Here is a 139,391-nt window from a genome sequence, read left to right as displayed (position 1 = left end):
CGTTTCGGCAGGATGGACTCGATTTGATTGTAGTTCAAGCACAGATGCTGTCGATGACATTGGAAATTAAACTTTTAGTATATGAAAAAATATCCATTTTGTAGCCAGTCTGCACACATTTGATATTTAGTGTCCTTTTGTACTTTAACATTTGGCAGGTAAATGAGGCCTGAGAAGGAGGTGAGGTTGTTGTGGTTCAAGTTGACACTGCGTAGGTTACAGAACAGTTCAGCTGGAGTCAGATCAACCCTCCTGTAAGGAAGAAATGACAAAAAATACCTTTCAAAATTAGTATATACAGTCGTGGAAAAAATTATTAGACCACCCCTTGTTTTCTTCAATTTCTAGTTCATTTTAATGCCTGGTACAACTAAAGGTACATTTGTTTGGACAAATATAATGACAACAACAAAAATAGCTCATAGGAGTTTAATTTCAGAGCTGATATCTAGCCATTTTCCATGTTTTCTTGAAAATAACCAAAATCACTTAAGTTCTTACATCAATAGCTATGGCATTGTACTGCCAAAAACAGTGCTTTTAGGCATTCCATGTTTTCTTTTCTGTCTGTTTTGGTCACATGATACACACAGGAGTTAGTACTGGATTGCAGAATCATTGTTTCTGATGACTTTTGATGGTCTAATATTTTTTTTCTGCAACTGTATTGTATTATATATTAATTATATTCTTGACTTTACTCTTTTGAGTGTTTTTAGACCCACCTGATTGAGCAGGACTGCAGGTTTAGGTACGGTAAGTCTGTGGGGTTAGAGAGACCCAGCTTCTCAGCTACCATGTCCACTGTTAATCTTCCCTCAAACATGTCCTTTGCATCTTTACACTCATTTCCCTCCTGACGAATACAACCCAAACAGAACACACTGGGTTCAGTTATCATTATTATTATGTTATGATTACTGTTCTGTTAGACCAAGCTGATTTGTTCAATTTGTTCTCTGTTGCTGATACACACCACCGCAACCCCATCCAGAGCTTTCAGGGAGGATAGATGAAACACCACATATATCCGATAGTTTTCCAGTCGCTCAACCAATGGATTCCCATACAAATCCAGAATGATGAGGTTTGATAACCCCTGAAAAAAAGTGACAGTATCATAAACATGGGGTGAAAATCTCAAATAATTTCAAATCTAAGTTAATGTAGGTTCCATATGTGTTCTGCTAATGTAAAAACTACACTTTTCAGAACCTTCTGCTCTCCTCTAGATACTGCGCACTTGTGGCGCAGCTACAAAAAGAGATCCATGCACAAACTAGTGGTTGCTTATAATGACTCCATGAGGATACTGCTGAGGGTTCCAAGACATTATAGTGCCAGTCAGATGTTTGTGGATTGTGGTGTTTGATGCTATGTGGCTGCAATATGGCATTTTATTTATTCATTCATGTGCAGAGTTATAAAATTTTCTAATTCAATTGTACAAGCCCTGGTCTGTCCCAAGATTAGTTCTGTAAGGTTTACATCTAAAATGTGGTCTCACTGGCAATCAAGCCTTTATGTGTAAGTAACATATGGATTTATGCTATTTCTTTTCTTCTTCATTGTGTATGTTTTTTTTATCTTATCCTATGGACTTAGTTTTTGTGTCCTTAATAAAGCTTGAATGAATGAATGAATGAAATGCTCACTTTCAGATAATATATATCTCGTGATGTGGAAATCTGGTTGTTGCCGATGTAGAGTTCAAGGAGGGATCGGACCCTCTGAATGCCATGAAGGGAACTGATATAGTTGTTCTCCACTGACAGAAAGGACAGGTTGGGCAGTTGCTCTAAGACTGAAGCATCCAGAGAGGACAGCTGATTTCCATCTAGACTCAATTTATTGAGGCAATGCAGCTTAGAAAGGCCTGGAAGAAACCACAAAAAAGACACAAAAAATATTGTGGCTGTTCTGTTAAAGCAACCTCTTTTTAAAACATTTGGCAATGATGTGATTTTATTTCACTGTTAAACTGACAGTGTCACTGACCACTAAGTGTGCTGATGCTGTTATTGTTGAAGGAAAGTTCCTCCAGCTTCTGGCAACTGTCAAGACCCTCGACTTCAGAGATGTCATTATCATTGAAGGAAGCCCAGCGCAGGTTAACCAGGTTATTTAGATTGGTCACCTTAGAAATCCTCTGGCTATCAAGGTTCAGGACTGTTACCTGATCAAAATTCAGGACCACAAGCACAATAAAATACAGTAATAATTATCATACTGCTAATAATGTACTATTTTTATTCATAAACACTATGTCAGTAATATGATGCCACCTGAAGCTCACCTTTGCAGCCCAGTCTGACTCCAGCTCTTGGCTGAGGCTCCAGGTTTCCTGAGTGAGGAGACATAGGAGCTGGGCTGTTGACAGCAGACTGAGACTTCTGGGACGTTCACTGTTTGTACGCGAGTGAGCTAAAACACATGCCTGGAATGACAAAGTATATTACAGTCATTCACTCGTCCACAGGACAGTTTATTTAACTAACTGAAGACAAGCCCTAAGAAAAAGAAATATCACAAATTAACATTTTAAATATTTTAAATCTCCAAGATCTGAACCTGGTTAATTTGTGACTCTGCTGCCAGTTGATCAGCTTCAACAGTCTCTTCATCTGTTACCAGCACATCGTCGAGGTGTGTTAGGGTTGGGAGACGGCCCAGTATGGTCATTCTTACTGAATCTGGCTGGAGGACACAAAACAGATTCACTGTGCCTTTACTGTTTTTAATTCAAGGTTAACAGTATACACTGTATGTTTGTATTTTGTGACCTATGAAATAACAATAGCTTCATACTGTTTATATTTCATTATTACATCACCTACCCTTTTCCAGGGATTATGACGGGAGTCAAGCTTTAATAGAACAGGCGTGTGCTCTCTCAGAACAGCCGAATCTTCTCTGGCCTTGGTCAACATGTTCCAGCGCACATCAAGCTGTTTGAGCTTTCCCAACCCTCTCAGCCCCTCTAGAGTCTCTAAGCGGTTATAGCTTGCATCTAAAAACTCAAGGTTAAGCTATGAAGAGAGAATAAGTGACATTACAGCATAAAGAAAAAAATGGTGCCAGTATAATGTATAAAAGTACACACCAGTAAGGCTTGAAAATATACACATCTATCGTTCCATACAGCATTTAAAAATTTTTGGTTACCATATGATATATGGCAACTTTAACTGATATTAGATGCTAGATACTCCTTCTCCTTTTTACCCCTTTAAACACAAAAGTTCTGTTGCCACTCTAATCTCACACTATTTGGTCCAAGAGTTATGGTAAGTAATTTAGTAAGTGCTGCTGCCTTCTGTTTCCACATAAAACTCCAAATTAAAGAAATTATTCATTAGTGAATGCCACTTCATTTTCCCCATGTCCCTCTTACCATGTGACCAATGTCATCCAGGCGTGTGAAGTCATTGAAGCTGATGGTAAGATGCCTCAGAGCCATTAGACGAGAAATGTCCTTTAGCTTGTTCAGTCTGTTTCCATGGAGGTTGAGTATCTGGGGATTTAATATGCGGGCATTCGAGTTATGAAACAGCATCAGATTAACATGCATTTGAAAGAGACACAATACTTACTGTTATCTGACTTAGAACATTGGCCTGAGCAACCTGAAGCAAGATTTTATCACTCAAGTTCAACAATCGGGGCTGTGGTTTCGACACAGGTTCCATGTTGAGGACATCTTTGTCCAAGATAATATCGTTGGAAGAAGTATCATCTCTTTCTGTGCTACACACTGACTGTGTAGTTTTCCCTTGGTCCTAATAACAGAGCATACAAAGGTTTAAAGAAAAGCAAACCTTTTTTAGTCCAAGGATTTGTAGAGTGTTACACTTATAGAACTATAAACTATGACCCTACGAATGAATTACCTCTGCAATGTATTCAAAAAACACAACGTACTCCGGCAAGACGAGCTCATTGTCAAACATAAACCACTGTCTTTGTCGAAGACTGCACTCCAGTCCACTGTGTGCTTTGGCAGAGTGAGGTCTCTCTAAATGAAAACACACAAAGATTAAATATTGTTGTGCCACAATAAAGGACAAAAGCGGTTATTTTCATTCCTTTGAATTGCAGCATACCATCATTCACTGGATTTCTGTGTTTAGCGCCTATATTGCGATACACAGAAAAGACAGTGGGATAGCGGTTCCTGTCCACAGGTTCGCCCTCTTGGATAGGCATGCTGTTTCCCACGTACACTTTGGAAATAATAACTTGACCTACGAAGATAAAAAGGATAGCATTTTGTTATTTTTGTGAGGGGGAAAAAATCAAAGGCAAAGAGAATGAAAGGATATAATACTGTCTAAAATCTCACCTTGTCTGAAGGGTGATCTGTCTATACTTTGCCTGTGGCCTCCTTTGCCGGCCTTGAGGAGTGAATACTCGACTCTGGGCTGATCAATCACACTCAGGCTATTAGACAAAGGAATAGCACCCTCTCTTCCCAAGGCCTAGTTTAAGGTCAATATGGAATAAGTCAGCATTATTTTGAAAACGAAACGAAAACACTGGGGAAAAAATGAATTAATGTGGTTTGCGGCAGTAAATGTTCACACAAGTGCATTCATTTCTGAGGTGAAAATATTCTGAGTGATGGCATAGATGATATGAGGAGTCTTTAAAGCAGGGGTGTCAAACTCATTTAGTTCAGGTTCCACATTCAGCCCAATATGATCTTAAGTAGGTATGACCAGTAAAATAATAACATAATAAGTTATAAACAATGCTAATTCCAAAATGGTCTGTATGTTTCAGAGAGAAGTAAAAGAAAGAAAAGTAAAATGACATGAATGAAGTGTTTACATTTACAAACTATCCTTTAAAAAAAGGTGAATGACACGAACAACCTAAAATTTCTTCAGAAAAATAAGTGCAATTTTAAGAATATTATTTTTCAGTTTATCACTTACACATGTACATTACAACTTACAGATCACTGTGGATCTACATAGACACAACACATTTAGTAACAAGCAGAATAATATAAAAATTACATACATTTTTAAACAAAATTTCAGGTTCTTCAAATTTTTTGTAAAAGAATAGTTTGTAAATGTAAAAAATGTAATGTAATTTTACTTTTTTACACTAAAACAAAGAGAAAATTTTAGAGTTGTCATTATTTCTAGGATATTATGCTAGTATTTTATTTGTGATCAAATTGTTCTGTATGTATTGACCCCTAAACTAAAATGATTTTGACAGCCTTGATTGTTAATATTGTCAATGTAATTTTTGCATTTCACAAGCTGGATTGGATCCTTTTGGGGGCCAGTTTTAGCCTCTGGGTCATATGTTTGACACCCTTGCTTTAAAGAAAGCCCTCTACAATTTACCTCATACTGTTTTGCTGTTTTAAAGCCACCCTCTAAAACGTCCAAAATTTCTTCCTTTTCAGAGTTCTTTTCGGGGTCAGGAACATAAAACAAGTACTCCAGCCGTCGTCTGTAATTCCTATTTAAAACACAAGCAGATTAGAAACACAATAACTGACATCAGATGGTTCTGTTAGGACACTGAGGACAGTTAAATTGAACTTACTGTGCAACGATTCCAGATTCATCCCCCATGATCAGTGCATGGAGCTTCTCCTCGAATCGAAGCCTCAAAGCACTGTTTTGAATACGAATGACTCTATTGGTCTTAATACCAGTAATGCCATGAGCCTTGTAGTCCGAATGAGAGAAGCGGGAAAGAAGAAGGTCGCAACAGAGAGTAAACCTGTTTTACAAATGAAATAAAAACTGTGAGTTGAGTGAGGTGTGTCAGCGATTTATACTCTCTCACAGTCTCGATAGATGTGGCTACAATAAAAAGGGAAACTAATTACCAAGAGTCTGTGGAGCAGCCTTCTTCTAAACGAATATTTCCAACACTTTCTAGCCCCATCAGGAGAAACTGGACAGTATAATCCATACTGTTTTCGACCTGAGCTACTTCCTTTTCATGCAAGGCTTCAATCCTAAATAGTAAAGTAATTATTAATCATTTCCTATTGATTGATTTATGAAAAAAAAAAAAATTCTGCATGGTTTGAAATCCAAATTTCTGAAGCTAGAACATTTCTCTGTATTTAAATACACAAACTGACTCATCAGTCCTCTTGGTCCACACCGCCAGTCTCTCCCTCAGAGCATCCATCTTGTTGAGTATTTTTTGTTCCATATTAGGATCAAGATTGAGGTCAGTGGTTTGGTCATCTCTGTCAGTCAAACCCTCCACCCGATGAGGTGGTCCATCATCCTTTGTGCAGGTGGACTTCTTACGGCCAACTTGCACATTGGAGAGGTCGCGTTCAAGCTAGGAACATGTACAAAAAAACAAAAGTGCAATCCTATGAATCTAAATGAGCACAGAATCAGCTGCTGTAAACAATGGCAAAATAACACTGGCAATAATAATACATGTCTTATTGCAGCTGCTAAAATCCACTATAACATATTTCTATAGTACATTTTTCAGGGTATAGTTGATTGTTCTGATGGATTCTTCAGGTATCTGTAACAGTATTTTCTTCTTCTCTGTCAAGCTTAACTTGATTTCTGCAAGGTCCCTATGAGCAGTGCGCACACGCATGTTGTAGTACATCATTTTCTTCATTACAGTGGCCTAGAAAAACACAGAATTAACACTTCAGAGGGATAAACACTGTAGCAGGTCAAACACAATGCATGGATGCGCAATACAATCAAGACAATGAATGATGATTGTTATATGAACTCAGTTAATGTTACTTTTCAGCACCTCGGCTACTTCCTTGACTTTCGTTCCCGAGACCTCATAGGTATCGAGGTACTGGAGACCTGGCATGTGATAAAGAACATGTGTGGCATAGTTGCAGAGCAGACAAACTGGATTTGGGGTTGATGTGTGGTCCTGCAGTGCTAACTCTCTCAGATTGGGTAAGTGGGCGAGCATGGTCAGCTCCTGTTACAACAAAAGACAACACAGTTTCTTTTAATCTTCACATCAATGCATTTGCTTTGTTGGGAATTCAACATATGCATTGATATGGCATATTTATGTACTTGATCAAAAAGATGCCAAAGATGCTACTCATGCATTTGCACTTGTAAATCATAACGTATACCACATGGCTATGACAGTGGTGAACCTATGTATATGTACATGCTTTGTTTTTATTTTATTTATTTTTTCTTTTTGTGGATTGTTGTCCTGTATATTCTTGGGGGAGTGGGGGTGAATTCAGTCATTCATTCATTATCTGCACCCACTTTATCCTCACTAGGGTCACAGGGGTACTGGAGCCTATCCCAGCTACTTATGGGCGAAGGCGGGGTACACCCTGGACATGTCACAGTTCATCACAGGGCTGACATACAGAGACAAACAATCACTCTCACATTCACACCTATGGGCAATTTAGATTAATGGGAGTGAATTATGAGAAGAAAAAAAAAGAAAAAAAAGAGAGAGCATTGTTTGAAGGAACTTCTATGATTGTTATGTGAACACTATGTGCCATGTGCAGATATGCACCATGTAACATTGATGCTCAATAAATAAAATGTAAAAAAAAAAAAAAAAAAAAAAAAAAAGGAAAATCTCCACTAATTACTGAATTACCAGTAGATAGAAAGAGTAAAGTGGTAGGATTGACACTGTGAACACCAGTCTGATTCATAGGGTAACTTTTATAAGAGAAATAAGAAAAAAAAATTATGTGTAATGTTGAAGCTACTCTCTGAAGACTCTGTTTCTTTGATCATGTTCTGAAAGTGAAGTGTAAATGCTAGACACATGCCATAATAGCCAAGATACTTCCTTTGGAACTTGCCATCCCTTTCTTCCCGCTCCTACTTCACAAGTGATGAAAAGCAAAAAAGCTAAACATCTAAAAAGAAATGTCACATTGTCATGACAAAAGCATAGGCACTTTGATGGACTGAGAAACACCCATCTTTGATTCTGTAGCCCCTGCAATATACTAGGCAATGAATGAAAATAATAGCTTCTATAAAGCCACCTAGGGTGGGACAAAAGGTGGATTTCAAGAATATGATTTGAGATGTTAACTTCGATTAAAGCTTGAACCACATAAGTTTTTGTGTTTCCTGTGGGTATGACCTTGAACAAGACAAAGGCTCAGTGCAAATGTCATCTCCAATATATAACGGCCTAACAAGCATTAAACCCAGACATCAAAAACTCTTTAAGAGTTATTTTTTACACAGATGTAATATGATTGTATAGCATTGAAACTGGAATGAAAAAAAAAAGAAATTATGTGGCTTAATATGTCTTGAAGGTTTCATAAAATTGTCATTTGAAAAAATGATTGAGTATCTGAACTGGCCGAGACCCTGACATTTCACAAGAATCTGGAAATACCCTTTTTTCAGACCAAGGATTTTAAAGGAGTTGGGTTTTTTTTCCAAATAAGTTGGAAAACTTCTAAAGAATCAATCTGAAAAGCATATTTCTGCTTTTAATCTTACCTTAAAGGATCTGATCTTGTTTCCAGATAGATTAATATTCTGAAGACTGACATTAAGATCAAGGCTTTGCCCTTAAATAAGAGAAAAAAACATTTGATTATTTTTTCATTCAAGAAGCACACTGAACCTATATCAGACTTAGAAAAGAAAAATGAATAAATCAATTCACACACATATAAGCAGTATAAGCAGAAGAAAAGGGATCATAAAAACCTACCAATCTTTTCAATTTCATTTTCAGAAAGATTTAGTTCTTCAAGGTTTTGAAGACTGGTCAAGCCCTTAAATGACAGAACAACCATGTAAAGCAGAAAACTAATAACTGGTCTGCTACTTTGAGAAAGAAATAATATGAACAGATATATCTAAATTGTATAACGCCAAAGGGTAAAACATCACATAATAGCGATAAAATAAATACAGATAGATAATTAGCTGGGTAGATCCAAAACCTGTATCTCAGTTATGCAGTTGTTGTTGAGCCACAGGACTTGCAGGTTGATCTGCATTTCCAAATTGTTTATTTCAGTGATTTTATTGTCATACAGGTAGAGTTTCTCTAGTTGAAGACAATTTTCCAGTCCAGATATTTTCTGCAACAAAGATAGAGAAGAGAAAATCCTAATCTGTACATGTCAGGGTCAATATCTCATACAGTTCTTACAGCTATGGACTGAGATGAAAATGGTATTATTGTGAAATTAAAAATTGGAATGACAGACTTACAGTCAGATGGCATTCCACTACCCAGAGTTCACAGAGCAGAGGACAACACTCAAGTCCTTCAATCTGTTTTATATTCTGGCCGACTATAGTAAGATGGCAGAGCCTGGGGAAGAACGAAAGACCAACCATGCGGGGGAAACCGGAGAAAAAGATCTCCAGGGAGCTAATGTTGATCCCTTCGTGTGCAATTTTTTCATAGGACACGCCATTGACCATACACTGTTAAGAAAAACATTCAGAGCAAGAGAAAAGTGCACTGAAAAATGTATATCTTTCTTAGACCCAGGCTTTTATTTTGTATGCATTTGGATAAGTGGGACCTGATAAGTGTGAAAATGTGTCACTGAACAAATTTCCTCTAATGGGAATGGGATTTTACTATATAACAGTGGTGTATCATCAGTGTGTAATGAGGAAAAAAGTGTTTATTTCAATGCTGGAACACAACACATCTACATATTTATCTTCCTTGCTTCACTCTCCATACTACAGTTGCTTTTTTATCTGATGGATCAATCTGTTTATGCTTACTGGCCTGAGTGAAATGATGCACAATCATGTTCAGTTCCCTGTAACACACTGCACACTGGATTTCCCTGGAGAGCCTATTCTCTGCAACACCCTAGAGTTTTCTATATGACTTCTACAGCTTTGCATTTATTTCAGTCCCATTGTCCTCACACCAGAACCTAATGATCAGTGTCCTGACTTATTACTATTCCTAAAAGTTGGCAAATTTGTATGCAACTTCAAACTACAATTATTATTATAATCATAAATTAACAAGCTTCGACCATAACACTTGAAAATACTTTTCACCTTTGCACTTTCCATTTTATTGGATTTCATCTAGTTTTTACACTTGATGAATGTATTGTGCTTTTGCTACCACTAGTTGGCTCAAAAAAGCTTCTACTGATAAGGACAACAGAATTAAGTCCAAAGTGCATGAATCCTACAGTGTAATGTAGTTAATCTCATATTTGGGTTTCAAGAGGTTAGCTGAAACTGTAACATAACCTGTTGTGTTCTGTGGTTAGAGTAGTAATGTCAAAGATGAGGTTAAGACAAGAAAACACAGAAAAGATATAGAATTTTGATAAAAATGTTAGTTTTATTATACTCACCAATTTTTTGACCACCTCCTCATCACTCTGAGGCTTCTGTTTCTTGCTCTGTATCATAATTTCACAGCAGCTGACCTACCTTTGAGAAAATGTGTTTATTAATCTCCCTCTATTATCTACAGCGTTTCATTTCTGTGAGTTTTTGTAAGTGATAATTAAACTATGGACAAAGGAAAGGAAACGCAGCCGGGGGAAGTAATAAAAAGCAATTACATGTCGCCATAATATGATGCTAACTTTGCTATCTTACAAAGTTATGCTAATAGCTAGCTTGGCGCATAGTGTTATGAATATAGTACATAACGGATATTTGGTCCGTGCTATATATAATTTACAGTGAGATAAAAAGTTTTTCCCCAGCTTACATGGCAGACAAATTTACCCGCTCTGATATGAATTCTTCTCCTTTAGCAAATACTTTCTGGTCCAATAGCAGTGTTTTGGCATCAACCTGTGTCAGTGTAAAAGCGTCTGGTTGCTAAGGAGCTGTTAGTCTTTGTTGCTAGTCCTTAAAACTACCACGCGGGGGCGCCATATTGCAGGATAATTTTTTACAGAGCCATAAAAAGATACGGAGTATTATTTATCTCACAGAGAAAACACAACACTTGACATTCTGTGCACTATGAAGCCTCCTCTGTTCGTTTTTGTTGCAGGTGATGCTACGTCACGGTTGCTAATCACAGGCGTCTGTAAGCACTGTTTTACCGTCACTGCCTGAATCTGCAGCAACTTTATTTGTGTATTAAAGTGCCTTTACCATTTGACTCTACCCACTGCCAACGGACACCATGACGTCACCACCGGAGCACTGAACTAAAACAATCAACCTCACTCCAATATTTTAAGTTTTTATAATTATCATTTATTGTCTATTTGTGTATCTAACTCTTTGCATTATTTCAATTTATTTGTTTTGTTGCTTTTTCCTTTTGACATCTTGATGTTTGTTCAAAATTTCTATGTATTGTATGCCTATATATTTTCAATAAAGTTGAAAAAAAAAAATAAAAATCAACCTCACTCCAGTTTCAAAATGTACTTACATATTAAGGTGTTGTAAATTTCTTTTTTGATTACGAAATTGCACTATTGTGTACAAAAATTGTATTTCATTTGATGTTAAACAGTGAAATATTAAAAAATTTGGACTGAAATAACTAATATTAATGATATATGTCAAATAGAGGTTTAAATGATGCATAAACCATGTGTCTGTTAAAATAGTACTGTTGTATGTCATGAATAACACTGGTCAACAACAAATTTATTGTTTAAGTTTTTTTGAGCTGATTTAGGATAATTTTGGTGTGCTGAATCTAAAAATCACATTAATTTTGCTCAATCAGGTCAACTTTCTGAACTATGCTACATATTGGCTTTTTAACATTTTTGCTTACATTTATGGGCATTTTCACATCATATGATACAAAATTCTTTCATATTTCTTGCAATAAACGAGTTTTGAAGATTTTACTTTCGCCAATTTATGATTAATGGTTTTTTTAATATTACAGGTGAATGAAATGGCTTCGACTAGAAGATCTTGCAAAAATAAGCCTGAAATATTCTGCTACATCTGTGGTGAATACACCATTGCACCTAACAGGAATCAAGTGATCAAATGATTTTTTTTCTCTTAAAACCTGTTTTGGATGAGAACTATATAGAAAATCAACTGATAAAGTCACAAAAATGTAATCAATTTTGTGAGAAGATCAAATTTTTCAAAATCAAATTAGCAAATAAACCTGACCTGATTGAGAAAAACAGATGTCATTTTTAGATTTAGCGGTGCAAAATGGTCCTAATTCAGTTGAAAAAACCTAGACAACTTGCAACAAACATTTTTTTGTAACCCAGTGTAATTAATTACATTTATGGTTAAAACTAATTGTTAGAATTCATAATAATTCACTTTAATTTGTGTATGTATATCCTTGATGCTTGGTGATCTATTTCATGCAGAGAACTGAGAAAGATATGAGATCTCATGAGAAACAGACAGAATCAGATGAGGAATGTCACAACTTTACACCTCTGGTGTTTTTTTTGTTTTGTTTTTTTAATACCCTGGCTAGCCTGATCAACTGTCAGAGGAATAGAAAGAGATGACTTAGATGGCTCAGGACTCAGAATGTCCTGAACTCAGAATGTTCTGATTTTGAAATTTGAAATTTTTGGAAGTCTGCCCAGTTTAGACTCCGGTGTCCATGCTGTTTGTAAGTGCTGATGAGTGAGGAAGTGCAACACAGCTCTAGTAATAAGTGACAATGGTTTTTATTGTGTGTTACTGTGTTGTATTCTGAAAAACACAACAGGAAAGGTTTTGGTGTCACACGGTTTGGCTCAACTGTTGTCATGTGTCTCCCTCTGCAGGTCATTTGGAGTACTGCTGTGGGAAATCCTCTCTCTGGGTTACATGCCATACCCATGTAAGACCAACCAGGAGGTTCTGGAGTTTGTCACCAGTGGAGGCAGAATGGACCCTCCCACAGGCCGTCCAGGGACCATGTGAGTACTGATGAGTATCATTCAACAAATGTTTATGTTGTATTTGCACTTGACCCTGCTCCATGAGCAGCTCCTCATCAGGGAGTCAGCGGCTGAAGAACAAAACTAAGAACCTGTGGAACCCCACATATGGCTCTTGGGTTCTGGAGAACTTCAGAGGAAAGAAAACACTGGCTCATACTCAGTCCATGCCACTGTCTACTTCCACATCCTCCACCTCCAACGCGCAGGTTCCCCAGACCTGCAGCCCAAACTCTGAATGCAATGAGAGCGTGTGCGACAGTACCAACAGCAGCCACCTAAACCCTGCTGGCCTCTGCACATCCTCATCTCCATCGCCGTCCTGCCAGGCTCAGTCTGCCCCTAATGGGTCTTCTCATAAGACAGGAACAAGCGGCACCACACCAGGAAGCTCAAAAGCTGGAATGGACCTGGCTAAGCTGCAGAGTTTCCCCTGCGGTAACGTCAATTACGCTTACGACGAGCAAAGCTACGAGACCGAGAGTCTGCCCCTGGTTAAACCCAAAGCCCCTGAAGCCATCACAAACACCAGCTCTGCCCCCAGCGCGTCCACAGGGACGGGCCTGGGGCTGGCGTTAGGCCTCCACACGTCCTCATCCGGCATGCCCAAGCTGCTGCTGAAACGCCATGCCAGCTACAGACACGAGGACGTGAGGAGACACACCAAAGCCGAGAAACCCACACGTGACCGAGACTCAGGATTTTCACTGTCTGAAGACCTCAGCGTTACCCCAATCTAAGAAACAACTGATTGTTATTGAGGATTTTTCACTGATTTGAGTTCTAGACTATCACTTGGAGCCCCTTTTCACTGCTGGTACACAAACTAACACTAAACATTTTGGATTTCTGAAACAGATAGCATGACCATGAGGGCTCTACTGCAATCGAAGAGCCTCCACAGCAGATTCTTACAGCTCCCGAGATGCTGGATCACACACAATCCAGGACAAACACTCCTTTGCACTGAGAGCCAATGCTGGACTTTTCTGGGCTTCTGGTATGCAGGTAGTTTAACACTGACCCTGAAACACTGGATAACATGCAGCCTTGTGCTTTCTCAGCGTGCACATTGCTGCCATAAACAACTGCTGTAGCTGAACTCCTTTTCTACTTTTTTGTTTCTCCACAAACCATTTGGCAGTGGTGGATGTAGCATTATCGTAAAGATTTAGTTGGAATTTGTAGTGTTTATTGTGCAGCACGACCATAAACAAACATACATTGAGCCATTTGGAAAAGAAGCATGTGTTTTAACTCAACTTTTCATAGTAGTCTCAGTTTTCAGAAAGTGTCGAGTTTCTAGAAGGGATTGGACTGCCAGTAGGAATTTGGCCTATTTGGAAATGAAGAAAAATATGCAAATTTTAGGAACAAACCGCGCCAACTGATACTGATTTGATGTCAGCCCAACTAATGTGAAGACAAAGCTTTTACAAAGTGTTCGTGATGTTTTCTACATTCCTCTTTTGTTCTAATGTTCATATTTTGACCATTTATGGTTTGTTCTGTGGTTATCCATTCACTCCAGGTGCTGCTGTGACTGGGGTTGAATCTGATGAAAGCTGAAGTCTGTGTCCAACTATTATTTTTGTGTCTTTTCCAGAGGTTGTAACAACACATTATGCAAAAACACCTCATTATTTAATAAGAAATGCCATAAATTTTCACTTCATTATATAATGCCTCCCACATCATGTAACAGTCTGCAGCATTTTGTACCTGACTGAAATATGATAAATGTTCCTACTTTTGTAAGAAAATTATAATAAATAATCATATTGTACAGGTTATTGCATAACAGAAGAGCGTCACTGTTCTGATGGATAAAGATCATAAAAAGGATGTAATGAACCCTCATAAAGTGTGAGTTCATCATGAATCTTTTTCAAATCTGACTTTTGACACACATCCCCTTCAGTTTTAACCCAAAGTTCAAGGGATTCTGTCAGACAAATGGGATAAAAAGTGGCCTTGTTACTGCTTTTTCTGCTTCTTAGATTAAAGTCAGTGTCACCTATAGAGTAACATCTTTGTAATTCACATATTTGGGAAGATAAATGTACTGCAACAGACATCCAGTTAGATCGGTTATTACATGATACACCAGTATAGTTAGATTTTAGAGGTCAACCAATAGTGGACTTTTATAGGCTGATATAATAACAGAGCAGGGAAAAGTCAAAAGATGATTAATTGGTCAATATCTGCCATAAAAGAATGCTGAAATTGAATCTTTGACTTCTTTTTAACACCTGAGTCTATAAAATAAATAGATAAATAAACACAAGGTCAAAGACATTAATCAAATCTGAAGCTGAACGTACAAAAGGTTATTCTATGTGCAGTGTTAAAATTATTAACTTCTGTTTTTTCCTTAAAGATTAAAACTTAAAAATGTTTTTTTTTTTTTTAAGTTACCTTACTTCAATATCCATATATGGAAATTCAGTCTCTGCAGTTGGCCCATCCTAACACCTACAGCTTATAACATTAGCATTAGCTCTTGAAGTCAGTAATTCCACTTGTGAAGCTAAATATTAACCATCAGCTGCTATTGAAACCAAGTTCTGCTGATATCAACCATTTATAATATGTCTGAGATATTATATTTTCCTCATAAAACAGGTGCAACTGCTGCATTTTGTTGTTCATTCCCAGTGTAAAGTGTCTAGTACCTACCAAAAATGGTCTAAGGAACAACCGGATCTGAACCAATCCTACATCTGTGGGAGCAGAACATTATTACCACCTGTCTAATATTTCCACAAAAACAGCTCTGACCCGAGGCCTAGACTCCACCAGACCTCTGCAGGTGTGCTGTGGGATCTGGACAAAGACGTCAGCAGCAGATCCCTGAAGTCCTGGAAGTTGTTAAATGGGAGGGATTGGACTTGTTTATTCAGGACATTCCACAGATGTTCCATTGTCCTGAGACTGAGATGTCCTTCTTCAGTCCATTTTTGGTCAGTACTAACCACTGCAGACCAGGAACTAACAACAACATCTGCAGTTGTGGAGATGTTCTGACCCAGTCATCACCATTACTAAATGGACCTGGTCAAAGTAACTCAGTTCCTTATGTTGTCCATTTTTGCTGCTTCCAACTCATCAGCTTCGAGGACTAAATGTTCACTTGTGCCTCATATATCCAACCAGTGCAAGGTCCCATTAGAAAGGAAACAAGTGGTGCCAGGCAAAACAAACCCCGCCCCTCACAGGTATTGTAGCTTATTTTGGCATCAATCCACTCTTTCGTCTATATTCAGTATTAGTTAAATATAAAAATTATATATGTGCCAAGTTTGAAGTAAACTGATGATTTTGTAGACAATTGAAATTTCACCCATCATAAGTAAATAGGAAAAGAAAAAGATTTGAAAATTTAAAAAAAAAATTCAAAAACAAGCTAGCACTTAGATATTTTTGCAGAGTGATGTCTAAAATTAATCTCTATATCTCTGCAACTTTTTAAGTAAATTAAGATAAAATTGACGTTTTTATAGTGATTTGAAATTTTGCCCATTATAGTTAAATGGGAAAAAAAAAAAAAAATCCATCAACAAAATGTGAACTTTGACCTTCTTTTCCCAAAATGTAATCATGTCTATTATGTGTCAGTGGCAATCTATAAACCCAATTTGGTATGAATGGAACCAATAGTTTGGCTGCTCAAGTATTAATAAACAAACCGAACCAAAAACAGTACCCCTTGCCTCCCCTTCGGAGAGCGGGGTAATATTCAATGTTATTACCACTTCTCCTGTCAGTGATCAGAATGTTATGGCAGACTGGTGTGAGTGAGTGTTGCTAAATAAGTGTAGTACATCTAGCCTAACAAATGGTTCATATAGTTTTCTGAAGACTCCTTTTTAACTGCTGTGGAATGCCCTTTACAGAGTTTTCGGACACAGAGAAGAAATTCACAGGGTGTTTTTTGTACAGCCTGGTGCATTTTATTTCACACTCACTGACGTTTTTTGCATTTATTCTTTATTAGGGGTGTGCCAAAAAATCGATTTATATAAAAATTGCAATTCTCATTTACTACGATTGAGAATTGATGTAAAATGTCCCAAAATGGATTTTAAAAAAAAGCAAATCCTCCGGCAGTCTGCCTCAGTTTTGTATGTGGGACATCCTGATGTCATCATGCAGCCGGTTCTGGAACATATGCATGCGCTGTCAGCAACCAAAACAAAGAGGAAACTAATGGATGAGGTGAGAGAAATCCAACCGGCCCCATCCTCGTTGAAGTCAAAAATTTGGTGTCATTTTGGTTTTTACCAATTGCCCAGGAAGACCGAGCTTGACATGAGCTTCACAGTGTGTAAGGTTTGCAGAATGCAGATTAAGCACTTCGGGAACACCATAAATGTGCGGACTCACATCAACAACATTAGCGGCTAGCACGATTAGTGGTTAGGGTTAGTGATAAGCGCATTGACACGCCACCAAATGGCATTAAATTACACGCAAAAGGATAAAAATGCGTACGTATAGCACGCCAAATGTAATAAACTGGCGTCACATACAACGTGATTTTGTGAGATCAGTCTGAATATTGCCACCTGGATTTAACTGAGGAAACAGTTCAGATCAGGGATGTCACACTTGTTTTCTTTCAGAGGTCACATTCAGCCCAATTTAATCTAAATATTCTGTGTGGAATTGTATTTTATTTTGACCAGGATGTGTATTTTAGCTTCCAGGGAACACATGCAGCAGCTCTACACAACACACACCTTTCAAAGACTTAACCTGCATTTATTTCAAACCTGGAGTCGGATTTTTTTTCATGTTTTTCCAATAGGTTACTTGAAAATTTGCAGTTTTCTCTAAATTTTACCCCCTCCTCCAGGTGGAAAACTTTTTTATTTGACCTGAAGTGTCCATAATACATTGTCATCAGTTATCCAAGAGCATTAAAATAATCAGAATAACAAGTTTGATTACAGGAAAAATTAAAGGAATGACATACAAGGAACCAGTGTGATAATAGTGACATGGATAATAAGCTCTAAGTCTGATGCAGTACTGCCGTAGTCATGTGACCTGGTCTGTACTGAACACAAACCTTCAATATTACATTCAGGAGTGTAAAATCAAGGCTGAACATGGTATGAAATATGACTCATTTTGATACTTGTGTAACTGCTCACTTTTCCATCTTTCAGTTTGATGATTTCACGAGCTTTTCCTTCACATGTAAAATGCCATCCATCGCAAACTGAAAAACAGAATCCACACACTTTCACTTCTGCTCCTTTTGAAGGAAGTTGAATTAGTGTCAGTTCTTTTTTTTTTTCTCTATTGTTTAGTAACACGTTTTCTGGCTCCTCTCTCTCTCTTTCAGTGTCTGTTGTGTTTTTTTGTCAGTGTCAGTACAAAGATTTTAGAACTAAATATGATGCTTTCTTTCACACAGAATCTGCTCATTATTTATACATTTTTAAAGCTCATGTCAGAACACTCTTACGGACTTTACTGATAAACATTCACAGCCTCCCTAAAAGGCCTTCTTGTGGTGTCCTTTATAATAGTTTGAGCTGTTCTCTTCCATCTGTTTAAGTCATCTGGGTGTTTTCTTTGGTACTCGAGCAGCAGGTTTCCTCTTCAGTCTCCTGAACGTTGACAGACTCCAGCGTATGGATCAGGTTTTCCAGTCCCCACAGGTAACCGTCCTCCCGGTTTCCCTCCTGCCAGGGAATGTCGTGATGTAACATCTGACCTTCTGGTAACGCTGTTGTCTTACCAAAGTCAATAATCCAGACCTGAGCGTTGCCTGTGCGGTCGTGGATGAAGAGGAGGGAGCTGCCAATCACCTATGGAAGAGGAAGGAGTTTTAGTGAGTGTTTAACCCATAAAGACCCAGTGCTACTTTTGTGGCAGTTCTTAAGTGAATTTTTATCTCTGGTCAACCTTTCTTAAGGTATTTATCACCATTTATTATAATATTACCCTCTGTATTTTGCATTTTTCACTGTAAATCATGTATTTTCCTATATTTGCCCCACCCCTGAAGGGGAAGCAAGGGGAATTGTTTTTGGTTTGGTTTGTTTGTTTGTTAGTTAACACTCTAGCAGCAAAACTATTGGTTGAATTCATACCAAATTGGGTTTATACATTGCCAATGACCCAGAATAAATCTGATTACATTTTGGGAAAAGTAGGTCAAAGTTCCATTTTTTTTATGAATTTTTATAATCTTTTTTTTCTCCATTTACTTATAATGGGAGGAATTTCAAATGTTTGTAGCAACAAAACTATTGGTTGAATTCACACCAAATTGAGTTTATAGATTTCCAGTGACCCAGAATAGATCTGATTACATTTTGGGAAAAGTAGGTCAAAGTTCAAAATTTTTATGAATTTTTATAATTATTTTACTCCATTTACTTATAAAGGGCGAAATTTTAAATGTCTATAAAAACATCAATTTTGTTTCAATTTACTTCAAACTTGGCACATATATAGAGGCAGTTGATATGCTGACATCACCACATTCATAGACATGATGACATCAGCTGGATCGATGCCAAAATAAGCTACAATACGTACGAGGGTCGGGGTTTGTTGTGCCTGGCACTGCTTGTTAATTTACTATATTTAATTTAGATGTTCATGAAAACTCTGTCAATTCAAAGGTTATTATATTAAAAAAGACAAGAAAAGCCACGTTTTCAGCAAAGATATCAATAACTGAACATAAAAACAAGCGTCCCCAAACATTGTCAATAATCCAACTCCATGGGTTTTACTGGTGAATCAATGCTGTAGAAGATCACGGTGTTTCCACGTTCACTACGGAGCCTCTGAACATCCAAATGGGTCATATCTGATGACCATGAAAAGATGACAAACTGTATTTTACACCAATTATTTACATGGATTGATAGGATTAGTGGATCAGAAGTTATTCAACATTTTAGATCAGTAGATGCCTTTGGTCACCAGAGGAGGTTTGGGTCTTTATGGGTTACATGTAAACATAACATACAGGTTTCCATAAGCTGTCAGTAGATCTTACTGCTACACTCTTTTAGCCTATATAATTTTTCTTGAAGGTCATGGACTTCAGAAATACGATTATTGAAAAACCCTGGTTTAGACGTTTTGGTCTGAGTATGTTTGTACGTAGTGATGATAGACTCAAATGTGATGAGAGCCGGAATGAAGGTATAAAGTTGTTATCCTCCTGAGACCCACCAATGCATTTTTGTCCTCTTTAGAGGACAAAAGTTTCAGTTTTTTTTTTTTTTTTTTTTTTTTAAATGCTGTCCATTGCAAAGGACATTCAATTAAAAAATAAATAAATAAATACAAATAATTTTAAGAATATATCTGAAAAAACTGCTCCATTATGCAATTTCCTCTCATGACAATTGTTTAATGTAAAAAAGCTAAAATTTTCACTTCCCTGGGTCTCAGGAGGTTTTGTGATGTTATTATCTTTGCTAATTTGCTGTTTGTTGATCCACGGTTCAGACTAAACTGTGACTGTTCTGACCTTGTTTGGATGATTCCAAACAGATCTTTAGTGCAGCTATTGACAACACAGACCATACAGAAAACTGTGGTAATTAGTGGTTTTATTGTGGCTGTTTTCTATCTGAAAACAGAGCTAAGCTAACAGAGCTACAATGTAAATGATCAGCTGATGTAGCACATGGAGATTATAAGACACAGGTATGGTATCTGGTCTGGTGTGTGATTTCCTTCTGATGTTGATAGTGTGTAATATTAATAATATCTAAAACCGCGTTGATGTGTATATCATTGATCACCTCATGTCGCTTGAAGAACTCTGACATCTTCAGGGCCTGTCGGACCTCTGCCAGTCTGTTCAAGTAGGACTTCTGTTTGAATAAAGACAGAGAAAGACACATCGTCAAACTACAAGTACCTACAGCTTAAAATAACAGGATGTAGATAGAGAACATACATTATCTAGAAACCTTCCAATACAAGCATAGAAATGTCAATATTTACTTTAACATTAGAATTATAGACAGAGGCAATGTTTGATCATTGTGATCCACCCGTCTGTCCTGTTCCTGCTGGGAGTGTGGTATCTTTGAGTAGAATTTCTTCTGATTTACCACAAAAATCCACTCTGACTCAAGAATGAACTGATCAAGATTTGGTTCTCAAGGGTCAAGGTCAAAACATACTTTTAGAAATAAATCAAATATTCATAAACTGGTTATGATAAAACTTCACACAAATGTACAAAGGAAAGAAAGCAACAATGTGATCTCACAATGTTCTGAAAAAAAAAAAAGAAAAACATTTGTCAATCCATTATTCAACAACAGATGTCTCTGTGAAATCCTCCGCTTCTATTAAATTCCTGCAAAGTCTTCACAATATATATTGTAAGAGTCTGGACAGATATAGACAAATCCTGCCTTCAGGTTCTGTTGTTCAGGTGTGAGTGGATTCACCTGTGTTTCCACCACAGCTGAGGGTAACTGTTCTGGGTGGATGTGGATATAAGGAGGTTGAAATTCACTGTTCAGTTTGGTTGTGACCTCTGAGGAGTCAACAGCTTCATTTTCATCTCCCTGTATTGCCCTTAAATGAAAACACCAGCATTGCATTCTGATTTATTTTGCCCCCCCCCCCTTCATTTGGTTATGACTTAGTCTTTGGTTTTGTGGGTCTACACAGTACGTTAAAATATGTCAGACTCCGTAGTTTTCTTCGGTCCCCTTCCTAATCTGGCCAGTGATTACATGTTTAGTCACATGTCCTCACTGAAACACTGGCTGTCTAGGTGGTGTCCAGCAAACAACATAATGTTGTTGAAAATAGGCAGACATTTTGGGGAAAACTAGGTCTGATTAGGAGAGATGGCATATGTCCCACTTTGGGTGGCGCTGCCCTCATTTCCAAAAATCTGGCCAGGTTTATTGGGGGCCCAAAACCTTGACCTAGAGTTGATACCGGGATGCAGTTACCTAGAACTGTAAACACCATAGAGACCATCTGTCTGTCCCCCTACCACCAAAATCTAACATAGCTGAGTTAATGAGGAAAAGGGCTTTACTCAAAAACCTAATATAAATGAACACTACTCTTCAAAAGCACCAGAAAATAAAATGTGGCCTGAACATTAGGTCTGTAACATCCAAAACTGTACTAATACTAGTGGATTTGGACATAGAGGAACGACCCCACTTGGGTCCCCAAGTAGTGGGTCGGGGTCTGTGTGTGGTCGGCTCGGGCTTCGCTCGGGGGGTGGGGTGCCCCTGCTGGGCGCGGGATGCAAGCTGGGGGCTGATCACCCTGTAGCTGGCCGTCTCCAGAAAGGGTGTATAGCGTGAATGGCCAAAACACCCTATGATCCGGAGGAACACTACTAATGGTGTGGCCCCCCCGCTTGCCCTTGGGGGGACGTCCTGCTCCTTGGGTTGGGCCTGGGCTGGACACAAGTCTCCTGGTTGTGTTTCAACCTTCTAACAATCACCAATGAACTTTTGTACGTGCTTGCACAAAGGGTATCAATATCTTATCCTACGTTTTGGAATCTAATAAATTAAACTTTAATCATACCATCAAATTGATTCTGTTTAACAGAGACCTGGCTTCATGAGGATGAGTATGTGTCCTTAAATGAAGCTCCTCCCCCTCGTCACCTTAATAATCACAGTCCTCCACACTCAGGCAGAGGAGGAGGAGGAGCTCTACAATTAAATCCTAAACTTAAGCCAAATATTAACTCATTTGAAAGTCTTGATCTTAGTCTTTCTCACCCAACCTGTAAAACATTCCAGCCTATGTCATTTGTTTTAGTGTACCCTGCTCCTGGTCCATACGCTGAATTTTTATCTAAGCTAATATCCAGCCTAGTCCTTATGACAGATAAAGTAATTATTGTAGCCTCCCTGGCAAGGTCTATGCCAGGGTACTGGAGAAGAGTCTGACCGATAGTCAAACCCCGGATTCAGGAGGAACAATGTTGTTTTCAACCTGATCAGGAACACTATACCAGCTCTTTACCCTCTACAGGCTCCTGGATGGTTCATGGGGGTTTTCTCATCCAATTAACATGTTTTGTGGATTTGGAGAAGGCATTTGACTGTGTCCCTCTGGGTACCCCGGGGGGGTTACTACGGGAGTATGGGGTCCATGGCCTGCTGCTACAGCCCTTTAGATCCTTGTACAACCAGAGCAAGAGCTTAGTCCACATTACTGGTAGGAAGTTAGATTCGGTCTCGAGGTGGGCTGGACTCCACCAGGTCTGCCCTTTGTCACCAATTCTGTTCAGAATCTTTATGGACTGAATTTTTTAGGTGCAGCCAGGAGGAGGAGGAGGTCTGGTTTGGGGACCTCAAGATCACATCTCTGCTTTTTGCAGATGATGTGGTCTTGTTGGCCTCATCAAGCTCGGCCCTCCAGCTTGACCTGGGATGGTTCGCTGCCAAATGTGAAGCAGCTGGGCTGAAGATAAGCCCCTCCAAGTCCGAGGCCATGGTCCACAGTCAAAAGGATGGAGTGCCCTCTCTGGGTTGGGGGAAAGTTGCTACCCCGAGTGGAGAAGTTTAAGTATCTTGGGGTCGTATTCATGAGTAAGGGAAGGATGGAACATGAGAACAACAGGTGGATTGGGGCACTGTCGACAGTATTGCAGACACCGTACCAGTCTGTTGTTGTGAACAAGGAGCTGAGCCAAAAGGCAAAGCTGTTGATTTACCAGTCGATCTATGTTCCTACTCTCACCTATGGTCACAAGCTGTGGGTAGAAACCAAAAGGACAAGATTGGAGATACCAGTGGTGGAAATGGGTTTCCTCCGGAGGGTAGCTGGGTACTCCCTTAGAGATGGGGTGAGGAGTTCAGCCACCTGGGAGGGGCCTGGAGTAGAGCCGCTGCTTCTCCACAGAGAGAAACCAGCTGAGGTGGTTCATCGGGTCAGGATGCCTCCCTGGTGAGGCGCTCTGGGCATATCCAACCAAGAGGAGACCCCAGGGCAGACCCAGGACACGTTGGAGGGATTATGTCTCTCTGTTGGCCTGGGAACAGCTTGGAAGCCCCCAGAGGAGCTAGAGGAGGTGGAGGGGAGAAGGAAATCTTCTCTACTCAAGCCAGTGCCCCCACAATTATACCAGACATCTATTGGATTGTACTGTATCTAAATTTAAGGAGGAAATTCTAATAGCACTTGATTTAATCCCACATCTGAACTTTGAAGTAGATTATTTCTGTAACTCAGTCAATTTTAGCCAATCTCAATTTGATGAGTTTGTTGATGGTACAGCAGACCTATCTGCAAAAAACATTAGATCTAATCACTCTACTAAAAAACATTATGAAACGAGGGAAGTGGCCTCCCTGGTTTAATTCTCAGACCTGCCAATTAAAACAACCAACCTGAAAACTTGAAAGTAGTGTTCTACTAAACTGGAAGAACCCCTTTCAGCCTGGCAGGTTGGTCTATAGAAGTACAGGAAGGCACTTCTGTTAGAGCAGCTTATTATTCAGGTTCCACGTTCACTACAGAGCCTGTGAATATCCAAGACTAAAAAACAAACTCACTCCACTTTACCTAAATTATTTCAGTGTATTTATGGGATTGATGGTTGGGCAGATGTTTAGTCGTAGGGATAAATAAATGAATTAGAACTGCATATTTCTATACAAAAACTGACTTTTCACGATTCCTACTCATGCTGACGTTTTTCCGTTTCAATCATGTAATGGTGAAACGCTGACTCCCATCCTGGTGGAATCCTGCTGTAATCCTTTTAAAACGGACAGCCTCCAAAGCAAACTGTGACTTGACTGGCTATGGTTGGCACAGACATCCACCCATGAGCTGGTAAATCTACTTATTGTTGTACACGGATGTACGATCTACCTCAGCAGATCTGTTTGCTCTGTTCTCACAATGTGTTTTATGTGAACAGAAGCAAATAACGTACCAAGATGTTGACATTCCCACCAACAAAGTCGCTGAACACCTGGATGACATCCTGCTTCGATCGTGTTTTCTTGAAGTCAGTTCGGCACGTACCATCACATTTCTAAAGAGAAGAGAGAAGAATGTGAATTACTTTTCAGTCCAATAAGTGAATAGGTGAAAGCATATAATTCTTAAGATACATATTTAACCTTCAAAGACCTATACTAAAACAATCTACTGATCTAAAATGTTGAATAACTGTTCAACCACTAATCCTATTGATACAATTTCATGATTCAGGTAAAATGCAGTTTCTCAGTTTTTCACTGGCCTCAAATGGATGTTCAGAGGCTCCATAGCGAACATAGTGAACATGGAAACATCCTCATCTTTTGCAGCATAGAATCACCAATAAAACTCATATTTTTTGACAAATGACAATGGTTGTAGATGCTTATTTTTATGTTCAGTTAACAAGATATGTTGTGGAAAAAGTTACTTTAGCTTCAGTTTTCTCTGTTCTGAGAAAACTGAACCTAAGCCTATGAACATGTGTATGGTCAATACATTAAACTATTCAGAGGATGACAAACTAAATGTTGATAAATCGCTTGGGAAAAGTTAAACACTGACAAATAAGTCGCTTATAAGTGAAATTACAGTAAATATAGACAATCAGTTAATGATATATTTTGCTGAAAATATAACTTTTTTTTCATTTTCTCTAATTTCATTAAATGAATTCACTCTGAGCTTTTATGAACATCTACACGATCAATAAATTACATATCGTTAGCCTCATAGCCTAATAAGTCATTTTTTTCAGGACCCAGCCAATGGTGCAAAATGAAGTAGCAGTGTTAGGAGAGGAAAGTTACATAGATATCATAATTTGGCCAAAAATATGACTTGACCCATAAAGATCCAGTGGTACTTTTATGTCAGTTCCCAAATGAATTTTTCTTTAACTTTTCTTCAGTGATTTATTAGCATTTATTATTATATGTTTTGCATTTTTTCAGTGAAAATCTGGTATTTTCCTAGTTCTAATTTATTGATCATGTAAGTGTTCATAAAAGGTCAAAAAGGGGAGTTTGCATGTCCTCCCTGTGTCTGCGTGGGTTCTCTCCAGGTACTCTGGCTTCCTCCCACCATCCAAAAACATGCGCTGATAGGTTAATCAGTTAATCTAAATTGCCCATAGGTGTGAATGTGAGAGTGAGTGTTTGTCTCTACATGTCAGCCCTGCAATGAACTGGCGACATGTCCAGGGTGTACCCCACCCCGTAGGTAGCTGGGATAGGCTCCAGTGACCCTAGTGAGGATAAAGCAGGTTCAGAAAAAGAAAGAATGAATATCCTGTGCTTTGCATTTTTTTCAGTAAAAATCATGTCTTTTCCTATTTCTAGTTTAGTGATCAAGTAGGTGTTCATAAAACTTTATATTCAAGTTGAGGGTTATTGTATCAAAACCATGGAAAACTGAAGAAAAAGGGACTTTCAGTCAAATCTCTCATTAACTGAACATAAACCCAGTGTCTCTATCCACTGTCATTGATCCAACTCCATGGGTTTTACTGGTGAATCAGTGTTGTAGAAGATGACAGTGTTTCCATATTCACTGCGGAGCCTCTGAACGTCCAGTTGGGTCATAGTTGATGATCATGAAAAGATGACAAACTGCATTTTACACCAATTATTCACATGTATTGATAGGATTAGTGGATCAACAGGTATTAAACAATTTTGATCAGTAGATGATTTTGTTCAATAGTGGATGTTTGGGTCTTTATGTGTTACACAATAATGACATGAGCCTAAGGATAGAGCTGCACAATATATCGTTTGAGCATCGTCATCGCAATGTACGTGTGCGTAATAGTCACATTGCAGGTCCTGCAATGTAGGAGTAAAATGAACTCAACATGTTCTCATCTAATTTCAGCCTGGGTATCTGACACACACTGCACACAGCGATCCACCAATCACAATCGTTCTTAATCAGTTTGCCGAAGCAGACCACGCCCCTGCACATGGAGGGAGTTGCTGGTAACAACATTGAAAAATTTGCAACGAACAAGAGAAAATCACCAAAAATTAAAACTTGGTGCCAAAAAGAAAAGCAACATCAGTCATCTGAAATTATTTCGGCTACAAGAAGGATGATACTGAAACAGGTGTTCTGTGTCGATAGTGTCTTGCACCTGTTGCCACAACGAGAGGAAACACAACTAATTTGTTTGACCATTTGCGTCAGCACCACACAGCTAATATATTCTCCTGAGTGTTTTTTCATATCGCAGGGTTAAAAAAAAATCGCAATGTCAGTTTTTTCCAATATCGTGCAAGGGTAAGGCTAAGGGTATAGGAAAATACCAAATTTTCTCTAGAAAATATAAAATGCAGAGGAAAATGTATAAAAAATGGTGATAAATCACTTGGGGAAAGGTTAAATATAAATAAAATTCAACAAGAATAGTTGTAGGTTTGTCTCTTACCTCCAGTCTTGCTGATCTTTAGAATCACTGCAGATCTCTTAGTCTCATACTATGATTATATTCAGTGTTAATCTCAGCCTACGTCCAGCACAGACTACTCTTTTTCTGCGTATTCGTACCTTGATGCCCTCTATCCTGAAGCCCAGTGTGTTGGTGGAGCTCATGGTCTCCCTCCACTGCATGTATCGAGGCTTGGTGACCCCCCGTTGTGAATGTTCCTGGGGGGTGGGCCCTTCGCTGTCCACCTCTACCATCTTCCTGTACAGGTCCTCCCTCGGCTTGGGTCGCTCCCGGGCACGAACCAGCTCCTCCTCTAGATATGTTCTGAAACGGCATGTGGAATGACTTTGCAGATGACGGTACATACAGGGACAGCCCGTGCATTTGTGATAAACTGCATTAAGAATCACCATTCCATTCTTTAAACCCATATGCTTCCTTCTGCACATGCTCAGTTATATTGAGGTCAAAACTCAATGTTTCAGCAAGATAATGAAATGCATCCAGGGCAGGACATGCTGAAACTGTCAAGAATTTAGCTTTGTAATTTTTTCTTGTCAACAATAAATAATAATAATAATAATAATAATATAAAAAAACATTTGCAAGTTTGTCTGTCTGATGCAGCCGCACCTTTTGAAACACAAAAAATATTTCAGAATATTTGAGTTTGTGTAAAATAAGGGTCTCTGAAAAGTTTTTCCACAACTGTATGTAAATTCAGTAATTGTTAGTTTACTGTTGATACTGTATTAGCATTACAAATAGCTTATCCAAATGACTTTTTTGGGTTTCCTTATTTTTTCTGCATTGTATAATTACTTTTTCTGCGCTTTTTTTTTTTTTTTCTTTTCCATTTTTGATTATTTTTTTTCTTTAGATAAGCTACATATATACATGCATGTAAGTTTATATTCAATTTAATTCACTTTTATTATTATTTTTTTTCTATTATTAGTTCCTTTCACTTTTTCCTCAAGGACAATACAGCGCAAACTGTGCACTCCTTGATACAACATCCTGAGTTTATCTGTCCTCTAATGGGCTGAACCCCAATAATAGATTTATTAAAAGAAGAAGACTCTCTTCTTTCAGAGACTATACACAATGTGCATAATGATTAAGCAAGTGAATATTTAGACCTTATCAACATTTTTATGCATATTTTCCAACCCCAAACTATAAATTCAATTGAATGTATCATTGAATGTATCATTCTCAGGTGATATATATTTGTATAATGATATTAGGTCAGGGTGTGACCTAAAAGGATTAACACCCTATGTTGAGAATACTGGAATATGCTGACTACAACAGGACTCAGGAAAAGAAATGAAACATTGTTAGATAGATAGGTAAATATTTTAAAATATGTTTGTAGTTATTTAGAACATTTTAATTTATCAAAGATTATAATGTAAGTTGTGTCTCTCATCACGTCTAAGGGCCCCCACTTATAAACTGAGGACTGCTTCTGGGGTGTCCTTTTACAAAATGTATCTTATAAATGAATAGTCGATTTTGACTGTTTGTAATAATTTTGTGATTGATTGATTGATCGATATTAAAGTGTGAAGAATTATTAGGCAGCTTGTCTGTAGGTTCTCATTTGCCCAGGTCATCATTCTTCTTGGTGGATCTTCTTGTAACCCTAAAACTCACACAAAATACCCACTAACACCCCTACCCCCAGGGACATACACCCTTTACAACCCTAACACTTAAGTTGGGATCAGCATCCACACAGAACACTCCCCCTACAGGTTTTTAAGTCCAGTTTCCCCCCACCGGTTATTAGAAATGAAGAAGTCTCTTGGATGAGAGACCAAACGAGTTTCAAAACTGCTATTTTATTGTTAATTGTGTATCGTGTGTGTTTTATGTTGTCTGGACTTTGTATGGCTGCTACTTTGGCCAAGTCTCCCTTGTAAAAGAGATTCCTAATGTCAATGGGACTTCCTGGTAAAATTAAGGTGAAGTAAAATAAAGTAAACTAGTCCAGTTGAACCAAGAAGAACGACCAAGAAAATATTAGGCAGGTTCTTAACTTCAGTTAAAATGGGTAGAAAAAAATATTTAAATAACAAAGGAAAAGTCAAAAATGGTCAAACACCTTTCAGACAGATATTCTTCCATCAATAGTTTATCTAGTTTAAGAGCATTTCATCTATGACTATTTAAGAAAGTCAAAACCTCACTTTTAAAGAGATTGGATTTTTGAAATGGTGTGATTTCTTGACCAATGCACAAATTCCCAGATTTGAAATGCACAGCAGACAGGAACATAATATACACTTCAATGTGTTGACTAGTTTAGCAACATATTCACCCTCACTTTATACATCTGAGGCAAACAGATGCAAATTTCAGTTTCACTTTGCGAGCTGCACTTCCTCTGTGCCGAAGAGGGAAGCTGAGAGGAGACTCCAGAGCGAGTGTTCAACTGTGTGAAACTGAGTGTGTGTATGTGCAAACTAGTGGTTTTGCAACTTTGTGGTTGCTTGTGTTTTTGACATAGGGGAGTCTCCAGGGACACCCTAAGTGAGTGTATGTGTGTACAAGTCAGACAATGAAATAAACTGACTGCATGATTTGATTTTATTTGCTTCAGGAAGTTTAAAGCATGAGTTTTATCTGTGCATGTATTTGCTTGTTTGAGTTAGATATAAAAGTCCCAACATAGAAAATGGCTGTATCTGTAGCCTATGAGCATGCACAAACACATTCATGTATTTGTGTGAGTGTGTACATGACAGTGAGGCACTCCGCCCACTGTGGCAGGAAGCCAAACAGATCTTCTGCAGTTACAGCAGGTGTTCCCTTGTAGAGCAACAAGGCTTGAGGCAGCACCTACAATACTGTCATCAATCTGCACCGTTCGCGAAAATCCTCTACAACACAACACGAGGTTTAGACGTCTGTATAAACATCCACCCAATATTTAAAGACTCAAATTGTTTCTCACATTATCTCTTAACCTTTGGGACACTTTGCACTTCATGATATAACAGGTCATTAGTTTTCAGAATTTATTTTGGGTCACAATACAAAAACTGTTCATTTTTGCATGATTTTTAACATTCTGACCCAGCCACTAAAATATAAACCACCGTTAAGTAAGAAACCGTCTATGATGAATGGGCCCTGAACACCTCTTCTCTTTTGCCTTATTCAGCCTTGCCTACAGGCTGGCTTTTAGACTATGCATGTTCTTACAATTAATGTTTTTATGTTTGATTTTATTTTTATTCCTATTGCTTCTATCATGCATTTTGATCAAATAACTACTTAAATTTTTTTATCCTTGGTACTGGAAATGAAGGAATGTACGCAAGAGGATTAGGGCCACTGGGAAAAAATAAAAATTAAGGTCCAATATTTTTTTTATTTTTTTTTCTGAGAAAGTCAGAATTCTGACTTTTGTCCACAGAATTCTGACTTTAATCTCGAAATTCTGACTTTTTCTCAGAATTCTCACTTTTTTCCTCAGAATTCTGACTTTAATCTCAAAATTCTGACTTTAATCTCAAAATTCTTACTCTTTTCTCAAAATTCAGATTTTTTTTTCTCTGAATTCTGACTTTAATCTCAAAATTCTTACTCTTTTTTCAAAATTCAGATTTTTTTTTTCTCAGAAATCTGACTTTAATCTCAAAACTCTGACTTTTTTCCCTCAGAATTCTCACTTTTCTCTCAGAATTCTGATTTTTTTTCCCCCAGAATTCTAAATTTAATCTCAGAATAATGATGATAAAAAAATATATTGGTCCTTAATTTTTTTTTTTTTTCCAGTGGCCCTAATCCTCTTCCATAGGGATGGGATTACTCTCATCCTTTTAAATTACTTTGTTGTAATAATTGTATCATATTTATTTTACCGTGGAGAGGAAGATGCAATGCATAGATTAGGTGCATTGCATAATTTTGATTATGCTGACCTCAAAATCATGTGACTGAGTATGTTTTGTTGACCACATGTGTCTGAATGTGAACGGAGCAATGTAGCACTGTTGTCCAGTTCAAAGTTTATCCTGATCAGCACATTATAGACTAAATTATCACACTAGCACGCTTCTCCAAAGTGAGTGAAAAATGCGCACTGACACATTTTAGAATTTAACATTTGACCTAACACAAAAAATAATAATGCATATTAACCAATGTTTCTGTTACTCTTTGATATATGCCAGGCTGTAACAATAAAAAAATATTAGTAATACAATTTTTATTAAAAATATGACAGTTATTGAATATTTGTTGTTTTTGTTTATGGCTTAAGTTGATAGTTAGTAGTCAATGTCCCTCTACATATGGTTAAATTTGCAGTATTTAATAACGCTTATCATGTACACATGCACATATACAGTCTTACCTCACGCCCATTTTACAGTCCATGACGTTGGGAAGGTCAAAGTTTGCTAAGAGGTCTGCCATATGTAGGAAAGATTCTCCATCTTTTTCAACAACGCCGTGATAAGCGGGCACAAATGGAAGCAGAGCGTCACCTCTGAGTTTCTCAAAACACTGCATCTCATTTTCAGAGAACTTCTTCAGAATGGTGCCCTCGTCGGCTGCTTTGAAGTTACCTGAGAAGCAGAGATAGGAAGTGCAAATACTTCAATAATACACTACAGGTTTCAGATATTTGTACTTGACTTGAGCATGTATTTACATTTTATCACAAATATTTGGACTTTCTACTCCTGATAGTTTCATGACAGGTTTATTACTTTAGTTTTAGTGGATTAGAATGGAATCATCAGGTACTAGTTTGCTTTTACTGTGGTTTTATTGTGCACTTTCCCAACACCAAGACTAGTATCAACTTGAATACATGAGCCATAACTCACAGAACAAGTGTAACAACATACACCGTTACCCACAAAGTTGGAATGATTTTCTGTTCAGACACATTCTTCTTTTTATTCTTATTTATACACATCAGTAATTATCTTTCACCATGTAGAATGATTATATACTGAGTCCTGGTTACACTTTATCCATCAAGAATAAATAATTTTATGAGAAGACGTCAAAATATAACTTTGTGGGTAATTGTGTAACAGCAGCTCAAGACAATGTGTAAGGCAAGATGCGAAGGGCGACTTTGTTACTTCTGTACATTAGGTACATTTCAGCTGAATCAGTGTTACTTGTTCCAAAGTCTATATGTTCTCCTCCTTGACTAAACAGTGTTTTTCCACCTCTTCTAAGAGCAGATAAAGATAAGAAATATTGGGTTTCAGATCTTCAAGGTCTGCCTAAATGCTGTGACTGCCTCCAACTTGTCTTCTTTCATATTTGCATCTTTGGGAACAAGAAAACTTAAAGCACCAGAGACCAACATAGTTTTACTTATTATATCTTCTTAATTCTTGACCCTTTATAGGGCACTCATAGAAATACTCTGAAATTCAAAATTTCAACCTTAGTGTGTTATTGGAGGACATAACAAGACTGTATTACTTTTTTTTTTCCAAAATTTGTATATGTAGAAAATCAAGGTCAATGAAGTGACCATATTTGCCCATAAGTGGCTAAAATAAAATACAAGAATACAAGAAAAACACATGTTAGATGCTAGGAACATGCATTTTAGAACATTAGAACATCACTTTTAGAACACTACAAGATCATAAGTGCTTGTTATATAGAAAATCAAGGTCAATCAAGAGACCATATTTGCTTCCTTGCCCATAAGTGGCAAAAATAAAATACAAGAATACAGGAAAAACACATGTTAGGTGCTAGGAACATGTATTTTAGAACATTAGAACATCACTTTTAGAACATTACAACATCATAAGTGCTTGTTATATAGAAAATCAAGGTCAATAAAGTTACCAGATTTGGTTCCTTATCTGTAAGTGGCCCCCCAAAAAATAGTCCAAGAAGTGTGTATATATATTAAAAAAAGATACAAGAGAAACACATGCAAGGTGAAAGAAACATCACTTTTTTTAGAACATTAGACCAACCTAAGTGCTGATCCAGTCACATGTCCACATCCACATGATCCCTTTGAACATCATTCCTTACATTAGTACCGTTACTCCATGGTACCTAACAAAGCAGGTACACTCACTGTTCATGCAGAGGTGGACCTTACCGACCCTGTAGACCACATTGGACCTGAGATTGTTGATTCACTGTAACTGTTACGGTCACTGTCTTGTAATGTGTGCATAAATGGCCAAAAATAGTCACTTGCCTGATAAAGGGTTAATTCATACTTTGTGTAATATAATATACCTGGAAATCTTTGAATAAAAATCCATGATATCCAAAACGAACACCTTGCATCCAAGACTTTATGCTAAATACTGACAGTGAAAGAAGCAAATCTTTGGGTGATCTATCACTGATCTACCATCGTATGAGCAGATGGTACCTTTATGCCCGGCCAGTTGAACCCAGTTTAGCTTCCTCCTCTGTGTTGCACTGAAAGGCCAGTGGACAATAGTCTTCAACTTCCACCACGGTTTGGGCTGATGAAGACAAAAACACAAACAGACATCAGTTGAATAGGAAACAATAGTCATAAGCACAACAAAAACAGGGGTCACAAACAGCTAAATATGAATCATTGAAGTGAATATGCAGTTTAGTTCTACATGTCCTTGTTCTGATCACGGGAGGAAGTGTTGTGAGGTCACCGCCTTTGGTCACCCTGTCTCCCCTGAATAAATATCTGAACACATGTGAAACCTCTGATGTAGGTCAGATAAATGTCATTTCTGTGGAAATTCTTATCTGCAGTCAGCATCTGTATTCAGCATCAACATTTCACTGAAATAGTGACTTTACAACCATAGGAGATAAATTACAGCAAAAAACATCCGCCCTGTGGGTTAAACATGCAGACATGTTGTATTTCACTACATGTCACTATGGAACAGTATGTACATACTGTTACACACACACACACACACACACACACACACACACACACACACACACACACACACATATACATACAGGGTGGGGAAGCAAAATTTACAATGAACATTTAGTTGTTTTTTCTCAGCAGGCACTGCGTCAATTGTTTTGAAACCAAACATATATTGATGTCATAATCATACCTAACACTATTATCCATACCTTTTCAGAAACTTTTGCCCATATGAGTAATCAAGAAAGCAAACGTCAAAGAGTGTGTGATTTGCTGAATGCACTCGTCACACCAAAGGAGATTTCAAAAATAGTTGGAGTGTCCATAAAGACTGTTTATAATGGAAAGAAGAGAATGACTATGAGCAAAACTATTACGAGAAAGTCTGGAAGATACTATTTAAGAAGAATGGGAGAAGTTGTCACCCGAATATTTGAGGAACACTTGCGCAAGTTTCAGGAAGCATGTGAAGGCAGTTATTGAGAAAGAAGGAGGACACATAGAATAAAAACATTTTCTATTATGTAAATTTTCTTGTGGCAAATAAATTCTCATGACTTTCAATAAACTAATTGGTCATACACTGTCTTTCAATCCCTGCCTCAAAATATTGTAAATTTTGCTTTCCCACCCTGTGTGTATATACACACAGGGTGGGAAAGCAAAATTTACATATATAAATTTATATATATATATATATATATATATATATATATATATATATATATATATATATATATATATATATATTTATATATATATATAAATCCTGTTTTCATAGGCAATACATACTATTAATACTATAAATTTGTATCTATTTATATTTTGTCCATTTTTATTCTACTTAGCTCTTAGTCTTATGTTACTCTGTAAAATTTAAACTCTGTTTTCTCATCTTATTTTTAGTTTTTGTAATTTTATATTTTCTGTAGTACTGGTGTTTTGTTAATATTGTTGCACGGACTCATTGTACACACAAATGACAATGTTCTATTCTATTCTATTCTATTCTATTCTATTCTATTCTATACTATACATGTAGACATGTGTTTCACTACATGTCTTTATGTAATAGTATGTACAGACTGTTTTCAGTGGCACTTGGTGCAGATAGAGACGGTAAAATGAGGTTCTACTGCACCATGGGTAATCTGGTTGCGGTGTGACCAGGAAAGTTGTGGAAGTAATCATAAATTAGAGCACGCGCAGTATTGCAGAGAGAACATACAATAAGTACTCCAACTTTTAAAATACACACATACTGTATAATTTGTTGTAATTATTACAGCAGTGACATGGGCAGAAGCATAACTCAGTATATCTACATTCTTTATTAAAATGCCACAGCCCAGACAGAGACAACCCATTGTGAGCACTTTTACTTTAAAAAATACTTTAAAGTAAATTTAAAAGTAAGTACTTCGTACTTTTACTTGAGTATACTATATATTTTGAATGATATTTGTACTTTTCCTTAAGTACTAAGCCTCAGTACTTCCTCCACCACTGCCAAAGTGTCATTCTGTGATGATAAAGAGCAGAGGAAGTAGATGAAGTTTATGAGTAAAGTGCTTTTTTTCCCCTCATTCATTTAAGAATTGTCAAAGTTTGGCGCATTAGCCAACTAATGTTTGGTCCCATTGCACCTGCCAAACGGGGTCTTTATGGGTTATACACTCAGGCAGTTATGAGGTGTTTCACAGCTTCACACTGTTCTGTTTGGTTTGTCGGTGCTTTATCGTGCTGTCCAGCTCAGGGAAAATAAATGAAGTGATGATTTATGTCAACACAGCCCAGAGAAGTGACTCACCACTGTAAACAGACCAGGAGACTAAACAGACCACCATCTAGAGGAGAGGAGTTTTCCCTAATTATTATTATTTTACCCTAACTACTGTATATGAAGACAATAAAATATATTAACCCCTTCTGAACCTCACTAAGAGAAAGAAATTCTAGTCAACAGGAACACAGGCTCTGTTGCAGTTGACCATTTTTACCCATACATTAATTTTATGGCTCTCTGACGTCAGACTTAACAAACAGATTAACTCTTTAACCGCTGAAACATTATTCATGTAAATGTGCTGCTGTGAATTAGCATCTGTAGAAGTGTGAGTATGTGCTTGTGTTCCTTTTCTTCAGTGGTTTTGTTTTACTGTGTATTTTAGGGTCAAAATAGGGTGGAATAACAGAAAAAGACAGAGATGAAATTAAGTTAGACAGGTTTTTACAAAAAGGGCACTGAGAATGTACAGTACATCGATAAAAAATGTAGGATGTTTAATATGAACTGTGAACTGGAATGCACAGAACAACAAGTATTTGAATTTTGCCCCAGTAATTTTCATTTTTTCTACATCAGTCTAGCTACTCTTTGGCACCTTTATGTCATTGAAATGCAACAAACGTTACAATTCTGCATCTCAGGAGGAAGAGTTGCAGGAAAAACATATTTACTTCCGTAAACACAGTGCGTGCCTGCGTGGTCACATATTATAGCAATAAGGCTACATTCAGACTGCAGGCAAATGTAGCCCAAATCTGACTTTTTTGCCCATATGTGACCTGTATCCAATCTGTTTAAGGCGGTTTGAACAACACAAATCCAATGTTTTTCAAATCTGGCCCAGGCCACTTTCATATGTGGTCCTAAATCTGATACGTATCCAATATATGTATTTTTCTATATTTAACCCATTGAGAGCCAGTGTTACTTTTGTGGCACTTACCAAATAAATTTTTCTTTAGATTTCACCTTTCTTAAAAGATTTATCACCATTTATTATAATATTATCCTCTGGGTTTTGTGTTTTTTCAATGAAAATCATGTATTTTCCTGTATTTAATTTACTGATCATGTAGATGTTCATAGAAATTTAGATTAAAATTGAGGGTTATTATATCAGAAATAGAGAAAACTGAAGAAAAAGGGACTTTTTTACCAAAGTTATCCATAACTGAACACAAAAACAAATGCCTCCATCCACTGTCATTGATCCAACTCCATGGGTTTTACTGGGGAATCAATGTGGTAGAAGATGACGGTGTTTCCAAGGTAACTACAGAGCCTCTGAAGGTCCAAATGGGTCATATCTGATGACCATGAAAAGACGACAAACTGTATTTCATACCAATTATTTAGATGTATTGATAGAATGAATGGTTCAGAAGTTATTAAATACTTTAGATCAGTGGATGGTTTTGGTACCAGTGGATGTTTGGGTCTTTATGGGTTAATTTACTGGGTAAATGTAAATTCAAAGATTATTATATCAAAACAGAAAAAACTGAAGGAAACATGACTTTTCCAGCAAAAAATATCATTAATTCTACATAAAAATAAGCCTCTACAACCACTGTCATTTGTTAAAGGACACTGGTTTTACTGGTGAATGAATGTTGCAGAAGAAAGTGGTGTTTCCATGTTCCCTACAGAGACTATGGATGCATCTGAAAAAGACATGATGCTGCTGAAAAGCTGACAACCTGCATTTTTCCTGAATTATTTACATGTGTTGATAGGATTAGTGGTTCAACAGTAATTAAACATTTTAGATCAGATTTATTTTTGCTATCATAACATGATAAATTTCCACAGTACGGGACAAATAAAGGATTATCTTTTTATAAATTACCTTTATCCTAACATCCAACCTGCTTTTTCACTGTAATGTGTTGTGTTTTAATAACATTTTGGTGTCCCACACTATGCCTCCTTACTTTGCCATCCCATAAACTTAGGAAAAGATGCTCCCAACACACACAGAAAAACACAGCAACAGCTTGCACATTTCACAGTGACACAGTTGCGCTTCACACTTGAGGAAATGGTGTAGAACTGCCTGTTTCATTGCCTCCCAGAAAACCATATCACAAATAACACACATTTTTTCCTTTGAGGTGGTTATATTTCTTGTGTAATCACCTAAGACAGTCTTTCTCAAATGGAGGTACTTGAAATTTTTTGGGAAAAGTACATAAAAGAAGTCATGTACTGAATACAAAATAATGAGAATTAATGCTGAAATATAAAACACAATAAACACATTCATATAATAAAATTGACTCTCCTGAGCTTATTTAGTTTCAATATTTTTAAAAACTCTGAGCTTTGGCAACATTTTAGGAACTTTTCTATTTTATATTATTCAAGATGTTTATTTGAGGAATTAAATGATTCTTTTTTGTTGATGAAAACTTCATTTAGTCATTGACCAATTAATTTATTTTTCTTATCAATGAAAGAAGGCACTTTTCAGTTTATATTTGCACACAAAGATTTGTTATTTTTAACATATTAAAGTTAAATATATGTTGTTGATAAAGAAAATAGAGCAGATACAGGAACAATTTTTGCCTAAAATTTTCAATCAAAAATGCTGAAGTGAGAGTTGGGGGAACTTGGCTAAAATATATATTTCAGGGGGACTCCACTGTAAAAAGTTTGAGAACCACTGATCTAAAATATGGCAGATTTAAAGGGGTCATATTTTGCTAAACCCACTTTTAATAGTCTTTGGTTCATTTATTTGTGTATTTGTACCCTAATAGTTCATAAAGTTTGAATTTGAACCCTCCAGGTGCTGCAAAGCTATCTTTATATTCAATTTGGCAAAAATCGAGCAGGTATTGAAAGGTATTAAATTTGATATGGTAGGTCTTAAGTTATGTTGCCATAAACTTGTTGGCTGTATTTGTCACAACGGGGGAAAAGAGAGGACTCAAATGCACGGTACTGAAGGGGAAAAAACACAAGTTTATTAAACAAAAATGAAAACTAAACAACGGAAAACACAGAAAACCTAACAAAAGCTAAGTCAGAGTCCATAGAAGAAGACAGGAAAAAAAACACACAAAACCTGGGTCAGAATCCGTAGATAAGATGAATAAATGTCCGGGTTATGGAGTGGAATGGAGTGAAATGAACCAGCGCTGCATGGCTGCAAACCTAAGCCTTAAATAGGCAAGAGGTAATTGGCTGCAGCCACGCAGCGCCAGCAGGTGAGTCAGATGATGATGATAAGGAGAAGGAGGAGCTGAGGGTCACACAGGCACAGACCCTGACAGTATTGTGTTTAAATGTGTCTGGGAAATGTCAAAGCTGTAAAGAAAGTAACATTAGTCGACTCAGTTCCACTGGTTCCAACCTGACTATTTTGTATTTAATTAGGAACCAATCATCGCTAACTTTGCGCTAACTTTGAGACATGACTCAGAACGTTCAGCCCAACACACGTGCAGCTGTTAGTTGCATGTGACGCCTGAGAAAGCTGACTTTGGCAACTTTAAAGGGGTTATATTTGGTTAAACCCACTTTTAATAGTCTTTGGTTCATTTATTTGTGTATTTGGACCCTAATAGTTCAAAAAGTTTGAATTTGAACCCTCCAGGTGCTGCAAAGCTATCTTTATATTCATTCTGGCAAAAATCGAGTGGATTTCTACAACCTGTTTAAATTCCTTCTTAATATGTTACATATATAACTAGTTACGACATTTGCACATATAAGGTCAAGACTTCAGACGAACATTTCTCTGAGTACGACATAATTGTTTGTCAGCAGCAGCGGTTGTAGGAAAAACTGAAAATATGTCCAAACTTTGAGCCGATTACCAAAAATGTTCAGTTGTTGCTTGTATTAACGAACACAAGTGGCTGATCGGGACAGAGCGCACGGGCAGCAACCTGGAGGGGGTGGGGCGTGAAGTGGCTCATTTGCATTTAAAGGGCCAGCGCTCAAATTGAATACTGTCTAACTTTCTGGTCACTTGCTGCTGGCACAACACTCAAACCCATAAAATCACTTTTTAAAAAAGCCAATAAAGATATTTGACCAAAAAAAACCATTTAATTTCCACCACTCTATTGTTTTAGATAAATATAATATTCATAATTTTATTAATTTTGTGATTTTTAAAAATGCGTGCCTGATATTTAAAATCTTGCATGGACTTGCCCCTCCTCCCCTGACAGATTTTATCAAATCTCGGTAGTCAGTGGGAGGGGCCACCAGGGCCACAGCTCATGGCGACTGTGGGATGCCACACAGGCACGCTACTTTTGGACAAACTACACTTTCAGTCACTGGAACTGAATATTTGAACAGTTTACCACTCAAAATAAGAGACTCACAGTCATATGCCTCCTTCAAATTATAACTTAAACATTGGATGAAAGAAAACCAAACCTGTGACCATCAGTAGATTGTCCTGACTGTGTTGTTTTGTGTGTTTGTGTATCTGTCTTTCTTGTCACCTGGCTAGGGACTACAGATGGAAATTAGCACTGCTGCTACAATCTGGCATATTTACAGCTGCAATCGTTGTAGATGTTCATTAATATGCACTGTCCCAAATAAATAAATAAATAAATAAATAAATAAATAAAATTTAAAGAACGACCATTCTGGTGTCATTACTCAGAAATAGGGTGTAAGATGGACCTGTGGAGTTGAATTAATGAAGAATTCAGACCTAAGCATATTTACAGTTTATGTAGACTACAGGGAAATGTTTTAAAATGCATAATTCCATTTTTTTTTTTTTTTTTTTTTTTTTTTTTTTTTAAAGCAAAATATCACTCCTTTGAATCTAAAGGAGACATCAGTGACTCCGTGTTCTTGCCTTTGGTCATAGGTCATTTTATTCGACATGTTCTGATTGAAACAGGAAATGAAACCAGGACTCTCACGTCAGCTCATGCATCAGTGTCTCACAGTTCAGCGTCCACACCAACAGCAGAAGCAGCCAGCCAAGTCTCCTAAATGTCAGCTGATATGCTTCACTTCATCCAACTTGTTTACTGATAATATCTCCTTGCAAACACACAGGGTCAAATGCACACTGATTTTCTTTTTTTTTTTTTCTTTTTCTTGCTGTAAGGTGACACTTTAGTGACTTGTCAGGAAAATTACACAGTGAGTCATTTATGAAAAACACCCAGATATTATGAGTTAAATAAATCAACGTGAGTGCCAACAATGAAGTCAAATACAAGCGGGATTGTGTAAATATTTGGTCTAAAGCCAGAGGGGATTTCTATACTCACACACACACATAATACCAATACACCGAGGAATGATATTTATATCATAAACATCGTACGACAGTAAAATTTCCTGGCATCTGTACCCCATGTCATGTTACCACACTGATGACAGAAACCACATCCGTCTATTTATGCTGATAACACTTGGAATATCAGTGTTGAATACAAATACCTTCAATCCTGTTAGAGTGAAACCAAAGTACAAACAGCCATCCATTAAAATTAGATGCAATGCAGATAAGAAACCTAAACAAAGGTAATAATAGAGTTTTTATGCTCAAATGAATCATGAAAAACACAATTCAGGAGCCAAAAATGTTGAAATCTATAAGTACCACAATTAATGTCAACACTTTATATCTTTCCAGTTTAACCCATAAAGACCCAAACAGCCACCAGTGACACAAACTTTCTACAGATATAAACTGTTTAACACCTGTTGATTCATTAATCCTATCAATACATATAAATAATTGGTGTAAAAGTGCATTTTGTCATCTTTTCATGGTCATCAGATATGACCTATTTGGACGTTCAGAGGCTCCGTAGTGAACATGAAAACACCATCATCTTCTACAATATTTATTCACCAGTAAAACCCATGGAGTTTGACCAATGACAGTGAATGAACACACTTGTTTTTATATTCCATTAGCAATATATTTGGTGAAAAAGTCACTTTTTCTTTACTTTCTTCTGTTTTGATATAATTAACTTTGAATTTACCCTGAATTATCATGAACATCAACATATTCTGTGAATTAAATACAAAAAAATACATGATTTACACTAAAAAATGCATAATACAAATAATGACATTCTAAACAGAATTAGTGACAAATCGGTTAAGAAAGTTGGAAATAAAGAAAAAATCATTTGGGAGCTGCCACAAAAGTAGCACTGGGTCTTTATGGGTTAAAGAAAGAAACCAGACAGTTATTTGTGGTTGTAGATTATTTGTAAAAGATGCAAGAAAAAAATGGCGTAAAAGATATAATGAGGCATAACAATGATTTAGTTCTTATTTGTTCATTTAATGTCGCTACCGCTATAAATAATGACAACTTCAAATTTTCTCCTTGGTTTAATGTGTAAAAGGTAAAATTACATTGTGAAAATATTTCCATTTCCAAACTATCATGTCTGAAAAACCTGAACAAATATGAGAAACCTGAAAAATAACTGCCATTTTAACAATATCCTGCCTGTTATTAAATGTTTCCTGCATTTGTAGAGCCACTGTGATCTGTAAACTGTGTTAATAATAAACTGAGACAAATTATTGTTGACATTGCACTTATTTTTAAAAATATATATCAGAGTGTATATAGTTGTTCAGGCTATTCACATTTTTATATTGTAATTTCTCTTTCACACTAAAACAAACAGAAAATGTGGGTTTTATCATTGACCTGTGAGGATTTTTCGCTTTTAAACTATTCTTTATGGTCAGAACTTGACAAAACAATTCAGGAATGCAGATAAAACACTGATAATGATAAAACTCTAATCATGCATCAATAAAATTAAGTAAAACATCAAAATATGGAAACATTTTGTCAGTGTCATAGCTAAGAATGTGAGGTAAATAAACCTTAAACACAAAAAAGTGTGTATCGCAATAACAACTAGAAGCACTCGGAGAGCGCAGACCTCCGCCAAGGCTGATCAGTGGCCCCCCCCGTGGGCCCCCCCACCCCCGATCACCACCAAAATTTAATCATTTCTTCCTTATCCCATTTCCAACAAACCCTGAAAATTTCATCCAAATCTGTCCATAACTTTTTGAGTTATGTTGCACACTAACGGACAGACAAACAAACAAACAAACAGACAAACAAACAAACAAACAAACAAACAAACAAACCCTGGCAAAAACATAACCTCCTTGGCGGAGGTAATAATTATCACAATATGAAATTGTATCACAATATTCGTAGCTACTGATATTGTTGGCGTATTACGGAGATAAAAATGAGTTAAATGATGTAACACTGAAACACACCTGTAGTTCCCGACTGCATGATTTAGTGCTTGTTTTGTTTGTTTATTTATCTTTATTAGGATTTAATTAAATTATTAGATTGTGTTTTGCCATTTGAGTTGTTATTCAGTATGACGAAAACCCCATAATAGACTTCATTATGTTCAGGACTTTACAGAATATGTCAGAAATCACGATAAAACTGTTAAAATGCTAAAATGCTAAAAAAGTTGGAGAAAAGTAAGAAGTAAAACGACAAAACATTTACTTCCAATTTAAAGAAAATAAACCCTAAAGACCTTAAAATGATGTTGTGATACCCATAGCTGCCGATCCCCATTTAAAATTATCACAGTGTAAATAATAACATACTGTGACATGATATGAAATTCTAACGCAGACTTGTCAGTGTTTTTTCCAACAACAGGCCTGCTTTTCGTCTGAAGCAGTGACGTGAAACCACACTGCTCTTAACAAGTCAGACAGAAGCCACTCGCTGTGTTGTCATCGTGACAAAACACACAAACGACTGCGAGACCAGCCAGCGAATCCCACTGCAGCGACGAGCCTGTTCATCCAGTCTGTTCTGAGTCACTTCTCACCGCTGTTTCAGTTCTACACTTCAACTCTGATTTCATCTGTAGCCCACATTCTAAAGCACAGGTGTCTAACATGTGCCTGTGTTCTAATACATTTCTATATCATAATAAGCTTAAATATATGTGTATAATTTGAAATTTTCACCAGAAACTAATAAATTAATTTGTTTATATAGCCATTGAAGTAAATAATTTGTGTCCTTTTTGGAGTTACTGGACCTCATAGACATGAAATCTAACAATTTATGAAACAAATGTGAAAAAATAGGTTTTATGTATTTATTTTCTAATATACAGTATATTAATCAATTTTTTTAAAAGATGTATAGTAATTGATTTTTTTTTTTTCATGCAGTTTATTATGTATTGTAGTAGTAAGACGTAATGTATTGTGACCTGGGTACAAAATAACAATATATTACAATACTCTACAGTTATAATCATCATATTGTAAATGCTGTAAATGCATAATTATGTTGCATTGAACATAGTACCAGTGTATATATTCCAAACCTCAAAATTTCAACAATATTATGCCTGTTACCAGATGTTTGTGTAACGTGTGTAATGTACGTGCACAAATGATAAGTTAAAGCATAATATTGTTAAAATTGCACTTACTTATCTTGAGAAATTTCAATTTTTTCAGGTTATTTGCATCTTTTTTGTAAAAGAATAGATTGTAAATGTAAATATTTTCATAATTTAATGTTTTTTATTGCACTAAAACAATGAAAGATATTTGGAGTTGTCATCTTTTCATATTAAAAAAGGGAAGTGGACTCTGTTTGCGTGCGTGTGTTTGTGTGTCTTGGGAATCACAAAAAATCCGTACAGAGCTGACTGCTGCAGTTCAGCATACTTATGTATTTTTGATCAAGTAAGAGACTAGTGAAAACGGCAAGTTGATAGGACCATTATTTTGGGAGATATTAGTAATTTCAGAATACAATAGCCTTACAATCACATTGCTATGACCAGAATGCTTTGGCGGAGACTGCTGGACAAATGCGATACAGAATGTGCGAATACACAACAAATATTCGTGCTGGGGGACTGGAATGCTGCCCCTCAGGGTTGGGTTAGGAATTTTAACCCCCCCCCCCTTTCACATCCCGCCCTCAGTATTGACAGTGAAATCCAGGAGGTGGAAGTTAACTATCACAATTAAAACAGTCATAATCGAAATACATCAACTGTCATATGTAAAATAATAAATATCATGATTTACCAACAATTTTTATGTCAGTACTTGTAAAATAACATCTTTTCCCCAAAGTCAGCTCTCTCCAACATAAAAACAACCACATCTAGAACCTATAGTTCCACACGGATCAACGAGCTAGTCCAGTGGTTCCCAACCTTTTTTTGCTCCTGACCCCATTTTAACATCACACATTTCTGGCGACCCCAGACATTCAAAACAGAGACTTTTTTTTTTTTTTTTTTTTGCTAAAATTAATTTGTTTTTGATCATGTTATGTAATAGTTTGCTATACTATGTTGCAAGTAAACATTCATTTTAGACAACATTTAGTCTATATAATGTATATTATTATGGACGGAGGCAGAAAAGCCAGGTGTAGATTACTGCACAAAGTGAGAATTTTATTTTCCTTGGTCAGGATATGTACAGTCAGTCCAGCTTGGATTTACAAGGCTGACAATTAATACTGAACAAACAATAACTCAAACTATGAATTATGAAAGAGCTGCAACATCTGAAAACGACCACAATGAACATTTGACAGATAAACAGTACCACAGTGCTTCAGTTTCAGCTTCAGTTTGTCATGTCTTTTATGTTTTGTGATTGTCTCTCTCAACTCACCACATATTTTTTATTAGTATGGGGGTTTTTTTTGCTTATTTTTATCAGTTACTAGAAATTTTAGGCGACCCCATTTGAATTCCAGGTGACCCCATGTGGGGTCCCGACCCCAAAGTTGAAAAACACTGCACTAGTTATTTCAAGGTTATTATGCCATTAATTTATTGGTTTGGCCCACTTGAGGTTGAACTGGGCTAAATGTGGCCCCTGAACTAAAATGAGATTTGACACCCGTGTTCTAAAGGCAAAGTAAAGCTACGTGTGTGTTTTTTAATTTCCTGAAGTGGTTCTGTGTTAAATGTCAAAGGCCAAGACTAACACTAGCAACTGGCCACAAAAAACATTATCACACCATGACACATGAGCCTGTGTGTGTGTGTGGGCGTGTGTGGGCTGAATGGGCAAGAACGTAAATGCAGAGGCCACAACACCAACATGTTTCCATTTCAAGTTGCGATGTCTAAAAGTCCAAAAGATCCCATTATGATCTGGAAGGTTCTGAGAGAGGCCTTTCATTCATACGGCTGGACAATGTTCCAAAAAAATATTATACACACATAGCTTAACAAGCAATGTGTATTCAGTCTGTTTAAAGTAAAGTGACAGCTGCAGGCCTTGTATGGAGACGACAAAGACGAGTTAGAGCCATAACAACACACAGACGCACAATGAATGTCTGAATACATCTAATAAGGTGACAGTGAGACAAAAAGCAGATTATATTACTAATTTTAGGACAGAAACACTGAGGTGACTCATCATGATTGCATTTCACTACAAAGTCGACTGTGTAAAATCTATACTACTGCAAAAAAGCATCAACTTATCAGTAACTGTAGCTCTAACAGGAGTCAAGCAGCAATATTTCATGCATATGCAGCATATTCAGTAGTAGAGCTGAAGCTTATCTTATCAGCCAAGAATGTCCAAGGCAAATAAATTTCCACCCACAGCATCTATTGAATTAAAAGCCAGTCCTTCAACACTTGGTGTGTGTGCAGAGGGAGGGATGCTCACTGTTACAGCACAGACTGAAGGCTGAAAAGATGACTGAATGACATGTTTATGTAACACACAACCAGCTGGAAATACAGTATCACTAAACACACAAATGTGTAAGTACCACGGCCGGGACATAAGGACAGAAATGGAATAAAAACCTTCATGTCAGTTGATGTTGATGATTATCACGATAAATGTCAAATTATTTCTTTAAAGGTTTTTGTTTTTTTTTTGTCCTGAGTTACAGTTTGGGAAAAATGAGATGAAAATGAGACATAATCAAGGTGAAGGTGAGATACCAAATGAGGTAAAAATGAGAAAAAAACAAGGCAAAAACAATATAAAAATGAGGGACATAAGGACAGAAATGGTATAAAAAGGTTCATGTCAGTCAATGTTGATAATAATCATGATAAATGTCAAGTCATTTCTTAAAAGGTTGTTTGTTTTTGTTGTCTTGAGAGACAGTTTGGGAAAAATGAGATGAAAATGAGACATAAACAAGGTGAAGGTGAGTCATAAAATGAGGTAAAAGTGAATGAAAAATGAGAAAAAACAAGGCAAAAACCTTGTGAAAATGAGATGAGAATGATGTGAAAATGGGACAAAATTTTGGTGAAAAGGAAATGAAAATGAGAAAAAAAAAATGATGTGAAAATAGGTGGAAAAAAATTTGGTGGAACTGAAACGTAAAGCAAGGCTGTGAGAATGATATAAAATTGAGAGAAAAATTTTATGACAATGAAGCAAAAACATGATGAAAACAAGGTGGAAATGACCAAAAAAAGAGAGGAAAAACAAGACAAGATGACGATGAGATGAAAATCAGAAAAAAGGCGACAAAAATCTGATGAAAATTAGACAAACATGATTAGGTGTGAAAAAAATGAATTAGATGAAAATGAAACCAAAAAGGCAAAAATTACATTAAACTGAGACAAAAATTTGATGAAAACAAGGTGAAAATGACAAAAAAGAGGAAAAACAAAACAAGATGACAATGGAATGAAAATCAGAAAAAAACAATACAAAAATCAGATGAAAATGAACAAATAAGATGAAAATAAAATAAAAACGAGACTAAAATGAAACGCAACAAGACAAAGCACATCTATATTTTCGTGCTTATTGTGTTAATTTTTTCAAACTAGCCTCCTTTCAGAGCAGAACCTGAGAAACACTATATTACATTCTTTTACTTATATCTTATATTTTCTTCAGCATCAGAGTACATGGGAGAAAAGTTAGGTAAAACAAAAAAAAAAGCATTGTCTCCTCATTAAACCAAATAAGCCCTCATAAACTTTTATCACTGCTTTACAATTTCTTAGAAAATATCTGCTTCAGACATTAAATGTGCTAAATCTTACATATTTTAATAAGATGAATCAGAAAACAAAAGACAGAAGTGCTGGTTAGCTCATGTTTTCAATATATATATGATGGTGTGTTATTACACATGTTGGTTTATGTACATTTATACAATAGATTTATAAATGTTCCACTAGATAGAATGTGTAAAGTGAATGTATTATAATGTACAGACACTGTTTTGAGGTAGATCTGTAGCTCTGAGATAAACATTCCTCCTGAATAAAACCCATTTTCTCATTAATCGTCAGAATTTCACATTTCAGCCCAAGACTGTATCTTACAAACTAGAACCAACTAACACTTTTGACTTCATTTTTCTTTATTAGTGACCCAAATTTGGTCAATTCTGGAAGCATTTTACTTGTAGAGTGTATTTGTTGACCCCAGAGGAAACATAATCAGAATATAATATGAATAATATACAGCAAAATGAACAATATTACAATAACTATCTGCACAAATGACTTTTTTGTCTAAAATAAAGCCTAGTTTAACCCATAACCAGTGCTACTTTTGTGGCAGTTGAATTTTTCTTTCTATTTAACCTTTCTTAAGTAATTTACCACCATCTACAATAATATCATCCTCTGTAGTTTGCATTTTTCACTGTAAATCATGTATTTTTCTATATTTATTTTCCAACATTTAATGTAGATGTTCTTGAAAACTCAGAGTAAATTCAAAGGTTATTATATCAAAACAGGAAAACTGAAGAAAAAGTCACATTTTCAGCAAAGATATCAATAACTGAATAGAAAAACAAATGTCTCCATCCACTGTCATTGATCCAACTCCATGGGTTTTACTGGTGAATCAATGTTGTAGAAGATGACGGTGTTTCCATGGTAACTTTGGAGCCTCTGAATGTCCAAATGGGTATCTGATGACCATGAAAAGATGACCAACTGTATTTTAGACCAATTATGTACGTGTATTGATAGGATTATTGGATCAAGATGTATTAGACACTCTATATCAGTAAATGATTTTCAGTGGATGTTTGGGTCTTTATGGGTTAATTTGTACCACATTTTAACCCATAAAGTCCCAAACACACACCAGTGACCAATATCATTTGCTGATCTAAAGTGTTTAATACTCCTCTAATCCTATCAATACGTGTAAATAATTAGTGTAAAATACAGTTTGTCGTCTTTTCATGGTCATCAGATATGACCCATTTGGACATTCAGAGGCTCCATAGTTGCCATAGAAACACAGTCATCTTCTACAACATTGATTCACCAGTAAAACCCATGGAGTTGGATCAATGACAGTGGATGTACACACTTGTTTTTATGCTCAGTTATTAATATTTTTTGCTGAAAAAGCTAGTTTTTGGCAGTTTTCTTTATTTTTTGATATAATAACCCTCAATTTTAATCGGAGCCATTATGAACATCTACATGATCAGTGAATTCAACACAGAAAAATACCTGATTTTCACTGAAAAAATAAAAAATACAGAGGATAATATTACAATAAATAGTGATAAATCACTTAAGAAATGTTAGATATAGAGAAAATTTCATTAGGGAACTTACACAAAGGTCATTCTGTCACTCTTACATACCTAAATTATGGAGCAGAAATATGGGGAAACAACTACTATTTAAATATTCATCCTGTCTTTTTACCTCAAAAAAGGCTATAAGAATTATTAGTAATACAGATTTTTATGCACCAACAAACTCTAAACTTACTAAAAATACATGGTCTTGTTGGACTTAATACAGTGGTAGTGATGTACAAGGCACATAATAATCTTCTCCCGCCTTCCATCCAGGAGATGTTTGAATGTAAGAAAAGTCAGTACAGCCTCAGAGGAACCAGCATATATAAAAAAAAAAGCTAAGGCAAGAACAAATAAAAAAAGTAGATGTATTTCTGTTAGAGGGGTTAATCTTTGGAATGGCCTGGAAGATTGATTCAAACAGTCTAAAACAATTACAGCTTTTAAAAAGATGTACAAATGAACTATTATTCAAAAATATAAGCTCAGGTATGACTGAAGAAAAGACTTGTTTAAAAGACTAGGATCAATATTGGTAGTTGAGATAAGGACATGATTTACCTGAATTAAATTAAATATGTATTCTCTTCTGTTGTATATTTAGCAATGATTACATTGGAAATTTTATTGTTTGCTTGTTTGTTTTCACGTAGAAACATTGTGTTAATTGTAAATAGGGTTTGACAAAATAAGTCTGAACTTCAGCCTAAACCAGTGGTTCCCAACCTTTTTTGGCTCCTGACCCCATTTAAACATCACAAATTTGTGGTGACCCCAGACATTCAAAACGGAGATTTTTTTTTTTTTTTTGCAAAAATTAATTTGCTTTTGATCATGTAATAGTTTGCTATACTATGTTGCAAATAAACATGAATTTTAGATTGCATTTAGTCTATATAATGTATATTATTATGGACGGAGGCAGAAAAGCCAGGTGTAGATTACTGCACAAAGTGAGAATTTTATTTTCCTTGGTCAGGATATGTACAGTCAGTCCAGCTTGGATTTACAAGGCTGACAATTAATACTGAACAAACAATAACTCAAACTATGAATTAGAGAGAGCTGCAGCATCTGAAAGTGACCACAATGAACATTTGACAGATAAACAGTATCACAGTGCTTCAGTTTCAGCTTCAGTTTGTCATGTCTTTTATGTTTTGTGATTGTCTCTGTCAACTAACGATATGTTTGTTATTAGTAAGTGTTTTTTAACATAATTTTTATCAATTACTAGAAATTCCAGGCGACCCCACGTGGGATCCCGACCCCAAGGTTGAAAAACACTGGACTAAACCCTTTCGATCACATTATATATGGAACAATGGATATGTTGTTTAAGTTTGTTGTTTAAAGTAATTAACGACCAAATAAACTACTACTGCTACTATTACTACTATTACTACTACTAGTAATAATAATAATAATGGATTGGATTTTATATAGCACTTTTCTAGACACCCAAAGAGCTTTACATTATTGATCCATTATTCATTCGCTCTCACATTCTCCCTCTGGTGGTGGTAAACTACATATGTATCCACAGCTGCCCTGGGGCAGACTGACAGAAGCGTGGCTGCCAATTTGCGCTTACGGCCCCTCTGACCACCACCAAACATTCATACGCATTCATACACCAGTGTGAGTGGCACTGGAGGCAAGGAGGGTGAAGTGTCTTGCCCACGACCCGCGGAAGTAGTAGTAGTACTACTACTACTACTATTACTACTACTACTACTACTAGCACTGGGTGTTTATGGGTTAATCAAAGAGTTTAACCATGTAAAACCTGAGATGATGTACAACAAAAACACACCTCGGTATCAGCAGAACAACAGCTGCCACACAACAAAGCTTGTGTAACTTTCAGCAGCTTCTTCATGTTGGTTTCAGTTCATTCTCTGCAGGATCTCTGAGGTAACATGGAAGGTTTAGATCAACAGACGCAACTCGATTTCAAACTACACAATCACATTTCCTGAAGATTATCCTGTATCCTCTCTGGCTGTCTGGGACATTTAATTTGTCTTTTTTGTGTAATCTTAAACAATAAGGGAATAGTCACACACACACACACACACACACACACGCTTGACGGGCAGAGCTGACACATGACATTTCCCAGATATCTACAGAACCTACAGAGCCTCAGATCAGATGCAGAAATAACCTCTGAAATGTAGAAGTGACTAATGTCCCATGAGAAACCTTTACTGGAAGCTCACTTATTGAGAGTTTACAGACTTTGCATAAGTACTAACAGTGTTATCGCTCTGTAATTGGCTGTTTTCTGTTCTCGGAGATCCCAGTGGACTGTGAGGAAGTACTCTGTTAGTCTAAAAAGCCGTGCGGTACTTGCTTCACTGCTTTTTTCTACTTTCCACCAGTGCATCAGACCATACTGTAACCGGCTGAATCCATGCACAAATGCAAATATACACACATAGGAGGTGAATATGTGCACACACTGGAAAAATTACTGAGCATTTTTTTCCAAAGTCAAAAGTATTTTCCACAAAAAGAGTAAATTTGACCTTATATTGAGTAAAAATGGCTCTAGAGCTCTACCCAAAGAGTAATGTGTACTCTTTTTTAGCAAGGGACCAAATGTAATCTGAGGCGAGTAACATTTTCTTCAATTTGAGTAAGTTTTACTCCAGTGCACTGCTGAAGATGTACTCATGCATGGCAGGAAGGAATCACTTTAACATGAGCTCTGTCTGGAACATCTAAAGCTGGGGTGTCAAGCTCATTCTAGTTCAGGGGCCACATTCAGCTAAATTTGATCTGAAGTGGGCCGAACCAGTAAAATAATAGCATAATAATATATAAATAATGTCAACTCCAAACTTTTCTTTATGTTTTAGAGTGAAAAAAGTAAATTTACATTATGAAAAGGTTTACATCTACGAACTATTCTTTCAAACGATGTGAATTACATGAACAAACTGAAAAAATAAGTGTAATTTTAACAATATTATGCCTCAGTTTATCATTTACACATGTCCTTTATGACTTACAGATCACAGTGGATCTACAAAACACCCAAAACATTGCGTAACAGGCAGAATATTGGTAAAATTGTACTTACTTCTCTAAAGACATTTCAGGTTATTCACACAGCAAAAATTGGAGAGTTGAAATTTCAGGGTTAAACATTTGAGAGTCAATGTTCACTCTCAAAGTGTAGTTCTTACTCACTGTGAGTTAAATGTCATTCAGAGTTGGGGTTAATGAAAAGAGTTAGTCAAGCCTGTGGAAATTAACTCAGGAGAAGTGTTGTTTTGCGTCTCTCCATAGTTAATTTGCCTGGCTCCTGCATTTCAAACCAGGTGAACTTGTGCAATTCCTATCAGACTGTCACTGTCAGAGAGAAAAAAGAGGAAAAATAAATTTTCTAAAAAAAAATGCATCAGCTTTCTTTGAATCATTCTGTTCACATTGAATTTTAAATCATTTTTAATGGTTTCACTTTTTTATGATTAAAATAAACACTACTTTCAGAGTGAAAATTAAGTAAAATGAGTGTTATGTTTGTTACTTTCATGGTGTTAATTTAACTCTGTTTGAGTTAAAGGAGAAACTCTGACAGTGTAAATAATAAATCCATATGGGTTAATTTAACCCAGGTCAGTGATTTTTATGAAGGGCAGCTGTGGCTCAGTTGGTAGAGTGGGTTGTCCAATGACTAAAGGGTTGGTGGTTCAAATCCTGGCTCTAACTATCCACATGTTGAAGTCCCCCACTGGTGTATGAGGGACTGTGAGGATTGTAAAGCACTTTGGGCACCATGAAGGAGTAGAAAATGTACTATATAAGTTCAGTCCATTTACCATTTTTGAACTCTTGTCAGTGTTGGTAGTTAAATCAGTCAGTGTTAAGTTAACTCAGGTTTCTGAGTTAAAAAGGCAACCCTGGCATAGTGTTAAATAATTAACTCCAATGAAAATGTTAATTTAACTCTGTAAAGTGTGGACCTATATAAACTCTGAAAAAGAGTTAAAATCAACTCTGTGGGAGTTGATTCAACTCTCCAGTTTTTGCTGTGCACACTTTTTAGCAAAATTTTACTTTGTTTTAGTGTAAATTCATGAAAATACTTACATTCACAAAGAGAAAAATTTAATGTTGTCATTATTTCTATGTTATTATGATAGTATTTGACTGGTCTGACCCACTTGAGATTGAATTGGTCTGAATGTGGAACTAGAACTAAAAGGATTGTTATTATCAGTGTAATTTTTGCATTTCACAAATTCATCCCAAGGGCCGGACTGGACCCCTTAGCGGGCCGGATTTGCCCCCCGGGCCGCATGTTTGACACCTGTGATCTAAAGCCATCCTAAGATCCTGCAGCTTTAGTGTTCGTCTTCAACCCAGCCTCATATCAAAATGTGAAACAGCTACGTTTATCCACAGTGCCAAACAGATCCGTTTCCATCTTTCCTCACCTCTCCAGGGTCCACCAGATGCTCCAAAGTGACGATGCCTTTGCTTTTGCTCTCGTTGTCACTGAGAAGATCATCCTCGGACTCCACTGCGGAGGAGCCCGTGGATGAGATGGAGGAGTTGGACAGTTTCCTGCGCAGGGTTCCATCCACGGCATCATCCCAGTCCTCCTGCTGCATCTCCCTGGACGTGCCGCCTCCCTCCGGGGTGATGGTGACCTGTGGTACCCTGCGCGTCTCCATCAGGGTCGGCGGTGCGCTTTCAGGGGAAGGGGTTTGGTGAATGCGCTCATTGCAGATCTGGGATGAGGACTTCTGGGCTGATCTTCGCTCGGAACGGGACCCTTCGTTAATGCCAGAAAGCCCGAGGTCCTTAGAAGTCTTTCTCCTGCACTCTTTGGGCATTGGGTCGCGGAATCCGTCGTGAGGGCGCACGACGGGGAGGTTCACATGCGCGCTCCAAATCTGGTCATTTTACTGTGTTGATGGTTGAGAAGCAGTAGTTCGATTCCCTCCCTCTGGTTTTTGTTGTTGTTGTTGGAGTTTTCTCCTAAAAGCCTCCGTCATCCGCTCACCTCTGTGCGCACTGCTGTCGAAGGGGAACCCCTCTGTGCTGGTGGCATGGCTCTGCGTATACGCGGTTTACCCTACCCACGCGCGCGCAGACGCACGAAGTCACACACATGCACAAGATTTATCTTCCGCATTGCCTGAGTCGCTTCCTGACTGAACAAAATCATCAGACAGGTTTTTTTTTTTTTGTAAGTTCGACGCTTTCCTCATATCGCTCTGACCCAAAAATGCATAAAAGAGCTTAAGTCAGCGCAAGTACGCGTCAAAACGCACAAAATCCACAAACAAAGACATGAAAGCAAGGCTGACGCTTTCGATTACTGCCTTCAAACTTCTCAGAATACGCACACATCCGTTAAAGCTGAAGCTGTGCCTTTAAAGTTTGGTTTCCCAGCATTACGCACGACCAGTTTATAAAATATAAACGTTGGTATGGATTAAACACAAGTATGAATTGAGTTTTCTTTTTTTTTTTTTTTTTTTTTTTCAAATGCCTTAAAAAATTAAGTAATGATTGCTGAACTTCTTAAGTACATTTAACTTTCATTTAACTAAGATTTCAGCTTAGATCTACTTAAAAAGTTCATTAATCATTATTTAATTTCCACTTTTCTCAATTTTTTAAAAGTAAACTCAATTTATTTGGGCTTACACAGTGTCACATCACAAACAAAACATTAAAAAAAACAAACAAAAAAGAGACATTAAGTCATTAGGTTCATTAGCAATAGATGAGGAAGAGACGCTGGTATTCAAAGTGTAATGGCTTCTGTTTAGTTGGGATGATTTATTGCAGGATTGATTGCTTTATTTATTGTTAAACACATTAAAATTCTGGCAAAAGCAAAGAATAGAGTAAATCAAACTATTACTGCTTTCACTAACACCACTAACATGTTCATAATTTTCATTTTCAGGTTCAGCAAAAGAGAGATAGATGTGTTCGTGTGTGAAACATGATTGAAAACTGAAGTGAAAAGATGTGTTTTTGACACAAAAGAGGAATTGGGGAGTTTTAGAGGAATTGTTCTGTGTAGTTTATTATTCTAGAAAAGAGTAAATAGTATTATATATAGAGAGAATATATAGATATTGTGAAAGAACCATCGAATAGTGGACGTTAGAGAAGTCTTTCTTTCTTTCTTTCTTTCTTTCTTTCTTTCTTTGACTTTAAACATCATGAATAAAATAATACATTTTATAATAATGTCACAAGTTGAACAAAACGTCAGCCTTCATCATTAAATCAAATACACATCACCTACAAATAAATGCAAAACAGAACGTCTTTGGACATGTTCTATAATGCTCATCAGTGAACTAGAAAATATTTACACAGACATGTTCAGATCAACTCTGTACACGTTGGCTCCGGAGCGTCACTTTCCTGATTCTGGACTACAGCTAGTCCAGTCTTGCCTGAGTCAGTTTGTTGTCGTTTTTTTTTCTTTTCATTCTTTCTTTTCTTTCCACATAATCCAACCGTTTAAGACAGACGGTTGCCTACCTGGAACCCAGATCTGTTACAGGTTGGAGATTCTCCCCTCTGTAAATTTCACCTTCAGCCTCCTGCAGGATTTGTTGGGTTTCCACTTGATCCAGTACTTTTAAAGAGGGTTATATGTACTATTGATACTCCAAACTCTCAACAGCAGGGGGAAGTCATGTACTCCGCACTGCAAAAAAAAGAACATCCGACTTAGATAAACTGACCTGAATTTGAACTGTTGAAAGATCATTTTTTAGATTTATTTACTTATTGAGACTTAATCTTGTTGAGATTAATTGACTTGTTTTGCAAGAATGTTCATCTTGAGCTACCCCACTTAGATATTTCTACTAAGTCTATGCAATGTTTATAGCAAAACAAACTACATTGTTGTTGAGGATGAGTATGGAGGACACAGTGACTGAAGACATTTGTACTTGTTTTATGCAGTTTTGCCTATGCATACATATCTATTTAGTCATTACATCTTCATAAGACCATAAATATACAGTATATATAAAATACATTTTACAGTTATAATTCATTTTATTTATAGGCACCTTTCTTGACACTCAAGGACAGTGTACAGTAACAAGTGGAATGTAAAACAAGCAATAAAACACAGATTAAAAAGTAAATGGCAAGTTAAAAAACTGAACAATTGTGATCACAAAGAGAAAGCAGTCCTAAACAGATGGGTTTTGAGTTTGGAATTGAAGATTTTATCTATCTATCTATCTATCTATCTATCTATCTATCTATCTATCTATCTATCTATCTATCTATCTATCTATCTATCTATCTATCTATCTATCTATCTATCTATCTATCTGGATACCTAGATCTATCTGGAAAAAAAATCTTACTATGAAGACTTGAAACAAGTATATTCTGCTTAGAATAAGAATTTTGTAGCATTCTATAATCCTTAAATATTTTATTGTTTAAAGAAAACTTGATAAGTGCAATTTTCTCATTGCCCTGGCAGATAATTTTACTTGAAATAAAACATTTTAACCCAATAATGAGTTCAATTGTCTTATTTTTGTACAGGCCTTTTTTGCAGAGCAACACACACAACGCACTAAAGGTCCAAATGGGTCACATATGATGATGATGATGATGATGATGATAAGAAACAACATTTTACCTGAATTATTTACATGTATTTGCAGGATTAGTGGAAACATTTCCTATCTGTAGATGCTTTTGGCCACCAGCAGCTCTTCAGATCTTGGAGGGTCAAAGTATCCCCTGAAAAAAACACTGGGCCAGAGTAAGTGTTTATGTCACTATTTGCATGACTGAACCTAAATGTTTTATCTGATCCACTGGGGTAGCTGTATGTGGTGAGTCTAATATTTAGAACAGGGATGTCAAACTTAATTTGATGTCAAGTGGGCCAGAACAGAATAGCATAACCACCTATAAATAACAAAAACTCCAATTTTACTCTTTGTTTTAGTGCAAAAAACCCCACTAAATTATGAAAATATTTATATTTACAAACAATCCAAACAAAAAAGATGTGAATAACCCCCCCAAAAAAAGAAATTTCTTCAGAAAAATAAGTGCAATTAAACAATATAATGCTTCAACTCATCATTTCTACATGTGCATTACTGTGCTTGGTCTCAGTCACCATCAGACTGTACAACAGCAGCTTGGCCTAAAGTACATCCTGCTCTGGACACTTTTGCACTTGCCAATGTCACTCACTTGTGCACTTATCAAAGTCACCTAATGCACACGTGTTACTTTAGTTTTTATTGTTACAATTTTTTTTTTTTGCCATTTTTAACAAACTTTTATCTTTTTTTTTTAATCTTTTTATTTGTCTATTGTATTTGATGCATATTGTCTTGTGCTGCTCTACATTTGAATGTCACCCTTGGAGGATCAAAGTATATATATCTTATCTTATCTTATCTTATCTTATCTTATCTTATCTTATCTTATCTTATCTTATCTTATCTGACACTTAACTTTCTTTAGATATTTCAGGTTTTTCATATTTCATTGTTAAAGGATAGTTTGTTAATGTAAATATTTTCATAATTCAATGCTATTTTTTTTGCACTAAAACAGAAAAATTTGGAGTCATTATTTATAGATATAATGTAATATTATTGTACTTGAGATCACAGTTGGTCTGTATGTGGCCTGTTAATATCTTCAGTGGAATTTTTGCACTTGTAAATTCCTCCCATGGACCAGACTGGAACCTTTAGCGGGCTGGTTTTAGCCTGTGAGCCGCACGTTTGACACCTCTGATTTAGTAAGTTAAGAGGTGTATTGTGAAATCACACCTTGCATGTAACAACCAGCATAATGAAAGAAGAACAGCCATAGAGTTTTCATAAGTTCAGTGGTTGGTAACGAGGGCGACATGCTAATGTGAGTGACGTGTATGAAGAAAACCGACTAGATATTTAGCAATATGGCAAAAGAACACACAGTTCCATCCTGTACTATGTCATTTTTTAGTCTTTTTTCACATGGTATGATGCAGTACAGGGTCATGAGGCAAGAGTTTAAAGTTTTGAGGTTTTGGATATAAAAAGTATAAGGTGTGACTGGAAATGATGGACCTGATGGATCTCCACTATGACAACACTCCAACATAGGGTTACTTTTATAGGCCAAGCAGCACTGTACTGTAAAAACTGGGACATCTACAGAACTTTTACTGAAAGTGAGGCAACAATGTAGACTTCATGAAAAATACTTGAAAGAGTTAGAAATAGATGTTGAGCAGGATGATGGATGCAGCTGCTGGTAAAAATGGAATGATGCGGTTTAGATGGATGTATTTTTCTCTCAGTGGTTTCATTTAATTTGATCTCGAACGGTAGGATAAAGAGACTTGGCATGTAATCTATCACAAAGACTCTTGTTTTTCCAGCCTTACTTAGTGGTGAGTTAACTTAAAAAATGTAAAAAGACAAATATAAATCAAATGAGCTCATGCCTCCAGTGAAGACAAATGGACTGAACCCCTTCCTGTAAATAAAGGACAGATGAATTAGTAGAAATAGACTAAGTCAGGGGTGTCAAACTCATTTTAGTTCAGGGGTTACATACAGCCCAATATGATCTGAAGTGGGCCAGACCAATTAAATAATTACAATGAAAAAAGTCAAATTATGTTGTGAAAATGTGTACATCTACAAAGCTTCCTTAAAAATGTGAATAACATAAACAACCTGACTTCTTTTTTTTTTTTTTTTTAAACAATATTTTGCTCGGCTTCTCAGCGACACATCTATATCCTACTATAATGGACGTTCAGTGTCCAACGTGTGTCCTGATGTTGCAGCATGGGAGGGTGTACGGGTGTAATGCCGCTGTTGCAGCACGGGAGGGCGCTATCGTACGATGGCACCACGGGTACAATGCTGCTAGTTTATATAATTTACAGATTACAGTGGATCTACAAATACACAAAACTTTTAATAACAGGCCGAATATTGTCATAATTGCACTTACTTCTCTTAAAACATTTCAGGTTGGTCATATTTGTTCAGGTGATTCCAATTTTTTGTGAAAGGGTAGTTTGCAAATGTAAACATTTTCATGTAATTTTACTGTTTTACACTAAAACAAAGAGAAAAATATGAAGTTGCCATTATTTGTAGGTTATTATGATAGTAATTTACTGGTCTGGCCTGTTTTAGATCATATTGGTCTGAACTAAAATGATTGTTAAAATCTCCTGTGTAATTTTGAATTTCACAAATTCATCCCATGGACTGGACTGGACCCTTTGTGAGGCTAGTTTTGGCCCACGGGCTGTATGTTTGCCACCTGTGCAGTAAGTAGATAGATTTAATTTTCTTAATGATAGTCAAATACAGGAGATGAGTAAGGAATAGATGTATAAAAAATAACGTAAACAAACAATATAAAAGTTCACATCTACCACACATTTTCACACGTTCTAAAAAACAGGGAAAAAAAGTAAAAGTCAAACATGGTGAAGTTTCACTATTTTGTCCTTGTAGGGGCTATTTGTCTATTTAGTTTGTTGTTCAAAGTTAATTTACTTTTTTGTTTACTAAATTAGTATTTTTTTGTTAATTGTGTATTTGGATTTGTTTGCTTTTTGTTTGTTTAATATTTAGAATATACTATGTTTTTGATTTTCATGGTTATTGCTTTCATGCTTTAGTATTTAGCACCTTTTTGTTTTGTGTTTTCTTATTGGTTTAAGACCGTGGGCACCTGGGCATAAATAGGCAGCACTAAAGGAGATCAGCATGCACCTGGGTGAGCCTATGGTTTTTTTTTACCAGTCATTCATCGACAGACAATCAGTCAGACAGGATGAGCAGGAGAGACAGCATAAAAGGCCTTGGTTGTTGTTGTTTGCCTGCAAGAATCCTTAAAATAAACCACTTGAACTACATCTATGGCATGGAGATTTTGTTTTTGACTGCGTAAATCACAAACACATGGTGAATCCAGTAGTTATTTGAGTTATGTTAAAGTCTTAAGTTCAGTCACCTTTAAGTTGATTTAATTTTGATGACAAATAGCCGCTACAATCCTTTATTTTCATTTATCCTGGAGGTTTTTTACTTGTAGTCCAGTGTTTTCGTTTGCCAGCTGCTATTACAATACATAAACAGCAGGTGGAGAAAAAGGCGGGTGTGATAACAGCCGAAGAAGAAAACGCTGATGACGTAGACACAAACAGGAAGTAGATTTCTGGAAATACCAGAAGAGTGAGAGCTCCTTTTGCAGCCAAAAGGGGAGCTGACACAGGGTCTATCAGTGGTTCACTCTGCAAACTTCAGTTTTATCCATCTATTTCCAGCCAACAGTCAAAACTAACACCATGTTTGCGGTCAGAAACGCTCTCCGTCTGGGCTCCAGGTTGTCCATTTCTAGGCTGTCGAGGAGAGGATGTGCCGGAGCTTCCATCCCGGTGGACGATGTGGTGAACGGACTCACCGACGACCAGATACAGGTCAGCTAAAACTCCTCCTGGGGAGCTAACTAGCAAGAAAAAGTTTACCTCAAAGTGAAGTCGAGCAAAACTAGAATCACTGGAAGACAAAACGAGTGTCAGTGAGGTGTTTGGGCAACGGCCACAAGAGGACTGTTATCAAATGACAGCATGACGGTGATGACATAACATAAGCTAAAGCTAACGGCTAAATGTGACTTCTTCCACAGATTTGACAAAGTGCCAGTCAAACCGCATATCCACTGCTTCTACATGCACTCCACGGTCGCCTTTTAATGCCAGACTATATTATTTTAAAGCTTGGATTTCAGTGGTACCATGGGAGACGCTGGAGGGCAGGGGGTGGGATCCATGTACAGGATCTGATTGGATAAAAGCATCAAACGTTATACCTGAATGATCACATGAAATCCCTCCACACATCCACTTGTTTCTGTTTTCTGTCTGTACTTAGATGAACAGGATAAGAGTCTGATTTTATTTCCTTGTGATCAGTTTAGTTTTTTTCTGTCCTCTGTCTGGACTTGAACCCCAGAAAGCAGAGTGACATCTGGTGGTTTAACAAAATCAGACCTTCAAAATAATGACCCACAGGGTGTCACAGATCTTTAACCTTATCCTTGTTTGACCCATGTCAGTCAGGTGTTGAAATCAGTCTCGTATGTACACCTTAGACTTTATTATATCTGTTTTCCTGATGTTCATATGATCAGAAGCATTTTGTTGCAAAAATATAGCATTTCCTTTGCAAGCACTGGAGGTTTTTCACAAAATAGATCAAGTGAAATCAGACGCAGTCAAGAAGTGCTAAGCAGCGAGGCATTTTTAGATGAATACAGGGTTCCCATGCGTCCTGGGAAACCTGGAAAATGATTGTCCAATTTTGTAGTCATGGAAAACGTGGAAAATAAGAAAAATGGTCAAATGTAGTGTGTTTGCATTATTCTATGATACATTTGTCATAATCATTTTTCAGATAAATTTTAGATAGACTGCGCATTAAATGTCTGAGTAATAAACATAGAAACAATCTGGGTAAATGCAAGTCACTGCTGTAGAATAGAACACTATCAAAGAATGAGGGGGACAGGGGAATGTATTAGTTTATGATGTGATAACTTGTCTCTGTAGTGGCTGAAAATGTCCTGGAAAATAATTTCAGGGAAAGAGTGGGAACCCTAGAAAAACACTGAAGGATGTTTAGGAATGCAACATATCATTTGCTTTCTTATGGATGAAATTTTCAGGAGTGCTTGGGTTTTGTGAAATATGCAGAGTCTGCATCCTACAAAAGAAAAGCTATTTGTTACCATCAGTAGTGGAACGCTGTGAATAAAATCAGAACTTTTGACATTATACAAAAATGCTGAAGTATTAATTTCTTTGTCTTCAAAGCAAAGTCTTCGCCATTTACATTTTCAGTTGTCTAATTTTATTTACATAGTGCCACATCATAATAAAAGTTAGCTCATGTTTTATTAACAGCGTGTCTGTGGATCCTTAAAGTCTTTCATTTCTTTTAAATCAAAGCCTTAATTATCCCTAAACTTGATCAGTAATCCTTATATCTGACACTCAAATGTCTTAAATTGCACAGAAACTGTAAATTATATTGTTATGTTTGTTTTGGAAATCTTTATAAAGAATTTGTTAAATGTAGCACATCATCAGAATGAGTGGAGCTTCAACAGTCAGTCATGGGTGGAGGGGTTCAGGTATGAGCTTTAGCAGCTTGAACGTCAGTAGCAGAAACATTATTCATGGACAAATGGAAAGATTAACTATGAGGCCTGTTGTACTGTTATTTTTGGGAATGTAAGGTCTGAAAGTTGAGAAGAGACCTTGAAAAATGTCCTAAAAAGTAATAAATCTAGCTTCCTCAAACCACTAGACACCCTGAGCCAAAGAAATTTGACCCCTCATTAGCAAAACTGTCTCTCAATTTAAAGTAAACAAACATATAATGATTTTTTTTTTCCCTCAAAGCTCCGGGAGAGTGTTCGTAAATTCTGTGCAGAACAGCTTGCACCTCATGCAGATGAAATTGACAAGAAGAATGAGTTTCCAGAAATGCGGGTGAGTTGGACCATGTTTTTCCACCTCATAATAAGGAAGCTGTGAATGGATTAGGAAATCTGTTGGACTTGAACAACATGACAGCATCTATAAATTTACTTGTGGGTGAGTTTGTATATTAGGAGTTGTGCCACATACGACTTTAATCCAGAAAGAACAAGTGGTGCCAGGCATAACAAACCCGGCCCCTTGCACACATTGTATCTTATTTTGGCATCGATCCAGCTGATGTCTTCATGTCTATGTGTGTGGTGATGTCAGCGTATCAATTTCCTCTATATGTGTGCCAAGTTTGAAGTAAATTGAAGGAAAATTGATGTTTTGTAGACATTTGAAATTTCACCCATTATAAGTAAATTGGAGAAAAAAAAGATTTAAAAAAAAATCATAAAAAATTTTAACCTTAACCTACTACTCGTAAAATGTAACTACATCTGTTCTTGGTCGCTGGCAATCTATAAACCCAATTTGGTATGAATTGAACCAACAGTTTTGTTGCTACAGACATTTTAATTTTTGCCCATTATAAGTAAATGGGGAAAAAAAAGATTTAAAAATTTTGAACTTTGACCTACTTTTCCCAAAATGTAATCAGATCTTTTCTGGGTTACTGGCAGTCTATAAACCCAATTCGGTATGAATTTAACCAATACTTTTGCTGCTAGAGTGTTAATGAACAAACAAACCGAACCAAAAACAATACCCCATACCTCCCCTTTGGGGGGCGGGGTAAAAATTATATCACAGTCAATGGTGAGAGACAAGCAATTGTTTTGATCTCTTTTGAATTGTGCATCATTTGCACATATAACACTGGTTACTTTTAAAAGGTAATTGTACAAGTCAATTGTGGTAAAACTGTTGAAGTATTAGCCTGTGAGAATATGCACATACAAAGATTACACTCCTGAAAATTATGGGGGAGATATTATTCTAGTCACTGAACAGTCACTGAGCATGTCTCTGTAGCTTCATCATGACCAGACTGTAGTGATTTTTATTACTTTTCACCTCCATTTGTAAAATTTTGATAAAATATGCCAAGACACAAGGCTGTTCAGGCTCTGAATACTAAGAATGAACCAGTAGAACCTGCTGTGTTTCTTACTTTACTGACAGTAACCTGAACGCTGCACATATTATAAGCAGGGTTTGTGTTTTGGTAATGATTCCCCACAAGCTGTTAATATGAAAGGTTTTGTTTTCTCTTCATTAGGATTTTTGGAAAGCAATGGGTGAGATGGGTCTTCTCGGGATAACAGCTCCAGGTACGAAACTTGAAAGAAACACTGTTGTTTGATACACAGTGAAAGATGGCAAAGACAGTGAGTTTCAATATGGAACTGATTTGTTTCCTGTTGTACTTATGCAGTGTTGTGTACAACAGGACTCTGGCATAAATTTAAAATTATAATGTCACATCAAGTGAAGATAAATAGTCAATTTATTGGTCAATATCATGCCCACCTCCCCAAAAAAACACTGATAATGATTATGTGCAGTGTTGGGCAAATTACTTTTTTTAAAAAAGTAATTAATTATAGTTACTAGTTACTTTCCCAAAAAAGTAATTGTATTAGTAACGGAATTACTCTTTCATAATGTAATGTAACCCAGGAAAGTAATTATTGCATTACTTTTTTGAAAAATCTTCAAATATGTAAAAGGAAACAGACTTTTGAGCATGTTTCACGGCCCGTTGCATAGAGTAGAACAGCAGACAGGTACTTCATACCATGACTTTGGTGAGGCTGGGGTCCACCAGGGCCCGACTTTTACACCACATAAGTGCATATCTGCATTTATAGGAAGAAGATGCTCCCCCAGTTAATCCCACATCTCCACTTTTTTCAATTGCTCCTCCCTGATCCAGCGGTAAATGCCTTCAGTGTAGTCAGTCGGACTCACTGATAACTCCTCCCTTAAATTAGCTGTGCACACAGCTGCGTTGAAGTGAATGTGGTGTGCTGCACACAACTCAAACTCGGAGAGGTCATTAGTGGTTGAGGTGAAGACAGTGTGCACAACTCAGACTCATGGACACACAGGTGAAGCATGAAGGCAGTGTGGGCAATTTGAATATAAGAACGGCTCGTAAATGAACGGCTCGCAACAAATCGGTTCTTATCATTCACTGAAAAGAGCCGTTCAAAAGACTCAACTCGTCCGCGAACGTCACATCTCTAGTGTCTGGCTGAGCGAGTCAGGACAGATAACAGCTGTTAGATATCAGTGCATAGTAATGCACCACATTTCACTACCGGTAACGGAAACGACGTTGTAACGTTTCAAATAGTAATTCATTCGATTATCCATCACTAGAAAACAATAACGATGTTAGTAACGCCGTTATTTTTAACACCATTTTTCCCAACACTGATTATGTGTGTCTGAAATGAATTATCTTTGACTTATGTAGAAAATCAATTGTTAATTAAATTAGTAGGTTAAAAATCCAGGTGGAGACAGTTTTTATTTTCCTTAGTAGTCTGTATTTTCTGTTTAGAAACCTAATGTTTGCTCTCAATTTAGTTTTTGTTTAGAACATGAGTGATGTATCTTAAATAAACTAACATATTCTCTTTTTTATCAGTGGAATTTGGGGGCACTGGAATGGGCTACTTGGAACATGTAATTGTGATGGAGGAAATATCCAGAGTTTCAGCGGCCATCGCCCTCAGTTATGGCGCCCACTCTAACCTTTGTGTCAATCAGATGGTGCGTCATGGGAACGAGGAACAGAAGGAGAAATATCTACCAAAGGTAAGACCCAAATATTTTACATTACATATATTCCACTGAAATGCATTAAAACACAGTGGATTCAATTCTTCATTATCATCATGAACCTCTACTGTTGCCAGTTAATGACAGGAGAACACGTAGGAGCTCTGGCAATGAGTGAACCCAATGCTGGCTCTGATGTCGTGTCCATGAAACTCAAAGCTGTAAAGGAAGGTAAGATGGCTCGTAGTGTGATTAATTCCTACAAACACTGTAGTTCAGTGGTTCTTAAACTTTTTACAGTGGAGTACCCCCTGACATACAGTACAGGCCAAAAGTTTGGACACACCTTCTCATTCTTTGCATTTTCTTTATTTTCATGACTATTTACATTGTAGATTCTCACTGAAAGCATCAAAACTATGAATGAACACGTGGAATTATGTACTTAACAAAAAAGTGTGAAATAACTGAAAACATCTCTTATATTCTAGTTTCTTCAAAGTAGCCACCCTGTGCTCTGATGACTGCCTTGCACACCCTTGGCATTCTCTTGATGAGCATCAAGAGGTAGTCACCTGAAATGGTTTTCACTTCACAGGTGTGCCTTGTCAGGGTTACTTAGTGGAATTTCTTGCCTTATTGATGGGGTTGGGACCATCAGTTGTGTTGTGCAGAAGTCAGGTTGATGCACAGCTGACAGCCCTATTGGACAACTGTTAGAATGCATATTATGGCGAGAACCAATCAGCTAAGTAAAGACAAACGAGTGGCCATCATTACTTTAAGAAATGAAGGTCAGTCAGTCTAGAAAATTTCAAAAACTTTGAATGTGTCCCCAAGTGCAGTCGCAAAAACCATCAAGCGCTCCAACGAAACTGGCTCACATGAGGACCGCCCCAGGAAAGGAAGACCAAGAATCACCTCTGATGCTGAAGATAAGTTCATCTGAGTCACCAGCCTTAGAAATCGCAAATTAACAGCAGCTCAGATTAGAGACCAGATGAATACCACACAGAGCTCTAGCAGCAGACACATCTCTACAACAACTGTTAAGAGGAGACTGCGTGAATCAGGCCTTCATGGTCAAATAGCTGCTAGGAAACCACTGCTCAGGAGAGGCAATAAACAGAAGAGATTTATTTGGGCCAAGAAACCCAAGGAATGGACATTAGACCAGTGGAAATCTGTGCTTTGGTCTGATGAGTCCAAATTTGAGATCTTTGGATCCAACCGCCGTGTCTTTGTGCGACGCAGAAAAGGTGAACGGATGGATGCTACATGCCTGGTTCCCACCGTGAAGCATGGAGGAGGAGGTGTGATGGTGTGGGGGTGCTTTGCTGGTGACGCTGTTGGGGATTTATTCAAGATTGAAGGCAACCTGAATCAGCATGGCTACCACAGCATCCTGAAGTGACATGCCATTCCATCCGGTTTGCGTTTAGTTGGACCATCATTTATGTTTCAACAGGACAATGACCCCAAACACACCTCCAGGCTGTGTGAGGGATATTTGACCAAGAAGGAGAGTGATGGAGTGCTGCGCCAGATGACCTGGCCTCCACAGTCACCGGACCTGAACCCAATCGAGATGGTTTGGGGTGAGCTGGACCGCAGAGTGAAGGCAAAAGGGCCAACAAGTGCTAAGCATCTCTGGGAACTTCTTCAAGACTGTTAGGAAACCATTTCAGGTGACTACCTCTTGATGCTCATCAAGAGAATGGCAAGAGTGTGCAAAGCAGTCATCAGAGCTAAGGGTGGCTACTTTGAAGAAACTAGAATATAAGAGATGTTTTCAGTTATTTCATATTTTTTTGTTAAGTACATAATTCCACATGTGTTCATTCATAGTTTTGATGCCTTCAGTGAGAATCTACAATGTAAATAGTCATGAAAATAAAGAAAATGCAAAGAATGAGAAGGTGTGTCCAAACTTTTGGCCTGTACTAGGGCTGCACGATTAATCGATTTTAAATCGAAATCGGATTTTTTAATTAGTACGATTTTTAAAAAAGGGAAATCGTAAAATCGATTTCATCTCTCTCGTGCCTGCGGGCCGCGCGCTTGCGGGCTCCCGTAGGCTCCTCCTCCTATCAGTGACAGCGGTCTGTCACAGAAGTCTGTGTAATGACTGGACTTTAAATGTGTTAATGAGCCCACAGTACTTATAGCAATGTAAGCCGTGGCTTCACGCACGGATCCCGCAACTGAAATAGAACTGCATGCGGATCACTCATCTTCCGTTGTCCCGGATCCGTACCGTACTGTCTTCTTCCGAACCGGGTCCGGGTCTCGGGGTCATCAGCCTCAGCAGAGGAGCCCACACAGCCCTGTGCCCACACACATCCACCCGCTCCACAGATAGAATCCCTCCAGTGTGTCCTGGGTCGGTCTGTTCCACGCACGGATCCCCCAGTTTAAATAGAACCGCATGGGGATCACTCATATTAACGTGGTACACGCACGCACGCGCGACTGATGCCTGTCACTGACTTTCATTGGTATCACTTCTGTGGGCCCAGATACCCAGAAAAAAAAAAAAAAAAAAAAATTTCCGCTTATCGCCATCCGCCAGCCCAGTTCCATGCACAAACAACACTTATACCATTGATTTCCCGACCGTTATACCGCCAGCGTCGTGGCGTGGCACCTCCGAGGTGCGCCGCCGTGGCACCTCCGAGGTGCGGCTCCCAGTGTTGTCTTTTCCGTGGAAACCGGGTCGAAATGGCTCTTTGAGTGTTAAAGGTTGCCGATCCCTGCCTTACAACATAACAGAATCAAGATTTATTTAGAAACGCAATTAGAACGGGTTAACGGAGGCAGCATAGACATCATATAGTAAAGACATGCACATTATGGACGCAACCCGTTGTAACGCCATTTTCGCTATACCGCCAATTTGGCCGTGAACGGAAGTTGGCGGTATAACGAGAGTAGACTGTATATATATATATATATATATATATATATATATATATATATATATATATATATATATATATATATAAATATTTATAATTTAGTCCTCTTACTTGCTACATTTTTCATTCACAAATGTAAGTTCTGTTACACAAAACCAAATATTATTTATTTTTTGAAAGATGTTGAACTTTATTTAAAGCTGTTAGATAAATGTGGAAACAAAAAGGCTGTAAAAAAACATAAGTATTTGCTCTGATTTGGACATTGTATTATATAGTGTATTCCCCCTGACAAACTTCTGTTATTTTCTTGTTGTATACATTGTTTGTATACTCCATTCAATAAAGATTTAATTAAGAATAAAACTTCTGTGGGTTCATCACGTGATCCCATCACAGATTTGAGGTCAGAGCAGTGCCTTGCATTGTTGGCTGCTCACGAAAATGGCATGCTGACTTCTGTTGTCTTTTGTAGTTTTACCCAAAAATCGAAATCAAAATCGAAAATCGAGTTTTTAGAGGAAAAAATCGGGATTTTTTTTTTTTTCCAAAATCGTGCAGCCCTAGCCTGTACTGTATACTTGTTTAGCCAAGTACCCTCAACACTCGCTTCAGCATTTTTGACTTGGAAAAAATCAGGCAACATTTGTTCCTGTGCCAAAGGTGTCTGTTTATATTTTCAAAACTTTGTAAACAAACAACATATTTTAACTGTAATATATAAAAAATAACACATTTTTTAAAGTACATTTTGTGTGCAAAATATAACATGGAAAGTGCCCTCTTTCATTGATAAGTAAAATAAGTAAATTGGTCATTAATTAATAAATGAACCTTTCATCAACAAAAAATAATGACTTAGCTACTCAAATAAACTCATTTTGAATAATATAAAACAGAAATGTTCATAAAATGTTACCAAAGCTTAAACAAAATGATTGTCAATAAAACTATTGTATGAACGTATTTATTGTGTTTTATATTTCAGCATTAATTCTCATTATTTATTTTGTATTTAGTACATGGTGACTTATTTAATGTATTTTTCCCAAAAAATTTCAAGTACCCCCTGGGTGTCTTCCAAGTACTCCTGGGGGTACGCATACCCCACTTTGGGAACCCCTGCTTTAGTTTAACAAAATTAAAATGAAAATGAGTGTGTAAAAATCTCAGAGGGAGTTATATGCTGAGAGGTAATAAACAGAATGGACTGTACGTTGTCATAGCAACACCCCGTTATAGAAATGTCTGAGTGTCATCAGTTTTAAGACGCGATCCCATAGTAGTGGCGGCTTACTTCAGCTTGTACCTAGTGATTTATAACTTATTGTTTGTGCCGTTAATGATAGAGCCGTGCTGTTGTGGTTTGACCAGAGGCACTGAGGTGTTTCCAGGATAAAAACATTTACTCTTCAGCTTTCTGTAAAGTTCACAGCTGATCATTTTTCTCCAACAGGCATTTATTTAATAATCATAATAACAGCTTCGTATCACTGTCCTGCTATAAATTATTATTATAACCTTTAGGGTGCGTCCGGGTGCTTGAAATCTTTGAAAATGCTTGAAGTTCAATATTGTGTATTCGAGGTTTGAGTGCTTGAATTTTAGTTTAAGTGCTTGAAAGTACTTGAAATTATAACTCTGTCATGTGATTTATTTATTTATTTTTAGTATTAACTCTGCCAGGTTAGTTGGCAAGCCAAAGCTACTTAGAGAGAGGTGATACATTTTGAGTGGTAAATCTTTGTGTCAAAAAAGAAAATTTCCAGGTGCTCTTAAGTTGATGTTTATCTTAATCTTTGTCTCGGTGCGAGTGTGTCTGAAGAACGCCATGTGGCTTCCCTTTTTTGTGGGTAAAACTTTGTGTTCTCCTTTAATTTCTAAACTTTTTGCTATTATGAAACATAATTTTAGATATTTGTAGCATAATACAATATACTAATTGAGTATATGTATTCCTGTAGATATATATTTTACCCCAGCAATAAGGTTGTTTGAAAATGACCCTTAAAAGGGCTTGAAAAGTGAATTTGAATTTGACCTTGGAAAATGTGTACAAACCCTGAACCTTTATTTCACCAGGAAAAAAAATCATTGAGATTAAAAATCTTTTTTTCTCAAGTGTCCTGGCCAAGACAGCAGCAGCAGAAATTACACAAAATACAAATCACAGCCGTACATCCACAATAAAAATATACATAAAGCACAATAAAAGTGAGTTCTAAAACCATACATAAAGCACTAAAAAAAGAATATACATGTAAAGCACCAGCATTATTTTAAAAGGTACTAAAATTCTAACAACAATATGAAATGACCTCAGACCCAGTTATATTAGAGAAGCTCTTTCATCACAGTCTGTTTTTGTTCTGTATTTTCTACAGGCAACTACTATGTTCTTAACGGCAACAAGTTCTGGATCACAAACGGGCCAGATGCCGATGTCCTTATCGTTTATGCAAAGACAGATCCTGACGCCCATCAGAGGGGCATCACAGCTTTCATTATTGAAAAGGTAAATCCTGCCAATTACAAGTCAAGAAAGTGTTGGATTTGTGAATTTTCCCAGTCAGTTTCTGAACAGAGGCCACATTAGTTATTTTGCTGAGGTGATAAAATACACACACACAGATGGATGTTTATCCTGCAGGGAATGCCAGGGTTCTCTACTGCACAGAAGCTGGACAAACTGGGCATGAGAGGATCCAACACCTGTGAGCTGATCTTTGAAGACTGCAAAGTCCCAGGTGGGAGTCTAAGGGCACACTCTGCCACGGATGCATTAAAAAAAATAAAAGAATCCACTGATGCTGTTTTATGTTTTCTGACCATCAAATAGGCCTTTGAGTTTTTCACATTTAATGCTGTTTATTCTGTTTTTGTTTTGTGTTCTAGCAAAGAACATCCTGGGCCCATTGAACAAAGGTGTTTATGTGATGATGAGCGGCCTTGATCTGGAGAGGCTTGTGCTGGCATCTGGACCCATTGGGTAAGTTTGTACCACAGTAGACAGAGTCAGGTGGTCTTTATTGAAGAAGGAAATGCTGTATGAGTTGTAATACATGAAGGAGAGATATTAAAAATAACAGGGTGCTTGCGCAGCTCTTGAAAGTCTTAAAAAATCTGGAATTTTGTGGGAAAGTCTTAATAAAGCATGGGAAAAAGTTTCTAGTGAAATTTGTGTGATATCCATGCCCTTTTGTGATTTTCTTTTTTTTTTTTTTTTAATATATATACTTTATTTTTGACAGATTTTACATTTTTTAACAAACAGACAATAAAACGAAAATGTGAAGACATAAGAAGCAACTGATGTCAACAAGCACAGACAGGGCAGTATCAAAACTTCAAGTACAACAGTAAAGAAGTGGGTCAATGAGTCACAATATTATCCCATCACAATAAGAGGGTTGAGTTAGTTTAGGTAATGTCCTGTTTCAGTCCATGTCAGATCATTCAGATATATTCTCATGTTGCATCAGATCATGTCCGGGTGTGTGAAATGGCTCTTCTGTGACATCACTTTGTATTCATTAAGGAGTTTCATACATTCTGCTATTACATGTCATTAAGGATATATATCCACCCACAAGTCTACAAATACAAGCATATGTCCCAAATTTTTTTGCACACAGACAACTACGTAATGGTATCCCAATAGATACACATATACACTACAAACAAAAAGTTACGGATATTTTTAATTTTTGGGCTTTTTTTTCAGTTAGGATTCTTGCACAGCGCTTTTTACTTTTTTGTGTGTGAACTGAATTGAAACACATTTTTTAAATGACCAGACATGCACATAAGTGGACAAATTTAATGAATAGCACCTGGGACAAAAAAAAGAAATATTCTTAACTTTTTGTTTGTAGTGTATCTGCTGACATGATTACATCCATCATTTTCATAGACGTTTATGCACATTTTCCTGGAGTGCATATTTACACATGTTGATTCTGAAACACACAGATGCACTTTTGTGATTTGCATATGTTTTGAAAATGTTTCTGTCAGTAAAACATAATTTACTGTAAATTATACATTCATTCATTCATACATTTATTAAAATGAACTTTTCTACTATGCACAACAGATAGTCTCTACCAAAAAAGTAGGCATGCAAGTTCCATAACATTGTAGACCAGTGTGATGTATTATCAGAGCATTTTGTCAGGATTTACTCTCCAAACGGTGACTGATTGGATCATAATGCATCTTAGTTGTCATTTATACTTGCATATCCTCCTGAGACCCAGGAAGTAAACATTTTTGCCATTTTACATGAAATAATTGGCTTAATTGGGAACAGTATGATGCAACAGTTTTTTCAGATAGAAATGAAATGAAGTCATACTTTATTTTCATATATATGTACAGGTTTTTGTTTGTTTGTTTTGTTTCCTTATAGTCTGTTTCATTTGTAAAGACTAAATGGGATTACTTGGTTTTGTTGCATATTCAAAATAAATAAACTAAAACTAATTTTTTTAGTTTTATTTATTTTTTTAATATATATAATATCCTTTTCAGTGGACTTTTTTTTTTTTCCAAGTAAAGCTGTGAAACTCTTGTCCACTACAGAGGGTAAAAATGCATTGCTGGGCCTCAGGAGGATTTATAGCTGTCCAGTAATAATTACAATTTTTCGGATAAAAAAAATCTAAAAGATCCTGTATTGTTTGAGTTCTAATATTATTATTTCTTCGCAGCATCATGCAGGCAGTTCTGGACTTTGCGATCCCCTACCTACACGTCAGAGAAGCTTTTGGACAGAAGATCGGACACTTCCAGGTCTGACATAGATTTTAACCGTAGATATTAAAATCTGTATCTGAGTGAAAGTCAATTAACGAGTCCTGTTCGTTTGTTCGACAGCTAATGCAAGGAAAGATGGCAGACATGTACACCCGACTGAGCTCGTGTCGACAGTATCTGTACAACGTCGCTCGAGCCTGTGACAAGGGACACTTCAGTGCAAAGGTCAGTCTCATGACCTGATACGACTTTTGAAAGAGCTTAATATAGTTACACATGAGCACAACATTAAAAACCTGCATTTTTTTGTCTTTTTTTTTTTAGTTAAACCTGATTATATTTTTTACACAGCGTTTTTTTTTTTTTTTTTTTTTTTTAATATTTATTTTATTCAGGGAAGGAAAAACAATATATAATGCATTTTAGATACAGTGTCTTGAATTGTTTTTCTTAGTTTAACCAACCAAATCCCCTCCCTCCCACCCTTCTTGTGTACATACAAACTACCACTAAACATGAAACAAAACAAAACAACAAAAAGGGGGGGGGGGGGGGGGGCACAATAATATAAATCATGGTGTGGGTAAATTAAATAAAGGACACTTTCACACATTCTTTCTATCTTACAAGGTATATGATGCTATGGGAGGGTGTTGAGCCTATCAAAATACAAAATTAAGCGGTTTGTAAAGTTGTCATAAAACTTGACTACATAGAGATTTCAAAATGTGAAAAAAAAAACCAATGCTGCTATCTCCTGACCCACCAAAATCATCTGTTTGTCTTAGCGATTTGATGTTTTTCCTAAAATTTGAAAAAAATAAAGTACTTCACCAGATTGCAGCGTTTTGTTTTGTTTTTTTCACATTTTGAAACCTCTATTTATTCATGTTTTGTGACAACTTTACAAACAGTAAAAAAAAAAAAATTGGTAAAATTAAAATTGGTTTAAGTAATATATGCCTATGCAACATCACTAGCACACTGCGGTAGTACATTATGTTTGCACAATAGCTTGTGTTGTATAGTAAAATACAACACATGAGTATCTGAGTCAAGATTATTATTTCCTCACACAGCAAAATTTTGTATTTTTTTAACAATGTGTTTCACTGTTTTTATTTTTTCTCTTGTTGGTTTTTTTCATTAGTCTTTTAGTCCCGCCTCCTCTTGACCTCTTACCTACATCTCAGATTACATCCCTGTCTGTTAATATTCCACCCACACTGTTTGCCCACACACACTGACACTGTGTTAATTTGTGTTTGTTTATTGCAGGATTGTGCTGGAGTGATCCTGTACTGTGCTGAGAACGCCACTCAGGTTGCTTTGGATGGAATTCAGTGTTTGGGTAGGAACCAAGAAAAAAACGATTCCTGAAAAATGAATCCGAAAGTGAAAACATCGACCATTATTTCATTTGTAAAATCAATATGCCAGTCAGTAAATTCTAGTTCATGTGGGAAAAACCAACTTTAGATGAATTGTAGATAAGAGATAAACCCTATTAGGAGTCACTGATAAAGCCATGAGTGTATTTTTTTTTGTCTTTGCATTATCCCTTTAATGTTTTATCATCAAACTGTTCAGAGCTGACAGCATTTTATAGTTTAAAACATTAACACAGACATATTTTCTTAAACAGCAAGTAAATCACAACTTTAACTTCTATTTGTTGATGCAATAAAATAGGTGTGATGTGGTGCTTTACTGTAGAGTTTAATACAGAGCACCCGTTTGATGAAAACTCTATTTAAATGCCATACACAGCATGTGCAATTCATCAGACTGAGCCTTAAACACTTAAGTATGTGATAGTTTGTGTCATTGGAAAAAAATACTGAACATTATCTGGGAGGAATCAAGTGGTCTGTTTACTCTGTTTATACACTGCATAAAATCTAAAGAGATGGTTTGAGCGAATCAAGGTGTTTTTAGAGAAGTAGTAGAGGGGTTCAATGAATGAATGAAATCTTTCTCAAACATGTAGAATGTTCTTATAAACAGGGTTCATACAGGTGCTTGAAATGTTTGAAAATGCTTGAATTTAAATGTTGTGTTTTCAAGGTCTGAAAAGTGCTTGAATTTTAGTTTAAGTGCTTGCAATTATAACTCTGTGATGTGATTTATTTATTTATTTTTAATATTTACTCTGCCAGGTTAGATGGCAAGCCAAAGCTACTTACAGAGAGGTGATACATTTTGAAAAATAAAACTGTATTTCAAAGAAAATGTCCAGGTGCTCTCAGGTCGACTCCTGGTGCATTTTTATCTTAATCTTTGTCTCGGTGCCTCGGTGCCACTTGACGTTCTGGCTTCCCCTTTTTTTGGATAAAACTTTGTGTTCTCCTTTAATTTCTAAACTTTTTAAAAATTTTTAATTTTGAAACTTAATTTTAGATGTTCACAGCATAAGACAATGTAGCTTATACCAAAAAATGAGTATATGTATTCATGTCGATATGTATTTTACTGCAGCGATAATGTGCTGTTCTGGAAAAATTTGAAAATGAGCCTTAAAAGTGCTGGAATTTGACCTTGAAAAATGGGTACGAACCCTGACCAAATAAATACAGACATTTTTATTATTTCCATAATGTGTTAGAAATGTGCGTGTATATACACAGTCATGGAAAAAATTATTAGACCACCCCTGTTTTCTTCAGTTTCTTGTTCATTTTAATGCCTGGTACAACTAAAGGTACATTTGTTTGGGCAAATATGATGGTAACAACAAAAAAAGTTCACAAGAGTTTAATTTCAGAGCTGATATCTATCCATTTTCCATGTTTTCTTGATAATAACCAAAATCACTTCAGTTATTACATCAATATCGATGGCATTGTACTGACAAAAACAGTGCTTTTAGGCATTCCATGTTTTCTTTTCTGTCTGTTTTAGTCACATGATGCACACAGGCATTAGTACTTGATTGCATAACCATTGTTTCTGATGACTTTTGATGGTCTAATAATTATTGCTGCTACGATATAATTCTACATCAAAATCCACTACATATGTGCTAAATATAAATTCAAGTAAATACAATATCGTCAGCTTTCTAAAATATTTAGCCGGAATAATTTTTTCATAGTTTTTAGGAAACACAAAACAGCTTAACCAGAAATTTAGTATTTGATGAGTGAGGCAAAAAAGTCAGTTTTGTCAAAAAATGATGTAGGCAGTAATTTAAGGATGGTCATAATATACAGTCTATTATAATTTATAATTATATACAACCTTACTCGTAAATTATACAATATATGACTGTATCAATTGTTTTTTTAATACCACCCACATACTATATTAGTTTAAATAATTTAAGTTAATATCACTGCTAACATCCACAAGATTTGAAGAGGCAACAGCACAGCTCCTCTAACAGTGGAGACCAATCTCAAGAAATAGTGTTGTATGTCACACCAGTTCTTATGGCATTTGGCATACTATATCTATGCATTTTTGACCTTTCGTATGTTATTCAACACCATTTGATCGCGTGTGAATTTAGATCAAGATCTCCGGTTCACGACCTAACCCTCAATGCGTGGTATTTGACGCATCGATTCAGGTTGGACAGGGGGCTAATGTCGGCATGAACATACAGGCGGGAAGCTTACAATGCGTACAGTAAACACGCCAATGAAAAGTGGCGTGTATATTTACGCGAGTCATATCATGTTGAACAGTGACATTTTAGCCTCTCTTTAAAAGGGCTGTTTATTCTGTCTTTACATTTATTTTTGTGATTTGGACACAGAGGAGTGACATGCAGAAGGTGCATTTTTTTCTATTAACTTTTCAAGTATCTCAGGAACATCTTGGCTTTTGAATTCTGATATCTCTGAAGCTATACGATAAATCACAACACATTTCATCACCTTTGCTGATCTGTCAACAGGAGGGAACGGCTACATCAACGACTACCCCATGGGGAGATTCCTACGCGACGCTAAGCTGTATGAAATCGGAGCAGGCACAAGCGAGGTCCGCCGCCTCATCATCGGACGGGCCTTCAACAGCATGTTCAAATAAGAACAACCAAGGGCATTCATCAAAGACTGAACGAGCGTTTTGCCATGAATGAACACGGTTACTCACACCCACAGCCTTATACTGAAATGAATTCATAAATAATGTGGAAACATGGGATCAGATGGAAACGCAAGCTGAATGACAAAAGGCAGAACAGAGTTGTGATGACAACTGATGTTTCCCTCTGAGCAATAAAATCACTATTACTGAGCTTCATAAATGAGTCATTTCCTAGATTTTTCTCTTATAAATTTGTTTCCAGGTTTTGACCTCCTTTAATGCAGATGTTACATTTACTAGAGTAATTTTGTATTTTATTTAGACCGACCCACGTGATCAGTATCGATTTACTTTTTGCCTTGAACACTCCAACATGAGTTCCTGAGTTGCTGCTACATTTTGTCAATTAAATGTACAAAAAAAAAAGAAGATTCTAAGAATAGGATTAAAATCTACAGAATGCAAACATGATCAAACAGATAAGAACAGACTGACCGTTTATGGTTGATAAAAGTAAAATACTGTACTTTGATCACTCATAAATGGGTAGAGGTTTTTTATGCAGCTGACCTCTGTTTATGATTTCATTTGATGTTACTGATCAGCTGCTGTCTGTGAGAACTGTGTAGAGGTTTAGCATTAGAAAACCTGTTTGTTTTGGGAACAAACAACATATTCCACTGGTGTGTATTCTATAAACTGTCCTGCAGAGTTGTCCACCGCAGAGGACTGTGATTTTATTGTTATGTAGATGTACAGTATGTATGTAATATAGTACTTTTGTTTGTGATAATCACAATAAAAACTGGGTAATTTGCTGGACTGGAGTTTTCATTTGTTAAGTTTTGAATTATTTTTACCCCAACTTCCAAAGGGGAGGCAAGGGGTATTGTTTTTGGTTCAGTTTGTTTGTTAACACTCTAGCAGCAAAACTATTGGTTGAATTCATACCAAATTGGGTTGATAGATTGCCAGTGACCCTGAATGCAAGTGATTACATTTTGGGAAAAGTAGGTCAAAGTTCAAATTTTTGATGAATTTTTTAAAACTTTTTTTTTTCCTGTTTACTTATGATGGGTGAAATTTCATGTATCTGTGGCAGCAAAATATATGCTGAATTCATACCACATTGGGTTTATAGATTGCCAGTGACCCAGAACACATATGATTACATTTTGGGAAAAGTAGGTCAAAGTTCACATTTTTAATGAATTTTTTAAATCTTTTTTTCCCCTTTTTACTTTTTATGGGCAAAATTTCTAATGTCTGTGGCAGCAAAATATATGTTGAATTCATACCAAATTGAGTTTATAGATTGCCAGTGACCCAGAATAGATGTGATTACATTTTGGAGAAAGTAGGTCAAAGTTCAAATTTTTTATGAGTTATTAAAAAAAGTTCTCCCATGTACTTTTAATGGGCAACATTTCACATGTCTATAAAAACATCAATTTTGTTTTAGTTTACTTCAAACTTGGCCTCTGACTTAAAATCACCTTGACACCCCTGGTTTATATCAGAGCTGACAGGTGACTGAGATGCAGTTACAACTCCAGTACAATGGGTGTAGTTATAGTTACAAACTTGTAAAACCAACGAAGAAGAACAAAATCATTATCGCCTATTACCGTTTGTTTGTAACAGGAAATCAGAGCAGAGTGAGACCTCCTCTGCTAAACTGATCTGTGAGCCGTCCTGTTTGTAAATTTTACAGATATTTCTCCCTTTTTTTCCTGAAAAAACATCATGTTTGCGGTCAGAAACGCTCTCTGTGTCGGCTCCAGGTTGTCCATCTGTAGGGTACTGAGGAGGGGATGTGCCGGAGCTTCCATCCCAGTGGACGATGTGGTGAACGGACTCACAGAGGAGCAGATACAGGTTAGCGAAACTTTAAGCTAACTGCCAAAGGTTTACGTTTTTGGAAACAAAAGAAGTGATAGCATAGTATGCGTTTTATGGAGGCAGTGTTTAACATAATGCTAACTAAATACATTTATCTTGTGAATCTATATGTCAGACTTTATTTCCTCCGCCAAGAAACGGCGGAGGTTAACTGAGGATAACTGAGGTGAAGTCAGCAGCGGGTTGGATACTCGACGGACATTCAAAAGCCATCGACTTAGGGACTATCAATAAATTACTGCTCTAAACGTTTTTTTTCCCCAATAGCTTCTCAGTCATGTGACCCAGTGACTCCAAACCAGGCTCAAATTATTATAATAAAGAGGACCTTTAGGAAACACCACTTAATATCACTGTCCAGTCTATGTTAGTATTGTTTTTTATAAGTATTATTCAGATTTTTTACAAGACTGAATATGAATAATATTCATAAGAAATATTAATATAGACTGGAGAGAAATATTAAATGGTGTTTCCTAAAGGTCCTCTTTATTATAATGATTTGAGACTGGTTTGGAGTCACTGGGTCACATGACTGAGAAGCTATTAATGAAAAACTTTTAGAGCAGTAACTTATTGATAGTCCCTAAGGCGATGGTTTTTGAATGTTCATCGAATATCCAACCTGCTGCTAACTTCACCTCAGTCAGAGGTTATGTTTTCATCGGGGTTTGTCTGTTTGTTTGTTTGTCTGTTAACAAGATAACTCAAAAACTATTTTGGACAGATTTGGATGAAATTTTCAGGAAACGTTGATACTGGCACAAGGAACAAATGATTCAATTTTGGTGGTGATTTTGGGGGGGCTGATCTGCCTTGGCGGAGGTCTGTGCTCTCCGAGTGCTTTTCTAGTTAATTTTAAGTGGGTCTGTGTAGTATTGACATTACAAACTCCAAACAGCAGGAGGAAGTCCTGTACCAGAACACACGTAGAACTACAAATGCCACCAACGAATCAGCACTATGAAGGCTATTCACAGACTATATCACTAACTGAATAATTTATAAAGCTCATTGATAATAACACCCATCTATTTATATTATGGTATCAAGTTTTCTGCTTATAAGTAAATAAATGCTTATTTGACAGTCAGTGAAAATAACACTGTGTCTTCTAATCTTCATGTGCTGAAATTTTACAATTCAGAGGTCACCAACCCTGGTCCTCGAGAGTTACTGTCCTGCATGTTTTACAGGTTTCCCTCTTCCAGCACACCTGACAGTCATTATCAGGCTTCTGCAGAGCTTGATGAAAGGCTTATCATTTGAATCAGGTATGCTGGAAGAGGGATACATCTAAAACATGCAGGATGGTAGCTCTTGAGGACCAGGGTCGGTGACCCCTGGTTTACTTTACAGCTCTGTTAGCTAAAGCGGGGTACACATGTAAGGATTTTCAAAATTTGATGAGATTTTTAGTCTGTTCCAGATGCCACACATGAAGATAAAAAATCAGGCATTGAACAGTTTTGATCGTACTGTGTGTGATGTGCTCTGATAATCTCAACACAGCACACCACACAGATAACACTTCTGTCCCACCACTGATCTAGAATCTAGTCCTCCACGTAGTGGTGGATCCAAATATCGATAGTATCATTACCAAGTTGGTATTGGTGTCAGATCGATACTAGTGTGGTGAGATCAATACCTTAGTTTCAGTTTTTCTCTTGTTCTCTTGCTGTGGTTTCATTAAAGAAGCAACAGCCAGGTCACCGGACTCGCCACTTCTGTCTTAGTGCAGAGCAGGCACACTTTGCTTCTCCTCCCCCCTCTTGTGTTTCGATGCTGTGCCGTCACGTGACTCAGCAGCGCGAAGCAAACAAGCAAGCCACCGGCTCAGGTGCACCCGCCCACCAGCACATGCACAATGCATGCACAGACTGACAGACGGAGCAGAAGAATGGAATGGAAGAGGAGCACCATGTGGTTAAATTTTGTGGCTGAAAATGAGACAACAGCAAGCTGAATAATTTGTAAAAAGGCTATAAGATACAGATAATTTTGATTTAATTTTTGTATTGCAGTTTCTAAACACTACCTGAAAAAAAGAAATTGTTTTAATTTGATTTTTGGTGATCATTTTTTGGTGATCATTTTTTTGCACTTTGTCAGTTTAAGAAAAAACTTCCAGACATGACAATGTATGGGAAAAAATGGTTTTGTTACTGTTCTATTATTTCTGAAAAAAATTTATTTTGATGATAAAGTATTTTCAATTTATTTATAAACTTTGTCCTGATTCTGTCCTGGGTTTTAACTATTTAATAATAAAAAACGAAACATTGCAGAACACTTAAAGATCATAAAAATTAATTGAGATTACGGCGATACTTGCCCTGTATTTATTTGGTATTGGACCAATACATACTAAAATACGCAGTATCACACATCACTACCTCCAAGCCAGAAAACTCTCGTGATCAAACACAATCTAACAAAACCAAAGAAGAAGAAACATAGCAACAACCAGAAAACACAACATAACATGGAAGATAACATGCAAGAGGAGGGAATAATTGTGTTCTGGGGACTATTTTTGAAGGAAAAATCCCAAATTTCTGAGGTCCACCAAACTTTGTTTCAGGTCGACCATGCTTGTTTTTATTTATGCCTGCTTCCTTGTTCCTCAGTCAGCTCGCTTCGTGATTGGCTACATTCTGTTCCACGTCTTAGTTCACAGTCATGACTCAAGTCATTGGCTTTCCCCACACACATGAAGATTTTTATTTGTAAATATTGAGCAAGTTTAATATTTATGATTGTCGGCCCCGACCCATTTCAGAGCCGATTATCAGGCCAAATTCACTCTTAATACACCTCAGACCACAGGATAATTTTTATAGGATAATCTTATTAGACATAAAATAATCTGGCATTTTGCCGTTCGTGGTCGGGATGAGGGAAATTAGGACAAAAACAGTCCGATTATGTGTGTACCCCGCTTTAGTGTTTAGGTCTGAACCTAAGGTATAAACTGACGAGGAAGTTGAGACTGAGATTAGTTATGATAATAAACAAATTATAAATGAAGTCCTTGACCCCCCGGATTCATGTTTTGTGAACTTGGGAAAACACCAACCAGTGCTTTCAAGTTGTTCAATTTCTAAGAGTAATTTTTGTATTTTGTGTAAACTACCCTACTAGATAAATATTTATTTACTTTTAGCTGGGAACACTCCTATCAGAGCTCCAAAAATGCTGATAAACACAGAGTTTTTACAAATGATTAAAATCTGTAAAGTGTGAACTCCTGTTTGACTGTGCAGGTTGGGACAGATCATGACAGTGTGTGTGGTTCATAACATGGATTTTGAATGTTTGATACAATATGTCCTTTTTAACCTGTATTGTTTTACTTTTTCACAGCTCCGACACAGTGTCCGTAAATTCTATGCAAAACATCTTGCACCTCATGCAGATGAGATTGACAAGACAAGTGACTTTCCAGGAATGCGGGTGAGTAGACCCACATGGTGTATGTAAGTGAGTCTTATTAATTTTCACACAATACATTTTTCTCTGTTGCCATTTATTAAATCTTAGTTCTGACAGATTAGAGTTAGGGTGACAGGGGTAAGATGAGGCCTAATATCGGGGGGGTTATATAGGGGGTGTGTGCTCCATAACTACCTGCAGGACACAGGACATTTCTACAAAATATTATCCAGTCATTTGTGCATTAACAGGCACCCCACATTATGTATTTTTGAATGTTCAGTGTTTGTTTATGGAAAACACTGTAATTTACTGAGTGCTTTTGAATACCTCACAGTATTCCCTGAGGTGCTGTGAACGTGACCTCACAGGAACACCACAGCAGAGGCACGGTGAAGGAGAAGAGGAGCAGATCCACTTGATTTTGCCAACTTGACTTAAAAAAAATAAAAATCTTTTTTGCTATAAAGGAACCTGTGGACTCTTTTGTGCCACAAAGTTTCAACATGCCAAAAACCAAAAGTGAAACTTAGCATGCTTCGAACATCCAACCCTGTTATACTCTCTGTTGTCATGTTTTGGGTTTTTTTTGCAGTGGCGCTGACAATTTGCCGCTGCTGAATGTATATAGAGGAAAACCTGCACATGGGTTCTGTTTGCATCCATCCTGCTTCCCAAGTGTATGTTTTCTTCACAAAGGCTACATGTATTCATTCGGTACACCTCCGTAGGGTATTGAAGGCTCCGAATCGAAGCGGTTCGGTACAAACGAGTGCACCATTACACTCCTAATATAAACATAATGTAAAATACAAAACAAATTCCCTATACATTAAATGAACTCACACTCAAAGACAACAAATCATGCTGGTTTAATGTTAATATTTTCTGTTCTTTACTTTTTGCTCTCCACCAGGGTTTCTGGAAAGAACTCGGCGAGATGGGACTCCTCGGGATAACAGCTCCAGGTATGACATCTGCATGAGGCGTGTTGTGTTATAGACAGATGCATACCAGTTACCTCTAGGAAACATGCACATTTGCAGAAAATACTTTTTCAAATAACAGATTTGTTTCCTGTTATGCCTGTACAGAAGTGAGAACATTTTTATAGTAACATTTCCCTCTGCAACAATGAAGTTTGTTGTTAGTTTATCTGTCAGCAGGATTGTGGAAACACTACTGCACATATTTTTATGACACTTGGTGTAAGAGTAGGACCTGGGCCAAATATGAGCAAAGGGTGACTTCAGTAGTGAGTAGTGAGTCACTTTAGTCTGAAATGAGTGGAAAAAGTAGCAGGGCTGTTTGGGTTGATGCATTGAAAGAAATATTGCATCCAGGGTTGTTATTAGATGAAATCATTATCTGCTACTACATTGAAATATCTGCTAATACTGCTATCGCACTAATACACAACTCACAGTGAGCATCTCTATTTTACTCTCCACATCTTGATGTAGTACAAAATACACACAGAAGCATTTACCTTCTTCAGGATGTAAAACATCCATTTAACATTCCAGATGGCACCGATATTGCTAAAAGCTGAGCCAAGCAAGCTGTGTTGCTTTCTTCAGAGATTCTGGACTACTTTAACAAAAATAGCAGCTTGCCAGCTTACTGCTGTGTCAGTAGGTTAGTTAAAGCTACAGGAGATGAAATCAGGAGGTAAAAATGATGATTGAAAATACATTTTCCTTCTGCAACTCTCTCCTCTTGGTCCAAATGAAAAGATTAAATATAAATATATGTATAATAGATGACGTTAACATTGTTTTATGCTGCTACTTGAAGCTTCATGTCATGTTGAGGCATGGAGTAGAGCAGTAGACTCACATCCAGGTCGCAGCTGATGGAATTTTGTCAGTCATTGGTAATTACAGCTGTCAATCACATATTTAATCATTCTACCTGTGAAAATGCATGAGATTAGACCAAATCTGGGCATCATGGGGTAGATATGTATATTTATTTAGCATGAAAACACAGGCAAGCAGTAGAATTGTCATGTTCACAGTTCACCTTAAAGGTAATTTTCCCCAGTGACACTAAAAACTAACAGGCTTTGCAGCTTTAAATGTCAAAACACCAACAAACAAACTAACCGATCAAAGCAGCGGCAGGAGCTGCTGTGTTCTTCAATGTGGCTTTGTCTGGAGGCTTTGAAGAGAGCTTCAAGGCTTCAGTTCTGTCAAAAATGGCTGACTGATGGCAAGGCATGCAAACTAGTACCCCTGTTGTGAGGATTGTCCTGGTTTGGATCATAGTAAATCATATACGGCATTTGCATGGAACACAGAGAAATCTAGACGCTCATATCCTTGTTTACATGATAAATACTAGCATCCTGGTTACTCATTACTGCTGGTGTTTGTCCAGGCATCTGTGATTTATACAACAAAACATGGTTAATCTGACTTTTCAGTAGCTGCTTCCAGTAATTTTAAAGAAGCTGTGGCTGTAGAAAATGAGTTCAGTTTTGGCCATTGTGGATTTGTCTTACTGGTATTTATTCATCTGTTGCCACCAAAGAAGATCAACAGGTAGACATGTCCTCAGGCAGTTATTCTGTCACTGTCATCCTGTAGGACACAGAGGAGGACAAGGATAACGATATTCAGGCTGATGGGAGAGGTCAGAGCTGCTTTTAATATTAATCTACATAATGTTTCTATAATGATTTCCACTGTGATCTGACCCAACACCCAGTTGTTTTTATACAGACTTGAAATGCTCAGGTTGTCCAATCTAATTTTCCAAATATAGTCAACTTTTTCATTACTGAATGACAAAACTGTCTCTGTGTCGCTCCAGAAGTGAAATGTTTTTTTTTATCATCGCTGTATGATTTTATTTCTGTTACATCATTTAGTGACTGCACAGTAACCCACTACTGTCAGAAACTGGGATGAGATGTATACTGGTAACAATATCCTGGTTGACATAAAGACAGGATATTTCAAGAACTCCATAATAACTAGGACATTTATGTACATGTAAACACAGTCATTGGATGCCAACACAACAGCTCTGCGGTATGCTGACTGTCAGAAATAATTACCAAGGAGACAAGATATTGTCATGTGTCCCTCTTTAATACCATTTACAGAGCTCTGGGTTGACATAAAATAGCATCAACAAGGTTTCCATTCAGGTTGAGTTACATACAGCTCTGGAAAAAAATAAGAGACCACTGCAAAATTATCACTTTCTCTGATTTTACCATTTATAGGTATGTGTTTGAGTGAAATGAATATTTTTGTTTTCCTCTCTAATAAGGCTGCACGATTAATTGTTAAAAAATTGCGATCTCGATTCACACATGTACGCGATATCATTTTTAAACACGGACAGTTCTTAAGCATTTTATTTCACGGGCTGCATTACAAACAAATGCCCATAAACACAGATCCACCGCCGCCGCCGCCTCCTCCCTCAACCAATGGTAAAGCCTCTTTACAACACGTGAGCCTGCTGCTGTCGGCTGGAGTTGAGTGAGGAAAGAGTGAATTACAGCGGAGGAATTTCGGTGGTAAAGAGAGTGAAATGGATGAAAACCCCAGTGGTAGTGCAAGGGAGTCCTGGCCAATATAGGCAGCAGCAAATACAAAACACAGTCACAAGATTCCACAAAAAACACAGATAACTGACATATTTAATAATATATAGTACAAATAACACTTTTTTGTTTGTTTGTTTGTCTGTCTGTCTGTTAGCAAGATAACTCAAAATGTTATGGATAGATTTTTAGGAGATTGTCAGGAAATGTTGATACCGGCACAAGCAACAAATGATTACATTTTGATGGTGATCGGGGGTGGGATGTGGGGGGGTGGACGGACAGACGGATGGAGTGATCTGCCTTGGCGTAGGTCTGTGCTCTCTGAATGCTTTTGTAGTTAATTATTATTACTACATAGCAGTTGAACAAAAGTACAGCACATCACCCTGTTGTCCCATGTGCTTCCAAAAAGGGGGAGACCCTACATTTTTTCCACTTTATCTATCTTTGTGAGATAGTACATTGATTAAACGACAGGATTGTGGAACCTACTGAGTTGCTCCTGTTTGTTTTGTTTCTTAGTGTGTGAACAGACGCCATTTCCTTGTTTTAACGTGAATTCACTCTCTCTTTTCTCTCAGTGGAATACGGTGGCACTGGGTTGGGTTTTTTAGATCATATAATTGTAGTGGAAGAAATGAGCCGAGTATCTGCAGCCATCTCCCTTAGTTACGGCGCTCACTCCAACCTTTGTGTCAATCAGATCGTACGTCATGCCAACGAGAAACAAAAAGAGAAATACCTCCCAAAGGTTAGGAACACTTACCGTTGTACATTATGTTGTAGTAAAAATGCATAAATGAAAACTATAAAGCAGATTTCATTCTTCATTCTCAGTTGTTTACAGGAGAGCACGTAGGAGCCATGGCCATGAGTGAGTCTAATGCTGGCTCTGATGTCACGTCCATGAAACTCAAAGCCACAAAGAAAGGTAAGACTGCTTTGCTGCATCTCTACACCAAGCACAAGCAAAGATGATGAATGCAGTTGTACAAAAATGTGATCACAATTACATCAGTGTTGAGTGCCCTATGTTTTAAAAGCTACACTAGTTCATAGAAATATAAATATTCTGTAGACCTTTGCCACCACCAGTAAACTACTGTTAACCACTGAATGTGTGTTTGACCCTGATACCAGCATGTTGGTAAAGACAAGGGTGGAAGTGAATGAGTCAGAGTGACTTCAGCTCTAAGATATGATCCCTGAGTGGTGACAGCTCACTTCAGTTTATACCTAGTGATTTTAATGCAATTGTTTGTGCTGTTAATGATAGAGCCGTGCTGTTGTGGTTCAACCCAAGACACTGAGGTGTTTCCAGGATGAAAACATTTATTGTTCACTTTTCTGTAAAGTTCACAGATGATCATTTTTCCCCAGGAGCAACTTATTAAGTAATCTGAAGAACAGATTTGCATTGCTATTCTCCTGTAAATTAAAGTAATAATACATTTTGATATGTATATTACTGCTGAGAAATGGATAGTTTATTCTGATTTGTGTATTATTGTTATGAAATGGACAAAGCTTATTTTTGTTTTAAACCCTGTAAAGCCTGAACCATTAAATCATTGACAGAAAATTCCAGTTCTTTGAAGCTGGAGCTGTTATTGGTCCTTCTGAACAACCCTGATTTTTTTTTTTTTTTTTCAAATATCCATGTATGAGTTTCAATTTTGTATCATATTTGATACATCGGGTCTCAATGCTCAAATATTATTTTTGAACAAACAAAAATATAATATAACACAAACATGACTAACAAATTGGTCATTCCTTTTCAAAATTGTCAGAGTTCTGCCTCCTTTCTTATTAATGACAATTTTGTAGTGTCACTGGAAAGGCCTCTGGGGAACGAATTCCTCCCCACTGGTGGATTATCTGTGTATTGCGTGTATCTAATTGTGTACATCAGGTTTTTCAAGAAAAAAAAAAATCACACTAATCGTGTAGCGGGCTTCAAAACTCATATATCAAATATGATATGTTTGGTGTTATAGCATTAATATGTGTATTATTGTTATGAAATGGACAGAGATTATTTTTGTTTTTGATATGTGTATTATTACTGCTACGAAAGGGACAGAGTTTATTTTGATGTGAAATGGTGTTGCAAAATGGACAGTCTATCCTTGACATGTATAACATTTTTACCTCCGCCAGGAGGTATTGTGATCGCTTTGCTTTGTGTGTTTGCGTGTTTGGTTGCGTGTTTGCGTGTTTGTTTGTTTGTTAGCAGGATAACACAAAAAGTTATGGACGGATTTTCATGAAATTTTCAGGAAATGTTGATACTGGCACAAGGAAGAAATGATTAAATTTTGATGGTGATCGCAGGGGGGGGTACAGATCTGTCTTGGTGGAGGTCTGCGCTCTCCTAGTGCTTTTCTTGTTGTGGTTTGGGCTTAGTCAGAATTTAGTCTAATATGTGTAGGATTTTTGAGTTACTTATGGGATCTGACATATGAATATAGGGTAGGTAGAAGGATAGGGTAAGGGGGTGGGAGTATATAAGTTCAACTTCATCCCACTCCTTTTCGAATGTTTTCCTTTCTTTTTATATAAATCTTTTTGTGGTTATATTAGAAATAAATGAACAACAAATACATTCTTCAAGATCAGAGTATTTTATTTGATTCCCACTGATTCTTTTTTAGAAAAGTTTATCCATCTCGACATGTAGTTTAACTTTTGTTTTCTTTCTACAGGCGACTACTATGTGCTTAATGGCCACAAGTTCTGGATCACAAACGGGCCAGATGCCGATGTTCTTGTCGTTTATGCAAAGACTGATCCTGAGGCCCATCAGAAGGGCATCTCAACTTTCATTGTTGAAAAGGTAAATCCAGCCACTAAGCTTTTCTTGCTTAAAGGATTCAGTTGCAGCACAGGGGATGTGATGGATTTGAGAGTGTTCCCCTGTCTGCTTTTGAATGGAGGCCACATTAGCGATATTGTTGAAATAGTAAAATACAAACAAACAGGTGCACACATGGATGTTTATCCTGCAGGGAATGCCAGGATTCTCTTCAGCACAGAAGCTGGATAAACTGGGCATGAGAGGATCCAACACCTGCGAGCTGATCTTTGAAGACTGCAAAGTCCCAGGTGTGAGCCGCCATTGTGTTGCTGCTACTGTGCAATGGCTTTGATTTCACTGCTGTGATTTCTCTGGACTATTTAATGTCTCTTCAGTCATGTTGCTTTTGGTTCTCTCACACGTACTGAGATAAACTTCACTATAGGGCTGGGCGATATGGAAACAAATCACATCACGATAATTCTTTTCATATTAGACGATATCGATATGTATCACATTATAAATCAAATCATTGTTTTTGTCCAGCTTAAATTTTCTGTTTCTCATAAGTTAGCTGTGAAGACGTCAGAAGGTTATTTTTGATTTAAATATGATTTATTTTCTGTCAGAGGTTGAACATGACAGATATGCCGAAGAACATTATACAACTGTTTCAGATAAATAAAACAGATACATATATTTAAAACTAAACTCAAAGTCTGACCATCAGGCAAAAGTTTTCAAGTTTTAAAAGAGAACACAAACAAAACAGACCATATTCACCAAACAGTGCCGGGGGTATATGCGTGGGGGTACGTTCTGTAACTGCCATAATATCCTTTCTTTTTTTTTTTTTACTGTAACTAGATCTGTGTATTTATTGCAACTGGTTCTGTGTATTGTGATTTTGCATCCTGAACGTTTTTTTTTTTTTTTAAGAGGACCCCAGGAAGACTAGCCTGGCGTTTGTGCATCCTTTAATGGGGATCCTCCAAAAAGAATAAGCAAATAGACAAACTGGCATAAAACCGAAAGTGAAACTTAACACGCTTTTAATGTCCAACTCCCGGTTTCTATGCCACACCCTACTTTTCATTAACCCAGTCGCCCGAGTTCTTGGTCACATTTTCTCCCAAGGGAACACTCATTACCTCCTGTTGCAGCCCAGACATTAGCATGTGTGTGCTGTGGCTGCTCTTACGCCTGTGCTGTGTGTGTCAACCTAACTTGACGTGGCTCTAGCGTGATTGGTTCGGTGCGGCGCTACTTAATTATGATTGGCTGTTCTTATGTCTGTCAAAACATGGACGAATGAATTGTATCGAAATGGTATTGAGCATGTGTCATATTTCGATCAAGGAACAGTTATATCATGATATATATCGTTATCATTTTATCACCCAGCTCTACTTCACTATCAATCTGGGTCAAGATTCCAACTCTGAGCATGACATTTTGTTGAAATCAAACTCTCCAGGCTTTAGAGGTTCCCTGGAGCTAATCTAAATATCCCTGACCCTAAATGAGGGGCCAAATCACTTCTATAAAACCCATCTATTACAGCGAAAAACGTAAAATCTAATGGGCAAATTCTTGTTGATTTTTCCTAAGAGTAAGGGAGAAGTACATTTGGAATTCACTCAAAAACAATTTCATGACTTTAAAAACAACTGCAAGACACGGAGCGGTATCTGTGAATGTACCAGGAATGATGCTGAAATAGTCAGCGAAAGTCAATACAGATGCATCAGTGCTGTCATCGATGCCATTAAAGAATCAATCGGTGGAAAGATGTGAAAAAGCTGCTGCTGAAGCTACAGGTAGACCATCGGGAAATTGATCCTTCTTCATCTTCCACCAACCCTGGCCCATTGTCGGGAAGCTTCTGCATTGTTTGGATAAAATTGACGTCTTAAGTGAAGTCCTGAAAGGTGCACAGGTGTTCATGAAGCTGTTTGACAGAGGTGTAAAGAACTTCAGGTTGTGGAGTTTTCCATGAAGCCACACAGCTCTGATTTTAGACCAGTAATCGATGTACTCTTAACATTGAATATGAATAAAGAAGCATTGCCCGTAAAGTCTTCCTACTTAACAGACAAGTGTGATGAGGCCTTGAATAGCATTAACCCTTTATAGGTCACTCATAGAAATACTCTGAAATTCAAGATTTCAACCTTAGTGTGTTACTGGAGGACATAACAAGACTTTATTACTTTTGTAAAATTTTTCTAAATTTTTTACTGTTATGTAGAAAAATCAAGGTCAATGAAGTCACTATATTTGGTTCCTTGCCTGTTAGTGGTGAAAAAAAAAATCCAAGAAGTAAAGATAAAAAATACAAGAGAAACACATGTAAGGTGAAAGGTGTCACAAAAGGAACATGTATTTTAGGACTGTTGTTGTCACCATCTTGTAATGTATACGTAAATTGCCAAAATTAGTCACCTGTCCAATAAAGGGTTAAAAAACAATCATCTATCGGGTGTTGAACAGTAAACAGCTTCATATATTCATATACATTTATACATAATATGACATAATAAAGTCAGCTCTATGTGCCTTGTCTAAAGAAAAAGATAATTGGTGGATCATTGATTTTTTTTTTTTTTTTTGTGGCTATCGTTTTTCTGTTTTTTAGAGGAGAATGTCCTGGGGATTCTGAACAAAGGTGTTTATGTGATGATGAGTGGTCTGCAGCTGGAGAGGCTTGTACTTGCAGCTGGACCTATTGGGTAAGTGAGGCTAAAGTGAGGCTACAGTCATGTAAACTGTCTGAAATATAGTGGTGTTACTAAAACTGTAATACAAGATATAATGTAATGTAATTAAAATCAAAGTGCTATTGACACAGTACTGTTGCACGAAATATGGGTTTATCTATTACCACAGAGCCAATCAGCGCCCTCGTTATATCATGTGTAGACTGGTAAGTTGTCACATCCCGAAACGTCACATCCCGAAAAGTACCAAGGCAATCGGACAGCAAATAGGTTGGACCTAAAGAGAGTGTAAAAGTTAGCTCAATAGGTAAAGCTTCACACTGCAATGTGGAAAACTTGGGTTTGATTCCTGGTCAAAGCAGCATTTTTTCTGCAGACTTTGAAACGAAGAGTACGGCAGTAAATCTGACTTTGATATAAATCAGCCACTGGGACAATGTTCAGAGTGCAGAATTTGGTGCACAGCACTCAATACACTGAACTGACACAGAACTGAAAAGTAACACGGTGCACTGCTGCATCTAACATGTAGCTCCCCCCACCTTCTCCAGCCTCAATCTCATTGACTGCGCAGAGCAAAGAACACTATGAATCAACAACATATAGAGCATCTACAACAATAATTCCTATTCTGTGCTAAATGCTATCACTAATTTGACGTTTCTTCCACCAATTGCCACAATATTGTGGAAGCAAAATGCACAAAAGAATGCACTGAAGTATACGCCATATAGCACCACAGTACTGTGGCAACAAGAGGGTAATGAGTATGTAACAGTATCTGTGATTGGCTCCAATACAAATGCTAACATTTGACTGGCTCTTTGGCAATAGACAAACCGATATTTCATGCCACAGCACTGTGACAGTAGTCATTGCCAGTTAAAATACGGCTACAGTAGTTACGCATTGTTTTGCATAGTCCTGTCACTCAAGGCGACCTTTGTAAGAATTTTCTAAATGAATGATGCATAGAGCAGTGATAACTCCGTGGGCTAGTGTACTTACCTGCACCAACACTGGCATTGCCTTTATTTTCTGTTTCCTTCTTATTTTGCTGTGTTCTGGACATTTGTGAGTGTGGATCCTTGGTCAGTGTGTTTTTTACCCCTAGTCAATAACAGGGTGTTCAGTCAGGACACCTATTAAAACATGGTGACTCTGGTTACGTTGCTGCCTCATCTCTTGACTCTGCTCTCAGTTTGACACAGGTCTGAGTGTCTGTATGATCCGGACTGAGTGTACTCACAGCCCTTTAACATGAAATAAGCTCTGGTTCTTCAGCTGGTTCCATTCAGGATTCCTTGGACCTTGGTTCTATCCATAAACCAGCCCATATTACTGCAGATTTTGAGTTGAACCTCCAATCACAGATGCACAGTGGATCATGATATGCAACATAATACCCATCCAGCTCCACTTCAACGTTTTGCTTTCAGTTTCAGTCATCCTTAAGTTTAGGTTTTTATTTTATATATTTTTTTGTGTTTAAGTGAAACCGATTGTATTTATTCTGTTTTGTTCTACTCATAAGCCTTTCACAGATTTCTACATTATTGTTGTCTCCTCACCCTCTTCTTAAACTGTACAGTATAACACACCCACAACCGTTGACACCTCAGTTTCAGTTGCTGAACCTCTGTTTTATATTCTGAACCACTTTATTTGCGGTCAAAATGCTCAAAATGGTTCAAAATCCTGTTTGTGAACAGGAGTAGCACTGGTTCACTGTTGGTGGAAAAGGGTTAATGGACACCTCTGTGTGGTTCCACAGACACATAACACATTCACTTAGAATGTTTCCACAGCACTGTGTGGAGGTGTGGGTATATTTATGTTTGATTTGGAATATAATTGTTTTTTGAAATTATGAGATGATCATATGTTATGTTGTAAATTCACTGCTTTGTTTTCATAAACACCACTCTGGCCACTTCTGGTCTTATTTGTTCAGTTGGGACGAATGAAACAAGTGCAGCCTTTATGTTTCCTGACTTTTCTCCATTGTCATAACTCATTTATAACCCATAAATGAGCGCTAACACCCTCATTTTGTAGTGTCATGCAGGCAGTTATCGACTTTGCCTTCCCCTACCTACATGTCAGAGAAGCTTTTGGACAGAAGATCGGACACTTTCAGGTTGGACATAGTTTTACCTGCACAATATAATAGAAAATTCTATTTTTTAATTGTAATTCTGTAATTTAGTGTGAAGCTGGGAGCTGCAGAACTTAATAAGCATAATCAATATGAATTAATTGACATGATTTAATGTAAACCAATGTGTCTTCTTCATTTCATTGACAGCTAATGCAGGGAAAGATGGCGGACATGTACACCAGGCTGAGCTGCTGTCGGCAGTATCTGTATAACGTTGCCCGGGCTTGTGACAAAGGACATTTTAATCCAGCGGTGAGCAGATTATTATTAATCTCATAATTTTATGTAACCTTTGAAGCTCTGAATGGTCTTATTTACACTAATTAATGTTAAAATCTTATAATTTCTATAGTCTTAGATGCATGTTTTCATTCTGTTAAAAGATTATAATCCCTGGTTGTTAATATTCCATCCTTCCCCACAGTGACATTGTGTTGTCATTGCAGGATTGTGTTGGAGTGCTCCTGTACTGTGCAGAGAATGCTACTCAGGTTGCTTTGGACGGCATTCAGTGTTTGGGTAAGTTAAAAAAAAAAAAGCACACTGACTCCTGCCATTGTTTCATCTGTGTATTCATGAAAGGCAACTTGGATGGATTTTCACAATGCATTGAGGTCTGATCACCACCTTGGGATGTGGTGTCATCTACAAAAGGCCAAATTCTTTTCACAGTGTGAATGTAAATGTTTCTTTTTACCACATTGGAGAACCATAGATTCAACTGACATCCGGTGCATGAGTAACAGGGTTTCCTCAAGGTTTTAATAAGTCTTAACCCTTTATTGGGAAAGTAACTATTTTTGATCATTTCAGCATAAATTACAAGACAATGACAGCAGCTGTGACAGTGAGGAGACTGAGTCAACAATCTCAGGTCCAATGTGGTCTACAGGGTCTATAAGGTCCACCTCTGTATGAACAGTGAGTGTACCTGCTTTGTTAGGTACCATGAAGTAATGGTACTAATGTAAGGAATGATGTTCAAAGGGATAATGTGGATGTGGACAGGGGTCTGGATCAGCACTTATGTTGTTGAAATGTTCACCTTACATGTGTTTTTCTTGTATTTTTTTTTATATATGGATTTTTCTTTTTTTTGCCACTTATGGGTAAGGAACCAAATATGGTAACTTGACAGACCTTAATTTTATACATAACAATAAATAATTTTGAAAAATCTCACAAAAGTAAGAAAGTCTTGTCACGTCCTGCAATAACACACTAACATTGAAATTTTGAATTTCAGAGTATTTCTGTGAGTGCCCTATAAAGGGTTAAAAATCTTGAATTTACAAATCTACATGTAGTACCTAAAAAAAGTCTTTGAAAGGTATTAAATTTGATATGGTAGGTCTTAAGTTATGTTGCCATAAACTTGTTGGCTGTATTGTATTTAAATGTGTCTGGGAACTGTCAAAGCTGTAAAGAAAGTAGCTTTAGTCGACTCAGTTCCACCCGTTCCAATCTGACAATTTTGTATTTAATTAGGAACCAATCATCACTAACTTTGTGGCCCCCGGTGAGAAATGACTCGGAACGTTCAGCCCAACACACGTGCAGCTGTTAGTTGCATGTGACGCCTGAGAAAGCAGACTCAGGCAACTTTAAAGGGGCCATATTTGGTTAAACCCACTTTTATTAGTCTTTGGTTCATTTATTTGTGTATTTGGACCCTAATAGTTAAGAAAGTTTGAATTTGAACCCTCCAGGTGCTGCAAAGTTATCTTTATGTTCATTCCGGCAAAAATCGAGCTGATTTCTACAACCCGTTTTAATTCCTGCTCAGTTTGTTACGTTTTATAACTAGTTACATCACAACATTTGCACATATAAGGTTAAGACTTGGGACGAACATTTCCCTGAATACGCCATAACTGTTTATCAGCAGCAGCGGTTGTAGTTCATACTGAGAATATGTCCAAACTTAAAGCCGATTACCTTAAGTGTTCAGTTCTTGGTTGTATTAACGAACACAAGTGGCTGAACAGAACAGAAAGCACAGTCAACAACCTTGGGTGGGGGGGGCATGGAGTGGTTCGTGCATTTAAAGGGACAGCGCTCAAAACAACCTTTCTGGTGTCATTACTCAGAAATGATGTTGAAGATGGACCTGTGGAGTTGAATTAATGAAGAATTCAGACCCAAGCGGAGCATTTACAGTTTATGTAGACCACAGGGAAATGTTTTAAATTGCATAATTCCATTTAAAACAAAGCAAAATATCACTTTTTTTAAGGAACGGCTCACAAGCGGAAAGTAAACATGAGGAAGTCCAAATTTAATAATGCCTGGTTGGAGAAAAGATCATTCTCGACCTGGTTGACTTGAGTGGAGGGAAACAACTGTGAAATGGGCATTAAATTATGTTTTAAATAGTCTCAAATAGCTCTTAAAACATCTTAAATTTAACTTGTAGAAACCTGTAGGAATCCTGGAGAGAAAGTATTTACTTGCATCAACATTAAAAAAATTCTATAGATATTTCAATTAGCAAGTGGATCTATTTAAAACCTGCTAAATCTTCCCATTGGACCTTTAAGTGAGGTCGTGTAATTGCTTTTATTCTTACCGAGACGACTACTCTGAAGCTGTTGCTGCACTGTAAATGACAACACACTTTGTCACTCTGACATAATGAGTAAATACGACTAAAGACCCCTCCGCTGATCTGTCTACAGGTGGGAATGGATACATCAACGACTACCCCATGGGGAGATTCCTACGGGACGCAAAGCTGTATGAAATCGCCGGCGGCACAAACGAGATCCGTCGGCTCATCATCGGACGGACCTTCAACTCCATGTTCAAATAAGAAGAACTTGACTACTCACAACCACAGCCTTACACCGAGATGAATCCATAAATAATGTGTAAATACTGGGAAATGGAAGCTGAATGACAAGGTAGAACATGTAAAAATGTTGATTTAAGTGTCTTTTTGATTAGCACTGAAAGGCCTGCTGCTTCCTTCTGAGCAGCAAAATCACTATTACTGAGCTCATGAATGGGATGTGATGATCATATTAACCCATAAAGACCTAGGACTATTTTTTGTGGAGACTTCCAATTAGTTTTTTTCTCTACATTTAATCACTACCAAGTGATTTATCAGCATTCATTACATTATCATTTGCATTTTTCAGTAAAAATCATTTATTTTCCTATATTGAATTTATTGATCATGTCGTTTTTAGTAAAAGCTCAGAATAAATTCAAATCTTAGATCAAAAAAGAGCAAATGGAACAAAACAGTTTTTCAGATAGAGTATACAAGGTGGGGAAGCAAAATTTACAATATTTTGAGGCAGGGATTGAAAGACAGTGTATGACCAATTAGTTTATTGAAAGTCATGAGAATTTATTTGCCACAAGAAAATTTACATAATAGAAAATGTTTTTATTCTATGTGTCCTCCTTCTTTCTCAATAACTGCCTTCACACGCTTCCTGAAACTTGCGCAAGTGTTCCTCAAATATTCGGGTGACAACTTCTCCCATTCTTCTTTAATAGTATCTTCCAGACTTTCTCGTAATAGTTTTGCTCATAGTCATTCTCTTCTTTCCATTATAAACAGTCTTTATGGACACTCCAACTATTTTTGAAATCTCCTTTGGTGTGACGAGTGCATTCAGCAAATCACACACTCTTTGACGTTTGCTTTCCTGATTACTCATATGGGCAAAAGTTTCTGAAAAGGTATGGATAATAGTGTTAGGTATGATTATGACATCAATATATGTTTGGTTTCAAAACAATTGACGTAGTGCCTGCTGAGAAAAAACAACTAAATGTTCATTGTAAATTTTGCTTCCCCACCCTGTATAATTAATTCTATGTAAAAACAAGCGCCTACAAAACAATCATTTATATTTACTGATGAATCAGTGTTGCAGAAGATGACAGTGTTTCCACATTCGCTGCAGACACTGCAGAAAAGATGACAAAATGCATTTTACCTGAATTATTTCGCTGTATTGCTAGGATTAATGGTTCATAAATGATTAAACATTTTGGATCAGTTGATGCTTTTGGGTCTTTTTAGGGTTAAATGCAATTGTGCTTTTTTTGTATTTTATTTACACCACTCTACTCAATCAATATTATTTTACTTTTTAACTCAAATATTCCTATCAGAGCTCCAAAACTACTACTACTGCCATGTGTTCGTCAAAACACAACAAATCGAGTGTAGAGTTAGTGAAGCTCAGCCTGGAGCAGATCTCTGTGCCAGTAGATGTCAGCTGATCTCCTCTGCTCATGCTATTGGTTGAACTCATTCCAATCCGGCTTTTCAGCTCCTCTTTACAACCCACCTCTGCCTTTTCATTCTGTATCTGACTTAATCAATGTCATTTGTTGTCATTGATTCCTGCTGTGTTCTGTTCCTTGTCGGGGGTCCTAAGCTCCGTTCAGACAGCAGGTCTTAATGCACAATTTGGATTTTTTGGTGAAATCCGTTTTTTTTGTGTGTGTGTGCTCGTTCATATTACACATTAAATGCGACTTCTGTCAGTTTTGAGTATGAACTGAATGCGACCCTGCAGTGACCCACATGCGCAAAAGAGGTCCTTACGGAAGTAAATGTGAAGGCATTTCCTCTCTCCGTGTTGCTGCCAAGGGACGAAGTGAGTCGCGCATGCGTAGAAGCATTTATCTGTTGGCCGTTTTTTATGAGTCACTACAGCAACCTCATTTGGGTCGTTTGCACAGAGCCGCGATTACCCTTCACTGCTCAGTTTCACCCAGAGTTAGATCAAAATGTTTGTCTGCTGGATAGACTCTCAGTTGTGAAAGAAACCAAAAGTACGTGATGGCAGATTTGTAATAAAACAGGTGTAGTCACCGAGAGGCTAAGCAAGGGAAAAAGGATCTTTACCTGCCAGACGCACTGTTAACAATAAAAACTAAGCTCCAGAGGAATGTTGTTGTTTAAGGCTAAAAACACAAGCAGTGAAATAATCCCACAATACCTAAAAGTGTCCAAGACGGTATAGTTTTTAGCGGTCAGCAAAGTAGGACCTTCCTCACCCTCTCAGTTCATTCATTCAACAGGTGAAGAACAGCTGATTTTATTACTTCGCTGACGTACCACCCTTACGTGACTCCTTCCCAGATGTGACAAAAGGAATACTACCTGGCACTTACAGTAGGCATAAAAATTTACTCTTGAAATCACTTCTGATCGCTAGAAAGATACTCCTTGAAGGTAAAGTCAAGTCTCTGTACTTTTAAATAATTTGACTCGTACAACAGTGATTTGTCCAAGCGAGGTTGCCGTAGCGAGTCGTAAAAGATGGCTGACATCCACAGATTCAAATCGTCCCTTGACAGTTGTTGTTTTTCCCTCCACTCCTCCTTCTGGGACGCAGAATTGTGACGTTTGTCGTATTTCAACAGTGGTGTGCATGGGCTCGTGGCTTAATTGTTGAAAAACACATGCTAAAGTGCCCTCTTGGGAGCAAAAACGCGCACTAAAGTGTCCTCTTGGGAGCCAAAACGTGCATTAAAGTGCCCTCTAGGGAGCCAAAATTTGCGCTAAACTGCCCTCTTGGGAGCTAAAACACACGCTAAGTGCCCTCTTGGGAGCCAAAATTTGAGCTTAACTGCCCTCTTGGGAGCTAAAACGCGTGCTAAAGTGTCCTCTTGGAAGCTAAAATGCATGCTAAACTGCCCTCTTGGGATCCAAAATTTGTGCTAAACTGCCCTGTTGGGAGCTAAAACATGCTAAAGTGCCCTCTTGGGAGCCAAAATTAGTGCTAAACTGCCCTCTTGGGAGCTAAAACACGCTAAAGTGCCCTCTAGGGAGCCAAAATTTGCGCTGAACTGCCCTCTTGGGAGCTAAAACGCGCGCTGAAGTGTCCTCTTGGGAGCTAAAACGCGTGCTAAACTGCCCTCTTGGGAGCCAAAATGTGTGCTAAAGTGCCCTCTTGGGAGCCAAAATTAGTGCTAAACTGCCCTCTTGGGAGCCAAAACGTGCACTAAAGTGCCCTCTTGGGAGCCAAAATTAGTGCTAAACTGCCCTCTTGGGAGCTAAAACACATGCTAAAGTGCCCTCCTGGTTGGCCAAATGCACTAAATTGCCCTCTTGGGTGGAAAAAAACACTAAACTGCCCTCTTGGGTGAAACTCCAGAAGACTATTTGAACCAAGAAATGCTATGAAACCTTCCTGTTCATTAGCTCCCCAAAGGGCAGACTTTTGTGTTTGGCCCTTTTTTGATCTGTATTGAGCCAGAACTATATCTCACAGAACCAGTTTGGATTATCTGGTGCTAATATGGTCTTGAAATGCTCTAGAATACAGGACATAGCATCAACTTAATTGAAAATTTTCTGGGGGAAGACCCCCAGACCCCCCCAGGGATTTATTTCCTTCATACATCCATGTCTCAGTGTTCTTCAGTCCGTTGAATCTACACAGTTCTCATAGATGCTGATCCTAACAATGACTTATTTTTTCTTTAGTAGTCTGTCTAGTTAGTCTGTTTTAAGGCTATATAATGTGCCATTTGTAAATATAAATGTGTCTAAAGTGCCCTCAAAAACACACGGAACTTAGTACCCTCTTCAGTGGCGAGGACGTACTGTATGTGCTTTTTTTTTTTTTTCTTTTCGCCACTGAGGGTCAAAGAGTCTCTGTACGCCACTGCATTTCATCCACGTAAAGGTTGGAGAAGCGCGACTTGGCTGTTCAGATTGAAGTTGCATTGCAAAATATCAGATACATATCAGATTTAGGACCACATATGAAAGTGGCCCAGGTCGGATACAGGTCACATATGGGCAAAAAAAAAAAAAAAATCGGATTTGGGCCACATTTGGCTGCAGTGTGAACGTAGGCTTACTGCTGCTCTCCTGTCCTGCCCTCTGTGTTCACAGGAAGGTGTTCACTTCCTGCTTAGGGTTTCCATGTCTGCTATTGAAAGGGCAGCGAGCTCCCAGAACAGTTACAACATACAATGGTCAGACAAAGTACTTTAGTTTGACTGTATTGGTCCTGGCTGAAATGAAGATTTTGAAACAGTATTATTATCATCCACAACATGCAAACATGTACTGATATTACACAACCTATAACTGATTGTAATGCTAGAAACGTAATTGAAGGAATGTAAAGCAGAAGAAGCTCTTTAATTGTATGCTTTTGTAACGTGTAGAGCTTTTGTGAAACATGTTTTTGATCATTAAGGGAAAAGCTGCTGTTGGAGATGTAGATTAGAAAGATTAAAAATATTTATATTTACATGTAGAACAAGGATAGTACTTTTGTGAAAAACCTTAGTCGTTTGTTTTTGTTGAACTTGTCTTTAATAGGTAAATCTCAAAGAATATTTTTGAGTAAATCGGTGTGTTTTTATTAATTATTTTTCACTGTAAATCAGGTATTTTGCAATAATTAATATACTGATAATGTCACCTTTAATAATGGAAATTTGATCATGTTCCCAAATGATTTTTCTCCCCTCTCTATTTAAACTTTCTTAAGTGAGTTATCCCCATTTATTGGAATATTATCCTCTTTGTTTTGCATTTTTCAGTGTAAATCAGGTATTTTCCTATATGTAATGTACTGATAATGTCGACTTAAATAATGGAAATTTGATAATGTTCCCAATTGATTTTTTTTTTCTCTCTATTTAACCTTTCCTAAGTGATTTATCCCTATTTATTAGAATATAATCCTCTTTGTTTTGCATTTTTCAGTAGATCATGTATTTTCCCCTGTATTTAATTAGCTGACCATGTAGATGTTCATAAAAGCTAAAAGTAAATTCAATGGTTATTATATCAGAACAGAGAAAACTGAAGAAAAAGTTTATTTTCCAGCAATATATCATTGAATGAATGTAAAAACAAGCACTTTCATCTACTGTCATTTGTCAAACTCCATGGGTTTTACAGATAAATTAATGTTTCAGAAGATGACGGTGTTTCTACGTTCCTTACGGAGCCCCTGAACGTCCAAATGGGTCATATCTGATGACTATGAATAGCTGCGAAACTGCATTTTACGTGAATTATATTATTATTTACATGTATTAATAGAATTAGAGGATTAGAAGTTATGTTACATTTTAGATCAAGAGATGCTTTGGTTGCCATGGACTTTTTAGGTCTTTGAGGGTTAAGGTCCAGTTTTATAGAGTCCTGTGTTTACTCTTTAATCATTGTCCGTTCACTTCTGCACCTTTATTATTTCTGTGTAACTGCACAAACACCTCTGTCCGTCACCTGTTAAGATGACGGATCATCAGTCCACCGCCTCTAATTTATCCCCTGTCAATTCATCTGTCAGATCCTCTAATCATCCCGCTGACTGATGAGCAGGAGGTTGTTTAGCTGGACTTTGATTCCGCTGTGGTTGGATGTCAAGCTGCGTCTCCTGATTAAAAAAAAAAAAAACACACTGCACTCGAAGTGCTCCACGTCATTTTTTTCCCCTTTATTTTTTGATGGTTTCCCTTTAAATCTCACAGCAACAGGCCTACTGTCTGCTCTCTTTGATGACTGATTTTTCCTCAAATACGGGTGCTTTTATGTGTCAGATGTATCCTATGACATGCACAGGGAAAAACAGTCCAAACACAACACACATGTCTCTATAGTCCCTCTGTACCCAATGAACATTGAGCTCCTTGTTTCTAGAAAAGCCACCAGGGAGACAGTAGTTCAGACAATGATTAAACTCTCCCTGTGCATCTGAATAATACATGGGAGCTGTGTTTCAGGGTGGATTTTCCCTTTGCAGGAAGTAAGTTAGCTTCAAACATGATCTCCAACACATAGGTAAGTAAACTGAGGGTTATTTGGACTGAGATATTTGTAATTACACATAGAATAGAATAGAATAGAATAGAATAGAATAGAATAGAATAGAATTTGTCATTGTGTGTACAATGAAATTAGGAGTGCAACTCCAGTCAGTGCAGCAATTTTTACAAACATCAGTGCTACCGAAATAAGAAAAGAGCCAATATAAAATTCCAAAAGCTAAAAATGAGATAAGAAAATATAATTTTAAAAAATGTACAATTCAACAAAGTAGCATGAGAATTGTATACGGAAGAGGATTAGAGCCACTGGGATAAAAAATTAAGGTCCAATACATATATTTTTTTTTTATTATTATTCTGAGATTAAAGTCAGAATTCTAACTTTAATCTCAGAATTCTGACCTTTTTCCTTCAGAATTCTGACCGTAATCTCAGAATTCTGATTTTTTTTTTCTCAGAATAATAATAGAAAAAATATATTGGACTTTTTTTTTTTTTTTTTTCCCCAGAGGTGCGTCAGCCACCAGTAGTTGTTGGAGGGAGTGTACGGAGACTGAATCAAATTTGATACACACCTTTTGGTCATGGAACAGGCTTAAAAAATACTGGGATGACATCTACACCGCATTATTTGACATATTCAGAATACACATACCTAAGGAGCCCTTGCATGCCCTGCTAGGAGCCATTCCTGAGGGCTTTGAAAGTACAGATTATATTTATATACTTCAAATTCTCCTGGCAGCAGCAGTTCAGCGTATCAGTGTCAGCTGGTTGACACCAAATGTTCCAACATTCCAATCATGGAAAGACCGCGTATGAGAACTCTATAGAATGGAGGATATAACTCAGTATTTTTCAACCTTGGTTGAGACCCCATGTGGGGTCGCCTGGAATTTCTAGCAATTGATTAACAAAAAAACAAAAAAAAATTTATAAAACATAAATGGTGAGTTGAGAGAGACAATCCCAATACATAAAACATGACAAAATGTGAAGCTGAAACTGAAGCACTGTAGCAGTAGTAGTAGTAGTAGTAGTAGTAGTAGTAGTTTATTCAGTCATGACAACACCAAATATTGTACACAGTATTGACATTTCACGAAAAAGAATCACAAAATCAAGAATAATGTGTTGAATAATGACTGAAAAGGTATAGGCAGAAGCAGACTGCTTATCAAGGCCTATCCTATATTACAACTTTTTAGGCTACCAACCTCCAAAGAAACAACAACAGATAATTAATCGCATTTATAAGCTTCAAAAATAGCTTTACAAACCATTTTCTTAAAAACCAAAAAAGAATTACATGTTTTTAAATTTATGTTGGCATCATTCCAAAATTTAACTCCAATAATGGACACACATCTCCTTTTCATACCTTTTTTAGCTTTTTGTACAGTAAATTTGCAAACACCTCTGAGATTATATGGAATGTCCTGAATTGAAAAGAACCTCTGTATTGGGTCAGGGAGCATTTTTGATTTTGCTCTGAACATAATTTGCATTATTTTATAATAAAAGAGATCATAAAATTTCATCACATAATAATTTGGAAAAAGTGGCTCCATGTGAGCATAATAATCAGCTTTATTGATTATACGTATAGCTCGTTTTTGCAGTTTTATTATTGAAGTTATGGTGGTTTTGAAGGTGGATCCCCACAATTCCACACAGTAAGTTATATAGGGAACAATCAATGAGTAATAGATTAAATGCAAGGCCTTGGAATTCAATACATTTCTAGATTTATACAGGATTGCAAGTGATTTTGAGATTTTCCCTTTAATGTATTCAATGCGTTGTTTCCATGTTAGCTTGGACGTGGACTGTCAATCAGTCAAATCAATCAATCAATCAATCAAATTTTATTTCTATAGCACCAAATCATAACAAAAGTTATCTCATGACACTTTACATATAGAGTTGGTCGAAACCAGACTCTAAGCCAATTTACAGAAACCCAACAGAATCCTCCTGGAGCAAACACATGTGACTGGTGACAGTGGAAGGAAAAAGTACCTTTAACAGCAGAAACCTGGAGCAGACCCAGACTCCTGGAGGATGGATGACTGACAGGAGCAGTTGGGGTTAAAGAGAGAGAGTAAAGGAGGAGAAAAAGAAAGAGCGATAGAGATAGAGAGAGACTGGGGGAGAGGGGGAGAAGGGGGGAGGTAGGGGGAGACACATGGATGCAGATGATGCACAGATAACTGAACTAGAACTGTCAAAAATAGATCAGCTGGTGTTAGTATAAGTACTAGAAACTAGAACAAAGGTCCATGACTGTTAATACTACTACTACAAATACAAGTACTAACAGTGGATATACTACTGTTACAACAGTTAGTACAAATAATAGACACCTCTACCATCTATGGAACTATATGATAAACACTATCATAACTAGAAGCACTCGGAGAGCGCAGACCTCCGCCAAGGCTGATCAGTGCCCCCCCCCCGTGGTCCCCCCCACCCCCGATCACCACCAAAATTTAAGCATTTCTTCCTTATCCCATTTCCAACAAACCCTGAAAATTTCATCAAAATCTGTCCATAACTTTTTGAGTTATGTTGCACACTAACAGACAGACAAACAAACAGACAGACAGACAGACAAACAAACCCTGGCAAAAACATAACCTCCTTGGCGGAGGTAACTATATGGATAGGTGAGTGATGACAATGAAGGCAGGAGAGAGGCAGGACTACAGCAGCAGGTCCAGAGATGATTCTGGGAAAACCCGTGAACCTGTGACAGTACTGTACTGTTTATCTGTCAAATGTTCATTGTGGTCGGGTTCAGATGCTGCAGCTCTTTCATAATTCATAGTTTGAGTTATTGTTTGTTCAGTATTAATTGTCAGCCTTGTAAATCCAAGCTGGACTGACTGTACATATCCTGACCAAGGAAAATAAAATTCTCCCTTTGTGCAGTAATCTACACCTGGCTTTTCCGCCTCTGTCCATAATAATATACATTATATAGACTAAATGTAGTCTAAAATAAACATTTATTTGCAATATAGTACAGCAAACTATTACATGATCAAAAACAAATTGATTTTAGCCAAAAAAAAGTCTCAGTTTTGAATGTCTGGGGTCGCCGGAAGGTCTGTGTACTTTTAAGTAGCTGCTGGACCAAACTACTGGACTGCATCATAGTGATGTTATTTCAGCATTTCAGTTATAAAACCATTTTTTAATCTAGTATTTGTTTATGCAGCTCCTCATACAGGGTGGTGTTTTATTGCCATTTTCCATCTAATATGTTATTTCTGTTTCTTGCATTAATACAAGTGGCAGCTGCAGTTTTGCTGTTGCTCCTTCCTGAACTTATTTACATTTGCCATTTTTTGCGACATTTTGAGTTTTGAGTTCAGTAAACTCAACCTGGCTTTTCTGCCTTCGTCCATAATAATATACATTATATAGCCTAAATGTCGTCTAAAATTAACGTTTATTTGCAACATAGTATAGCAAACTATTACATGATCAAAAACAAATTCATTTTAGCAAAAAAAGTGTCTCCATTTTGAATGTGTGGGGTCACCAGAAATTTGTGGCATTAAAATGGGGTCAGGAGCCAAAAAAGGTTGGAATCTACTGATATTACTTATAATTTAAGGCTCCAGAGGGAGAAACGCCTAAGGACATGGGCCCCTGTGCTGCTCATAATGTTTTGAACCAAAACAGCAAGCAGCATTTAAATCTTATGACTGTATGTTGAATGTCTATGTGTTGAATAAATAATAACTTTAAAAAAAAAAAGAATGCACTTACAACACAAATGCTGTGTGTAGGCTTCGCAAACTACCAGCTGCTTTGAACTACAACAAAAACAGGATGAATCATACTGCTGAGTGATGAATCATATTTTGATCATCACTGCAGGAGGAACATGTGTGATAAACATGTAGCAAAGATATGAAAAACAATTCTATTTACATCTATGAATACTTAATGTTTTAGTCGGTCTAATGAAGAAAAAGAACAGAGAAAATATAATAAGTACATGTAGCCATATCTTGTAATTTGGCCATCTTGAGTATAACATATATTTATTTTATTATTTAAACTATGTTCCAGGTATGTTTTTTTTTTTTTAATTAATTAATTAATTTATTTTTTATTTTTGTTGAATTCATTGCATTAATTGCAATTCATTTTTCAACAAAAACATGTTTACAAGACTAAACTTTCTTTAGTAATGCGCTATGTGCCATTAAATAAGGTTAATAAACAAATAAAGAAACATTCCAAAGTTTACTTTCAGGATGAGTTTGTAGTTTCAGGAAGTAAATGCTTAAGAAATATGAACATAAACCAGTATTATGATACTCAGTACTTCCTAAACTCCCTAAAATGTGCCATTAAATAAAGGTTAATAAAGAAATAAAGAAAAATTCCAAAGTTCATTTTCAGGATGAATTTGTAGTTTCAGGAGGTAAATGCATAAAAGCATGAATATAAACTACTATTATAATACTCAGTATTCTTTAAACTCCCTAAAATGTGCCATTAAATAAGGATTAATAAAGAAATAAAGAAAACTTCCAAAACATAAGTTTATTTTCAGGTTGAGTTTATAGTTTAAGGAGGTAAATGCTTAAAAATATGAACATAAACCAGTATTATAATACTCAGTACTTCCTAAACTCCCTAAAATGTGCCATTAAATAAAGGTTAATAAAGAAATAAAGAAAAAATCCAGAACATTAGTTTATTTTCAGGATGAGTTTGTAGTTTCAGAAGGTAAATGCTTAAGAAATATGAATATAAACCAGTATTATAATACTCAGTACCTCCTAAACTCCCTAAAATGTGTCTTTAAGTAAAAGTTAATAAAGAAATTAAAATAAAAAATTCCAAAAAGTAAGTCTATTTTCAGGATGAGTTTGAAGTGTCAGGAGGTAAATGCTTAAAAAACACGAATGTAAACCAGTATTTTAATACTCAGTACTCCCTAAACTCCCTAAAATGTGCCATTAAATAAAGGTTAATAAAGAAATAAAAAAAAAAAATAATAATTAAAAAAATCCAAAATATAAGTTTATTTTCAGGATGAGTTTGAAGTGTCAGGAGGTAAATGCTTAACAAACATGAATGTAAACTACTATTATAATACTCAGTACTCAAACTCCCTGAAATGTGCCATTAAATAAGGATTAATAAAGAAATTAAAATAAAAATTCCAAAACATAAGTTTATTTTCAAGATGAGTTTGTAGTTTCAGGAGGTAAACGCTAAAAAATATGCATATAAACCAGTATTAAGATAGTCAGTACTTCCTAAACTCCCTAAAATGTGCCATTAAATAAAGGTTAATAAAGAAATAGAGAAAAATTCCAAAATATAAATTTATTTTCAGGATGAATTTGTAGTTTCAGGAGGTAAATGCTTAAGAGATATGAATATAAACCAGTATTACGATACTCAGTACTTCCTAAACTCCCTAAAATGTGCCACTAAATCAGGATTAATAAAGAAATAAAGAAAAATTCCAAAACAGAAGTTTATTTTCAGAATAAGTTTGTAGTGTCAGGAGGTAAATGCTTAAGAAATATGAATATAAATCAGTATTATAATACTCAGTACTTCCTAAACTTCCTAAAATGTGCCATTAAATCAAAGTTAATAAAGAAATTAAAATAAAAATTCCAAAACATAAGTCTATTTTCAGGATGAGTTTGTAGTTTCAGGAGGTAAATGCTTAAGAAATATGAATCTAAACCAGTATTATAATGCTCAGTACTTCCTAAACTCCCTAAAATGTGCCATTAAATAAAGGTTAATGAAGAAATAAATAAAAATTCCAAAATGTATTTTCAGGAAGAGTTTATAGTTTCAGGAGGTAAATGCTTTAAAAACATGACTCTAAACCAGTGTTGTAATCCTCAGTACTTCCTAAAGTGTGCCTGAACTTGCAGTTAGATGTTCTTCGTCCTGCTGCTGTTGGTCTTTCTTTCTTTCTTTCTTTCTTTCTTTTCTTTTCTTTTCTTTTCTTTTCTTTCTTTGCTCCAGTGTTCCCAGCAGCAGCCCAGCTCAGTGTCAGTGTTAAACGCAGTGTCATTAGAGCAGGGCTTCCACACATGCGGTGGGCAGGGCCATCTGTCCGCCTCAGTGGGGCTGCACACCGGGGACGGTGACATGTGGACGGCGCGTCCGTGGCCCTTTAAGAAACTCCATGTTTTCGCTACATGATGCGTCAACATAAAAAGCGGATGATGCTGTTATGTAAAAACATGCTGAAGTGAGCCGTAGTTTGCAGGAGCAGGACTGAATGCTCGGCAAATCCCACTTGGTTTCATCGGTGAGGATTTTAGTTAGAACAGAAGACAGAGGCGATTTTTACGCGTCGCGCACGGAGCAGCGCAGTTTGGAGTAAAAAAGAAAAAGAGAGAGAGAGAGAGAGAAGGCTAGAGCAGATCAACTCAACATGAGTGTCCCTCCGCTGTGTTTTCCTCCTTCACTTGCTGGAACCTTGTACACCTGACGCATCCTAGTCCAGCTCTGTGGAAGTGGTCTGGGTCTGGGGGGACGGAACACAGCCGTCCGTCTGTCCGTCTGTCCTGGGGTGTTTCCAGTCTACGCCGCGGTAAGACGCAAACCTTCCAACTCTTATCGCCTTTTAGACACACTGAAGCCAAACTGGAAGTGTCAGACAGGACCAGAGCTAACGATGAGTGAGTGTCCTGGGGTTGGAAGGCTGTCAGCTGCTGTCACATGCAGATAAAGCTCCAACACAACTTTTACACATGTGTGGAGAGGCCACTGTGTGCTGTGGGTTAGGCAGGTGGAACACACAGCAGGCTGTTTTTACAGGGGCTGGCTTTTCTGCATATGTGGAGGGCTCTGTGGGCTGGTGATGGCACAACATGTCACACAGGCAGATTCTGTGGAAGGCAACTTAAAGAGGGTTTAGGTGTATTTAGGACTTTACAGCCTTGTACTGGTTTAAGTGGCTTTAAAAGGCAACACTGTTAAAGCCTCATTATGGAGGAAATAAGGAGATCTACACCATAGACTCAACGTTTGTTTGACTTTGAACTCATAAACACCCAGTGCTACTTCTGTGACTTTTCACAAATGGATTTTTCTGTAAATTAACCTTTCTTAAGTGATTTTATTTCTGAAGTGATTTTATAATACTTTTTTTTGTATTTTCCTAGATTTAATTCACTGATCGTGTAGAGTTACTTTTTACTTTTACTTTTACTTTTTCAGCAAAGATATCACTAACTGAATATCTGTGGAAGACAACTTAAAGAGGGTTTAGGTGTATTTAGGACTTTACAGCCCTGTACTGGTTGAATTGGCTTTAAAAGTGAACAGTGTTAACACCTCATTACTCTGATTATGGAGGAAATAAGGATAGATTCAACATTTGTTTGACTTTTAACTCATAAACACCCAGTGCTACTTCTGTAACTTTTCTGTAATTTAACCTTTCTTAAGTGATTTTATAATACTTTCCTCTTTTTTTCATTCTTTTCAGTGAAAATCAGGTATTTTCCTATATTTAATTCACTAATCATGTAGAGCTAATGGTTATTATATCAGAAACGGAGAAAACTGTAGAAAAAGTGGCTTTTTCAGCAAATCTATCATTAACTGAATATCTGTGGAAGGCAACTTAAAGAGGGTTTATGTGTATTTATAACTTTACAGCCCTGTACTGGTTTAATTGGCTTTAAAAGTGAACACTGTTAACGCCTCATTACTCTGATTATGGAGGAAATAAGGAGATCTACACCATAGATTCAATGCTTGTTTGACTTTTAACTCATAAACACCCAGTGCTACTTCTGTGACTTTTCTGTAATGTAACCTTTCATAAGTGGTTTTATAATCCGTTCCTCTTTTTTTCATTCTTTTCAGTGAAAATCAGATATTTTCCAATATTTAATTCACTGATCATGTAGATGTTCATTAAAGTTCAGATTAAAGTTAAGGGTTATTATATCGGAAATGGAGAAAACTGAAGAAAACGTGACTTTTTTAGCAAATATATCATTAACTGAATATCTGTGGAAGTCAGCTTAAAGAGACTTTGCGTATTTATAACTTTACAGCCCTGTACTGGTTTAATTGGCTTTAAAAGTGAACACTGTTAATGCCTCATTACTCTGATTATAGAGGAAATAAGGAGATCTACACCATAGATTCAACATTTGTTTGACTTTTAACTCATAAACACCCAGTGCTATCTGTGACTTTTCTGTAATTGAACCTTTCTTAACCTCCTAAGACCCACTGTCCACATTTGTGGACAAGAGTTTCGCAACTTTATACAAAAAAAAAAAAAATACAAAAAGAAAACTGTCCACCACAAAGGACATTCCATAAAAATTTTACAAACTGCATCTGAAAAAACTGTTGCATCATGATGTTTCCAATATCGACACTTATTTAATAAAAAACAAAAAAGCTTCTACTTTGCTGACATGTCCTAGGTCTTAGGAGGTTAAGTGATTTTTTACCTCCGCCAAGGAGGTTATGTTTTTCCCAGGGTTTGTTTGTTTGTCTGTTTGTTTGTTTGTCTGTCCGTTAGTGTGCAACATAACTCAAAAAGTTATGGACAGATTTGGATGAAATTTTCAGGGTTTGTTGGAAATGGGATAAGGAAGAAATGATTAAATTTTGGTGGTGATCGGGGGTGGGGGGGCCCACGGGGGGGGGCCACTGATCAGCCTTGGCGGAGGTCTGCGCTCTCCAAGTGCTTCTAGTTTTTTAATACTTTCCTCTTTTTTTTGCATTCTTTTAAGGGAAGAACAGGTATTTTCCTATATTTAATTCACTGATCATGTAGATTTAAGGTTTATTACATCAGAAACAGAGAAAACTGAAGAAAAAGTGACTTTTTCAGCAAGTATATCACTAACTGAATATCTGTTGAAGACAACTTAAAGAGGGTTTAGGTGTATTTATAACTTTACAGCCTTGTACTGGTTTAATTGGCTTTAAAAGTGAACACTGTTAACGCCTCTTTAAACCGATTATGGAGGAAATAAGGAGATCTACACCATAGATTCCACATGTGTATGACTTTTAACCCATAAACACTGAGTGCTACTTCTGTGACTTTTCACAAATGGATTTTTCTGTAAATTAAGGTTTCTTAAGTGATTTATCACCACTTATTAGAATACTACCCTCTGTATTTTGCTTTATTTTCAGTGAAAATCAGGGGTTTTTTTGTATTTAATTCACTGATCCTGTAGAGGTACATTAACCCATAAAGACCCAGTGCTACTTTTGTGTAAAGTTCCCAAATGATTTTTTCTCTCTATTTTACTTTTCTTACGTGATGCATCATTATTTATTGTAATACTATCCTCTATATATTGTGTTTTTTCAGTGAAAATCCGGTATTTTCCTATATTTAATTCACTGATCATGCAGATGTTCATTAAAGCTCAGATTAGATTTAAGGGTTATTATATCAAAAATGGAGAAAACGGAAGAAAAAGGGACATTTTCAGCAAATCTATCATTAACTGAACATAAAACCAAGTGTCCATCCACTGTCATTGATCCACCTCCATGGGTTTTACTAGTGAATCAATGTTGTAGAAGATGACGGTGTTTCCACAGTAACTACGGAGTCTCTGAATGTCCAGATGGGTCATATCTGATGACCACGAAAAGATGACAAACTGTATTTTATGCCAATTATTTACATGTATTCAGATTATTAGTGGATCAATAGGTATTAAACAGCTTAGATCGGTAGATGGTTTTGGTCAGCGGTGGCTGTTTGGGTCGTTATGGCTTAAAAGGGTACTCCAGTTTATGAGGGTTCAAATAGACTGGATCATACACAACATGTTTCATTAGATGCCCATTAACCCATCAGACTCATTTCAACCCTGACAAAGTAGTAATCTGGGTGATTTTTTGCCACAAGAACTACAGTCAGTATTGTATTTTGTGTGAGAAGTTATCAGTAGTTGTTTTTCTATTGACCCTCAAATTGTGCGAATATAACTTGCGCATAAAAATTTGGCTAATGGAAAAACAATTTCGCCAAAAATCTTGTTTTTCGATTTAAAGTTTTTGCACTGGCAAGAGGTGGTTTTTCTGGCATAGTGCAAATGGTATATATCATGCAAAACTGTAATGGAAAGACCTTTTTCCACAACTAGAGTCACGTGAATGAAAAAAAAAAAAAAAACGATGTTGACGGATGTTACAACAAGCGAAGAAGAAGAGCTTTAAAAGAAACATGGCGGACACACCAAGAAGCTGAATCATTTTTTAATTTAGTACGAGATAGAGGAGTAATATATAATAATAATAATAATAATGAATATATCTGTAAATCAACTCGGTATTTATGTTTGTTGCCATGTTTATGGATTGACTTCTCGTGTCATCTTGCGATAATAAATAAACAAATCCTTGCATTTGTGATTTAATGGAAAAACCGACATTATGCACTTCTGTTTTTTTTTTTACATTTATTAAATATCGGTAACGTTTTGCACAGATGTCCAATGGAAAAGCGACTAATGACTCAACTGAACACTGTTTAAAATAGACCAAATATCTCACATGTGTAATTATGTTCTGGTTTTAATATTCTCTTGACAAATTCAGTGGATTGATTGCAGATATTCTCTGAGCTACAGTCTATTGTATTTAAGAAGTGATGAGTTAACTGAACATTATGTCTGAAACAGGTGGAGTACCCTTTTAATATAGAAAAATGGAAAATTCAGTGGTTCAAGTGCCTCAAATGTAAATATTTTCTCATTTTCATGTTCTTTTTGTAAACTGATTTAAGATAAAACTTGGCAGATACGTTTCTGAAAACATAATCAGGGCCACTTTTAGATCTTTATGAAGTCATTATTGTATTTAATGTGGCCCGAGGATCTCATGGGTGAATATTTTGGGGTTTTCATGTTCTTTTAGTAAACCACCATGAGATGAAACCTAACAGAGATACCCTTGATAACATAATCTGGATCTTGTTTTTTATTATTATTTTTATTTGATTTTTGCAAAGTTACCACAAAACTACAGTCAGTGTTGTATTTTATGTGAGAAGTTACTTTTGATTTAACTGAACATTGTGTGTAAAATAGGCAGAAATTCCCTTTAACCAGAAATGAGAGGAAATGTGAAGGTTCCAGCTCCTGTTTTTCATATTCTTTTAGTAAATCACTGACTGAAGAAGCCGAGCAGAGATATTGTTGACGTAATCTTAGTCTTTTTTTTTTTCTTTAAATCTTTGCAAAGTTACCACCAGAACTACATGAACTGTCATATTTTATGTTTTACAAGCTGAGAAGTTGCTAAAGAGTTAACAGAACAATATGTATAAAATAGGCAGAGTGGCCCTTTAACCAGAAAAAATGGGAAATTCAGTTGTTCAAGCTTCTCAAATGGAAATATTGTCTAGTTTTTATGTTCTTTTGCTAAACTATTATGAGATGAAACATATCAGGTATATCCATGACAACATAATCTGGGTCGTTTTTTTTATGTTTGCAAAGTTTCCACAAGAATCACAGTCTGTATTTTATTTTGTATGAGAAGTTACTAATGAAGTAAATGAACATTGTTTGTAAAACTGACAGAATATTAAACTTTAACCCTTTAAATGATGATGGTTTAACCTTTGTATGGTCTTTGGGTGTGTGGGACCCGTTTTCATTTTTTATTAAAAGAAAAATTATGAGTAATGACTTATTTTAATGAATTTTCTCCTCTCATATCTTGATTATACTACATTTTATTTAAAAAACAAACTAAAAACAAGTAGTACTTTAATTCATAAATGTGATATAGCAAAAGCAAAAGGCCAATATTAAACATATATGCTCTTTATGCTGCTTGTAATTGGGATGAAGTAAACATCTGTTGAGTATTTTAACAAAAACATGTTTGATTATGTTGAATTAAAAACCCACAGATGCAGCGGGTCCACCAGACCCACGAACACTGGCTGAATTACAAAAACCTGAACACCATACAAGGGTTAAGCTTCTCACATGTGAATATATTCTGCTTTTTCAGCTCTTTTGGTAATTATTTGTAAATACATTCGGATTTTCCGCTGATACAGATTTTAAAAAAAGGAGCTTGCTCAGTTTATATCTGGAAATAATCAGCTGATTGATCAATAACTGCTTGTTGCCGCCCTGTTTGGATGAAAAACGCCGGTAACTTGTGACAAGTTGGATCATGTCCGACGTTAAAAGGCCGGTGGAGAGCAGAGGCTTTGAAATAGCATCAGGGTCATAATGCATGAAATACAAGTTGCCTGGTGAGTTCCTCAGCATAATGGTGTTTTTAAAAGCCCTTGTGAACATGACAATAGAGCTTCAGTTTTGGAGGTCGTGCTAGATTTGCGTCCAGTCAGTTCTCCACAGTCCACCTTGACTGGCCTGTGTTCAATGCCCACACGTGAGCCATAAAGCTGGATATCAATCCCGGACGTAATCCCATTATTTCTGAAGAAGTGTCCTGTTGTGGCTGTAGAGGAGGACGAAGCGAGGGGGGAATGTGCCTCCTGTCACCAAACACACTGTCCTCCCCGTCGTCCAACTGGAGACAAACACTTCCTGTTCATGACACGGGCCACATGTGGTCGGGAGACAGCTCAGAATAGAACCGCATAGATGTAACGGGTGTAAAAGGAACTGCATTTAGACCTAAACATCTGCCTTTTTGCATGTATAGGAACATATTAATGGAAGTCAAACCAACATTCCACCCAGTATGAATGTGTTATTGTTGTTGAGCACACTGGCACATCCCTTTTTTCCAAACCACTCCTCATTGTTAATGTAGCGCTCCACGGAGTGATGTTTAAAGTAACAGGACGTCAGACAGCGCATTGGGCTCAATTTGTTTAGATGGTGAGGACATTCACTACATAATGTGTAGTACTTTTAGAGCTTTTACCTTTACAGCAGGGGTCTCAAACGTGCGGCCCGGGGGCCAAATGCGGCCCACCAAAGGTTCCAATGCGGCCCGTGGGATGAATTTGCAAAGTGCAAAAATTCCACAGTCAAGGCTGTCGAAATAATTTTAGTTCAGGTTCCACATACAGACCAATATGATATCAAGTACAATAATAGCATAAAAACCTACAAAAAATAATGACTCCATATTTTCTTCTCGGTTTGATGTGAAAAAAATATTACACTATGCCTATAAATAATGACAACTTCCAATTTTTGACTTTGCTTTAGTGCAAAAAATAACATTAAATTATGAAAATACTTACATTTACAAACTACCTTGAAACAATAAAATATGAATAATCTGAACAAATATGAACAACCTGAAATGTCTAAAGAAAACTGAGCACAATTTTGGATGAACAACAGTGTCTTTGTAGATTCGATCCATAATGGACATGTATAAATGATAAGTTGAGGCATAATGTTGTTAAAATTGCACTTATTTTCTTAAGAAATTTCATTTTTTTCAGGTTATTCCCATCTTTTTTGTTTGGATAGTTTATAAAAGTATGTATTTTCATAATTTAATGGGGTGTTTTTGCACTAAAACAAAGACAAAAATTTGGAGTTGTCATTATTTATAGGTTATTATGCTATTATTTTACTGGTCCAGCCCAGTTGAGATCAAATTGGGCTGAATGTCGCCCCTTAAAGAACATGAGTTTGAGAGCCCTGCTTTACAGTAAGTTATTATACACTTAAGTTTCAGCAATTTCACCAGTGCTTCATTTGTCTATGATTTTCATGGAATTGTTGCCACTGGGGAACTTTAAGGTTTTTAAAGAGGTTCTATGTAGTATTAACCCTTTAATGGGCAAGTGACTATTTTTGGTAATTTTCACATACATTACAAAACAGTGACAACAACAGTAACAATGAGTCAACAATCCCAGGTCCAGTGTGGTCTCCAGGGTCTGTAAGGTCCACCTCTGCATGAACAGTGAGTGGACCTGCTTTGTTAGGTACCATGAAGTAATGGTACTAATGTAAGGAATGATGTTCACAGGGATAATGTGGGTGTGGACAGGGGTCTGGATCAGCACTTATGTTGGTCTAGTGTTCTAAAAGTCATGTTCTTTTCACCGTATATGTGTTTTTCTTGTATTTTTTTATATATACTTCTGGGATTTGTTTTTGCCACTTATGGGTAAGGAACCAAATTTGATAATTTTGCTGACCTTGATTTTCTACATAACAATAACACATTTTGAGAAGTATCACAAAAGTAATGAATTCCTGTTATATCCTCCAATAATACACAAAGGCTGAAATTTTGAGTTTCACACTATTTCTACGAGTGCCCTATAAAGGGTTAATATTCCTAAATCTTAAACAACAGTCAGATGTCACATACCAAAACACACCGAACACATATGTTTTATTGTATCATTAAGTTTTTTTTCTTCAAACTAAAACTCATAGCCATTTATTTTGACAGTCAGAATAACACTGTGACTGTAATCTTCACGTGCTGTGTCAGCTGATAGTTTACATTATAGCTCTTTTAGCTTAGCTTCGGTTTTAGACAGAAAACAGCCACAGTTAAAACACAAATCACTTCTGTTTTCTGTAGTTTGTGTTGTCAATATCTGCACAAAAGATCTGTTTGGAATCGTCCAAACAAGGTCAGATCTGTCACAGTTTAGTCTGAACTAGGGATGTACTGGTACACGTCGAACCGAACGATACACCCCTCGCAGTTCGGTATGAACATGTGCTGTGGTACGGCTCATTTGTCATTTTCAAATGACATTTCTGGACAACTCGCATCTATATTAGAGCTTTGCAAGACAACTGACTTATGGAATTCTACTGTCATTGGTTGGAGCTGGACACAGAGCCCGTTTAGAGCCAGACGTGGAGCCCAGCTCAAGTTGGACGTGGCTACCAACTACCCTTCTCAATATTAGTATTAATATCCACATTAGTAAAACCTCCTCTGTCGTCGCCATGTTTGTTATTATTGACTTTCTTCTTCTTCTTCTCAAAAAAACTTCACTCTTCTTCATGGTATTTAGCCAGTATGGTAATAAAGAGTGGTGCCCTCTGGTGGATTGATTGAGAAATGCTTATTCCAACATACATGATTTATGGAAGTGTGAAGGCAGTGACACATGACAACGTTGGAAATGGACTAACCTATTGCATACATAAAGTGAATATCAATGAGTCTTAAATGAGCCATAAGACTCTCCATCAGTGCCCAGTTGTGTTTCATTGCACAGCCGGGCCCCAGCCGGCCTCTGTTTCCGAACTGTACCGTGAACTGTGACTCAAGAACCGCAATACGTACCGAACCGTGGATAACCTGTACCATTGCATCCCTCGTCTGAACCGTGGAGCAACAAACAACTTAGCAAAAATAATAACATTACTAGTTCAACTCACCCATGTACAAGAAATGCTGCCATTTCAGCATCAAAGTTCATTATTTTCATTCAAGGCACTTTCTTGGATTTTGAGTTTTTGCTTAGTGGTTCTCATCCCTTCTGGTCACTTCCTGGTGCTTTGCTCAAAGGCCCTGTGATGTTAGTTTTCCTCACTAGAGACTAGCAGAGTGACTCACTACTCCCTCTAGTGGTCACATAATTCCCCCGGCCTGTCGATGTAAATAAATACAGCTCAAACTTCTATAATCCAATATACTGACTTGTGCAGAACTTCAGTTTTTATTCTAAACACTGTAATGACAATTTTAGGTCTTTTTTTTAATATTTGAAAGTAGAACTACTACATACAGCCCCTTTAAAAATACTGTTATTGTAGGTGAGGCTTTCTGTTGCTTTCCTTCCAATACCTCTGACTGCTTTACACTTCTCAACAAAAGTAAAAGATTATACTTTGATGTGAATCTAAATGTGTGGATGTTTTCTATAACTTGCCTCTGGGTGAGAAATGCATGTTAACAATTTCAGTGCAAACTGAAATGTTTATAATGCTGTCTTTGTTGAGAATTAGCTTCAGAAAATCTGTTTGTTCCTGGGAACAAACATATTTCACTTGTGTGTACTCTGCAAATCAGTCATTTTAGGAGGGCAGAAAAGTCCTGATCTTTTTTTTTTTTTTTTTTTTTTGCTTCAGTGCTGGTCAGTTATTGTTATCACAGAGTTAATCACTGGGATCTGGAAACACAGAGATATTTCTAAAGAGGGGTCAACCAAGGCTAAAGCAAAATGAATGTAATTTTTGGAGGAGAAAATTAAAGTAAACAGTAAAACGTTGACACAAACTCTGTTGACATCGATCACAGTTTACGGGCAAACTTCCTGACTCAACTTCAACCTACTGTACTTACTTAGTTGTGCGTGCACACAGTTTCCTGCAATTTTAGGCTATTACAGTCATTTTGAGCATGCTCACTTTTGGTTTTACCTATGTGAAGTGGTTTAGATAATCAGGCTAAACTACTGGCCTGTTTACCACCTGTCTGATGGTTGGGGTTGTATGTGGTGTGTTCAGATGTGTTTTTGCAGCTATACTTGGAGTACAGGATTGAGCTTTTGCTTGTTGAACCATCTGAAAAATGCTTGAATCACTGAATTGAGATCATCCCTTTGGGGCCTTTCTTACTCAGCTGCTGCCTGTTTGTTTCTTGTAATATATTCATTGTTAATGTGTTCCAGTTTATATGTGACATACAGTTTTAGTAGAAAGTACTTTTGTGTCAAGATTTGTCTTCTGTACAAATACCCAAAGAGGAATTGATTAAAAACATACATTGTCTATAACACTGGAAATTATCCAGGTTTAATGTTTTGGCCACACTGCCCATTTCTACTGATAATGGACGTAAAGGAAGAACATAAGACACAAAAGAAGAATGGGCGATAAAAAACTAATTGTTATCGCAAGATTATTTTGTTTACACTTACAGATAAAATGTATGTAGCCTACCTGATGCAAATTTCGATGTTGAACGGATATTTTTGACATAACTGCTTTGAATGTTTGACCACAGCTAGATAGATTCAGGAAATATTCTGCTTGGCAAGTGTTCTGAAGCTAAAAACAACAAATATGCATCTCTAAGCTTTAAATGAAAATGAAAAAGTAATGATTACAAAATGCTTTGTCTTGTCTCCATTGCTTTCTTCATATTACATCTTTAAAACTACACATATCTGTCTGATTTCTTGAACTCTCAGTCAGAACCAAAAATCAGCTTTAAACTTGGTAAAGAAAAAATATGATTTAACATTTACTGTGTTAATAAATTTGGTCATCTTACCAGCCTCTACCAAAAGTTACAGTAAGTAGGAACGGTGAATGCACTGTTTATGGGACTTTGTACGCTTAGGTTTTTTAAATGCAAATGAGTTTTGCAGTAGGAAGTTAATCTTTTTCAGTGGTTTGAATATTTCTCAGGTCTGAATGAGCAGTGAATCTTGAATGGCTCAGGATTAGCAAAGCTGTGCTGTAGCCTGCAGTCCTCTAAAAGCCATTAGCCAGCCCCTCTCTCTTTCCTCGTCTCAGTGTCTCTTTCCCTGACTCACCCTGGCACAATGCCCGAGACACAGCTGTGAAAATTACAGGTCTGTTTCATGGAAACATAGAAGAAAAGGAGGCAGGGGTTGGTGGGGCAGGAAGGAGAAAGAGAGCAGAGACCCACAGCCCGGCGTCAGCTGTCGGCCAGCCCACAGCTGCACTGGATGTGGGGCTTACAGAGCAGGGGTCTTGCTTACTTGTCACACACACTGGGATTGTTTACATGGGGTGGGAGTGTGTGTGTGTGTGTGTCTGTGCGCGCAGAGACGTTAAACCCTGGTTGGCTGAGGCCGAACAGAACAGAAGCCCTCACTGTGACTGACAAACGTCAGGCTCCTTCAGTGAAAAGCACATGGCACCAAGCGTCCTTCAGTTTGGCAGATGCTAAAAGCATGACTGAGGCCCTGGCAGGTGGGCAGGCGGGTGGCCTCCCCCTCCTCACTCCTTCCTCAGCTGGGTTGAAAATACAGCGACAGGCCTCCTCTATCAGAGAGTCATTGTTCATGATGATGATGACAATCCCTCTCTGTCTCCATTCTCTGTGCTATCTCAATCCATCACTCTCTTGTCTTTTGCCTCCCTCCCGTCGCTGTCTCATACACATTCTCTTAATTTTTCTTCCCCCCCTTGTTCTCTCCCGCTCTCCGTGTCAAACGTCTGTATCTCTGAGGAGCTGTCAGGCAAAGAAAACCAGGAGGATGGATATGAAAAATTGCTCCTGTGATTTCAACAAAGTTTGACTTTTTTACTGCTCAATAAGTTGTGAAGTGTGAGATTCCCTCCTCACTTCCTCACTCTGATGCATTTCTTCAGCTCTCTCATCATCACCATCATCATCATCATCCGGCTCTTCTCTTTTTCCTCTTCTCTTTTCTTTCTTTGCCAGTCAGCCTGTCTGGCATCCTGCCCTGTCTCTTTGAAGAGGAACAGTAGAAGCAGCTAATTACACTTCCTGTCCTGTATCTGCTCTGTAGCACTGAACTGTCATCCTTACATCTGTAGGCTACACGCTGAAGCTGAGAAATAACAGTCCACTACCTGATCAGCCGTGAAACAAACCTAAGGATTTCAGCTCGGTGTTCTTTTAGGTGTTAGAACGTGTTTTTAAATATGTGCTGCTGAGCTGCTTGTCAATGATTATACTGAACACTGAGTCAACAAAATGCCTTCATCAGCTCAACCATACTTTAACATCCTCTGTGTCAGTTATTTCAAGATTTAAAGGTTCAATATATAACATCCACACACACACACACACACACACACACACACACACACACTGCTTTTGTTAAGTTTGTGTTGGAATCATATTTTAGCTGTGGGCTATAAAAGATGTGGATAGAACCACCATGATGTCACCAAGTGGTTTTTGGAATGCTGTTCTGAAACCTCAATCTTCTGTTATGACGTATCTGGATATAAGGGTGGAGCTATGGAACCACAGGGGTGAGGGGTCAGCGACAGTGTATTCTGATGGAAAAAGCATGATTATTTTAAGTCACTCAGTAGAAGGATCGGCATTGTGGGTGTTATTCTGAAAGTCACTGTACTATGTGAAAGAACAACAACCTCTGAGCTGTAATGAGCTACAAATGACACATTTTGACATGTCGTTTTGACTGGCATTGTCCTTTTGTAGGGATTTTGTCATTTTATTTTTCTCAACATGCTTCCTTATGTACACATTGGTGCAATCAAAATTGGTTGACAACAAATTTGGATGATTCTTTCTGGAATGTTTACTTTTGTGCATGTTATCGACTACAAAGCAAAACACAACAGTCATAAATACTAGTATACTGTAGTTATATGTATTTAATTCATGTATCTAAAGCAAAATCTGCATTATATAAAGAAAACCCTCACACTCCAGTATCATCAGAGGATGTGTGGTTTAAAGGACTGATATTTTGCTTTTCTTTTTAAATGGAATTAAGCATTTTAAAACATTTCCCTGTGGTCATAAAATGTAAATGCTATACTTGGGTCTGAATTCTTCATTAATTCAATTCCACAGGTCCATCTTCAACCCTATTTCAACCAACAACTCAACATTTTAGGTAATCAGCTCAAAGTTTGGGCATATTTTCAGTACGGACTACAACCACTGCTGCTGACAAACAATTATGTTGTACTTGGAGAAGTGTCCGTCGGAAGTCTTGACCTTATATGTGCAAATGTCGTCATGTAACTAGTCATAGACATAACGAATTAAGCAGGAATTAAAACGGGTTGTAGAAATCCACTTGATTTTTGCCAAAATGAATATAAAGATAGCTTTGCAGCACCTGGAAGGTTCAAATTTAAACTATTTGAACTATTAGAGTCCACAAATACACAAATAAATTAACCAAAGACTAATAAAAGTGGGTTTAGCAAAATGTGACCCCTTTAAAGCCCATAAACATTACTTTGCTACACTTGCATGGTACCTTACCTTATTTCACGGTCCTGCAGTTTTGCTGCCTACTGCCCAAAAGTATTTCTAAATGGGCTTTTTAGGCTGCACAGATTAGAAATCACTCTCTCTGTCGGAGTTTGTCTGTGAACTCTGCCATCAGTAGTGTTATTTTTGAGTGATTCATTCAGCTTCAGCTTGTCCTGTAGTTCATTTGAAACCATGTAAAGTAATAGTATATGATTCCTGACAATCATGCATTGCAGTGCAGACCCAGACAAACAGGGATGTGCAATTAAGTAGAAATGTTCATACAATTCAACTATGTAATAGAATTGAGAATAATCATTGACAGCTTTACAATTAACTGGCAACACATCCAGGGTGTACTCTGCCATCGTCCATTGGTCGCCAGGATTGGCTCCGTCACCTCTGCAACTCCTTGAGGATAAATCTTTTGGAAAATGAATTGATGAATGAATATTCGTTGACAGCGCGGGTGCACATGTTCCATCATAACAACTTCTCTCTGGCACTGTTTGACAAAGACTTTGTGGATGCCTCCTGTGCTCAGCAACGCCCAAGAAAAATGTGACTCATTTAACCCATAAAGACCCAAACATCCACTGGTGACCAAAACCATCTTCTGATGTTTAATACCTGTTGATCCACTAATCCTACCAATAGATGTAAATGATTGGTGTAAAATGCAGTTTGTCATCTTTTCATGGTCATCAGATATGACCTATTTGGACGTTCAGAGGCTCCGTAGTGAACGTGGAAACACTGTCATCTTCTACAGCATTGATTCACCAGTAAAACCCATGGAGTTGGATCAATGACAGTGGATGGAGATGCTTATTTTTACATTCAGTTAATGATATATTTTTCTGGAAAAGTCATTTTTTCTTAGGCTTTCTCTGTTTTTGATATAATAACCCTCAAATGTAACATCAGAATGGTGATTAAATTACATGATTAGCAAATGAAATGTAGGAAAATACCTGGTTTTTACTGAAAAAATGCAAAATACAGAGGATAATATAATAATAAACGATGATAAATCACTCAAAAAGGTTAAATAGAACTGCCACAAAAGTAGCCCCGGTCTTTATAGGTTAAACATGGAGTCTGCCAGTATTAGCTATCAACTATCTCCCAGGACACCATTAAGTCTATAAAGTCTATAAAGAGGTATGTACAAATGTTACATACTGCACCGTTTATGTTCAGTTGTTGATAGATTTGCAGAAAAAGTCACTTTTTCTTTAGCTTTCTCTGTTTTAATATCATACCCTATGAATTTATTCTGAGCTTTTATGAACATTTCCATCAGGGTGTCAAACTCATTTTAGTTCAGGGGTCACATTCAGCCTAATATGATATAAAGTGGGCCGGACCAGTAAAATAATATACATAATGGGATAAGAAGTTTTGAGTGAAAAAAGTAAATTCCATAATGAAAATGTTTACATCTACAAATTGTACTTGAACATAATATGAACAAATTTGAACAACCTAAAAATACTTTAGTAAAATAAGTGCAATGTTCACAATATTACGCCTTAGTTTATCATTTATACATGTGAATCACAACTTACAGATCACCGTGGATCTACAAATACACACAACATTAAATAACAGGGAGAATATTATTAAAATTCCATATACTTCTCTTAAGACATTTCAGATATTCACTTTTTTTTTTTTTTATAAAAGGCTAGTCTGTAAATGTAATCATTTTTGTGTAATTGAACTTTTTTTTTTTACACTAAAGCAAAGAGACAAATTTACAGTTTTCATTATTTATAGGTTATTATGATAGTATTTTACTGGTCTGATCCATGTTAGACTGAAATGACCTAAAATGATTTTAACATCCTTGATTGTTAATATCTTCAGTGTAATTTTTGGGTTTCACTACATGATCATGATTTCTCTACATCACAGGTGTCAAACATGCGGCCCGGGGGCTATATCTGGCCCTCCAAAGGGTCCGGTCCGGCCCTTGGGATGAATTTGTGAAATGCAAAAATTACACTAAGATGTTAACAGTCATTTTAGTTCAGGTTCCACATTCAGACCAATTCAATCTCAAGTGGGTCATAGTAACCTATAAATACTCACAACTCCAAATTTTTCTCTTTTTCATGTATTTACACTAAAACAAAGTAAAATTTTGCAAAAAATATCTGAATAACCTGAACAAATATGAACAACCTGAAATGCCTTAATAGAAGTACATGCAATTTTACCAATATTCTGCCTGTTACTAAATGTTTGTGTATTTGTAGATCCACTCTGATCTGTAAGTTTTAATGTACATGTGTAAATGATAAACTGAAGCATAATATTGTTTAAATTACACATTTTTTTCAGTTTGTTCATATTATTCACATTGTTTGAAAGGATAGTTTGTACATGCGATCATTTTCATAACGTAATTTTGCTTTTTTCACTCTAAAACAGAGAAAAGTTTGGAGTTGACATTATTTATATATTATTATATTATAATTTTGCTGGTTCGGCCCACTGCAGATCAAATTTAGCTGAATGTGGCCCCTGAACTAAAATGAGTTTGACACCCCTGCTAATTAAATATGAGGAAAAGTACACGATTTACACTGAAAAGTGCAAAATACAGAAGATATTATAATAATAAATGGTGATAAATCACTTAAGAAAGGTTAAATGGAGAGAAAAATTCATTTGGGAACTGCTAGAAAAGTAGTGCTGTGTCTTTTATGGGTTAAAGTATTATCCAAACAACCAGTGAACTTTTACTCCTCTTCATATGGAAGGTGCCTATAGCTTATCTCCAGTACCAGCACAGCACTATTCAAGTATGTAGATACAGGGGTTGGACAAAATAATGGAAACACCTTAAAAAATCAACAAAATATAATTTAATATGGTGTAGGTCCGCCTTTTGCGGCAATTACAGCCTCAATTCTCCGAGGTATTTATTCATACAACTTGTGAATTGTTTCCAAAGGAATTTTCAGCCATTCTTCAGTTAGAATACCCTCCAACTCTTTTAGAGACGATGGCGGTGGAAATCGACATCTTACTTGAATCTCTAAAACTGACCATAAATGCTCAATAATGTTGAGGTCTGGGGACTGTGCCGGCCATACGAGATGCTCAACTTCATTAGAATGTTCCTCATGCCATTCTTTAACAATTCTAGCTGTATGGATTGGGGCATTATCATCTTGAGGTGAAGGTGTTTCCATTATTTTGTCCAACCCCTGTAGATCTGTCTATTTGAGGCTAGTTTATAAGCAGCACTTTGTTATATACATACATACACACCTGATCTGTGCTCTTGCTTGTTGTGAATTCATGCTCTATGGAAAGTCACAGCATTGGGTTTAAGTGAGGGGGTTACGTGTCAAACTGTAACGCAGGTGTGTTTAATATAAGCTCATGAACAGTAGACCCCTTTAGTGCAGCCGAACGCGAAACAACACTGGAACGTCATGGATCTTAATTACTTTAATTACCTTTCATGACAGCCATACATCACATGCAGCTGTAGTAATTTTTCAGTGCTTAAAAATAGTGACCGTGTTAATGCGGTCAAAAATCTGTGGCCACAAAAGAGAGAAGCACATTTAAACGCTTCACAAGCATGCATAAATGTGACACGTCGAGCCTTTAAATGTCATTTTAAAGCTCCTTCATCTGTACCGTCTTATCAGGTCATAGTATTTTTCACACACTTTTATCATTTTGGCCCTGAAAACTACATTTTTCTCATGCAATTTCTTATTATTCCAAAACAGACATGATAGCAGTTGTCTCCTATTTCACACAAAATGTCCTTACACACACACACACACACACACACACACACACAAACACTATCTTGCAATAGATAAGTTGTTGTCACACAAACACACCAGTCATGTTGTTTCACATTGTTGCTACCAGCTATGGATGACACAAATACTTCTCCGCCTTTCTCACCCAGTCTGTCTTCTGACACATACAGCCAGTCCTATGACAGTGGCAGGTTTCTGGTGCTGTTGGAGTGAAAAGTCTCCTCAATGATTTCACCGTATTACATCTATATTCATCAAACTCAAACCACTTGTCTATTTTTTGCATAACGACGGCTGTATACCTGGCGTCTTCTCCTACTGTGCGGTGAAACTGACACTTCTGTCTATCAGCGCTGTCTGTCCATATTCAGCTGGAGTTGTATGTTGATTCTCAGACCCCTGGTGCTTTTCTTTATGTGGTTAAACAGTTTGAAATGACAGGGGGTTCAGCTGACCTTTAAAGCATCATTTCTGTTTGTAATCACTGTAAGGTCACCAAGGATTTCTGTCTGGGCTTCTTCACATTGGGAGCATTTCAGTCCCGCTGCTTTTATTCACATTTTCTATTTGCATATAAAAAAAAAAAAAAAAGTTAAGTGGAATCACTAGAAAAACTCAAAATGGATTTACATTTGGGAGAGGTGGACAAGTTGGTGTGTCAATGCAAGGCAAATGCAAATAAGTTCAATGAGGAGCAACAGCAAAACTGCAGCTGTCACTTGTATTAATGCAAGAAACAGAAATAACATATTAGATGGAAAATGGCAATAAAACACCACCCTGTATGAGAAGCTGCAGAAACAAATACTAGATAAAAAATGGTTTTATAACTGAAACGCTGAAATAACATCGCTATGATACAGTCCAGTAGTTTGGTCCAACAGCTACTTAAAAGTACACAGACCTTAGATCAGTGGTTCCCAACCTTTTTTTGGCTCCTGACCCCATTTTAACATCGCAAATTTCTGGCGACCCCAGACATTCAAAACTGAGACTTTTTTTTGCCAAAAATTAATTTGTTTTTGATCATGTAATAGTTTGCTATACTATGTTGCAAATAAACGTTAATTTTAGACGACATTTAGTCTATATAATGTATATTATTATGGACGGAGGCAGAAAAGCCAGGTGTAGATTACTGCACAAAGTGAGAATTTTATTTATTTATTTATTTATTTATTTATTTATTTTATTTAATTTTATTTAATTTTATTTAATTTTATTTTTTATTTATTTTATTTCATTTTATTTTCCTTTTTTTATGTACAGTCAGTCCAGCTTGGATTTGCAAGGCTGACAATTAATACTGAATAAATAATAACTTAAATGATGAATTATGAAAGAGCCGCAGCATCTGAAACCGACCACAATGAACATTTGAAAGATAAACAGTACCACAGTGCTTCAGTTTCAGCTTCACAGTTTGTCAGGTCTGTTATGGATTGTGATTGTTTCTCTCAACTCACCATATATTTTTTATTAGTAAGTTTTTATTTTTTATCAATTACTAGAAATTTCAGGCGACCCCATTTGAATTCCAGGCGACCCCACTTGGGTCCTGACCCCAAGGTTGAAAAACACTGCCTTACATTGATCAGATATTTAACAGCTTAGGCTGGGGTGCCGCTACCAATTTTGGGCCCCCTGAAACATAATCATGTTGGGCCCTTGCTACAAGAAAGTCACTGGAAACAAACTGTGGGAGCTGGGGTGGGGGGTGGCAGTCTGTGTTTGTCGGAGCGGTGCAAAGTGAAAGTGAAACTGCAGACGCTTTACTATTCCTCTAACTCTCCGAGCCCACTCCACTGCTGTATGGGCCCCCCAGGAATGCTGGCCCTTAACGATGTCCCAGAGCTTAGGTAATATGTGATTGAATGAAATGCAGCCAGTCTTTTAACCCTTAGGGGTCCACGGTCACAGCCCTGTGACTGAATTACATGACATGTTCAACGGCGTTGGAAGTCACTGGGGACAATTGCTTTCGAAAGTGCGGACTTGAAACAATCTCCCACTTTTTAGTTGATGTTGACAGACCAAATACAACCGCAGATATGAGGTTTTGAATCCAGAGCAAACAAACATGAGTAAATTAATTATAGGAAAATACCTGATGTTCACTGAAAAAAAAAAAAAAAAAAATACAGAGGATTATGTCATAATGAATTGTGATAAATCACGTCAGAAAAGTTAAATATAGAAGAGAAAATATTTTGGAACTCACACAAAGTAACACTGGGTTTTTATGGGTTAATCAAAAACATAAGATATTAATAATCATTAGTTGTGGATCTATTTCAGAGTCAAATGTGAGACTACTCTGTCAAAAAGTTCACAGATCAGCTGCTTGTTCATGTTGTTTTGTTCATTTCATTGACTGATTTCTTAACGTCTTATTCATTTTGTTTGTTAATTTTTTCTTCATACTTTTTATTATTTTGTAATTTTTTTTGCCTTTATAGATTTAGTGCCTATTCAGCTCATCTTGATCTAATATTGGATCAAGATGAACAAAATCAGTTGTTTTTATTCAGTTTTCTTGTTCTTTTTATTTGCTGTGAAAAAGATTTCAGGAGCCAAAACTTACTTGTTCTGAGTACAAGACAAGTGAGAAATCGATCATAATTTGTCACGATTTTCTGACATTAACTTTCATTAGTTGCAGCCTTATCATTAATTCTGCAGTTGTAAAATCTCTCCTTAAATCCACTTGTAATTCCGCTCTGTTGTGCACGCCGGTGGTTATCTGTGTGAAAATACAAAGCTGGGAGGACGAGTTCCAACTCTGCACACTTCTCACCTCCTCACATCTTGCCAAATGCTGTGTGAAGTGTCGTGTAGATTGGATTGGTGGTTATGAAAAGGTGCAAAAGTTGTCAGATGAAGGCGCTTCAGGTTGATATCTGGAGACGGTGTGTGTGTGTGGGGGGGCTGATTTCAGATGCTGAGCCCATGCTTTTCATCTAAAATATCCCCAAAACCTTATTAATGTTTCTTTAAAAAAAAAAAAAAAAAAACTTGAGATCTCCAAGATTTACAAAATGCTGAAAATACCAGAAAAAAATGTGTCTACAAATCTTAAATTTAGGGATGCACTGATACCACTTTTTTTCCAGACCGAGTACAAGTACTTACATTTGAGTACTTGCCAATACCGAGTACTGATATGAGTACTTAATAATACCATTACAGTTCTTAGTTACTTATGAAAATGTGCTTTATTGTCATTAGTCGCTTTTCCATTGGACATCTGCGCAAAACTTGACCGATATTTACTAAATGTGGAAAAAACAGAAGTGTATAATGTCGGTTTTTCCATTAAATCACAAATGTGATGATTTGTTTATTTATTATCGCGAGATAACACGAGAAGTCATTCCATAAACATGGCAACAAACGTAAATATGGTGTTGATTTACAGATATATTTATTATTATTATTGTATATTGCCCCTCTATCTCGTACTAAATTAAAAAAACGATTGGGTTTCCTGGTGTGTCCACACACACCGCGACATGTTTCTTCTTTGCTTGTTGTAACATCCATCAACATCCATTTTTTTTAATTCACCTAACTCTAGTTGCGAAAAAAGGTTTTTCCATTGAAGTTTTGCATGATATACCATTTGTGCTATGGCTGAAAAACTACCTCTTGCCAGCGCAAAAAAATTTTAATCGAAAAATAAGACTTTTGGCAAAATTGACGTTTTTCCATTAGGTAAATTTTTATGCACAAGTTATATTTGTGCAATTTGAGGGTCATTGGAAAAGCAGCTATTGTCATTAGTCTGACTGTAACAAAGTGCTGCCACTGACATTTAATGTGTTGGAATGAGTGTTTCTCAATCAATCCACCAGGGGGTGCTGCTCTTAATTAACCATACTGGACAAATACCACGAAGAAAAGTAAAGTTTATGAGAAGAAGAAAGTCAGTAATAATAAACCTGGAGACGACAGTACCACTAATGTACCACTAATACCACTAAGTACCACTAATGTGGATACTAATGTTGATATTGATGAGGGTAGTTGTCATAAATCTGTAAGTAGTTTTCTCTAACTCACACAGTTGCTCTTTGAACAGATCCTCTACCTCTGCGGTTCCCGGTGGTATTCTCTGCAAGTTTAGTTAACGAAATGATGAAAACTACAATTGAAAAAACATTTTCGTAACTGAAATAAATAAAAACTATAATTAAAAGAAAAAACAATAACTAACTGAAACTGTATTGTGTGCTTACAAAACTAACTAAAACGTATAAAAATTATGGATAAAATTCCCTTTGTTTTCATCTTTGTAAATGTCGGATTGATATGAAAATTTATTTCGCTTGAGCAATTTTAGCTAATGGCACCATATTGTATTTCATGGTCCGTCACTTCTCGTCACTTGTCATTTAGAGTCATCTTCTCGTCCCCACTCTACCTGGAAACATGGAAACTAAAGTTGAGAGAAAGCAGCGGAGTCCTGTATGGGATTTATTTGAATATGATGGCGAAGAAGATAAAAGATATGAAAAAAAGTAAAAGTAATACTAAAACTAAGCATTTAGAAAAAAATTAAAACTAATAAAAACTAGCACACCTGCTCTAAAAACAAACTAAAACTAACTGAATTAGAGAAAAAAAAAGTCAAAATTAAATAAAACTAAACTATAATGAAAATCCAAAACTATTATGACCTTGATTCTCCGTCTGGGAACGCATCTGCGAGCACCTGGAAAACAGATGGAATGTACGCGGAGGACGGACAGAACGCTCCGTCTGTTTCCATCTGTCTTTAATGTTACTTTTGTCACTGTCATTTATTTTGAAAAGTCTCCACACTGCTGACATTACTCCTCCACCACGTACCTGCTGCACTTAATTGCGAATGTCACGCTGCCGTAAGTGGTATCGGTGCGGTTGTATTGGAGCACTTTTACGAGCATGAGTACAAGTACACACGCTGAGTATCGGACCTGATACTGGTATTGGTATCGGTGCATCCCTACCTAAATTATAGTGTGGAATAGGATTTATAGGAAACAAAAGAGGAAAACCTCACACTTTATTCATATGTATATCATAAAATCAACTACATCCTGTATATATTCTGTAAAACCTTTGTTTACAGTGTGTTGAGGATGACTGGCCTGTAGAAGAATCTGAGTTTTCAGGCAGGGTCAAGCCAAGAACAGGATCAATAAAGTATTACTGCGTTCTTTCACTCTTTACACTGTTATCTCTCCACCTTCAGAATGAAAAATACATCATCGTCAGGAAATATGGGAGTTTCTGGGATGAAATCTGGCAAAATGGGGCTAAATGTAGAACACACTGGAAATGCATGAAAGGGGGAAAAATGCCCAGAAGATATAAGGTTAATGTTGAGTCATTTTATGATATTAAACATATTACGTGAATAATCTTTTACTCACAGGTCACCAAAACATTTGATTCCATTAAATGAAAAGAAATAGTAGGTCAGACTGGTTTTTCAGTTGTCACGGCAGTTTTCCTTGTAACGAATTGGAACCACCCACATATTGTACATCCCTCACTGTTGATTTGTCATGTTTTTTTTTTTTTTTCTTTTTTGTTACACATTTCTTACACCTGTATTTATTGGAAATTGTGAGAGCAGAACACCACAACACAGGAAAATACACTGCCTTGGTTTTGTCTTGTTGGCACAGTGACATGTTCATTTAACACCTGGAAAAACTGTCGATGATCAAAATCTTAAAAACCTATACTGTAAGTGTTGGAAAAAAAGATGTTTCTTCAAACAAGTTTGTACTGCTGTGACTGAAACATTACTTGTGTTACTTGAATGCCTATTATATACTATGCACAAAGATACTAGCGTATATTTAAAGTTTTGTTTCAAAGGTTGGACTGCATTTTCATCTTAAAATAAAACAAAAAAGACACTGTTCCAATTTGGGATGTCAGATTATTATTATTCTTCCCAGTTTAAAGGTAAATTTTTCTGCCTGAGTGAAAGTTGAAGAAACAAGATGGTTAAATTAATCTTAAAAGAATTTCAGTAAACCTGTTTATTATACTGTTACTTCTTGAAGCACCAGTGAATAGTGGAATTTTCAGAGTTGATCACGGTTTAAAGCATAGGTCGGCAACCTTTGCAATCTGAAGAGCTATTTCAGGACAGAAATAGAAAAACTAAACTGTCTGGAGCCAAAAGGTACACTTATATCTTTCCTCAAAGTGGTGACAGTTTAAGAAGCTCTTCAAGATTAGTTTGTACAGAATATGTAGAGAATAAATCACAGTTTCAGTGCTTTTAAAGAACAAAAGAAGACAGTGATATTTGTCACTGCTTTTGTTTTGCAGCAAAAATCACCTGGTATGTGAAGACTTTATTTACAATGAAGAATACAATGTCCTAAGATTAAAAAGTAGTCTACTTTTACTATTGCTACTACTATTTTTTAAATTAATTTGGCGCATAGTCTACTTTTTTTTTACAACTGCATTACATCAGAATCACTTAATGGTTGCAGCAATAATAGAAAAATGTGGGTTTTTTTTTTTTTTTTAAAGTGTTATTCATTTCCATATGGTTTTTGACAAAGCCACACTGAGCCACTGAAAAAGGGCCCAAGAGCCATATGTGGCCCCGGAGCCACAGGTCGCCTACCCCTGCTTTAAGTGTCTTAAAGTGGACACAGTATTAGTGTAGTGTATTTTCTTCACACCTTAGTTAATATATGGCACTGCTGGAGGAGAGAACAGAAAACTAGATTGTTTTTTGTCTGTGTAGGTTCTCATTCGCCCAGGTCTGGGTAATTCTTCTTCAACTGGACTGGTTTAGCTCTTTTGGATTGGACTGGCTTAGCTCTTAGATTGTTTTTTTTTTTTTTTTCCACCAGCAGGCTGCGGCTCAGGAGCAGTGGTGGCTGCTCGTCTTTCAGACAGGGGAAGCTCATTGTCGGCTTACATCAAAAAAAATGTCAAGGTATTTAAACATAAATTCGGCCCTCCGTTCCTTTTTTTAAAAAAATGGTCAGTGACCTTATCGTACCAACTAAACAAGAAAACGGTGAAATTATGTTAAATTGAAACAAGGAAGTACAATGAGTGTGTTTTATTTACAGTGCAAGAAATGAACAAGTAATTTCGTAGTGGTTTCTCTCTTGATTTCACAGCAGAATGCGCGACGGTATTAAACTGAACTGTGTCAGTGAAGGAGTAGATCTCAAAATAGCTGTCAATCAAATGGGATTCAGCCTTTCGATCGATCCTCCAATCAGCACGTGGAATCCTGGTGTCTAGCCCGGCCGAGCTCCGCCCACAGCTCCATTCGCCCCCAGAGACGCCGGGTGTCCAGGGGCGAGACAACATCGTGGCATTTATCCAATTACCGTCCAGTTTTGAGGCAATGAAAAAAACTGTTCCACTCAGTCCCATAGAAGTGCATGGACACCGAGCGTCTACGGGCAAATGCACTGAGCAGAGATCGAATGAGAAAACAGCGCAACGGGAATGTATGAGAAGTGAACAACATCGAGTCTGTTGATTTGTGATAAAGCTGATTCTGAATGAACTCATCTGTGAGATGAACGTGTTCTAACACATTTGTAATCAATGAAATGTCAACACAACCGTACAGATTTAACCATTTAATTTTCGTAAATTTAGGGGAAGCTTGGCTTCCCTTGCAGTCTATGAGAAATCGCCACTGCTCAGGAGGTAGAGCAGGTGGCAGTCGCTACAGTGGAAGTACTCCAAACCTGCAGCCAGCCAGCGTTTATAGACAATGGACTAGTGTCAAATATAATAAATAAATAAATAAATAAATAAATAAATAAAAGTCACATTACCGTGATACGCTGTAACTTCAATTTGTTCCCACTGTAGTTTGAAACACTGTCAGTCAGCTGTTCTCCATCTCCCTCTCCATCCTGTGTGTCTCTGCATTGAGCTGTTCTGCTGACAGCGCCCCCTACAGGTTTGGAGCACTTCTGTTGTAGTGACTGATTATGCATCGTTTTTGTTTGCAGATGTTTTCTTAGTTTGCATTGTTTCTCTATTTGCAGAGCATTTGATGATTATGCTTGTGTTAGGGCTGGGCGATAAAACGATAACAATATATATCGCGATATAACTTTTTCTCAGTAGAAATATGAGATGTGCTTGATACAGTTTCGACAGAATTCATTCGTCATGTTTTGACAGACATAAGAACAGCCAATCATAATTAAGTAGCACCGCACTGAACCAATGTTAAGAGCCATGTCAAGTTAGGTTGACACACACAACACAGGTGTAAGAGCAGCTGCAGCACATACGCTAATGTTTGGGCTGCAGCGGGAGGTAATGAGTGTTCCCTTGGGAGAAAATGTGACCAAGAACTCGGGCAACCGGGTTACTGAAAAGTACTGGCATACAACAGAGGCATAAAAGCCGGGAGTTGGACGGTCAAAGCATGTTGTTTCACTTTCAGTTTACGCTAGTTATTGCACGGAAGTACGCACAGCTCAACAGAAGGGGGCGGGATATGTGTGTGTGTGTGTGTGTGTGTGAATAAAGCAGGGGGAATAATACATAAGAGTGAGGGGAGGTAATTCTAAGAGCGGAGAGAGAGACTTATCCATAAGTACCGCAACATATGTATTTCTTTCTCTCTCTCTCTGATGTCTTCACAACTAACATATGAGTAACGGAAAATTTAAGCTTGACGAAAAATAGTGACTTGACTTATATTGTGATACATATCGATATCGTCTGATATGAAAAAAGCAATTGTGATATTGATATGACTTTTTTTCCATATCGCCCAGCCCTAGCATGTGTTTTTGTTTCTTGCAGCACGTTTTTTCATTTGCACCACATTCCTCTTTTTGTACCTCGTTTAAACTTGTGTTTAAGTTTGTGAATTTGCATCATTTCTGTATATGCAGCTGTTTTCTCAAACTGAGACGCATTGGGCCGTTGCAATGCGTTCGGCCCTCGTCGACCACCGTACTATGTGCTTGAAATAAAACTAAACAAACTTAAACTACCAAACAGTGAAAGAGTTACAGCCATCTAAACTGCATATGCACAGGGTATGTCAGCGGTGACACGTCAGGCTTTAAAGAGTTAACTCATGTCTTCGTTTCACGTTACATGTCATTATGTTTTGAGAGATGTCAAAAGGATGTCATTATCTAACTGCGAAGCAAATCTGCCTCCGGGTATAAATAGAAGAACCTGAACCTGAAATCAACACAATGTGGTGTATACGGTGTAAGATTCTATCACTGTCATCGTCATAGTTACAGCTCTAGTTTCAATTAATAATGTAATTTTCTGAGGATTTTTAATTAGTCTTTGCTGTTCAGTAACACTGTCGACGCCGTCTCAACTCTTTCTAATTCTCACCAGGACTTGAGCGAGCGAGCGATGGAGGACTTCCCGCATGTCGGAAGCGTTTGGTCGCAGTGGCCGTGCACATCTCTGCAGTGTGTTGCAGTGTGTTTATTGCGGTGCAGGTCAGCTCTCAGCAGTCTATACTCCCTCAGCTTCCCCCGGTGCTCACGCCTCATTAACTCAACACACTCAGCTCGTTTACAGCTGTTAATTACACACTGTAAAGCGGATATTGATGAGGACAATCAGCATTTATCCCAATTAGGCTCTGTTCTGACTACATGCTAACTTGATAACATTGTGGCTTTTGGATCCTTGTTAAAAAGCTCGACCTGCTGCAAAGTTTTTTTTCCGAGTGATTATCGCTGACATTTTGTTTATCATAACAGTCTGACGTATGTTTCTTTAAGACGTTATGATGAGCGGCCGCCGCACTCGTCAACGTTATTAGATTCAATGTCTCATTAAGAAAGAGGATACAGTAAATGAGCCTAATTAAGAGGGATGTGTGTGTCTATTTTCTGCTGTCATTAATCTGCAAAAAGAAATCACTCCTTTAGGGATTTATGTTATGGATGCGTTACTCATTATTAGCTTGACAGTGATTTTTATACTTGGTGTTAACGCTGCTGGTATCCTGATTAGGGGTTTAGACGTGTCCTGTCGTGAGTGTATAATAATCTTACGTAATTCCGTTCTGTGCCGCTCACTCCTGTTAACATCCAATGGTCAATTCCCGGTCATGAGTGTCACTCTAATGGTTAATGGCAGTTGTGTGTGTCTGTTTTTCAAGGCTTATTTTAAGTGTAAAATCCATTAAAACACATGTACCTCAAAGCAGGGCTGTAAAACAATGCTTTTATGTCAAATATGGTGACATTTCTTTTATATTATAATGTCAGAATTTGGCTTGAGATCACAGGCTGTGATTTTCACAGAATTAATCCTTATGTCTTTGGAGTTTATTTTGCATAACGCTACCAAATAAAACATAAAATATTAATGTTTGGTCGCTCTTCTTTACATTTCGGAAATGCTTTATTGCTCAGCAAACGGGGAAAGCAGAAATACTATAAAAAATATACTATAAAAAATATACTATAAAAAATAACAGCCAGAAAAACATCAAAGAGCATTCTGAGATAAATATGAAATTCTTGTATATTAAAATGGATACTATCTCGCTGGTTTTTTTTTGTTTGTTTGTTATTTATTCTTGTTTTACTTATTTTATAAAAATTTTGTTTTTACATAATTTTTTATGTTTCTTTTGCATTGTTTTCATCTTGTTGTTTTTTCTGTCGTTTTTACGTTTATTACCTCCACCAAAGAGGTTGTGTTTTCATCAGGGTTTATTTGTTTGTCTGTTAGCAAGATAACTGAAAAAGTTATGGATGGATTTTGATGAAATTTTCAGGAAATGTTGATACTGGCACAAGGAACAAATGGTCAAATTTTGGTGGTGACTGGGGGGGGGGGCGCTGATCTGCCTTGGTGGAGGTCTGCCCTTTTCTAGTTTTGCATATGCTACCAAATAAAACACAAAATATTAATGTTTGGTCGCTCTTCTTTAGATTTCTGAAATGTTTTGTTGCTTGGCAAACAGGTAAAGTGCAAATACTATCACAACGCAAAAAATAACAACCAGAAAAAACGTCAAAGCGCATTCTGAGATAAATATGGAATTCTTGTATATCAAAATGGACACTTTCTCACTGTTTTTTTTTTTTTTAATTTTAGTTGTTTATTCTTGTCTTATTTATTTTTTTAACTTTATTTATAGAACTTTTCAAGATTTATAGAACTTTTCATTTAACAAGTATAACGTTTATAATTTCAAGCAATGAATTCATGATACAGAGATTGACACCGGACATGATAAACAAACAGAACTCAAGGAGAAAAAAAAACAAGGCAGTACAAACGAGTCAAGACAAGACAGTAAGACAGTCAAGACAGTGTATTCTGGTACTGTTAAAGAAAGAAAGAAAACAAATAAATAAACAAAACAGGTCAATAACAATATAAACACCTAAAATGTATTTACAGTTCCAGGCCAGGTAACATATTCATGCAGTGAAAAAGAGGCTCCCATATTTTGAAAAAATTATTGATAGTTATTTAAGGTGCACCTAATTTTTTCTAACTTTATGTTAACCTTGTCTTACTTATTTTATAAAAAAATTTGTTTTTACATATTTTTTTATCTGTGTCTTTTGCATCGTTTTCATCTTTATGTTTTTTCTGTCGTTTTTAAGTTTATTATGAATACATTTGGCTTCTTCGACTGTCACTTGGGACCGATAATCTTACTTTAAACTTAGGTTCCGTTCAGACAGCAGGTCTTAATGCTAAATTCAAATTTTTTTGGTGAAATCAGATTTTTTTGTGTGCTCGTTCATATTACACATTAAATGCGACTTCTATCAGTTTTGAGTATGAACTGAATGTGACCCTGAAGTGACCTGCATGCGCAAAAAGAGGTCCTGACGTAAAACGTGACCATGCAGGCATGCACTGTGTTTATGGAAGTAGTATGTTTTCCCATTGCTCCTCCTCCTGAGATGCTGAATTGTGACGTTTGTCACATTTCAATGACATAAAGGTCAGATAAATGTGAGCTGGCCGTTCAGACTGACGTCGCATAGCAAAATATCAGATACGTCTCGGATTTAGGACCACATATGAAAGTGGCCTAGGTTGGGTTTGAAAAAATCGGATTTGTGCTGTTCAAACTGTAACAGATCAGATACAGGTCACATATGGGCAAAAAAAATCAGATTTGGGCCACATTTGCCTCCAGTCTGAATGTAGCCTTAAGGCGGCCATACACTGTACGATTATTTTGATCGTTGCACGCAGCTCCATCTCAAACTGTGCGAATCAGTCGTAAAGTCAGGCTCACGATTCATGTTCTCACACTGTACAGACCGATGCTCGTATGCGACCTGACTGCTCACACTGTAGGACCATACACCAGAGGACGCACCACACGTTCAAGTGTTGTATCCAGAAATACAACATTAAAATACCAAGGAATCCGTAAGTGCATAGACGACTGTGTATTGGCATGAGTCACGAAATGGTAGTGCTAAACAAAAACCAACGAGCTGCTTTGGCAATACGTGCTATTATCTGTGAGGAATTGAAAAAGAAGAAAAGACGACGACATGTTTGGTGCAGGAATTTGTTGTCCAGACATGGACAGTATGGGCTGTCAATCCTACAGCAAAGGGAACTAGAGGTAAGCTGCAAAAGCTAAACTGCACTAGGCCAATAGCCAGCTACTGTTAGCTTGTACGCTACGGTACGCTTCTGTGTTCACGCATGCACAGTGTGAGAATTTGAGGCACATCGGCTCATGGCACTGCTTTGACAGTGCGATACCCTCACAAGGACGAGCAGGATTTCAAACAGCTCCGTTTTCCTTGCGAACACACGATTGCTGGTTGTGAGGTGGTCGTGAGGTG

At 37.0% G+C, this 139,391-nt stretch overlaps 4 protein-coding genes across 7 annotated transcripts in view; 2 read left to right on the top strand and 2 right to left on the bottom strand.

The window, feature by feature from the left end:
* The window catches only part of LOC115413728 (leucine-rich repeat-containing protein 9-like), a 17,592-nt gene extending 6,627 nt beyond the window's left edge, over positions 1–10,965 (bottom strand). Inside the window, exons 1-26 of one of the 3 annotated variants that reach the window (XM_030126774.1) lie at positions 10,714–10,965; positions 10,340–10,499; positions 9,213–9,431; positions 8,939–9,079; positions 8,704–8,767; positions 8,487–8,557; positions 6,772–6,954; positions 6,481–6,636; positions 6,119–6,327; positions 5,858–5,989; positions 5,569–5,748; positions 5,364–5,481; positions 4,343–4,478; positions 4,104–4,244; positions 3,891–4,015; positions 3,594–3,779; positions 3,395–3,514; positions 2,838–3,029; positions 2,572–2,697; positions 2,297–2,437; positions 1,999–2,176; positions 1,656–1,876; positions 977–1,099; positions 726–856; positions 144–252; positions 1–47 (exon numbers count right to left, since the gene is read on the bottom strand). The exon at positions 1–47 is cut by the window's left edge and continues 93 nt beyond it. In XM_030126774.1, coding sequence (XP_029982634.1) covers positions 1–47; positions 144–252; positions 726–856; positions 977–1,099; positions 1,656–1,876; positions 1,999–2,176; positions 2,297–2,437; positions 2,572–2,697; positions 2,838–3,029; positions 3,395–3,514; positions 3,594–3,779; positions 3,891–4,015; positions 4,104–4,244; positions 4,343–4,478; positions 5,364–5,481; positions 5,569–5,748; positions 5,858–5,989; positions 6,119–6,327; positions 6,481–6,636; positions 6,772–6,954; positions 8,487–8,557; positions 8,704–8,767; positions 8,939–9,079; positions 9,213–9,431; positions 10,340–10,396 — 3,506 coding nt within the window. In that variant the 5' untranslated portion in view covers positions 10,397–10,499; positions 10,714–10,965. Of the gene's footprint in view, positions 48–143; positions 253–725; positions 857–976; positions 1,100–1,655; positions 1,877–1,998; positions 2,177–2,296; positions 2,438–2,571; positions 2,698–2,837; positions 3,030–3,394; positions 3,515–3,593; positions 3,780–3,890; positions 4,016–4,103; positions 4,245–4,342; positions 4,479–5,363; positions 5,482–5,568; positions 5,749–5,857; positions 5,990–6,118; positions 6,328–6,480; positions 6,637–6,771; positions 6,955–8,486; positions 8,558–8,703; positions 8,768–8,938; positions 9,080–9,212; positions 9,432–10,339 lie in introns of all 3 variants that reach the window. The other 2 variants (XM_030126773.1, XM_030126776.1) reach the window with 2 other exon arrangements.
* Positions 10,966–17,711: 6,746 nt separating this feature from the next.
* itpka (inositol-trisphosphate 3-kinase A) lies at positions 17,712–54,716 on the bottom strand. Its single transcript, XM_030126801.1, has 7 exons — positions 53,975–54,716; positions 33,670–33,766; positions 31,651–31,864; positions 27,398–27,602; positions 24,801–24,902; positions 20,662–20,733; positions 17,712–18,699 (listed from the first exon to the last, which is right to left on the bottom strand). Exons 1-7 carry the CDS (start codon positions 54,374–54,376, stop codon positions 18,442–18,444), a joined length of 1,350 nt encoding a protein of 449 aa, XP_029982661.1. The 5' UTR covers positions 54,377–54,716; the 3' UTR covers positions 17,712–18,441.
* Positions 54,717–60,734: 6,018 nt separating this feature from the next.
* Positions 60,735–78,341, top strand: LOC115413746 (isovaleryl-CoA dehydrogenase, mitochondrial-like). Of its 2 annotated transcripts, none has more exons than XM_030126804.1 (12): positions 60,735–61,005; positions 62,992–63,081; positions 64,298–64,349; positions 65,675–65,844; positions 65,946–66,034; positions 71,106–71,241; positions 71,377–71,473; positions 71,622–71,715; positions 73,439–73,520; positions 73,605–73,709; positions 74,763–74,835; positions 77,386–78,341. In XM_030126804.1, exons 1-12 carry the CDS (start codon positions 60,874–60,876, stop codon positions 77,517–77,519), a joined length of 1,254 nt encoding a protein of 417 aa, XP_029982664.1. In that variant the 5' UTR covers positions 60,735–60,873; the 3' UTR covers positions 77,520–78,341. The 2 variants fall into 2 exon arrangements, with proteins under 2 accessions (XP_029982664.1, XP_029982663.1); XM_030126803.1 differs by having other exon boundaries at positions 60,874–61,005; positions 65,946–66,039; positions 71,111–71,241.
* An 848-nt stretch (positions 78,342–79,189) lies between these two features.
* LOC115413747 (isovaleryl-CoA dehydrogenase, mitochondrial-like) lies at positions 79,190–97,040 on the top strand. Its single transcript, XM_030126806.1, has 12 exons — positions 79,190–79,397; positions 82,791–82,880; positions 83,776–83,827; positions 87,006–87,175; positions 87,262–87,355; positions 89,133–89,263; positions 89,436–89,532; positions 91,863–91,956; positions 94,003–94,084; positions 94,253–94,357; positions 94,552–94,624; positions 96,784–97,040. Exons 1-12 carry the CDS (start codon positions 79,266–79,268, stop codon positions 96,915–96,917), a joined length of 1,254 nt encoding a protein of 417 aa, XP_029982666.1. The 5' UTR covers positions 79,190–79,265; the 3' UTR covers positions 96,918–97,040.
* Positions 97,041–139,391: the final 42,351 nt, after the last annotated feature.

This window comes from Sphaeramia orbicularis, chromosome 22 (assembly GCF_902148855.1).
Source record: "Sphaeramia orbicularis chromosome 22, fSphaOr1.1, whole genome shotgun sequence".
Taxonomy (NCBI): domain Eukaryota; kingdom Metazoa; phylum Chordata; class Actinopteri; order Kurtiformes; family Apogonidae; genus Sphaeramia; species Sphaeramia orbicularis.
Note: the sequence above shows the minus strand (reverse complement) of the source record. Positions and strands in the feature narration are given on the sequence as shown.

Excerpts from the sequence above, each read along its gene's own strand:
- LOC115413746 (XM_030126804.1), top strand. The coding sequence starts at position 60,874 with ATGTTTGCGGTCAGAAACGCTCTCCGTCTGGGCTCCAGGTTGTCCATT. Across the intron at positions 61,006-62,991 it reads TCACCGACGACCAGATACAG|CTCCGGGAGAGTGTTCGTAA; the intron begins GTCAGCTAAAAC and ends TTTCCCTCAAAG. Across the intron at positions 71,242-71,376 it reads CAGCTTTCATTATTGAAAAG|GGAATGCCAGGGTTCTCTAC; the intron begins GTAAATCCTGCC and ends TTTATCCTGCAG.
- itpka (XM_030126801.1), bottom strand. The coding sequence starts at position 54,376 with ATGCCCAAAGAGTGCAGGAGAAAGACTTCTAAGGACCTCGGGCTTTCT. Across the intron at positions 20,734-24,800 it reads GTGGGAATGTCAACATCTTG|AAGTCCTACTTGAACAGACT; the intron begins GTACGTTATTTG and ends TTATTCAAACAG. Across the intron at positions 18,700-20,661 it reads AGTTCTTCAAGCGACATGAG|GTGATTGGCAGCTCCCTCCT; the intron begins GTGATCAATGAT and ends CCTCTTCCATAG.
- LOC115413747 (XM_030126806.1), top strand. The coding sequence starts at position 79,266 with ATGTTTGCGGTCAGAAACGCTCTCTGTGTCGGCTCCAGGTTGTCCATC. Across the intron at positions 83,828-87,005 it reads CCTCGGGATAACAGCTCCAG|TGGAATACGGTGGCACTGGG; the intron begins GTATGACATCTG and ends CTTTTCTCTCAG. Across the intron at positions 89,264-89,435 it reads CAACTTTCATTGTTGAAAAG|GGAATGCCAGGATTCTCTTC; the intron begins GTAAATCCAGCC and ends TTTATCCTGCAG.